The sequence below is a fragment of the Perca flavescens genome, chromosome 4 (assembly GCF_004354835.1).
Source record: "Perca flavescens isolate YP-PL-M2 chromosome 4, PFLA_1.0, whole genome shotgun sequence".
Classification (NCBI taxonomy): domain Eukaryota; kingdom Metazoa; phylum Chordata; class Actinopteri; order Perciformes; family Percidae; genus Perca; species Perca flavescens.
This window is the reverse complement of record NC_041334.1, coordinates 6,650,214-6,781,430: the sequence shown is the minus strand read 5'-3', so window position 1 is coordinate 6,781,430 and position 131,217 is coordinate 6,650,214. Positions and strand designations below refer to the sequence as shown.

The following is a 131,217-nucleotide window of genomic DNA, read 5'->3' as shown; positions in this document are numbered from 1 at the left end:
CGGGCTCAATTTTCATGAAACTCGGTGGAGTGAAAAAAGAACCCATTACATTTTGGAGCACAGGTCAGATACAAAAAATATTTTTTAGTTAACATTGAGAGATAGGGCTCTGAATTCATGTGGTGCCGTAATAATAGGAGAAATTAGTTCATTGTGAGATTGGGCACATCTTAGTGGAAGTCTGCACTCTTCGAGTGCTCTTCTAGTTAAAGATGAGGCAGGTTTTCCAATGCTTAAAGGAGAATTCTGGCCAATTGTTACGTTACTTTTACTAACGTAAAAATTCTCCTTTAACCAGATCGTGCAGCAACACCTTTAAGGACTTTATCTGGTCAGATGATAAAATAAAAATGTATATTTTTTATTGTTCATTGCATTTCAGCAAACCCATCTATTGGTCCCTTACACTGAGACAGTGGGAGGAAAGGATGGGGAAATGGGGGTGGGTGATGTGAGGTGAGGTGTGGGGGGTTCTCTCTGTGATATGAGCTAATGGCTCTCTGCTGGCATCTGGCTATTGTGTATACATGCAGCTCATTAAGGAGTCACTGTGTAACCCCCAAGAGACAGCCAGAGGGAGGAGGGAGGGAGGGGTATAATGCAGGGTAGGCGTCACACTACGATGACAGCAGCATCAAATTAGCTCCATTTCCTTCTACAGTGGGATGTTCTCTCACATTGATTTTTCTCACAGTCCTTTTTTTTTGCTGCATACTGGTGTTACCTGTGGTAAGGATTGGGGTTGTTTGGTGTGTCCCATGTTGCTGGAAACCCACAGGGCCAGACAAGTGCAGGCTGCACTGTGCCACTGGAACCATTACAGGCCTTTTCAGTGGTGAATTATTATAAATTAATTGTAATTGATTGGCTTGTTGATGTGAGAGGCTCTTCTTGCCGGAGCTCAGAAGACTAAAAAATAATGTCTGACTATTAAGCCACTAAAAATGAGTTTTCATCAAATACAATACACAAAAAAAAATAACATGTAGCCTAAAATCATTTTTTTCTTTGTGAACCAAAGAACCAAATCAATCTCTGATAAAGAACCAAAGAGACACAAACTGTGTTATTCACGTGTACTCACTTTAATAATGTGTCAGTCCCTAGACCCTAGGTAGTAGGTCCCATCCTGGAGTTCTGGAACCCCTTAGATAGAACTAAAGGGGCACACTATTATTCAAGGGAGAGGAAAGAAAATTATGTCACAAATCTTTTTTTTTAAATTTTTCTATTTTTTTGTAAAATATTGGATACTTTCCCTTCTTCGAGTTTCCAAAAATGAATAAATAAACCACTTAGTACTAGACTACTAGGACTACATATTTAGTAAAACCTATTTTTAAAAGATGATTCTCATGTTGTTTTGTATACCTTTTTGTATTTATTGTGATTTATAGTTTAGCTGAAAATTACATGAAAACTTCTACAGATTGTCCAGTGGTCACAAAGTCTCCATGTATGTACAGTATATGCAGTATACAGTACTGTATGTCACTGGGACATAATTGTTTGTTCACTGTTTATCAGGGTCTGGGAGGTCTTGCACTACATGTATCTGACATTGGATGTAGGGAGCCAGCTGTATGGCCTGTCCAATGGTTATCATGTACAAACAATACCCCCTTGCATGTTAATGAGCATGTAGGATACATCAGCAATGTGTCAGGGACAGAAAATGTAAATTATGAAATAGTAGACAAATGGAGGGTTGCATGGATGAAGGGTGGAAGAAAGACAACAGATGGACAATGGACAGGAAAACGCTGCCCGACAGAAGGAAGACCTCAGCACCCATCTAGATTTTTTTTCAATGTGAGGACATGAAAAGGGGAGAGAAGACAGTGACGGAGAAAAAGATGTTGAGAGAGAGATGGATGAGAAAAGGATGAGCTGAAGATGATGGATGAGAGAGAGCTGGAACCTGCTGCCTAAAATAAAGTGTTAAGTTGGCCCATGATGCATGGCGTCTCACCAGAGGCGGAGCCCCGTTGGAGAGGTTAAGTGCACGACTCCGGTGGCCTCATGGTGACAGAGAGATGAAGTGGTTTACACTTAGGATTCAACACCGGTTTCTGAGGTAATTCAGATTTCCACCTCACTCACCCCTCTACATCTTCATCATATGTTGATGAAGATGTAGTTGGGTAAGTGTAAACCACTTCATCTCTCTTTTTACTGATGAGGGTGTGAGGAAGCACCCACTCCCTCACTAACTATTTTGTTAATAGATGTAGACATGTAACTAGGTTTTCTTCATTTTCTGTATTTAAAGCTCCGTCGCAAAATTCTGCCAGATTTCACTCATTTAGGCCGGATATCCGTTGCCTTGGGCTTCCTTTGTGTTGGCATTTTAAACTCTGGTGGATTTATGAGGACTATGGTTAACTGCTCCTCAGATCTCTGCAGGGTAAATCCAGACAGCTAGCTAGACTATCTGTCCAATCTTAGTTTTCTGTTGCACGACTGAAACAGCATTTGAATTCCACCAAAACAATACAATGCATAAACAATACTGCATAACAGAGACTTTTTTTTAAAACCAGATTTGCAGTAATGGCTATGAGAAAAATATGGAATTATTGACTATTGACAGGGTCTGTGTCCTAAATTATATAATTTATGTATAGTGCACTATATTAATATTTAAGTGTCCACATTCTGAGTGTGTACTGTATTCACTATATAGCAATTACTCATAAATTCACACACTTAACTGAAAAAAATTTGAGTTTCCCGCCAACAATCCCACAATGCAATGCATTGCAATTTTATAGATGCCAGAACATTGTGTTATTTCACACCACCTAGATATTATTCAAAATGATTATAATTTATCAGTTTCCAAATCTCAGTTTAGTGCTCACCATAGAGTGTGAGTGAGTAAGTCAGTGAGTGAGTGAGTGAGTGAGTGAGTGAGTGAGTGAGTGAGTGAGTGAGTGATTTTAGTCACAGCCAAGGTCAAATACTAGGCTTAAAGTTGTGCAATGGGTAAGCAGATGGTCATTACAGGCACACAGGTGGAAGAATCAATGGCTGAAACACAACAGCAGTAAAGCAGCATTACCTACTATATAGCCTTGGGAAGAATGGCAGCGGCCAGTAAACACTGGGGCTTGATGCGAGAACAGGGGTCAGGTGTGCAGGAAGGAGCAGGGTCGGGGGATTGGCAGGAGCGGAAAACTCAAAAGGGTCAGGTTGAAATTGAGAGGAACAGAACGAGAGAGAGAGGTGAACTTTTACTGCTTTCACACCTATGTATTGTGAATATAGTAATAACAGTTTTACATTTACATACATCTCGAATGTCAACTTTCATTCCTACCCTCACCTATGGTCATGAAGGCTGGGTCATCACCGAAACAACTAGATGACAGATACAAGCGCCCAAAATGGGTTTCCTCAGGAAGGTGGCTGGCATCTCCCTTAGAGAGAGGGTGAGAAGCTCAATCATCTGTGATGAACTCAGAATAGTGCCACTGCTCCTTTGCGTGGACAGGAGCCAGCTGAGGTGGTTCAGGCATCTGTTAAGATGCCCCCTGAGCGAAGGAGGTGTTCCAGCCACGTCCAGCTGGTAGAAGGCCTCGGGGAAGACCCAGGACTAGGTGGAGAGATTATATCGCCACTCTGGCCTGGGAACACCTCTGGATGTCCCAGTAAGAGCTGGTTAACTTGGCTTGGGAAAGGGAAGTTTGGGGTCCCCTAGTCTCGCTTTGCCAGACCTTCCTTCACAGCACTTCAGAGGAAGGTCTGGCTAGTCAACACAGCATTCCGGGATGGGATTAAAACATTCTCTGGTGTATTGGCATTTCTTTAAACCAATCACAATCGTCATCGGTGGGTGGTGCTGAGCACCGGCAGAGAGGTGCAAAATAGCCTCGGGAAGGAACTTGCTTTGGTGGAACATGTATACGTTCAAAAGTTTCTTTAGTCGTGCAACAGAAAACTCTGCTGTCTGGATTTACCCTTCAGAGATCTGAGGAGCAGTTAACCATAGTCCTTATAAATCCACCGGTGTTTAGAATTACAACACAAAGAAATCGGAAGGTACAAAAAGAGTGAAATCCGGCGGAATTTCTGGCGGCAACAGAGCAATCCCAGAAGTGGAACGTTGTGGATATAGACTAGGGGTCCCCTGCTGGAGCTGCTGTCCCCCCCGACCTGACCACAGATAAAGGGATGAAGATGGATGGATAAATCTTACGAAGACTGATTCATGCTTACTCTATTTATTTATTCCCTCTTCATCCTCTTGCATCCTCATCAGCTAACTGAGGGCGTTCACTCTCTCAGTTAAACAATCAATCTTCACCCCTTCACCACCACCAGGGTCTAGACTCCTACAGCTCATGGCATCATTCCCCCATTAAAATAATGGTGGTCTCTAAGTTTCTTTAACTCATCTGTTGGGCTTGGTTGTAAATGGACTGCATTTATATAGTGCGTTTCTAGGCTTAACAACTACTCAAAGCGCTTTTACACAGTACAGATACCATTCACACACATTCATACGCTGGTGGCTGAGGCAAGGCACAACCTGCTCAACAGATAAACATTCACACACATTCAAACACCGATGGAGCAGTATCGGGAGCAATTCAGGGTTCAGTGTCTTGCCCAAGGACACTTTGACAAGGGACTGCAGAGACAGGGATTGAACCACCGACCTTCAGATTGGTAGACGACCTGAGCCACAGCCATCAATGTCAAAAGATCAAGTAAATACTGCAAATTAAATCTCCCCTGACTGAATTGATAACACAACCATGGTCACACACAAAATTTTACATAAATATTAGAGCCCTACTTTCATTCCACAGGACTAGTTACAAATGATGGTCATGTTGTGTCAGTGCTTAAGTTTCTTGCACTGATTCAGGCTACTTTAATTGACTTATCTTTGTGTTATGATATTGAGTTTGCCTGGCAAAATGTAGCACCTTCAGATGTCACTTTAACCAGGCTGCTGCTCTAAATAGCTGAAAGAAGTAGGCAATTACTTGTTTAGTTTTTTTTATTTTTTATTTTCCAGGCACGTATGAGCTCTGCAGACTCACTGGGGATCAAAATTATAGATGCTAATGAATGCTACAGACATTACAATGACAATTACAGCAGCACTGCCAGTTAAACTGAGGTAGAATGAACACAACTTTAGTGCAGGAGTGAAGCAGAATGTTTAACAAGATCATGTCCACTCAGTCACTTTTCCTCTCGGTCTGATTGATTCCACTGACTTCTCTTTCTTTCTGTATTTTTTTCTCATCCTTCATCTTTGTCTGGTTCTGTCTTCTGATTTACACATTGCATTTGGCTTCAGTTTGGAGTGAATTAAACTTGAATCCGTTGCAGAAGAGGAAATGCTGCAGCAGCAAAACAGCAAATAAAAGAGTCACTGCCACATAAATAAAACTGAATGAACAGTAGGTTATCAAATGGATGATAACTGAATTAACAATGCAACATAAAATTACAAAAAAGACGATGAAACAACATGAAGAGCTTGCCAAGGTGAGCAAAACTGTGCTAGGACAGAAACATGGTTTACATAAAGTATAAGTGCGTAGATTGGTGTTGAAATCCATTGTAATTAACATGTAAGCAGGATAACTGCACCAGATGTGCTCTATCGAAGATGAAAATGGCAAGTTATTTTAGCTGCCTTTCATACAGGAGATGAGTTTTAGATACTGGAAAAAAAAGAAACCTTTACTCAGATATGGGCACAAACCTGGATTTTAAACACATGGTGGAGGCCCAGCCATTTATTTGCTGATCAATGAGCATATTCAGCATGTGATAAGTGGGGGTATAGCTCAGTAGTAGAGCATTTGACTGCATATCAAGAGGTCCCCACTTCAAATCTGTGTGCCCCCTACACAGATGATGCGTGCAGGCTGTTATATTTATAAAAGTGGTTGTCTTTGATTCCCACCTTTAAGCATTGAGGTCTTACTAACTTGTACAGAGTTTGTACGTATACACTTCAAGCTATGCAGGATGGTTGTGTGGACCATGCTTGGATGACCTACAATTTCCTGATATTTAAGTCAGACATAAATGACCCCAAACACCTCCGAAGCTATCTAAAGATGTAGCTACTCTGGACGGCGTTGCCATATAATGTGTCCCTGAGGTTCTTCAAATAAAAAGTTTAGGGAATGTCTTAGGGAATGTCTAAATGTGACTTATGGAAGCTGACTCACCTTCAGCTCTGCTTTATAATGTTCTCTTGTATTTTAAAATTCTGGTTGCTTTCCTGGGAGGTTAGACGAGTAGAGTGGTACTGCATGAGAAGTCGACGGGATAGATGCAATATTGTCAGTTACATGTGGAATTGAATCTCAGTTCAGACAATATAATTTTCACGTCAAATACTTTTCAAAATGCAAAGTTTTACTTATTCAGCTTCACAAGGTGAAATCAGTAATATCCAATATCTAAATTATAACTCTGACAACCCCTTAGATAAAAAAGTCCAGTGATGAAAATGTCCTACACACTCCACAATATTACATGGGTTGGTGTAAATGTGAAATTTTGCCAACTCTAATGTGGATGTATACATTTATTGATATATATTTTGTTCTGTTATTTGATTTTTCCTTTGTCCTTTAATTTGTTGTTACATATTAAACTGTAATCATACTCTATGTTAAAGGGAGACACTTTATAAGGGCCTTAGGGTTTCCTTGCACATGCTTTTATGATGGATTGGTTACTATGTACAAATCATTTTGATGTGCTAAATACAAAAAATAAAAAAAAGATGGCATAAAAGTACATACAAAAGTACCAATGGCATATGTTGTCTATTGAGGAAATAATTCCCCATTATGTTTTTTATTGACTCCTGCTTATGAAGCCGTGGCAGCTGTGCCTACATTTACCAGGATGTATTGCATGTGAACGACAACTCTCTTAGCTTTTTTAGTAAATACAATAAACTAAAAAAATGTCAAGAAAAAAAATATTCTTAGTCCTAAACAGGGAAATACAACCATACACCTTTTTCTTTTCTTTTTAGTCTGTCTCTTTCACAGAACCAAGAATATATTAGTTACCTGTTAACTCACCATAAAACACACACAATTAAACCCACCAATCCATCTTGGTTAGCCTTTCCACTGTTCCAATAATCACAAACTCATTGTAATGACAACAGGCTGGAATTACGGATAAAGTTTGGTACTGGTTAAGGTAAGGAGAAACACATATCGACAGGGGAAACAGACTTCGACACAACACCTCTACCACACGGCCTTTATCCGCCATCTAACATCTCTGCTGTCCTGGCTGCTCTTTGAGCATCTGCCTGGTAAACTGCGGCTCGCTGGCAGCTCTGGTGGTCTTGTTTGTCTTTTACAGTTAATCAAGATCCTAAAGGTCTACAGCACACTGTCCAAGTAAACATGCAGAAACACGCATCTAGCCCTGTGAGAGCTATCCTCGGCAACAGTATCAAGCCAAAACTGTCTAGGCTGACATTTTCTTGCAGCAGAATCATTCAGTTTTTGTTCCTCGGCCGTCGTCCATATCCTCCCCGCTGCAGCTGCAGCCTCCAGACACCAGTGATATCACATGTGTGGTAAAGCAGAGTTTGCAACTGCAGCTGGTTGTGCCCCAGAGACACACAGGCAACACTTGGTCAGTGTGAATGCACTATGTACTCAAAATAGCAAGTGCAAGTACAGAAGTGCAAGATTTGAGACACAGCAATAAATTGAATTAGCGGCAGCCGTGAGCTAAGGTTAGCAGAAGAAGCAGCCGTGTTTCTCTATATGGATGTGTTTTCTCTATGTAGAGCATATTCTAAATGCTGTGCATAAGTTATGAAATTGGTGTTTCCTGTTTTCATAATTAACTCAGGCCCCTGTACAGTTCAAACAATAATTCAATTCAATTTTATTCATAGTATCAAATCATAACAAGAGTTATCTCAAGACACTTTACAGATAGAGTTCGTCTAGACCACACTCTATAATTTACAAAGCCCCAACAATTCCAACAATTACAGTAATTCCCTCAAGACCAAGCAGTGAGACAGTGGCGAAGAAAAACTCCCTCTTGGGAAGAAACCTCGGACAGACCCAGGCTCTTGGTAGGCGGTGTCATCCAATAGATGGATGGAAAATAATAACAGCCATAGTTCTCCATAGAAGAAGTAGTTGCTAACTGAGTGAATAGTTTAGATCCCAGATGCCATGTTTGTTATGGCTGCACCATTCCAACTAATGAAAATATACTAAATGTCAAATAATTGTGCATTGTTTTGTACACATTTCTCCAGAATCCAGCCTGACACATTTTTGGATACCCACCACAATTTATGATAAAGTTTCTGGGTCTGAAGAGTTTAAATGCAGAAGCTACTTTGGATCTCATTGACAAAAACATCACTTAACACATATCTAAATCAGCAGTAGTAGAGTACAGTAAGTTTTCCTGCCTGGCCCGTCTCACCTCTCGCCCCGTCTGTGACCAGACTTCTTAAGCAACATGAATTATTTAGTCCTATCGGATTGATGCTGTGGCGGCTTGGTGCCTTTTAAGCCCTGCTAGGGCTGCCAGCGCACCACCTTTAAATAGCTCCACCCAATGACAAATGAACATTAATGGCATTACATGCTGTGTTGTGAGACATTTTATTATTCTCCCTGTGACTAATGAACAACACATGACAAATAACACAGATTGATGGCTAAAAGGTGGACAGATGCATTCATAATTAGAAAGGAGCTTGAGTCCTGCTAATCAAGTTTCCTAACGCATGATAAAGTGTCTCATTGGACCAGGATGGACAGAGATGTAGTGGGCTTTAAACAAATGTATGACACAAGTCAGCTAAGTGACTGCTAGAAATGAAACACAGATAAATGATCTGTTGTGTGGACTGAGATTAATAGAACTATTTCACAGATTAAAAAAATGACAAGAGATCATGTCAGAGGGAAATAGACAGACAGCAGGGAACACTAAGGCGGAGGAGGAAGTCTCTTTTTCAAAACCCAATTATTGCCATTACAACTAAAGCCCACAAAGACACACGGTGCTGGTTCATACAGAAAGCTAAATAAATCACGATAAAGCTAGATGGGAGACGTAACTATTCTTTATGTTGTCTTCACACTGCTGTTTTTTTGCAGCATGGCAGAGCATCCATTTTTTTACTGACTTTCATCAATCAACATTGTGCGCTGCCACAGAGCTGCTCCCAGGGCAGCATTATCTTGTAGACAGAATATAGGTCCACTCTATATGTAAACCTTCCTATCTAAAAGAAGTTGTTGATGTCTGCGTCTGGGAAAAATTTCCAAGTAACAACTCTTTGTATGAATTTATTTTCTTGTGGGTCCTAACAATAGCAATGTGGTTGGTCAGTTAGTTGATAAGAGATGAAAATGTGCACCAGAGTACTGTTTCCAACTCCTTCCTGTTTAAAGTCAACATGACTTGCCATAAACATTGTTCAACCTTTTAATTTTAAATTATATTATGTTCCCTCTCACAGAATGAACCAACGTACTTTTGACAGAGTAAATCAGAAATAGATTTTTTAATTATCTCTGAGGAGCATCAAATTCCCTCGTAAGAAAGGATGCTGTGAAGGGCCAGGTTTCAAATGAATAATAACTACTACTACTACTACTACTACCACTATGCCTGCAGTTTACACCCTTCTTTTCACTTATTAACACCCCTATTCTGTCACTCTCCAATACCTTTCCTGCATCTGCATTTCAGGATATCTGATTTTCACTAAACAATTATCGTGGCCAAAAGAATTCTTGATAATGATATTATCGCGTTATCTAGACATTGAGCCTAGGTGTTCATCTCAAAAGTCATTGAAGGTTTCAGAAAGAATGCTGGATGGCATTAAAGCTCTCCTGGAGGTTAGATGGTACAGTATCTAATGAAGGGCCAGATGTATATAGTATAGTATCGTCAGCATAGAGGTGGATCAGAGAGTCACTCGCAGCCAGAGCCACATCATTGATATATAGAGAGAACAGTGTCAGCTTGAGAATCGAACCCGTGGCACCAACATGGAGACAGCCATAGGTCCAGACAGCAGGCCCTCTGACTTTACACACTGGACCCTATCAGAAAAGTTAGTGAACCAGGCGAGGCAGTTCTGAGAGAAACCAAGGCTATTGAGTCTGCTAATAAGAATAGGATGGTTGACAGAGTCAAAGTGCCTTGGACAGATCAATATAGATGGCTGCACAGTAATGCTTTTTATCAATAGCAGCTATGATGTCATTTAAAACCTTGATATCACAGATATCAGCCCAGCTGATTTGAACTTCGTTAAGGGATGATAAAACCTTTTTTCTGTGACACAATAAAACCTGATGGTCTCAGCCACAATCTTCAACCCAGCGTCCCGTGCCCCTTCCCTCCGCACTACACCCCTAACATCGAAAATAAAACAACGCAGCATGACATACTGAGCTCCTCTCTCTCTCCATCTGTGTATGATCATGTCCCATTAATGCATGTTTCTAACTTGGCTTCTTGCTTTCTCCCCTCTCAGAATTTCTCGGATTGTGGTGACACCTGGATCGTGGTAGCAGCTGCTGCTTTGGTCCTGTTTGACGCCCTGCTACGCGCTGCACTACTACTATTATTAGTCATAGTTCTAGTACCTTTACTGTTACTATTATTGACACTTCATCATGTCATTCCATTATACTCACTGCTATAATTCTTTTGAGTCATATTTCTTTATCTCTCTCTCTCTCTCTCTCTCTCTCTCTCTCTCTCTCTCCCAACCGGTTATGTCAGATGATTGTCAAACAAGAGGCAGGTTCTGTATGAGGTTTCTGCCTGTTAAAAGGACATTGTTCCTCATCGCTGTCACACCAAATGCATCATTTTGTGGAAATTGCTGGGCCTCTGTAACAGAGTGGTCTAGCCCTACACTATCTGTTAGTTTGACACTATAACACATGAAATCAAGATGACCACAGCAGATGTGCCTTTATCGAAAATGAAAATGCCAACATCTTTTTTGGATACTTGAAAAAATACATGGAAACTTTTAATCAGATGTGGGCATAGACCTGGATTTTAACCACATGGTGGAGGCCCAGCCATTGTTCTGCTGATCAATAAGCATATTTAGGTATGTGGGGGTATACCTCAGTGGTAGAGCATTTGAATGCAGATCAAGAGGTCCCCAGTTCAAATCTGGGTGCCCCCTACATAGATACTGTGCGCAGGTTGTTATCTTTAAAATAGTGGTTCTCTTTGATACCCACCTCCAAGCATGGAGCTCTTACTAACTTATAGTACGTTTACATCCACACTAATATGCCACTATTATTCCAAATGTGACAATAGTCTGAATTTGATACAGGTCATGTAAACAGCATATTCTATTTGGATACTCCAAATAAGGCCTTTTTCCGAATATAGCATTTTCCGATTAAGACGTGGGATATTCCGGTATCATTCATGTTTTAGAGGCATTGTTTGGACATGTATACAGCGCATCGCAATATGCATTTCAATCGGGGTTTTCACCGCAGGCTTATGGTCAGCTCTGTGCGTTGCTATGGTTTCTGTACACAAACCAACCAGCCAACAGTTTGCAAGGCTGAAGACCTGATAAGAAGGAGAAACACACCTACTTTTAAACATTATCAAAGACTTGGATATCAACAGGTTTTTGGATGTCATTCGCTATGCCGACCTTTTGAAGAAGCTGGTTGAAGTAGTGAAGGAATGAAAGAGGGGCGCTGTGTTCACGCAGACCAACAAGTCCGCTACCACTGGTAAAATTTGAAAATGTAATTAGCTACATGTAAACAGGAATATTAGTGGAATACTCATTTTCATTAGCCATGTAAACAGCTTAGTTGGAATATCATCTTTTTTGGAATTAGGGCAAAAACGGGATATTACATAAGAATAAGTACAAAGAAGCTTTGAGGTATGCAGGATGGTTGTGTGGACCACGTTTGGATGACCTTCAATTTCCTGATGATAAACACAGACAAACACCTCTGAAGCTCATTATCTTAAGATATATCGCTACTCTGGATGGCATTGTCCTGGTCTTCAGCAGCACTGTAAGGAATCTTTAAGCTAAGAGGGTCTTACTCTTATTTTATGCTTACTTTTTTGAGTTATTAGTAAAGTAATGTGATTAGTACCTACTTACCATTTAAAGTAATGTTGCATGTTATCTTACTAACTCAATACCATATAATAAAGCGCCTCACTAAATAACATCATCACACAGTGACCAATTGTTTCATACCCCTTCCAGCAGATCCACATGTTCAGTGAAGCCCAACAGTTCACTAATTGCCAATAAAAGTGTTGAATGTCACATCTTTTTCCAACTCCTCCGGCTCAGTGCTAAAAATGTACATTAGTTAGGGCTTTGTGCTGCATTCTCTGACTCATACAGAACCTACTGCGCGACAGACAAATGAACATGCACATACTGATGCACCTCATTACAGCTCAGCAGATTCCAGGTCTCTCAGTCTGTTGTCACTCCATCAGTCTGCTTAGATAGTGCTTAGAGTTTGTAAGCACTGATTCACAATGAGAACCAGCTCTCACCAGCCAAGACAAAGGCTGGCTCCAGTTTGTGCCTTTCGTGTAATTATTGCTTTTCAATCAGGAGAGTCTACTTTTTTGAGTGTACAATTATTTGACACATGCACAATAAAACGGATACATTTGAAAAATCTTTGACGATTAGAGTATAGTCATATTTCTATATTTGTTATAGTTAGGTGTTATTGTAGTTGCTTTGTATCTCTCCAGCCAGGTTCTGTTCAAGGTTCTGCCTGTTAAAAGGATGTCTTTCCTCAGAAGGTTAAAACCAGTGAATCTATGAGAAGACGGGTTAAATGTGACACATTTTACTTTTTTTATTGGTGTGGAGGGAAGTTTTGTCAGATTTATCAAACTTAATAGTGGTGATCAGGTCGTTACATGCATAGGGTCCTTCACACTTTCCTTAAATTGCATCCCTTCCTCCCTTCTTATTCTGTCCCACCAAGGAAGCGTGGTAGAGACACAAGGGAATCATTGGAGGAAACGAGAAAATGGGATTTTAGAGGGATGAGATGTCTTTTCTTTTGAAGCGTCACATGAATTCGTCAGCTGTGGGCGGAGTTAGCAACGGCTTTCAGCTGCACGGCTTCCAGGAAGGCTGCTCTCCGTATCCTCGCTTATACAGTGGGGGAAATAAGTATTTGACAACTTGCTGATTTTGCAGGTTTGCCCACTTACAAAGAATGCAAAAATCTACAATTGTAATCATATGTACATTCTAACAGTGAAAGACAGAATCCCAAAGAAAATTCCAGAAAATCACATCATATGAATTTATTAAAATTGATAACCATCTGATGAGGAAAAACAAGTATTTGACCCCCTGGACAAACAGCAAGTATTCTGGCTCCTACAAGCCAGTTAGTCTTTCTTTAAGACACAGCCCCAATCCGAACCAATTATCTACATCAAATACACCTGCCTCACCTCGTTACCTGTATAAAAGACACCTGTAAACACCCAAACAACCAGCATCCAACATCACCACCATGGGCAAGACCAAAGAGCTTTCTACGGACATCAGGGACAAGATTGTTGATCTGCACAAGGCTGGGATGGGCTACAAGAGAATCGGAAAGCAACTTGGAGAGAAAAGATCAACTGTCGGTGCAGTTATCAGGAAATGGAAGAAGCACCACACCACCGCCAACCTCCCTCGGTCTGGGCCTCCACACAAGTTCTTGCCTCGTGGGGTGTCCCTGATCATGCGAACGGTGAGGAATCATCCCAAAACCACATAGGGGGAACTGATGAATCAACTGAAGGCCGCTGAGACCACAGTTACAAAAGAAACGGTTGGTAACACACTACGCCGTCATGGATTGAAATCCTGCAGCGCACGCAAGGTCCCCCTGCTCAAGAAGAAACATGTACAGGCCCGCATGAAGTTCGCCATTCACCACCTGGACGACTCAGAAGAGGCCTGGAAGAAGGTGATGTGGTCAGATGAGACCAAAATAGAACTTTTTAGCCTCAACTCAACTCGTCGTGTTTGGAGGGCAAAGAACACCGAGTACAACCCAAAGAACACCATCCCCACCGTCAAGCATGGTGGTGGCAACATCATGCTTTTCAGCCAAGGGGACAGGACAACTCCATCGTATTGAGGGGAGGATGGACGGGGCCATGTATCGTGGAATTCTGGACCGACATCTCCTTCCCTCAGTGAGAGAGCTGAAGATGGGTCGAGGATGGGTGTTTCAGCACGACAACGACCCTAAGCACACCGCCAAAGCAACAAAAGAGTGGCTGAAGAAGAAGCACATCAAGGTTCTGGAGTGGCCTAGCCAGTCTCCAGACCTGAATCCGATTGAAAATCTTTGGAGGGAGCTTAAAATTCGAGTTGCCAGGCGACAACCTCGGAACCTGAATGATTTGGAGACTGTCTGCAGGGAGGAGTGGGCCAACATCCCTGCCGAAATGTGCCCAAACCTTGTCACCAACTATAAAAACCGTTTGACATCTGTGCTGGCCAATAATGGCTTTTCTACAAAATATTAACATGCTGTTTGTCCAGGGGGTCAAATACTTGTTTTTCCTCATCAGATGGTTATCAATTTTAATAAATTCATATGATGTGATTTTCTGGAATTTTCTTTGGGATTCTGTCTTTCACTGTTAGAATGTACATATGATTAAAATTGTAGATTTTTGCATTCTTTGTGAGTGGGCAAACCGGCAAAATCAGCAAGGGGTAAAATACTTATTTCCCCCACTGTAGCTCCTCGGTGATCCCTCCTCGGTAATCCCTCCTTGATGCTCGCTCCTCGGGTAGAAATAAAGACTTTGAGACTCCCTTCATGAAGGAGGGACAGAACAACTTCGGTTCAGCCGAGGACTGAGAAGCGAGAAGCTGTCAAATAAGGAAAGTGAGAAGGACCCACGGAGTGTCCAGGAGTAGCAGATGAGAAGATAATGGGAGAAGATATTTTTCTCGTCTTGCTGCAGAATCAGACATCGACTTGCTAATGCTAACAGAAACTGGAAAAAAAAGATAATTTGAAGGTTTGCCATTTGCGACAATTAACACTGGTATGAAAGCTGACAGCAACAGAGAGGAGAACATATTTAAATATTGACAGCAAAGATGTAATTGCTAAAAGAGTAAATGCTCCTAATCAGCTGATAAGAGGAAGTAGGAGAAGATGGAGAGAGAGAGAGAGAGAGAGAGAGAGAGAGAGAGAGAGAGAGAGAGGGGGGGGGGGATGATAATGATAGGGGGGGATGAGAATGATGTATTATGAGAATGAGTAACATAAGATAGTCTTCCTGACTGAACTTATGCTAAGCTTTATTTGCATGAGATGTACATGTGGGTCCTCATGCTCGTGCCAGCAAACCATTAAACAGAAATTGTTAAAACAGGGTCTGCTCATTTAAACATTGTGTAATCGCTTCACTGGTGGTCCAAAACTCTCCAGGGGAATTTTCACATAACTCCACCTTTACCTTATTAGCTGTCAGCCCCTGATTGTGAGCAGTGTTTGTTATCATTTAGGGAAAGTTTTTCTCTGTCCACACTAACGTACAGCTACAAAATGCAACATGTATCCATTTTTGACAGATGGTAGGTCAAAACAGAGAAGAACAAATATTTTCAAATGTAGCCAGTATGGAAATGGCCTGAATTAAACACGATGCTGTCATGAGGAGGATGCCACTTAAAGGTTAGTCTGCCCGGTGACAGGTTCATTAACTGAAGAATTCTTCCATGAGCCTGGACTCTCGGTATGTCAGGCTTCCTGTGTTTTCACTGCTTGTTAAGAAAAAGTCACCATGAGACATATGGGTCACTGTGGCCTCTCTATGGTCTACTGCTCCACACACTCATTTCACTGGAATTGTTCCTTGTATGATTTAATGTGAATATACTGTATATATATATATATATATATATATATATATATATATATATATATATATATATATATTCTGTTTTGGAAACACATGTTCTGTAATTGGATGTTTATTTGGTCAATGTGTATAATGTTCATTATCTAAAAGCCATTGAACTCACCAGTTAGTGGCTCCCATGTAATCATCCTCTTTTTTTCAAGATGTTTGAACTGATAATTAAATTTGAAACAGATTTAAGATAAGATATTCTTTAAAAATGTTGCTTAGGCAATAGAGCAACATACAGCTGTAATGAACCTAAAGCAATTCATAACCACATTTAATGATTAATTTGTGCTCCTTCAAAGATAGTGTAATGAAGGGATAAATGACTTTAAAACAGTTCAGTTAGCCTATTTTTAATCGTTTCTGTGTCACAAAAGGGAAAAAAATATTGGGATCACTATTTCACAATCGGTGCATCCCTAACTGCTACACCATATATTACACCTATGCATTGACTGGTAGTATTGCCAGCCAGAGAACCTCATAATAAATCAAGCGTCTCTGCAGGATTCCTACATGTCATTTGTCTTTTTAGAGACTATTTGGCTGAGGTAAATTGTTTGGCTTCCAGAAAATGGCCTGTAAAGGAAAAGCCTGAACATGATTTTGTTCTCCCCACTGAATCCATTCAATCCAATGACAATGGATAGTGAGAGCCCATTCATTCTCTATATGGCCCTCAGTGTGGGATGCAAATGTTTGCCAGGAGGATGCATTTGCAAAATTAGCAGGTCAGATCATACATATTACTTTCAGGAAAGAGAGATGAAGTGTGGGAGGAGATTTTTGAGAATGACCTCACCTCCTAACCCGATGACTCAAATAAGATTCTGTCTTAAAGAGATTCATATCTGGAAGGAAACTGGGGAACCGACCTTAGCACTTCACCAGATTAAGTCAGAGGTCCCCCTGGTAGTGTGTGCGAGTGTGTGTATGTGTGTGTGAATGAGTGTGTGGTCCCAGGACAGGTAGCTGATTTGATTGGATAACTGGCGTGATGCTTGCACTGACTGCAGAGCATCTGTCAGTGTTTATTGTCCCGGTGGAGATGCCACAGCATCTGTGACCACAAGGAGGAAAATGGTTTGTCCAACATGCTGTTGTACATCAGACTACATTACAGAACACCAGTCATTCCTTTGAGAGATTATTTTGGAGATTTTTCTCCTTTATTGAATTACTGTAAAATCAAAAGAGAGGCAGGAAGGACAGAGAGAGACAAAGGTTATGGGCCTCTTTCATAGCTAGCATTAAAATAAGGCTGACAAACAAATCCATGTATATATATAGTATTGTGTGTTAAAGGTTAAAATATTTTTTAATTTTCTATTTCATTTTAGTTCAGTTAGTTTTCAGAGTGTTTGCAAGTTGTTGTTTAGTTTCAGTTCTTCTATAAAGGTTTAGTTTTAGTTTTTGCCATGATGTTCAATGTTTAATTTTTGCACTACTTTAGTGCTCGATGTGCTCGAGCAACTATGGCACAGCGCCGTCTCATTTCAAGTCCGTTCAAATTCTGTTGTTCAATGTCATGCTGTCTCCTCTTTTTCAGTAGTGGTGTTTTCAATCTAAAAAAGTAAAACTGTAGTATTTGCATTCATTTATATTTTATTTGTATTAGTTTTAACTTGGCAATATAGTTTCAGATTAGCTTTTCTTAAATGTTTTACTTTTTTATTTAGTTTCAGTTTACTAAAATATGTTTCACTGCTTATTTTCATTTTTGTTTAAGTTTACTATAATAACCCTGGTGTGTATCCAATATATTCTTCCTCTGTGCCATAGAGCTCCATTGTCTCATTGACTCATCAGGGAGCCACACTGTTGCACTGGCTGACATCTTCCCTCATCACCATGAACACACACTGTACTTTATTTTCATTCAAAACCACACACACCGTCCTGCTGCCACAAATACTCCCTGTACTAAATGTGGTTTAATCCACCGCTGAAAATAGTCCACAACAAATGCACGATAGCATCCTGTTTGAGTTAGTGAGTTAATTTCATTTATCAGGGTCTCCAATGAAGCAGAGCTACTCTTCACCAGCTGTTACCAAACTTTAAAACACTTTCACACTTTTTTTATTATATGTTATTCACCAATACAATAAAAATGAAAATATTGCTCCACCCATCAAAACATGCAAGTAAAAATGGAAATAAAACATAAAATAGCGCAGAAGTTAGAATATAGGAATAAAATATAGACGAGTGTACAATATTGACACAATACCTAAACTGGTAAATGTGAAAATTTAAATGACAGCAATGGGAATCAACAAACCTGCTGTTGTGGAGAGAGTTTAATTGGAAAAACAGGGTCAGATACTTAACATCTGCACCTAAATATCACAGGGGGAGGAGACATAAGCTGGTGAGGCTGTGGGACAGACAGGGTGAATCATTTTTGCACAGTATTGAAAAGGTTTTGGGAGTTGAGATTGGCTTTCGCTTTCAGGACTTGTGTTTGGGTAGAAAACCACACCAGCTATATTATAGGCTCTTCTAAACTGTACATGTTCAAGTTAATGCTCGTTGCCATTAAAAAGGCTCAATCAGGGGGCACCCATACTGCTAGACTGGTTCAATGTGATGCACGGAATGTTTGTCATGGTAAAACTAACATTTGGTCTAAGACTGAAGACGGACATACACTATCTATCTATCTATAAATTACAGGAACGTCTGTCTGTGTCTGTTATTTGCATATCTCTTGAACCGATACTTGAACCAGTGTTACGGATTTCAAACTTGACAGGTGTCTTGCTACAGGCACGAGTAAGTGCAGTGCCAACGTTGACGTTGTTTGGATTAGAAATGCAAAATATATTGTTAAATATATATTGCTAAAAGAAGCACAAATTGGCTTTTGCCGCTTTGACTTTGAATAAACAAACGACAATTCCCGACAATTCCCGACAATTCCCGACGTTTCAGAATCCCACACATGCAAAGTACAACCAGCTACAGACAAGTGGCAGACAGAGCGTGATGCCACTTATAGGCAGGCTACCAGACACTGTTTTTGAGTCACATCGTTCCACAAAATGGTTTGTCTTCTGAATTATCAAGTTGTTCAATAGGTTATCTATTAGGCTACAGGAACGTCTATATGTCAGTGTGTGTGTTATTCTCATATTTCTCGAACCGTTCAAACTTGACAGGTTTCTTGCTAGAGACACGAGTGTGTGCAGTGCCAAGTTTGACGTTGTTTGGATAAGAAATGAGAAATCTATGATTGAAAGAACCATAAATTGGTTCTTGCCACTCTAATTACCTTCCCCCCTCCTAAAGTAGTAGCTACCTACTCCAGCGCTAAAACTTCGCTCATTACATTTTGTGGATCTTCGTTTTTCACCTGAAGTAGTAGCCTGCTCTGAACCTCACCTTAATCTTCGCGCTTACGTTCATTCGTGGATGTTCACTGAATCTGTAAGTCAGCTACAGTGTTTAATTCTGAATATTGTGGGATGGGAACATTTGTGGGATAACATTCTGTTGCGCTTAATGTATCGTTTTCTCAGCGGTCACTCTGTAGCCGGCTCCAGCCAAGATTTGAACCTCCCCTCATCTTTTCTAGTCCAACATATCCATATTGGACTAGAAAAGATGACCATATATGTCCTATAAAGTAAAACACTGGAGATTAGATTGTTATTCTAATTCTGAAACGATTGTATTGATCATCTGCTGACAATGGCATTAATAACTAGGTGATTTCAGTATACACTTTAGGTTTCAAATTGCTTCCAATAGATCTGTCAGTAGTGACTCACTTTACAAGGACTTGAATTTCAGGGTTTGATTACTGAGGCAGTGAATACACGAGGCCATGACTTGAAACAGTATTCCAAGGCAAAGCTTAATGAACTCACATAAACAACATATTATTTCAAAGCAGGACTGCCTTGAGGCACAATCCAAAGTTTCTTCAAAACTTGCCATTTTCAGCTAGTTTGAATTTTTTTGTTGTCTCCCGTAGTGAAGGGATTTTGAGAACGGGAGAACTATTGCTGAACTGCTTACAGTTCAGCAATAGATAGTTCATAGACATGCAACCAATTATGAGGTGCTAAAAGAAACAGAGCTTTTTATAAAAGCAAAAAAAGATAATCTGGTACAGTGGTCTTTCTGTTCAGGATGATGTTGTTGCTAGTGGAGCTCATGAGTTCCCCAGGGTTCAGTTCTTGGGCCTCTAATATTTAACCTCAGATAAATCATATTTTCATCATTCATATTTGAGGATAAAAAAGGTTCCATTCTTATATGACAGATTTGTAAGGCTCTATTATTCTTTACAATGTTAGTATCTTTTTAAAAATCTTCACTCAGAGGCAGATGCAGAGTCGGAGCCAAAGGCTGCATAATGTTCTGGCCATACAGAAGAAGATAACACAATTCATATTTAACTTTGACATTTTACTCTGAATTTCATTAAAGGAATAAATATCATCTTATTACTAAACTTAGAAACCTGAAGTGTGCACACACACACACACACACACACACGCACACACAATAGGTAATAACAAAGACATCCCTGCCCTCCATTGTCAACTCAGATCACAGAGATATCTCAATTTGTTTTCTTAACCTTTGGCTCCGTTGCTGCAGAAACCTGAGGAAGATGTAATAATTACCCACACTTCCTCTGAGACGCTGGGCTACGGCTGCTTCAGTCCACTCCTCACTGCCAGTCCATGTATTGGGTTGCTAATGGCTTTTTTACCCGCTGATGTACAAGGCGGTAGTAATGGCTAACTATGGAGGGCTGAGACATTAATATTTACTAGCCTAGAGGGGGTCAAGGCAGAATGGATCAGGCCATCTTCAATAAAACATGTCACCACCAAAGGGACCACTCCCTTGTGCTCTCTACATTTCTGCGTTTTATTAATCTTTGAGCAGGTTTTGTGCGTGTCGTCTGTGTAAAATGAGCTCAGCGTTCATGGCAGTTTAATGGGAATGGTGTAATCCACTTCATCCTAGGGTACAGGGGATAAATCAACAGACTATAAAGTTCAGGTTTGGTTACTTTGTGGGCTAATGCATGACTGTATGATTGATCAGTGTGGTAACTCAGGGTGTAAAAACCTTCATACAGAAAATCTGGGGAAAATATTAAAGTTTTATAATGCAGGCTTTTAGGCATTACATGGACTTGGCACCAGACGGAAGTGGTCACCATTACCCAAACGTGATGTACAGAGACGTCTGTTATAGCAGGTTGCCAGTCTCCTGCCGACTCCGCTAGCCTGGGCTAGCTAGCCAGCTGGCTCAAGTTGTCAAATGTAAACATCAAAGTAATCACCAAAGAAAAGGTGTGTTAAACATTGGGTGTGCCTTAGTGTATATCAGGGACGTTTCATTTCCATGATTGTTTAGGTTTTTGGCCGGATGTCCATCACTCTCCTCTTTCTTTGTGTTGACATTATAAACTCCGCTGGATTTATGAGGACTATGGTTAACTGCTCCTCAGATCTCTGCAAGGTAAATCCAAACAGCTAGATAGACTATCTGTCCAATCTGAGTTTTCTGTTTCACGACTAAAACAACTTTTGGTTAAAGAAATGCCAGTAAACCAGAGCACGTTTTTCTCCCATCCTGGAATGTTTTGTGGACAAGCCAGACCTACCTCCGCAACGCTGTGGAGGAAGGTCTGGCAATGCGAGACTAGGTGTGCCTCAACATCTAAGCGGTACAATTATAGTTTGTGCTGAAAGGGTGTTGTTTTCCACCCAATTTAAAACCAGCGCATAATGCACACTGACCTGAATCACTGGCTGTTCACTGGCAAGAAAAGAAAAGCCAAGTGTCAACAACAGAGGAAACTGTAGCAGCCGGTTAAAATACTGAATCTTTCACAATTGCCATTGCTGAATCTATATAAAAATGGTACCTGTCTTTGCCAACACTTGAAAGTTGTCTAAGAGTTAAAGTAAATTGATTTTGATAGTTGCCTTTTTACTACCTGGCAGCTGATATTTTGAAGTCAGCATTTAGTGGCCATCAATGATATTGCATTCAATTATATTAAATGCAAACCTCTAGTCCTGCAGCACAGTCAGCTTTTTGCTAAAATAAAGCTAAAGACAGTTTGTTGGTGAGCTTGGAGGTTTGAAGTTGGCAACATGTTTTATCCTCTCTCCACTCTGGAAAACATTGCAGATACTAAAGATGGTGGATGGATGATAGTACTTCAAGGCAGTCATGGGAATTAGCATTTTTAAACAGCGGTGGTTACTTTAAAGGAAGTTTTTCCTCACCGCTGTCGCACCAAATGCTTGTTCTTGGATGGAATTGTTGGGTTTTTTATAAATTATAGAGTGTGGTCTAGACCTACTCTGTAAAGTGTCATGAGATAACGTCTGTTAGGATTGGACACTGTAAATAAAATTGAATTGAATAATTAGTTGAAGCTAGCATCTAATAAACAATACAAAAGAGTCAGGTGTATCTGTGATACAATAATCAGTTCTCAGCCAAAAACCACATAAATGACCCATGTCTGATTCATTCTGTTGAGATGAAAACTGTACAATACTGCATGACATTACCTAAAGGGCTTTCTACTACGTCTACAGCAAAGGTCAAGCAAGGTCTGCTTCTTTTCCTGTTTACTCTTTGAAACAACAAAAAAATGTTGCGTCTGTTTTGCAAACATGACAAAAGCAAGAGACCAGCCAACAGTAGGTAGAGAAAAGGAGATAGCTTTACTATAAAGAAGGCGTCGCTAGCAGAAGTTGTAACATCTCATCATACACGCATACATGGTGAATATATTTATGCCATTTTCTGTTGAGTATGTACCTTACAAAAGCTGTTATTTTGCGTATCGAAGCAAGACTTTGACGAGCTGCTCTGATAAACATAGTATAAACAAGAAGATGCTAATATGAGAATTCATAAAAAAAAGCCAAACAGCATGTGATCAATCATTGAAAAAACCCAGTTGCAAATCTTGTATGCACCAGTTCTACACTGCAACATTTTGAAATGAAAAACAAACACAAACCTGTAAAACTGCACATCAACATTTTCTTTTCCCCCAGTAAAGTTGAGCTGAGACGATGCAGACAGTAAAAAGAGAGTCAACGTGCACGAATAAAAGGACAAGAAAAAAAGCACTGTGTATCAGCAACTATGCATAATTCTCTTTTCTTTGTTAGATAGACACTTTACAACATTTCCCCACTGTGATCCACTTCGGGGGGAAAGAGGAAAGGCCATGTGGGAAGAAGGAGGTGCTGGTTTCCAGACCAGATCTGGAAGAAAACGCTTCCAAGAGTCCAGTGAGAAAGTTCGGACGTGTACGTTTTGACCCAACGTTTGATCTCTCAGTGCTTTTTCTTCCCGTTTTCTTCCATTTCAGCAGCAGTCTCCTATTTTTGTCAAGATGTCTGTGCTCGGTGCTCAAACTAACATTAGAGTGAACATACTGTAAAACAATGGCGTCAGAGAAAACACCCAGCTGATTAAAACTCAGAGGATATTGCTTTGAGTTTCTGCAGAGAGACAGAAGGGAACATGAGTTTTTGGAAAAGGGAATTGGAGACAGAGAGGTAGTGATTTTGGGGGAATCAGACATCTCTTCATTTTCAAAATGGCCGCCTGTCACCTGGACATATGTTGTGTTCCATTTTAGGGGCCTCCTCCTTCGAAGTCCGCAAATTAAATATGTCATAATGTTTCAACAAGGTCTGCCCTTATTAAAAGGCTCCTCGAAATGAGGCAAGAATTGCAGACTTCTTTCGCCCAAATGTTAGTTGATTGTGGGCCATTCCCATGTTTAATTATGCATTTAGTCGATCCTTGTCAACTTGATATCGGATAGGTTGACTCAAGCCACTGCAGCATGTAAATAATGACTTACAGTAACTCTTTGTGTGCAGACTGAAAATCTGTTGCCCTTTCACCTGCTACTTTGTCAGTTGTCTCCAAATTATCTTATCTGAATCTATGACAAGATCATTTTTTGGGCATTTTTAGGCCTTTATTTTCAACAGGACAGCTTAGACTTGAAATGGGTGAAAGAGGGGGAACGACATGCAGCAAAGGGCCGCCGGTCTGAGCCTCTTTATATGGGCGCGCACTCTACCATGTGAGCTACCCAGGTGACCATATCACACCATTCATAACCCTATTTCCAATGACAAATTGGGACATAACGTATAACAAGGTTATGTAACATCTTTTGTTTCTAGCGTTCTCCGCTTGTTTTGGGGACAACTTTCTGAGACTAACTTTGGGCACTGCTTTGTCTGTATGTGGCTTGACAGTCTCATATATGAATCAGGAGCAGACTCAACCTTCAGTCCTCTAAGGTGGCCCCTGAAATGGGACTAGCTATGCAACAATAGGCATGTTAGGTGAAAGGCATCCTAGGAAGGAGTCGATGCATTCTCAGAGAGATGACAAATGTATAACAGTTTAAAGGAGGGGAGTTTGTTCCAATAAGTCAGCAAATGCATGTTTTTAGGCCTACTAGCAGTTTGTGTGCGACAATGCTACAAACGGTATATTCCAGGAGCACTTACGTCTTATTTACAACATATAGACAGATAATCTAACGTCTTCCTCTTTCACAATATAGAATCCAAACCATCATCAAACAAGTGACTGATAGACTTGCCACAGTCAGTATATATCACAAAGCAAAGGGCAACATACAGTAGAGTGAAGGATGATTCTTGTTACTTTTTCAGAGTGCAAATGTTAGTCAAAGCTACATTACAAAGGTGCATGACAGACTAAAGATGCACCTGTCGCTTTTGCTTGGTGAATAAAGATTTGTGACTTTTTGTTTCCTTTTTTTGGATAAAGCATTTTTCTGGGGAAGTTGACTTTTAAATATTTACAAATATAAGAGATTTTCTTCATGACCTACATGTACAGAATATATGTCAAATAAATAATAAGCAACAATATTGATTTTCTGAGTGGTGGAAAGATTATGTTACATAAATCTGAATAACAACACAGAGTAACTGTAATACAACATGAGTACGAGAAGAGCAGCACAATGGACAGATAAACGTGACATTTTTCATGTACCATGACAGGTATGCGGTTTTGTTTACAGCAGAAAAGCCAGCTGCTACAAATATCACAAATATCCCGAACATACTGTTGTGTGTTTAATGCCTCTCATGATGAACAATAATCTGGAGACATCTTTATTCTGGCTATTTCTAGTGTGAAACAACAAAATAAGTTGGTCAAAAATGTGTATATAACAATTGTTAAATTAAGGACTAATATTAATACTACCACATAATGTAATAAATAGAAATATAAAATAAATATTTGAAATACAATGTGAACTCCAGTTGCTAATTGCAGTGAAGATCTTTTTGATTTAGCATTGGAGGGTTTAATAGTGCCGTTGAGTAGCAGGTAAGTAGAGTATGAGTGGTGAAAGAAAAGAGCACTCCGTGATCATTTAGTATCAAATAAAGGATTAGCTGTCAGTCCATCAGGCTGCTAACAGAATATCTACATGACAAATATGGTTGTAGGTCAAGTGAAATACTGAGCATACATACCTCTAAAAACTTTTTCTGTTACTCAAACAGTTTTCTTTTTTCTTTCTTCCTCTGCAAAAACTAAAAAAATAAGCTGATACGTTTAATTTCAAAGGTGGCTGTGAATTTAATGTATATATTTTCATGCTGCAAATCTTTTTTCATTTAATTCAAGTATCCAAAGCGTCCCTAACGCTGTCTTTTTTTTCCATCTGTAATGTTTAACAAATTAATTGAGTTTATAAAAACTACAGGGAGGGAAAGAGGTGTAGATCCCCTGCAAAGGTGGGTTCAGACTGAACAGTGTGTTTGCATATAAAGTCAATGCACAGACGTGAGAGGATGAATGAATTGTGTCCATGGGAGTTAACATTTTTTCAACTTGAGCAAAACCTTTCACCTATTCCGAGGCATTATGACTCCCATTCATCAACATACAGAGACTAGAAAAGAGAGAGAGTCTGGAGGGAAGTAACTGAAATAACTAGAGGTTGGTGGGCGTGTTCCTAGCTGACAGATGGCGCCTGTATATTGGCTGTATAAGGCCAATAAAACACAGACTAAAAATATAAAAATCCATGGTGAATATTTTGGGGAAAACACAAGGCATGTAGTTTGAACACACTTAGGATCCCAGCCTCTCGTGCTGCATTCATGCCCCATGGGAAAGAACGTATACATTAGCTTCCAACTTGAAGACACATCTCAGTTACAGGAGCTAAAAACTAACTAGGAACTTTCTGGTTGGGACCCTAAACTTCCATAATTTTGGTGTCACAATCGAGAAAATACATATAGAGGAATATGTAGCCTGTTCATTTAAAAAAAAAAAAAAAAGTTCCCTATCATAATAAGTTATTATGTGATCACCATGTTGGATTGACTTCGCAAAGACTGTTTTGGTATAAAACATACTTTCAAAGGTTTGACAAATAATAAACTAAAGTACAACTGTCAATATTTAACTGTTCCTATTTGACATGAATGCAGCATTAGTCTGCATGCTAACTAGGGAGTTTTGGGGCTGTGGTCTACAAAACTAACAGTCCTCTCTGTTGCCTTCCATTTCTCTTGCACTAAGTTACTATCATGCTCCAAAATTATATTCATCATCTTTTAAAAAACAACAACCATGGGATTCATTAACAACATACTGTAGCAGAGCTTGGTGCCTGTGGCAGAAATAGCCTTTCTTCCATTTTGAACATCTGCACTACAACATTGGATTAGAGGTAAGAAAAACATGTCTATCACATCGTACAAGGCAAAGTGAATATAAGCATGTGATTTAGCCTGCAAGTGGTATAAAAGAAACCCCAAATGTGTACTTTTACTAACCAGATTAAACCTAAAATGCTATGGAGGAGGTGACAGTGCATAGTTTTGCAGGGCACTAAAATGTGTGCCAGAACTGTATACAGCACTCATTAAGATTCAATGACTCGTCTACCAGCTGTGGAAAAACTAAAATCTTTCATTGCGTAAATATCAATATGATAAACATTTCTGCCGGCATCCTGTTGAGTTTGATGGTTAGAAGCTGATATGTTACAGGACGGGGCCAGTGTGTGTGTGTGTGTGTGTGTGTGTCAGGGACCTCTTGTGTGTACTTTACTGGGATGCTACACAGCGGTATGAGGAAGGAGAGCAGGGACACTGAAAATGTTCAGAGCAGAAACGAACCAAAGAGAAAATCTCAAAAGAACTCTTGTTGATGCTTCCAAGTGCTGAAAGCTGCCCCGAAGGCACACTTCATGTCTGTGTTAGGGCAGGCAGAGCGCAGAGGAAAACAAGCACTGTTCTCTTAGTCCCAACGTCACCTCCAATGGGCCCTTTTCTCAGAGCTGGAAACTAAAATAAAGGTGTGTGGTCTAATTCCACTCCCGTGTTCCCCTGTTACTTTTTCTGCAGAGGACAGCCTACACAGTCTCTAGACAGGCCCTGCTGCCTTCCCTATGTGTTTCATATATGAATATATTAATGTGTGTGTTTGTGTCTGGTGTATGGTGTTGTGGTTTTTATCGTAACACCCTCAGATCCGAGGGTGCCGCTGCGTCCCCCGTGTGCCGCTGCGGCGCTACGCCAGCGAGTAGATGGCGTTGACGGGAGATGTGGCCTCAGAGCTCTCGTTGCCCTCCGTTTCGTCCTTGTCCTTCTTCACCGTGTACTGGCCGATGAAAGAGCCGTCCTCGTTGAACTGGCCGTCGCCGCCCTCGCCATAGTCCACCAGGCTGTCGTCGCTCTCCTTCACGTTGCCGTCCAGCGACGTCTGGCTGCCCTGGAGGGGCTTGTTGTCCTCGTCGCTGCTGCAGAGGCGCACGGAGAGCAGAGTTAAAGGTTGAAATGGGAGGTTGATGTTACAATGTTAGCAGGAGTTCGGGCCACAGTCGTCCCCATCGGCACAGGTTGTAAGGGGAAAGTGAAAGGTTATTGGGATGGCAGGTAAAGAAATGATGTTAATTCCATAGTTTCAACTTCGCAAACTCTTGGTGAAGTGACTGAATGTTCAAGTCACTCAAGGTCTTGTCAGACTAGAATTTAGATTTGTACGATTCATTTATTTTCCCTTAAAGGATAGATTTGAATAATTTCAAGTCTATATGAATATAGTACTCACATGTTATATCATATATATATGTCATTTGGAAGAGTTCTCTGTATTAATGTCTCCTAGTAGCCATACTGACCATGAAGGGATTCTTTTGTAGAGAGATTACACTGTGACTGATGGGCACAAGCCACGGTCTTTCTCTATGAAAAGATGCATTCTTAAGTTCAGCCAAAGCTAATATAATAATATATATAATATATATAATATATGGATATATTCTTCCAGCTAAGTGTGTGCAGGTTTATTGCTGTTGTTTTTCCCAGCAACAAACATACATGCAGTTACCAGGATGTATCCCTCCTATACTAAAAAGAATGTAACTTTGGAAGATACCCGCTGCATCATGATCTGAACGGACAGAAGAAATGATTACAACTCTCTCAAACATATTAAGGAATGTGAGTACTGAATCAAGACAGACTTGAGAAAATCCAAACCTATCCTTTAAAAAGATAGCTGCGTTTGCGTTTAGGCCAAAGGTGCTTTTTGATCTAAATTTAAAAGTTGATTTTGCAGAACACAGTACTCGCCTAAAAGCAACCCTGTCTCCTGAAAAATTACATTTATATAAAAGTAATGTGTTTTATAGGGGATGTAATTGCCTGGATTATGTTCTATATCAGCATAACATTGAATGTATCTGCAAAATGTTCACTGCCATTGAAAAACGTTTATACTGAAGGAATCGATCACATATCTACATATTTCATTTGTGTGTATCCTTCTCTAGCTTTATGATGGGACGCTTAAATGATCTATGATAACTGTCCCCATGACTTCTATACTGGATGATAACACCACACTTCCTGGAGTGGAAAAAATACTATATATATATATATATATATATATATGCTGAGCAAATAAGTAAACACACAGTGTTTGGTAGGAGACAGGGGTGATTAAAAGAGATTAATACTGTCGTCAAAAATTCACTTAAGACACATTTGCATACACATGCTAAGTGGTGGCCATATTCTGACATGAGATCTGAGCATGAAATCTTCATTGCACCTCAGTTCAGAGCATGGCTGCATGTCTCCTAACTAAGAGAATTTCATGCACAAGAAGAAAGATACAGACTAGCATTAGCTTTCTTGTCTCAGATCAAGCAAGTAGCATATACAGGTATGCAGGTAAATGCACTTAAAGGATGCAAAAGTGAGATTTTTTTTAATTTCTCTGCTCAGGTCAGTTTTGTACATTTATTTCTGTTTTCAAACATTATGTATTCAGATTCCCTTGGGGAGGACATGATCTACACTGTAGGTTCTGAGAATCACCATGCTCCATGCTAAAACGCTTTGGGAACCACCGACATCACTCGATACATTTTTAGAAACCGTACATGTTAATAATCAAGAGCACAAACGGGCCACAGCAGATGCAGCACGATTACAGTCCGACATAATTCAAAATCCAGCATTCGATCGACTCTGATCGAAGTCAAAATCCAGGATTTATTTGATCAATCCACAAAAAAAAATATTTTAGAGAAGAGCAAGAGATAGTAACAAGGTGAAGAGATGAAGAGTGGGAGGTGAGCATAAATGTAAGGGAAAGGTTGTCATCTTTTAATCGATTAGAATGTTAACTAGTCAAGAATATCCCCTCTTGGTTTTTGAAAACATCTTAGCAGCTTTTGCTGTTAACGAGTCAGTTCATCCAACTGACCAAAGCATACCATATGCAGAGCCAACACAGCAGACAGGTGTCACTGTCCAAATACTTACAGACTGCAGCGTAAATGCATATTTGTGAAGAAAGAACAGTGTGGTTACTAAAAGTGCCCAGAAGGCCTGTAAGTTGTGGATTCAGGTGTTGGCTGCAGGTGCAGATGTCCTCATCATGACTTATAAATACATCAGATACAGTGTGCAGGAAGGTGAGCGGCTGGCAGCTAGAAAGTGGCTCTGTGGTTCAATATCTTTGAGTGTGCCAGCTGCAGATCAGAAGGACATCTCTCCATGCACCAGTGCCACTGAAATGCTTCAAGATTACATCTCTTACAGCTAATTCAATTCATGTGGCCAAGAGGCAGAGTCTTTCTCTGCCCTGATCCCATTTTCCAAGCTTGCATTCATTTGTTGACCGTGCTGCTCCAGCAGCTTCAGTGAGCCGGCGGGGGTGGGGGGGAGCCTTTTATTTCAGTGACTTCAAAATTTCTTCAGAATGAAAGAGGGCAGAGTCGTGGTGATTCAATTTTCTGATTAGGTGATTTTTTTGACTAGAAGAGCAAAGGTGGGGGAAGTAAGTTGGGATATGGTAGTGGTTTCAGATAACCTTCATTGCATAACAGAACTTAAACTTGCTCATCTGCAGCGCTCATTAAATCTTGGGAAAATGACAGATTGACATGACTCTATAGTCAGGAAGTCAACTCTCTGTGTTTTGTTTTGTTTTTTTACTTCTCAACTTGAAAGATTTGGAGACATTGTATGTGTACCATGTTACCAAAGACTGGACTAACCATGCTTTGAAATGCTTTCATTTGACAGATACAATTTAAAGTGCAATGTCTCTAACAGACATTAGTCAATTAACATGCACTGCAAATGAGCAATAGAAGATAAGATTTTCTTAGAGCAGGATCAAGAGGACTCAGGTGGAGACTCTTTTCCTTTCATACCTTTCAAGAGACCTTTGGACCAATGAGGAAAAGAAAAGCCAAAAAGAGACAAAGGACACACAAATAAAATGAGAAGGGTAGAACAGAAAGACAGTGATGACACAGATTGACAACCAGACATGCTAAATACACAGATACTGATATCAGGGAGATGACGACAACATTAACATGTATATATCTTTGCTAAGGGATGAGGTATATACATTAACATCATCCTAAACCTAATGGCATAAAACAAATAAAGTAGAAGTTTGAGCTTTGAATGAAATGAATGAAATGTCTTTTTTTTTTCATGAGAGAAGGGCAGCATAGCACGTGTCGGGACCTTCTTATCCCAGTTTGTTACGACTTGGGTCTTATATTTCTGGTTTTGGCCATTATTGCTATTAGTTACTAACTCTGACGTCACCAATTGCTGAGATATGGGAACACAGGGACTTCACTACAAAAAAACAAAGTTTAGCGGCCGCAATGGAAACAAAAATGTGCGCGTGTTAAATTTGGAACTGATGATCGGATTCAAAACCAAATTTTCCAAACGATTCCAATAATTTAAAAAAAATGTTTCCATTGAAATCATAATTTTTGAAACGATTCCAAGTTGAAAACGGTTCTCCATGCCCAATCCTATTTATCTAAACCACTTTTATGTGGAGGTAAAACTGAAAGTGATCTCATCTAAAATGTCACTGATATTCACTAATTAATAACAGGAAAACTACAGTAGAAAGCAGAAAGTGGGTCTGTAAAATGTGATGGAAATTCTTACTCTTCACCTTTTCTCTTCCAAATAAATCTGGCAGACCTGGAGGTTTGTTTACAACCTGTATGATGGTCTGAGTGTCCGTGTTTCCTGACCCGTCTGGCTTTTAAGCAATGTTGCTGCATTCCCAGATCTCAACAACGAACATGGGTTGTACAATGTTGATGGCCATCTGCGAAAATTAAGACCCAGATTGTAGTAAATACAATGTATCCTTTAACAACTACCCTATAAAATCTTGTATGTTTTCCATGTGTTGTGACAAGTAAACCTGTTTTTTCTTAATTAAAAGAGTTCATTCTTCTCCTGCACACTAAAACTAGTGAAGATCCTCTGAAAGAAGACAGAATGCAGAACAAGATGGAGAGAACAGGAGAAGCTATAGTACTGTATGTCCTTCGTGATGCTTTTACTTTGTAAAGTATTTCCTACTTACAAGATGCATGGTCATACCTTTATTTGTCTGGATCTTTGAAGTGTTTGTTTAATCTTTTGTCCTCCAAATGTTCTCCACTTGTTTGTTGCCTGAATCAGTTCCTTAAAGGTGTCAAACTGTGCCAAACATCAATGGTCCGGCCTCCCTGCCCTCTCTACAAACCAAATTGATTTCCCTCGCCATCTCTCGCTCTATGCACCTGGTGGTGGATGCTTTTTAAGCCAGTCAGCAGAGGAAAAACAATGCAATTAACCTCTAGAAGGGTGAAAAACATGTAAGTGCCTTAGCAACAAAAAACAAGGGCAAGGCCTCCCATACTGTTGACTGGAGCTGCTACCTGGGATCAGACCTGTAATGCTGGAGCAGCTGATCTATGGAGAGCCCGACGTGGGTATGGGGACAGATGATTCTTTGCTCTTTTATTTACAGGGAAAAGTTCCAGAAAGGCTCTTTTGGTATTGACTAATCCATATGCAACTCAGCGTGACAGAAATGCACAGGCAACTCTGCACAATATTACATTAAGATTAATGGAGTTGTGTAATATTGCTCAAATATTGAGCTCGATAAAAAGCAGCTTGGAGCCATACAATTAAGAGAATAAATGAAACTTTTTACTGTAGGCAGGGGGCCATGGTCTGTGTTTTAATTATAGGTTTGATTGCTAATGTGCTATTTCCACGTGACTGTATAAGAGCCTTGGGCTGAGCCAAGGCGGTGATTAACCAGAGGCATGTGATATTTGGTTCTCAACATTCTGAGAGATAATGCATCTCACCTGAAATATAATTCCCCTTCATCTTGGCCTACTGTGAATGATTATGTTATTTTCTATGTACAAAGCACGCAATTTAAAAGCAGAGTATTTATCACCAGGGTGATGGAGGATATTTTGGGGTTTACCTGTTATGATAGAGTATTTTCTCAGTTTTTAGTCTAAAATGTTAAAAAGCCTGTCCCAAGGTTTGCACATGCTTGAGAGTTAGTCCTTCCAACTGGAAAGTGATCCCACCCGCAGTGTGTTTTCTTTTGTCCAAAACAGAGCCCAAAAAATCACTTTGTTGTTCATTCTATCTTCACACTGACTTCACACAACCGGGCTATTTAAGGAATAGTTCGGCATTTTGGGAAATACAATTTTTTTACACTATGAGATGATTTCAATATCAACCTCATGACGTGTTTAACCTAGTTAGCAGATAGCTTGGCTCGACTACAGATACATTTTAAGCTGACTGATCAACCCATTGCATCTTGATTGTTTAGTCTGTTAACAGGAATGTAACAATCAACCATTTTTGGTTTAACCTCTATCAAAGGCTGTGCTAACCGACCATAGATTGATTGAAAAGATGAGTATTAGTGAGTATTATTTCCTGTTGCTGTATTTGTGGTTGAGATGACTGCAGAGACAGATACATTTGCGAGATGGACTTTATTTTCAGGAGTTATTACACTGCGTTGAAGCGAGCTGTCCCGTCACTGTTCCTGGTCAGAGCCAGAACCAGAGACGGTATGAACAATATGCGTCCCAACAGGTGACGGTACATCAGCGCGGACAGCAGTGTGTCCGAGCTGCTGACAGATATAAATATGTTGGAAATTAATGTTTAGGCTTGCTACATGTAAATATCATTGCATTTTATCAGCCGTGGAAAGTAACTATGCCGTACTTTAATACAACTGTAAGGTACTTTTAATTGAGCATTTTCATTTTCTCCTACTTGCCTTTTACTTCTCTATTTGTATAGCTTTAGTTACTTTGTATATTCATAATAATTATACATGGATACGTGGATAAAGAGGAGACTTTATGGATCCTTTATTGATGGTGAAATTCACAAGCTACCTGCCAAGTCAAACTTCCGCTGTTATTTTGGTAAAGGTAACTCAAAAGTAATGCAAAAGTAGTTTGTAATTCAGAGACAGTAATATTGTAATATAACTAATTACTCTCAAATGACAGTAACTAGTAATCTATAATGTTTTACATTTTGGAAGTAACTTGCCCAATACTGTAGATAGATGTTATTTCTGTTGTGTTGTGTGTTTTTTGTGTTTATTTACTTCCATGTCTTTTTTGGGGGACCAGTTGCAATAAACATACATAGTGACTAATGCGCGGTGCTGTGCTTTTTTTCTCTGAACAGTCGATAGTTTGGTTGATTATTGGATTGAGAGTTTGACACCCGTAAAGGAACCAAAGCCTGGCACTCAGCTGCATCCTGTCCCTCTCTCTGCTACTCATATTTCATCACTATGGTTTTAGCTATGAGGTGTCCTCTGTCTCTATCATATTGTGCTTAAAAAACGACAGCAGACCAGTTGCACTGATACTGCTTACATCAGGAATGAAATCTGCTGCACTCTTTGCAGCCTGATCAAAGAGCCAGCAGTGCATTCATCAGGCAGATAGTCCTGTTTGCTCTCCCCAAATAAGCTACGCCTTATCCAGCCAACGTTCTCCCCAGCTCAGGGGAAACATCTGCCGCCCCCGACATGCACAGGCCAAGAGAGATGCTGTGCCGAAACCAAGTACCTGTTCTCGTTTTCGTTCCTGTCAGGGACAGATGACCCATTTCAGCATGGGGGAGAGAGAGGGACGAGACGTGAGGAAACAGGGGAGACAGCAAGAGAGAGGAAGTGTAGAGAAAGACAGAGGAAGGAAGGAAGGAAGCAGGACAAGCTCCACATGATACATGCATGCACACAAACACACACAGAGCTGAGTGTAGCAGTAGAGATGGAGTCTGTCAGAATCAGAGCAAAGCAATGACCTGGACTGTAGGACAGGGGATGGGTATTAATGTTAGACTCATTATTGATTAAAAAAACAAACAGGATCTCACACACTGGAGAAGGATGAATCACACAGTATTAGGCTCGACAACACAGCACCACTCATTTAGAGCCATATTTTGAATTTCAATCCGCTCTGTCAATCAAAGACTGTTATTCCATACTAGGGCTGCAACTAACACTTATTTTCATAGTCAAGTAATCTGCCGATTATTTTCTCGATTAATTGATTAGTTGTTTGGTCTGAATGTCAGAACATGGTGAAAAATGTGGTTCAGTGTTTTCCAAAGCCCAAGATGACTCAAATGTCTTGTTTGATCCACAACTCAGAGATATTCAGTTTACTGTCACAGTGGAGAGAAGAAACTAGAAAATATTCATATTTAATTAGCTGGATCCAGAGAAGTTTTACTTTTATTCATAAAACATTAACTGATTAATCGATTTTCTAAATAGTTGCCAATTAAATTATTGGTTGACAACTAATTGGTTGATGGATTCATCTTTGCAGCTCTTTTTAAATACTTTTAGCAGAAACATTTTACACCAAAGCAGAGCTACAGGCTGATAAGACATTCCCTACTGCTTTGGATATGTATACCATAGATAGTCTGAATATAATAAAAGGCAGGATCCTTGCTGTTATCTGTGTTGATCTGTCAGTATGTTTATACTGTTGTCTTTTCAGTAGACCCAAGCTCATAATAAGATTCAAAGGCCTTTTCTCAATCCAGTGTCTACAATCAGAGATACAAGTTTTAGTGCCACTCTCAAACAGCGGAGTTAGAACATGTACTGTACATCTTACTACAAATTTAGAAAGCTGGTTAAATTCAACATGTTTTTAGTCAAAGTGGACAGATACAGAAAAGACAGAGTCATTCTTCATGAAGAAGAATGAAGCCACAGAGATCAGTGGGACCTGGAGGGAGCAAAAGACACATCACTTACCAACAGAACATACAGTACTCACATTTCACAACTATGCCTAACTGTATATGTTCAATTATCTGTATACAAGTCCACTGCACAACACACACCATGTGCGTCCTTCACGTTAGGCAAGGTTTAGGAGCTGTCCACATTTACAAAGATGGCGTTCACATTGTAACTGGAACGTTGGCTAGCAGGACAGAATGGTGCCTCAGCAGCTTGAGGTAGAAATTGTTCATCCACAATAATGCAGACAAATATGAAAACACTATTTAAAAGGTGCTCTAAGTGATGTGACGCGTTTTTTAGGCGAGATGTTTGCTGTATGTGACAAAAAATGCTGTAGCCTAAAAAATGCGTCACATCACTTAGAGCACCTTTAAGTGTGAAATATCTCTGTCCACATCCACATTTTCACGTAGTTTCTTCTTTAAAAGCTTTCCATCCACAGAAATGCCAGAAGATAAACAACTTATTTTTGCTCTCTGAGTTAGAAAACGACAACACTGCTTTGTAATGGTAAAGATGTTGGATAACGTTGGTTACGGCTGTTATTAACAAGTTGTATATCCCTTCTGTTGCCTTCGACTTTCTCTCTGATCTCTTTTTTAGCCGATCACACAATACAGAGCTTATCACAGGTCATTAAGCAAATTAAGGCTAACAGTAGTTCCTGGGCAGCTGCGTTAAGACCTTTGTGTTTGGTCATCATCAGTGTTAGGAGTAACATGTTATTGTAATTCCAGTACTTTTGGCCGTGACTAGAAATGTAACAAATTACTTTTTCACATGAAATAACGCAATTACAATTGCTGAAATTCAAATGAGTTCATTACTTTTTGTCTTGATCATCGAAGCAGACAAACGTCAAGAAGAATACATCAATTGATTTAATCAATCAAGAATCAGTCAAACTGCATTAGACTGTCACTGAACATAATACATAGGCCAATCAAATCATGTCTATTGTGTTTTATTGTTCCACTGCTTTCATCATAGGGATAATGGGTACACACATAACAATGTGACAGTTGTGTTGTCCCACACTGTACCACAGCAACACTAGAATGATATAGCTATGTGTGCATTAATAGGAGAATTAAAGCGGCCTTTAACTCCCTAGTAAGTGACTAGTAACTGTAACTAATGACTCATTTTCAGCAACTTCCACATTACAGGTCCTCATACAGCATTAACTCTTGCGTTGTCCTCGGGTCAAATTTGACCCATTTTTAACTCAGAAATATGGGTTTCTTTGAATCAAAATGCCCCGAAATAATATGGATGCATGGGTTCTTTGAAGGTAAAATGAATGATTACTTTCATTGAATTTGGAGTTTTGTTCAATTTCATAGTATTTGAAAAAAAAAAAAAACTATTCAGACTAAACTTTGACATATACCAGTCCACTCAACATCCTCTGATCTTATCTATTAGTCAAAATAATTCATAATTTCTGGTTTTTTAACAAAAAAATTAGGTATACTGTCATATAAATTAAGTTGATTGACCATGAATACAAAAGCATTTAAAAAAGCAAGAAAAGAAGTTCATGGTCGACAGGTAGGCAACACAAGGGTTAACTGATGTGACAATAACAATACAGTACAAGATGAAACTGGTGTTTTCAAATGTCTCTATGAAGCGTTTTGAAAAGCTTCCTACTGAGGTGGAAAAACAGCAGCCTGGAGAGAGAAAGATGTGTTTCAGACGTATTTGCATTAGCGGAAGTATTCATCATGATTACCAGCATTACCAATCCTAACAGCACACCTAGGACTAGTTAATCCAGGCTGGCACTTCTGACCACTAAAATTGCTCTCATTTGATCCATATTTCTGAGATAAAAACCCTCCTCTGGACTTGCATGACTTGCTTGGCACCAATAATAGAATAAGGGCTTTCTAAAAACGAAGTTTTTCAGCAAAGTCTCTTTGCCATCATTTAGACAATCTCATATCCTCTACAATAAATAGAGGGAGCGGGAAATGGACACCATGCATCATTTAATATTCAAAACATTTGCCAACAAGAGCTCTAAGCGTTCCTGCAGTGTCAGTAAATACCAGGCCTTTGCGATTTTGTTGAAAGGAATTCATACCTCTTCAGTCCCATGGTGAATCTAAACTATGTAACCTTCAACACATACATGCCTATTGCTTTAACTGATTGAAATGTCTGTGTTTTTATTTGTCACAATCAGGCAAAAGCAGTTCAACATGTCCTGTACTGCAGCTGTATCTCTGCTATAGTACGTAATATAGTCTTCATACAGCTTATAAAGCTGTTAAACAACCTAAGCAATCACACAAATTGCCTTGACTGCTAAAAAACGTACAAATAATTTCATAGTTCAGCATACAAACAAAGCGAGCCACTGATGGTGCGGGTGTCATTCAGGTTGTGGTACATACTTACTGGTAATCAAAGGATCCATCCTCTTTCTGATCTACTGGGTCCAAGGGAAGATCTTTTTTGTCACGGACTGAGGAGAGAAGAACAAAAGTAACATTTTTAGCATTTTGCTAAGCACTCCACTGATGTTATGGTTAGATTTGACACTCAAACCGTCCACATGTTGAGGGCTTTCCACAGTTAGTTTTAACATAAAATCCTTCTGTTAGTCCTCATCTGGACATTTAGTTCCATATGTCTTCAGCTTTCATTTATTAAACTGTTACTGTAACACTGTGTCCCAATTCCATACTTATGTCCTAATAGTCCATATATCAAAGCAAACAAATGTAAACTATACACTATACACAAGATGAGGACATGAAATTTGAAAACTTCTCAAAATAAAAATGTGTTTCTGTTCTTTCTTGACATTTTCTGAGCTGCTGCCACAGTAATTCATGTAGTATGCATTAGGAACACAGTGCACTTTTAAAAATGTCTGTTTAGTAGCAGTTATTTGACATTGGGTTGGGTCTGTAAGGTATGTCAGGGCTTCAGTCAGTACAAAAAAACACGCTTCACTCCCAGTGTCTGTGTGGACTCCTCTCACTAGTCTTTTTCCTGCTTGTCCCTTTTCTGCGAATTACTTTAATTGTTGGGTCTTTGTAAATTATAGAGTGTGGTCTAGATCTACTCTATCTGTAAAATGTCTTGAGATAACTCTTGTTATGATTTGATACTATAAATAAAATTGAATTGAATTGAATTATGTTATAACCCTTAGTTGACTGAGCTCATTAGTGTTAGTTGTAAGTTTTACAGCACCACAGTTTAGCACCTACCAAGATATTTTGTGAAACCAGTCAAGCAACCAGCACCTAGACATTATAGAAACTGCAAACATTAACACAACTCTACTGTTGTACCAAACCATTACAGTGTCATACAACAATCAGCTTCAATGTAGCATAAAGATTTTTCAATTATTTGCCTGGACAAGGAGAACACAGTTGTTGTACATTTTGGTAATTGTTTTGGAGTCATAAATGGACTGACTGTGTGGTATTAGATAAAATATTCAACAAAGTCTACAAATGCACACTGTTACACTCTGATGTGTCCGTGTCGATAGCAGCCAGTTGCTGTTTTTGACATTTTGACATTTTGAATACTGCTCTTTTGTTTTCCCTCTAAGCAGCCACACAGGTTTCTGAACTTCCACAATTCCACTTCCAAAAGAAGAACAAATACTGATACTGAAATAGTTATGCAGTAGATAATAGACTTAGCACATAAAAGTTTCACAACATATGTCAGTAACCAAATAAATACAATAGTAAGAGCGTACATTGTCTTGTAATGGACCAAAGTATGAAACATAAATTTCAAATTATATGACTAAAACTTAGATGTCACACCAAATATAACTATATTATAAAAAGTAGTGCCATAACCAACATCAGCCACTTAAAGACACCCAACTGTGTACATGATACCCTAAATCATTGCCTATTTGCTACCTTGCTGCCAAGATGGTTTAACTCACTAGCATCTGAATATATGTATCACTTCAGAGCAAACTATTGAGCTCGGTAAGAAATCAGAGAGTATTACATTCTGTTGCTGTACTGGGAATGGCAGACAGAAGTTTGATTATTTTTTGCAATAACTTTTGTGAATACAATGGGACGTTTTGTTCCTGGATTACAGTGGAAAACTGTTCTAACTTTGCTAGAACTCTAGTATATAGAGTTGCCATAACATACCCCATTCATATAGTTAAACCAAGCAATCTCATGAACGGGTTCGTATGACATCCTACGAAAACTTATGCACAACAATTCATAGGATATCCTACAAAATTTGGCGTTTGCTGGCCGGTGACATGACACCCCATCAGTTAAGTTTAGGGAGCGGTCTTTACAGTTACATTTTGCCGACAAAAGGTCACTGTGTGCCGGGTACAGAGCACTGTGAGGTGCCCAGCTTTTCAAAGGCTGTTACAGTTAAGTTTGGCTGACAGAAGGTAATCATCATGTGGCGATGACAGTTAAGTCGATGACAGTTAAGTTTAGACACCAAAGAAAAAAGATTGTGGTTTGGAATAAAACACTGGTCCCTTTAATAGTACTCCTGGGACACGAACACCCATTTCCTGGGTGAAAGTCTTGTGTTTTCTACTTAACTTCTTCTGGGACATGAACTCTGCTCCCCAGCCTGAAAGCCCTTGCTTGAAGGACCCAAACATCCACCCATCCTCCTCCCAATGTGGACCTGAGTGGTCTAATTCAGCTGCAGTCAGTGTAGTTCATACAGTATGGAATACGTATATACGTATATACAAAATAGAGTGCATTACTTTTAGTAGATATATGTGCAAATGGTTCATGAGAACAGCCTGATCTTAAGAAACAATGTGTTTGTTATTAAAAGAAAACCTTTAAATGTAAATCGACAGTGGGGAATATTGAGGAACCAGTGGCTCCATCCACTTTTCTCGACTGATGTAGTTCCAATTCATCATGTCAACCTTTGTCAGACAGCTCTGTGGGGCTAATATTAGTCCTGTAATGGCTATGAAAGCCTCAGCCGGGCCTTACCTGGGTATTTGCCCCCGCGACTCCTCTTGATGAAGCAGACGATGAGGAGGATCAGTATGATGAGGGCGATGGCACACATCAAGCCAATGAACCAGCCTTGAGTGGCGATGTCCACCTGGTCTATGTAGGCTGGAGACATACACAGAACATGCACACAGGGTTGCACAGGAGAAGAGAGAGAAGAGTGGAAACAGTGAGTGTTTTTCTGGAACACATTGAGTCAGACAATCTGTTCTCTTCCCACAGCGCTAAGCAGAAGTCAACAACGAGCTCATATCCACCATGATGTCATACGACAGGAACCCATCTATAACAATAATGTGTATGTCTTCTTTCCTATGACAGTGTGTGAATTTGAATCAGAAAAGAGTGGGTAAGAAGGGTTGTAAAAGTAAATGTTGCTTCCAGAAAGATTTCAGTACAACCTGAAATAACTCACATTCTTTGACAGCTGCCAGAACTCTGAAATGTAATTGAAATTAATTTAAAAACATGCTATTGTCCATCATAATCACCAGAGTTTGTCTCCAGATAATAAATATCTTAAGCTGCACTACAGTATATATAGCTTACACATATTATTATACATACTCATAATGTCCATGCAACCTAATCAAAGAAGAACCTAGGTACATTTGTGAACAATCTATGAGCACTTACTTCTCAGAAGAGAGCATGTGAGTTGTGCGGAAAGTCCAAGGGGGACTGATAATTCACATATATTACATACTGTTCATAAAGACAAGTTGAAGTTTGATGACATCCAAATAAAGAGGGGTGAAATGTCTTATCCTGACTGACTTGAGTTTACCTATGGGAGAACATGCATGGAATCAATAAACAAAACCATAATAACTCACCCAGCTATGACTGAGTTACTGTAGATACTACTACTGACAGACTTGCCCCCAGAGTAGCCCACCTGGCTGGAACCCCGGTTTCACGCGGCCAGGTGAGACCTCACCTGGTTTGGTCTTAAAGGTGACAGATTTGCTGCTGACGCTGTTGTAATCATCGGAATAAACCCTCAGATGGTACACGGCACCTGCGATCAGATCCACCAATGTAATGGGGGGTTTCACCCGCGGTACATGTTTCACCGTCTTGTTGCCTTGAAGACACAAGAAAGGGACCAATCACACTCCACGGGGTGTGGCCTTGGTTCCACAGTAAATGTTGTGCTTCCTAGCAAAGGTCAGGGCATCACAATGCTTTATATGGAGACTGTTCTCTGAATGAGAGCAGGGTTACTGGAGTGAATTGAGACTGATAACAATGCAGTGCCCATGCCCGCCATAAAGATCCATTCACCTCTTTACAGTGTAGAAGCCTACGCATGACGTAGTTTATTACTTCTAGCCATTACAGCTAATGTATGAAGCTCCGTCCAGCTGACACATTCTGGTTCATTTTTCATCTTTTATGGCTACAGTTTCTCTTAAGGGCATAAATCTCCAGAGAAAACTCATCTGAAAATGGGGAGTGAAGGAGAAGAGGGGCACAAGGTGCAGGTGTTCCTACAGGAAAACCACAACACTGTGGACATCAAAGTCTCACGCAACTTAACTGTCCCATGAATTAGCCGCTGTGCATCACATTTCGACCGGGTAGAATTGAAATTGACCATTACAGAAGAAGGCGAGGTCGAAGGCGGCAAAGCATTGTTTGTCTCAATTATTCACAGGCCCACAACGACAACAACCTGCATCTTTACTGCGGAAAGATGCCTCGGTCATGACGTGGCCGAGCTATGAGCATGACTCGGAGGTTGCGGTGAGAGGAGAGGGCAGCACCAGGTGGTGACATCATGCACCATGCTATCAACCTTTTGCAAGGTTGACGTCATCCAACAGAAGTCATTCCAAAGCCATGCTATTAACACCGTCCTAAAACCAGCCAAACAAAACATTGAATGTGTCACGGGAGAAGACATGCCAGTCTTTTTTACAGACTTGGTAAATTTAGTGAGGCCAAGGCTGATGTTTAGTATTACAAGTACAATATGGTGATCTTTATGTTTTTTAGTTTAATGCAAAAAGGATTCAAATGTCTTTTTATTGAGACTCGTGAAAATGACATATTTCTTCAGACCTTCATTTGATGAATCCCATCTGTTGCTACATTGCTGCTGCAGATCAGGCTATTGCTATACAGCACTGCTTATAGATGTTTTGAATGACTAACACTCTGCAGTATTTGCTGTAGCTTATTTGCCCAACACAAATGTGCATACCTGACCCTTTTGACACATTTTCACAATAGTTTGAGAAAAGAGCAGAAATGCGATTGGTGAAAATAATTAATATGGCTTAATTTCCACTGTATGTTTATGCTGATGTGTCAAAATTGAAATTCCATTTTATCATCTATAACTTGTAAAATAACCTGATTACAGTTCAGCTGTGGTTTGGTGATGGTTCAACAAAAGAAACAACATTTAGCTAAAATGTAAAATCTGCAAATATCTTGATCTGTAAACTGGGAGGTAACTACATGTAATGTGACAGTCCACCTCCTTATGTTCCGCAGCATACTTCATGTTTCAAGAATGCTATTGCCTCACCAGGCCTGATGATCGAATGCATTTCTCTGTATTTGTATACAAGGAGAACAGGGTCAATTCTCAACTAAGGGCAGGGTAAAAAAACATTGAGAATAATGTAATAATGTATTTCCACAACACTAATTCCGTCAGTATTACACTCGCCACTCTGCTGCTCTCACTTTCTCTTTTCAGCATAAATGCCGTTTTCATCCACTCGCCTGTCCTTGACCACTCTTGTGATTGTTGTTAAACTACTGTCAGTAAAACTCAACACTGTCTACAGATCTAGAATGAAAATAGGAGGGATTATGCCATTTGAGCTGCTGGAAGGATTTCAATGTGAAAAATAGGTGCAGCAAATGTTGAGTTTCATTTAAATTTTTTCGCAGACATGGGCTGTGAAATGTACTGAATGTATTAAGATAACAGGTAACTGTGGAGGAAGTATTCAGTTTGCATTAACAGCAAATTAAAACAAGGAGGCGTCTACCAAAATATGTTAAAATATATTTATAAAATGGGAAATTAGATATATGTTAAATGTCTTTGATATCCAACACGTTTCAAATATCTCTGGAGTTGAATGCTAGGGGCCATTATGTGATCAGTTTTACAAAGAATTATATTATTAGCATACTGTACCTTTTGAAATGCAAATCATGCATTATGGACACAAAAATAATTAAATGATGTATATGACCGTACTACAAAGTGGCCATGCCTGCCTCATAGTCAAGTCTGGTTGGAATATAAAGATGTAGCTGTGTATACATGAACATATAATAGCACTTCACAGTCAGGATGACAAAAGGGGGATGATGAAAGGAGGTGGGGCAGTGTCTGGAACTCCCTGCCATTCACTTTGAGTCAAAGCTTTCACATCTGACCTTGGAGAGCAGGGGATGGGTGGGGGTGGGTGTGGCGGGGGACCATTAGATCACTCTCATCTTCACCCTCACCCTCTGCCCCTCCCTTTCTCCCTTTCTCCCTTTTTCTTTCTATTCCCATTCAGACATCATTAAGAATTAAAGCCACTGCCCAAATACATAAAAAATACATCCTCCCTTCTTTCCATTCTTGATCAAAGATCCCAGACTGTTGAATTGTTAAATACATATCAGAGAGTCTATAAGTACTGGGCTATCCAATCACAACCAGCGCTGGGACTCCAGAAAATGAAATTTGATGGGTTTTATGAAAGCAGACTTCAAGAGTGCTTAACACCCAATCCAAAGCAAAAGCAAGTGATCATGGAAGCATGGATGACCAAAAAAAGTGACACATTTAAACAGCATTTCAGACAAAGCAAGCCGCACAGCCCATTCACAGTGCTGGTCCAACAAGAGCCATTCAAAGCCAGGCAGCGTGATGAGAAGAAACCATCGTGATGGTGCACTGCACAGGAAGTTAATAGTGACATGATGATAAGCAACATTTTCCAACATATAAAGACCAGAGAGAGAAGGAGTACAAGAGAGAAAGAAACACAGAAACACAGACTGTGGTATGGTTTACCTTCTGCTTTTTAACAAATTCAGACAGCAGACTGCAAATATCACATCCCTCAATAAAAAGGGAGATTTAAAAATCAACAGGCCAATGAGCAGCTGCTGCTAAAGGTTATTTCCAGTGAGAGATATATCTTCTGTTTTTCAAACTGTGATAGCACAGGTTTTTTTTCAAAAGTTTTCACCAAAAACAAGATCCCTTTTTTTGTCCTGATGTTTCCTTGCACTTCTTTCATGCCATTTGGCCTTTATGCTTTCCTAAAAGAGCTCTCCATTAAAGTTGTTTTGGAAATCAGTACGACAAGGACACATTTCAGTAAAACCCTTGAGCAAGGAATTTTGGGGTCATACAAACATGCCAGTGAGGTGAAATTGAAGTCTGTACGAAAAAAATAAGGATTCAATTATTTAATTAGAAGGCCACTGAATCATTCTTTAGTTTTTTTTCTTTTCGGGGGGCTTGTAATCATGGTCAAATTCTACTGCTAACCGGGTTGCATTACATTCATAGATGCAGGGGAAATATAGTTTGGCCAGAAAACTACATTTCAATCTGGCGGTAAATTTCTGTGAATAAAGATGAATGGAACAGTATTTACAGGGTGGGGCCGAGTGCTGTTGTAGATCAAAGTGTCTTTCACAGCCAGTCATTTATCCAATTTCAGCATTGAGCACCATTGGTTAGCTAAGGTTCATATCTTTGTTAAACATTTTATTTTTTAAAGTAGCTAAATGTGAAATTATACAATATCAGCTCTTTTAAAGCTGTTTTATTAAGGTTGTTTTTTTGCCACTTGGGGGCAGAAATCTACAACAACCTAAAAATCTCGCACATTTGACAAACTGTTGCCTTATAAAGTTGATATCGTTATTGTGTGTGGCAAATACTTGCCTATTAACAAGCCATGGAAACAGCATTGCCAAAGCGGGGAGAGTAGATTTGAGGGCCTGAATACCTAAGGTGTCAGATGCTAAAACGCTCTGTGGTTAATGGGAACTGTATAATTGGTGTTGACTTTCTGTGGGTTCATCACTACCACCAGAAAACAACATTACACGTTTGACCCATTGTTTATATAAAAGATATTGATAGTGCGGCTTTAAAATGAGAGCTGCTCAGGTAGTGCCCCAATTATTCCATAAATTTTAGTTCTGTTTTGCCTCTGAAATATTGCCCTGTATGCTCCTGCTCTTTTTATTTACTATTATCTCACTACTCTGGCTGTTTTAGTCTTTAATAATCAAGTTCAGATCTGGCTTTTGGTTTCAATACCTCCTTGGTCTGGTGTCTTACTGTCCAGTGTGAGCTCTAGCACAAACTCGCTGCTGCCGGCCTGGAAGTTGTGTCTCCAGCTGACGTTAGCGTAGTTACTGTTAGGCTCCACCGTCAGATTCCAGATCTCCCGCCCACTGGCCCCTACAGTCAGGGGTAAAGGGTTAAAGGCCAGGGGCAGGGGGCAGAGATTGCAGTTAACAACCATACACAGGGTTCCATTTAGACCTATGCATGGTTCTAGAACTAAGGAAGTCTTCCTACAATAATGATCGTTTTGATCGGGATCGATCCAGATCATGGTCTGCTCAAAACCAGAAGTAAACTGAGGACTTTTCAATTCATGAAACACCTAGTTGCAATGCTTACTTCTGATTTAGAGTCGACTAATTAACCCTAAAAACTGAACACTGACAATATCAGGCATGCCGTCAGGAATTATGGACAGGGGGATACAATTTTCACTCATCCAAACCACTCCAGCCCCATACCAGTACCTTTGCATCGGCCCTGGGCCAGGGTCATATGTACCCTTTGAGCCCTTCCTGACGGCGGGCCTGGCCAATATAACAACCCTGATCACTCTAACGTGTTGAAGAGTACCCTCTCCAAGAACTTTAGTTATCCACATCCAATGAATAAAAAAAAAGTTTGAATTCTCACTTCCTGACCAGGAGGATATTTGCCAGCTACATCCCAATATTCTGAAGTAATTCCCCACTTTTTGTACAGTAGGTACAGCACAGCTTATTGGAATGCAGCTTTGATGTGGTTTCCTGTTTTGTCAGGTGGGAGAAGGCCATGAGTGCCATTTATCATAACACTAGAAAGACAGTAAAGCCACAATGGGACAACAGCATGTACCCAAATCATTCAGATCACTTTGCCTGATGGTGACCAGCTGAGAAGGTGTGCCGATAGTGGTTGCCTCAGTTGTGGTGGTGGTAGTAGTAGAAGGAGTAGTAGTAGCAGTAGTAGTAGTAGAAGTTGTAGAAGTTGAGGTACTAATGGTTGTAGGAGCGATGGTAGTAGGAGGAAGAGGAGCGAGAGGAGGAGGAGTAGGAGAGAAAGCTGAAGCCAGGGAGGCGTCTGTAAGCTCGACTACAAGGGAGTGGGTGGGAGAGAGCAGAGGGTTAAGGACATGGCAGCAGAGCATCACACAGGTAGACACACAGTGACACACACAGGAAAGTCAATGAAGGCCCGAGCTGAAAGCTCACGAGCAGCACGCATCACTGCACGGAGCACACGGCTCACAGAGTCATTATGAGCCTTCATCTCCCGTACACACTTCATCGTTGTTCCTGCAAGACTTAGATTCCACTGCCACCAAGAGGACTGATGCTAATATTACAACATGCCTCTCACACTGGGTTTCTTTGAAGGGGATGCAAATACTGTATTTAATAAGGGCTAGGTTGTGAGAACCCCAAAATTGGTAACTTTATTTTTATTTCATCAAGAAATCATTTAAAGGGGCACCCCACTGGGTGATTAACACCAACATGTAATATTCCAGTTTTCTAGAGTGTGGGGCGCTACTCTGTAAGCGTCTTGTTGATCTTTGTGTGTAGTTTGCACTGTATTTTGAGGCCACATCTAAGACGATTTTCTGTCTTGTCGGACAATAAAGTTTTCTGAATCTGGTTCAATGACAGTAAATAGAGGTTGGTTTAGTCATTGTGGAAAGTACAACTCAGCCTGTGAAAACAGTTAGACAGAGAGAGTAAGAGCTCTGGAGGAGCCACAGAAAATGTACTTAAATTGAATGGATAACCCCTGATGATGTCATCAGGGTTTACCTCTGTGATGATGATGTCCATTTGGGGTTACCTTGACTTGGACATGAAGACTTCAAATGTATATAAACGCCTGTGTTACAAACTGGGGCCAAGGAGTTTGAAATACGTGGGTCACATGTATGTTGCATTATGGGATATGAAGCATATAGCATTACAGTATATCTCAACCTCTACTGCTTCCATTTTGACCCCTCTTTTTTCAAATCTGTCTTTCACAAGTCTCCTCAACTTTATGGAAATGTAAAATAATTTCCTCAGTCCTCCATTAAGGACCTATTTCCAGACCCCCATTCACCCCTGTACACAGGGTTTAAAATTAACTTTGTTGTCCACTAGCCAAATGGCTAGGGAATGTTAAAATGTTACCAGCCACTCAATAGATTACCATTGTTTTTTTGGCTGGTGAGTGAAGCAAATCTACCAACCCCATTGGATTTTAACAGCATTTGGCTAGTAGATGGTGCTAATCTTGAACCCTGCCTGTACATACACACACATCACTGATGGGAAAAATACAACACGTCACATGTTATGTCACATTTCATCCAGTGTCTGTCATTACAGTAGAGATTCTGATGACAGTCCTTGTTACTGCCTGTTACTCATTTTTTTCTCTTTTTCTTGATGCTAAGCCATCACTCGTGAGCTAAGCTGTTTATCTGTTTCAGAGTATTTATGTAATGCAAATGTAGGCTATTTGTAGGTCCTGCTATAAATGTCAGAGCAGTTGTGGCAGCAGTTGTGAGCTAGTGCTGGGTATCAGACCCCAATACATTTTGAGGACGAACCAACATGGGTCAGTAATACAGTGTATGGAACAGTGATCAAGTACTCAAAGCTGGCATTAAACTCAGGTTCTTAGTATTGTTCACTTATTGTTTGATTAGATAGTACTTGATTTAACTTAAAGAAATATGTTGTGTTTTATTTTTTACTTTTGTGACACTATGGTGCCCTCTTGTGGAGGTCTGGCCCCATTCAGGTTGGGAACCAGCACATTCTTTTCCCCATAAAATGTTGTTCACTCCTACTGTACCTTAAGTTGAGGTCATCTCCAGCCAGTAAAGGGTCCCATTACTAATACCCCCACCCCAAAACATTTCCATCACACAACAACTCAAACCCCAGCCAGCATGCTTGTATCACCAGGCTGGATGCCAAGCATGCCCCTCAAACCACCGTGCAAGAGAAAGACGGGATGATGGAAACATCAGCGTGTTCACAAACCATTACAACCCAGTGAGGTGCGCCAGTTCAGCCCAAAGCTTCAAGTTACCTTACCTGTAATCCTCAGTACTGTATGTACAACTGACCAGGTGAACAGAAGCTATGGATAAAGCTGGCAGATTGGCATGACTTTTGAAAAAGCTCAGAAGCAAGATGATCAAGCCAGTGAGTGAGTGCGCAAGCCAACTGTTGATGGAGTTTTGTTCGTTTGTCATCCTGAGCACACTCATCCAGTCGCACCATTCATCAAAATGTTTCCCCCATCTTGATGCAAGGACATGTATCTCCTCCCATCCCACACACACTCCCAAAACAGCAGTGTCATCACCACATTGTATCCAATGACAATGACTGAAAAACGGATCAAAACCCATTCGTTGCTACACAAGGCTTACTTGTGTCTTATGGCAGACAGGAAGAGGCAGTGATGCTGTGAGATTGCATTGTAGTGGTGCGCCATCAGGGATTGGTTCAAAAAATCAGTGATTAAAGGTCAACACAAATACAAATGGCTTGAAGGAGGACTGTACAGCAGCTATCAGGGCATTTGTCCTGATCATTAAGACAATCGAGAATATGGTGCCAAATTGGTTCTACATATTTTACTCACTAAATGTGTGAATCACAGAGGAAACTAAACTGTTTTCAAAGCCAGTGTTGACCTGAGCATGTTGAGTGGACTTCTTCAATCCCTGACAGCACACAGCAGCTTAACACACAGAGGAAAGATGGAGAACTGAGAAATGAAAGAAAAGACAGCGTAGACAGCAGTCCAGTCCAATAGCAGAAACACAGCATGGCCTGTTTTCACTTAGAGCTTTCGACCTTTTGTCTGTTTCATATCATTTTTGATTTGGGTTTGACAGACTAAGAAAAACATTCCTCGTGGGCTGGGTACATTACTATTATTTTTGAAATTTTAAGATGAGCTTAAACTAATCTAAATTGGAAACAATATAAATTACATAATCAATTACAGAAATAACTACAAGTTGCATTATCCTATACTAAGAACTTTAAATCTGTTCGCAGTGTTGCTAATGTAAACAAATCTTTTACAAGCACAAAAGTTCAATCTTGAATTTGAAACGATAGTTGGACAAACCAACTAAAGGTCCAGCTTTTATCTGAGTTTGCTCTGTTGACATGGAATATATATATATATATATATATATATATATATATATATATATATATATATATATATATATATATATATATAGTATATATATTGTATAATTGCTTAACTACTGAGCTTGCATGTCAACAGATAAATCTCCATAATAACTTAGGGAATTTGTTTTGTAATATATTTTACAATTTAATCATAACTATGTCATCATGGATCATGATGATCATATACCGGTAGTCATAGCAGAACTTGGATTATGGATTGTGCCTTGAAGCTATTATTGTCAACATAAAAAAATGGGCATTGAAAAAGCCAATGTGATGTAATGTGTGCTAACCTGCTTGAATATGTTGAATAGCCATGGATAGCTTCCTGTGGGGTACAACACACAAGTGTTGTACATACTGTATGTTTTTGTAACTATAATTTACTGATTATGTAAAATACGAGAACATGAGGCAAATCTATGTTTTCCTCAAAAGGGATGAAACTAATTTAGCAACTCCCTCTGTTGCCTACCAGAGTGAGCTGCAGGTGTTGGTAGAACTGCACTTCAGTGGATAATACAGTGAAGGTGGACTGCACTGCTGCTTAGTGTTAAGATGAACAGATAGAGAGATAGATATGGAGGATGGGCGTGGGGAAAAAGGTGACAGGCACGCTTGTGCTTCTCATTCCCCATTACCTAGACCTGTAGAGTCAGTAAAGTTTTCTGCCAACAAAAAGACAAGTGGAGACAGGAGAGAGGGAGAGCTGTGAGAAAGACAGAGAGGGACAACAAGCACGACAGAAGCTGGAAGGTCGCGTCAACAAATAATCTCATTTATCTCTTATGGCATACCATGCAATGTGTTCAGGTTTACAGTTATCTGCATCTGACAAACTTTTCATTGGAACTTTCTGATGAAGAAAAAGTCCTGATGAAAATTGCTCACGGTGACATCTGTGAATTTTTCAAATTAAGTTTTGGTTGTGTGAGCAGCACAAACAAAATTCTATAGGGTTAGGGATAGATCCAGCTGTGTGTGTGTGTGTGTGTGTGTGTGTGTGTGTGTGTCACACAATGTTGGTGGTGTTCGATAATGTCATCCCTTAGAGAAAGACAAGTTCTACAACCTCACTCACTTTCTGTGTCTGTCTCTCTGTCTCTCTCTCACTCACTCACGCACGCACGCACGCACGCATGCACACACACGCACACACACACACACGCAGAGAAAAAGGCTGCAGGTGTAATTACATAGTAAAAGACACACTGCAGCAGAGTGAAGGTTTAGGTTTAGCCATATTAGGAAACAATACTAGACACACTGTGTGTCAGGGACATTTCCAGTAACTCTAAACTGGGTTAGAAATGATCCTGTTAAACTTCTAAAAACCTGTATCTGTTTCATGAAATATGATTAGCATAAGAATAAGACTATTCTATATTATTTTTATTGTCTCTCAGCTCTTTCTCCCAGACTTCCTTACCCTGTCTGTGGCTTTAAAAACTGATCACAAATATATAGTTTCATTTTTACAAAAGGTGCAGTAGTTTTCTAAAACAGCTGGGGTCTCATTTATAAACGTGGCGTACGCACAAAACGGGGCTGAAAATGTGCGTACGCCACTTCCCAGGCAAAGGTTTTGATTTATAAAAAAAAACTTTACGGCAGAATGTGCTAAAACAGAGAGCTCAACAACACAGGGTTAAAAGAGGAGCTGCAGCAATGTACAGTACAATAAATATACTGCATGGTGTTTTCTGAAAATTAAACCACATAAACCTATTCTGGTACAACCTCTAAATACAATTATGAACTTGAAAATTAGCATAATATGAGCACTTTAAATCAAAATCCATTCTTAATATTTAATATTTAACAGTCACATTGTCCGTTGCGGAGCGCAGGAGGAGAAGATGGCTAGACGCATGGAATACAGGATAGCATCAAATACCCTAGCATTAGATAACTGCAGAACACACTGTAAATAACTAGATATCTTTCTTTAATACTGTTCACATATCATAAAATGTCAAAGTCTGGAAATACAGGCTCTCGCGCAATCGTTAACACTCAATGTCCTCGTTATCAGTCCGAACTTTAATACTGTTTGTGACAAAACCTGCATGAAGAAACGTGCGTTTGCCTATTAGACTTTCATATATATATATATATATATATATTTATATATATATATATGTATATATTTAATATGCCGATTTAAATTCCCTAAAGCTGTGCTCTTCGATCTATGTACTGAATTGGGTCCAGTAGAGAGGGCAACGCGCCAGAACCGTGCCATCCCGGTCCAAATACAGGTCCTCGCCACTCTGGGGGAAACTGGCTGTTCCCAGAGGGAAATCGCAGGCAGCTAAGTGTTTTTTTATAAATATTATATATAATCTTCAACTTCATCACTAAGGCTTGTTTGGATATAATATTTAGTTCTGTTAAATCTTATCATATAGGTCTGGTATATCGAAGCTGTCCCCGAGTGCCGTAATGCCTGCTGTTTTGGACGTATTTAGAGGTGGGCAATATATCGTTTAGACGATAATATCCAAATTGTTGTCTGGACGATATGCAAAATTGGGATATCGAATATTTCATAATTTGTACAATCCGACCCCCCAAACATGAAAAGAGCTGAAGGAAGTTAAAGAGAAAACAAATAACGCACACTATAACCTTCTAAACAATTATATGTAGCGATTTTAATACTGTAGGGGTTTGTTTGACTGTATTTTTTGTACAAAATCACGATCGTCCCGCACGAGAGTAAGCTGCTACTAGTTCTTACCTTAGCGTTATGACGTTCACTCAACAAAGATGGCGGTGCGCGATTGTCCAGCGGCTCTCCTGTCGGTGTATATTTATACAAGTACGTACAGCCACACTAAAATAATCAATACAGGACCACGATACAACACAGCCGTTACGAGAGCCTACCAGGCGGCTCATAACATCCCGGAGGATATAGCCTGACCGAGCCCTCCAGGTTGTTGTCGGCGCTAGCACGCCGAGCTAGCTATCTACCGGCAGAATGAGAAAATAACTCCGGCACGACCAGAGGCGGAGGACTGCATTTGTGTGCACAATGAATGGAGTACCACCTGAAGGATCGTTGCCCAGCACGGCTCACCTGACCTGGAGCCCTGTCGGTAATATACTGACTATTTTATTTACTACGAAAACAGCACACTGCCGTCTAGCCCCCGATGCTAACGTTAGCAAAAGTTTGGTTCACTGCTAACCAAAGTGAACAAACTGCAGCGCGATCACCTGGATACGGGATACAGGGGACTTTTACAAGGCGTCCTTAAAGTCTGTTCCCCTCCAGCTTTCTCCTAGTAGTATGTAGATTGTGTTACTAGAGGGAAGAACACACTAGACCATGTATACTCTAACATCAAAAAAGCACACAGAACTGCACCTCTCCCTCACCTGGGCCAGTCAGGTCACATCCAACTCCTGATCCCAGCATAAATCCCGGTCAGAAGGACTATACAGCCAAGTAAAAGGACTATCAGAACCTAGTCTGACCCGGCCTTGTCCCAGCTCCAAGACTGCTTCCAATAAGGACGTGGTTGTGTGCAATATGTTACAGAACAGAGCCCTTTGTTTATTGTTATGATTTCATCTTGCTTGTACATTTTCCCAAGAGAACCACCAAAATAGCCTCCAAACAGTGCTTCTTTTAACTTCTAGAAGGATTTCAAAAATATCGTCTGAATATCGATATTGAGATATTGAAAAAAAATACCGAGATATTCATTTTTGTCAATATCTCCCACCCCTAGACGTATTATTAATATAAGTAGTCTATAGATCAGGTTTCCCTACACTGCGAGAACAGGCCCAAATTATAATTCAATTTACAGCAATTCCAGAGCGTCTGAAAAGTTTTTTTCTTTTTCCCTGCCAGTCGTCATTATTTGGCATAACGAAAGAATAACTGCATCAGCATTCATGAGGTGCTTTTCATTGACTATTTATGGTTAAAGATGGACATATACAGGGCGGGATAAGAGGCTGAGTCACATACGCACACTTGTGGGCAATCTGTGATTTATAAAGGGAATATTACTTACAGATGTGCGTACGGACGGTTTTATAAATCTTAATTTTTTTTGGCGCCAATTTTGGCATTTGGCTGTATGTACACGTTTAGTAAGGATCCTAAGCACAGTTTTATAAATGAGTCCCCTTGACACTGTAGCTTTATGGATATGTTACTGAAACAGATGTGTGTTTTTAATGACAGAGGAATTAGATCAGGCTCACAATAGTTCATATTAATTCATTACTAGTTTGGGTATTTTCATGGGATTGGTTAACAATAAGAAAAGTAAAGATTATTGCCTTATTCTTATCATTTAAAACCAATTGCTAAAAGTGTACAGTAAGAAAAAATGTTGGCCAATAATTTACAGTGTGATTGAGTCTGCCCGGGTGTTTTCTGTCACTCTGGTGAACTGGCTGCATTGTAAACCTTGGTGAGTTTTAGTGTTCCAGATGCATTTTCACTCTTGACAAGAATAACGTTTTTTGAAATACACTGAATGTGCGTCTCTTTGGCAAACAAATTGTCAAATATGGAAACACTCACCTTCATTGGCGAAGTGTGGGGACTCCTCAGCAAAGACCTCCCCTGCTCCCACCTGGGTGAGCGCTGACAGATAGAACTTATAGCGGGTAGATCGGTCCGGCAGTCGCAGGGTGAACTCTGTCACATTAGGAGAGAAAGTCTCCAACTTGGGATGACCCACCCTGGAGCCATTGACTGTGAACACAGAAAAATTACAGAAAAGGACTGATGGGTTGGCTTACTATCAGAATTATTCCCAAATCATCTGATGAGGGAGTCTGACTCTACAGCAGAGTGATAGCCAGTGTACTATGAGCTTTCTCCTCACACTTATTTCTTTTGACCGACAACATCCATTTATTACCCAAACATTATTATTACCAAATACTTCCTGGTTCCCCTTTGACCTACTTTATATACTGCGGTTGTGAGCATACAGTATGTGCAGTATTTTCACAATGCAGTGGCTGATTACAACGTACATTTTGAGTGCATTCACCTTCATTGTCACTTCTAAATAAGAGGTTCAGATAACAGGGTTAAAATGGTTTGGTTAAAGCCTCTGATTGTTAGTCCATTCACTTTGCTGCCCTGTTGTGTCTTTGTTGTAAAGCTGCGCAGCCAAAATAAAATTTACACAAGACTATAAAACAGAGCAAATACTCTTATACAGGGCTGCCAACTTTCAGTTTCGTTTGTAGTAAGATAGTAAAATGACTTCAGATTTGACAAGGTCATAGTTATTCTGATGAGGACTCCTTTGAAAATTACAGCAAACCTTTTAAGGAATTATTTTAATGGCAGTTCAAAAATGAGAACGTTATGAACGTTTTTATGTAATTTGAGCTGATTTCCCCTTTAAACTGTACAGTAAAATGTGTAAATTTGACATGGTCACAATCGGGGTCATTCTGAACATGACTCCATTGAAAAAGCTGCACAAACCTCTGGAGGAAAACATTTATTTAAAAATGTTTAAAATGAGTTTTAAAATGAAGACATTTTCAATGTGTTACAATATCATTTGAGCTGACTTTCCCTTTGATTAATGTTTAGTGAAACAACTTTAAATTGTATATGGTGGTCATTTCCAAGTACTGATACCATAATAGCACAAATACACATGCAAAATCCAAGTGTCGATTGTGTGAGTCTCACAGTCAATGCAAAAAGATATTTGGCAGCCCTGCTTATGAAGGTTATACTGTTCATCACTAAGTAAGGTTAGAAGTCTGAAGGATGGAATGTTTGTACGTATGTGTGAATACTTGACGTTTGAAGAATCAGAGCAGCTCACCTGTTTGGTACTTGAGCTGGTATCCAATCAGAATGCCGTTGGGCTCCAGAGGTTTGTCCCATTCTAGGTGGATGGTGTCAAAACTTCTCCGGTTAATCCGGAAGAACTTCGGAGCATCTGGCACTACAAACACACACACACACAGACACACACACACACGAAGAGAGGAAACAAGAGACTGGTCAGGAGACAGAGGAGATAAGAAACTAACGCTGCCCAAGCTACTCTAGCTCCATAGACATCCAGTAGTGCCAAAATCTCACAACATGTTCGGTTAATGCTTTTTCTCTACAAGACATTATGATCTCAAAAGCAAATGTAACCCTAGTCACCCCTTGTCTTGTGAATACAGGCTGCTGCCATCTAGGCCACGCAGGTACATGGTACCGAGGTGTAAAACAAAGAGATTGAAGAGCTCATTTGTCCCTGTTACCATTTGTCTCATTAATACATTGATGTAATTTGTCCTGTTGGAATATGGAATAGGAATGCATGTTGTGTTGTGTATGAACTGCTGTATCTTATTCTCTGTTGGCTGTAGAAATAATTGCCCCATTTAAAGTGTGTCCTGTAGTTTCAGTTAAAATAAGTGTTAAATAGATAGTGTTTGCTTGATTGACAGGCTCCCAGCCTTTTGGATTTCCTGGCTTCAGTAACGACATGACAAAGATGGCAGCAAGCAGTACACCAGCAAACTGGAGTCAAAATGCCCATTTAGACATATTTGTGTGCTGTCATGGTTCTGCATATTAAAAAGTGTGTCTGTGAGAACACTTTTGTGAAACTACATGAGATGTCATGTCAGCCTCTCTTGGTGTAGTGTTTTTCTTAGCTGCGGGGGCCAACTCCTCACCTCCCTCCTTGGTGGTGATTTCCACTGTGTTGCTGCGGGGGCCCTCATAGAGGTTGTTGGCCACAACCATGAACATTTTGTATTTAGAGTAGGGCACCAGGTCGCTCAGGATGCCAGACGGCTCGGCCATGATGCTGTAGAAACCCTTGGTCTTCTTCTCCTTACTGACCACCAGAGTCGGAACCAGACTGGACTCGCGCCAGTAGTACAACTGGTAGGGAGAAGGAAAGGCGTTCAATCAAAGAGAGTGAGATTAAACCAGAGAAATTGTTAGAAACTAAGAAAAAGGGTCTATTTTAGGATCATTATCATAAGAAAATACAGCCAGCCTCACTCTGTACTCCTTGAACTCTCCAGAGACAGAGCTCAGGTCCACGGGCTTCCAGTGTATGTTCGCCTTGGTGCTGTCAACCTTTGACACCCGCAGGTCAGAGGGAGCGTCGGTGGGCTCTAAACACACAGAAAGGAACACAGTATGTGTAAAAGGTTCACTTCTGTTTATGCAGGAATACTAAGAACAGATTCCCTCATTGGTGCTCTTGTTGCTTTGCAGTCAATTGCACTAATGGCTTTTAAATCAAAGATCAATGAAAGATTCATTGATGACATTGTGTCAGCTACACAAACATATCTACCAGCTTTAGTCCAAAAATGTATGTTAGTATTGGCTTTTCACAAACGGATATCCAGCGTGTATCTACTTACTGTCCTCTCCAGAGTATCCAGTGACCACATTAGACTCAGGTCCTTGTCCAAACTCATTCCTGGCCTGAATCTTAATCTCATAAGGCACATAGGTTTCTGTGTTGTGGACAACATGTTTGGACCCCACCGTGGTAACATTACTCCACTCCTCTCCCAAATCCTTCCGTCTCCACCACACGTTGTAGTGCAGGTTAGGGCCATTTCTCTCCAGATCAAGCAGAGGCTGGAGAAAACAAAATGAATGCACACTGACTGACAGTTTGTTTTGTGTTTTGTTTTTTTCAAAAAAGCATATGAAATGTACTAAACACCCAATGAGCCAAGGGAAAACACTTGTTCTTCTCACTTACAAAATATTAAAAATTCTTTCTTCAGGCTACTTGATTTTATTGTCACAGTCCAATCCATGACCATGATAAAGACTTCATGCATTCATTGCCATTATTTACAATAAATGGCATAACAGGCACTGAATTCAGGAGTCTTCCAAGTTATAATCTCCCGTCTTACCTCCCAGGTGATCTCCATATTGTCTTTCTTGGAGCCCCATCCTCGTAGACCTCTGGGAATGGCATCTGGGGCTTGTTTTAACATAACAGAATTCACTTAGGTTGAACAAAATCAACTCCAACAAAACCCATGTCTCAGAAACCGAAAACTGACTGGCCAGTAGGCTTTATTGCTGTAGTACTTTTACCTTTGAGCAAGGTGCTTAAAAACTACACATCCAGCCCAGGGGACACATTCATGGGGTTTAGCATTTCTTCTTTATTCCTATTTTGTTTTTTTACCTAAGAGTTTATTTTAAGATAAGAAGATAACATATGCCTGTATTGATCCCCAGGTGCTGCAACAGCACAAGTAAAGAAATGTAAACTAGTAAAAACTATAGATAGGCAATTAAACTAAACATCATTAGCCAATACTGTCGCAAGCAAAGTGACTGGTTAGCAGCAAAGTCAGTAAGTAATATGATACCATAAACTATAACAGCGTGTATATATATATATATATATATATCACGTATATATATATATATATATATATATATATATATATATATATAGTAAATTACAGTGTATGATAAAGTATAGTATGAGCATTGTATAGTATAATACATAACATACATATTTAGAGTAATTCATTCATTTTCTAGCGAGACTGCAAGATTAGAGCACAGTAACTGGCTTTTTATTTCACATCTACAGTGAGTTTTTTTTTCTGCATTCATGTATAAGGTCCTGCTGTCAGGACACTTTAAATTTTTCTTACAAACTGTAGGTAGGGCATTGGGACCTGAAATCCTCAGTCAACGAAATCATCATGTTCATGTAAAGTACATGATGAATCATATTTCTCTATATCTGTATATCTGTATCAGTGTCTCTGTGTCCCAACCGGCAGCGGCAGATGGCCACCTACTAAGAGCCTGGATCTGTCCAAAGTTTCTGCCTGTAAAAACAAAGTTTTTCCTCGCCACTCGAGGTTTTTGCCTGAAAGGACGTATTTCCTTGCCACTGTCGCACCAAATGCCTGCTCGTGTGAAATTGTTGGTGTCTTCAAACACACATAAAGCTATGATTGTGGTGTGTGTGGTGCTCCTCACCCGCTCCGCTGGTCTTGTACCGTGGCGAGGGGCGGCTGGGCTGACTTGGGCCCACTGAGTTAATGGCGATGACCCTGAACTGGTAGTTGATGAAGGGGGCGAGCTGCAGGATGACAGAGTTGAGGTCTCCGAGGTAAGTGGACAGGTCCTGCCACCTGCCCGGCTCATAGCGATCCTCCTCGAACTGGACCAGGTATTCTGCAGAGAGAAGGCAGAGCTAGGTAACAATTACTACATAATTGTCTAATTTTTCTTAAACCTACATTGTGTAATTTTTTAAGTCGATTCTTAGCAAAAAAAACTTTGTTCTTTCACAAATATGAGCTCATTCATGTGTAATTACTTCCACCAACTAATCAAAGTATTCTCGTAAGTGTAGAATCTGCCATTTAGAATCATTCAGAATACATACTAGCAAGTCACTTGAATGACGGCAGCCATGTAGCGCCTCCATCTTTAAAATACATTAGCCAAAGAGGGACATAACTCCACTTTTTCGCGTTTTTAAACTCAGTGGCACCGTGACGAATGCCAGGGAGGGGGAAGAATAACGGAGTCGCCAAGGAAGTTAAAAAGAGAATTAAAATGACAACGTGACAGGCAATTGGAGACCAATACCAATTGGAGTGGCTAGAACAGCTGCGTGTAAACAATGGAGATACTAAGAGCTAATTTCGGGTTTGGCCACCGTAGGATTTGAAATGTGCTCGGAATGGGAAGGGCTAGGAAGTAATATTCAGTTGGTTGTCATATACAGTTTCACCACTAGATGGGAGAAATTCTTACACAATGTAGCTTTAAATAATCACGGTTTCTTTGTTTAACCGCAATGAATTGCTAAAATTAGCTAAGGTACCAAAAGGTATAGCTGTTGACTGGTAATTGTTGTTTTGTTTAGATATACCAAATTGTAATTATATAAGTGATTATTTTATTATTATTTCAATTGGCTGTTGTTGTTGTTGTTGTTGTTGGCACATTACCCCATACACGTTCACAGCAGCAAAAATGACACAGTTAGAAAAAATGTTTTATGATAGTAGAGAGACTATGTTTACTTTATAGGTGTATTTGTGTTTTTACATTATCTGGGTCACATGACAGTGATCGATAACCAAAAGATATATCCTGGAATTCATTTAAAACTTTAATTTGTTTCAAAAAGTAATACATAAATAAATCTTTTAAAATTTGAGCGAAAGAGACAATTATAGTGTTAATCGTAATTATTTCTGAGACAATTAATTGTACAGCTACATTTTTAATTGTTACAGCTCTAGGCAGAGCACTTCTTGTTGGCACAGTGGAAATCTAGGGAGTATCTGGTGCTGGTCCTGAAGCGTTTTCTTGGATCTCCCGCTATTGTTGCTTCACATGTTCTCGTATTACGTCATTTCATATTCTCTAAATTTAATGAGCCATTAATTTTACAAGCCTTCATATAAATACAGATTATAATTATAATTTTTTTAAGTAACAGGCCCCATGTTTCTCAGATGGATTATAATTGTGGCCTATCATTTCTCCAGTAATGAGTAGTTCTATTTCAGCATCCCCCATTATCATTTCTATCCTGAGCTTGGTGACCTGAGAAAAACTCTACCACGTCACCTTTTAGCTTTCCTTTACTTACACAATCAATTTCAGGACACTGCAAGATAAAAGCTGCAACGCTTGTAAGTACACAAATCAGGCTCAGGCTATGCTTGTGAAGACAAATTAAGAGAAATATGATATACATGTAATACACTCCTTTCCAGGATGTCCAGGAACAGTGCGATTGCAGGTAAATGAGAGTGTGTGTATACTTACGCGTGATTGGGCTCCTGTGATCATTTCCGGGGATCCAGGTGAGGCGAACGCTGCGGGCTGCAGCTTCTGACAGATCCAGATCAATGGGAGGGTCTGGACGGTCTGCAGAGAAAAAGGGAATAACCGGACCTTACACAGGGAAGAACACATGCGGGACACACACATACACACCACCATAGGCATGCTGCAAAACACTACTCATAGGGTACACTGTCATCTATTCTCGTACTCTCTCAATTAATCTTAATTGAAGATAAACCACTGATTTTGTTATAACATCCAAGAGCACCTCCAAATCTCCTCCCAGGAAATTATATATACATGGCTCAGTGAAATGAGGGAAAATGAGACAAACTACTCTCTGCTTCCCATCACGTCAAAAAGCGCTTGGTCAGGTGCCTTCGACGTTTGTTAGTGACACCAAAAGTCTCCTTTAGCGTCATATTTAGATGCGCTTGGTTGGGACTCTTGGCATCAGTTTTTGACAATCTGGGTTGGGACGTACGTTTAACTGAAACACTGGACAAGAACGGGATAGTTAGGTTTAAGAAAAGATTGTGGGTGGGGTTACAAAATGTATGTTTCAGTGACATCACCCCCGGTCTCTTGGGTGAAAGTCCTGTGTTGTTTGATCCATCCACCACCCCAACCCCTCCTTATGCAGATTTTCAGTCTTTCATACTACTCTCTACTGTTGTCTTTCTTAATACTATGTCATCTTACAGCACCACAGTCGAGCTGATGCTCTGACTGGTACGTTCTATACAGACGTTAAAGTGTGATTTTTGCATTGTTATCTGACGCTGAGAGCCACTGACCAAGCGTCAGTATTTGACGAGTTGGGAATGAGAATGTTGGGTTGCCAATGACTCATAACATCAACAAACAACTTGGAATGAGTGGAAATATGGTTCCATCTGGATATTATGAGCAATCAGGACAAACATGTACTTACCATGACATTAAATGGCTTGACAGGATGGATTGTGTTGCATGCATATATTAATCAATTCTGTATTTAAAACAGTCTCTCTTCTCAAACACACATGGAGAAAAATGATATTTGGCACATAATAAAACAATATCCATTATAACAGTGTTTTAATATAAATATTAAAATAGAGCAGAGGCACAAGTTCAGATAATAACAAATAATAATAATAAGAAGAAAAAAAGGACAGGAAAGAAAAGAAAGCAAAGATTTCCACCCGAGCCATGTGTTACCTGGAGGCAAGGCACTAGACACTGAGGGGTGGAGGGAGGCTTCATCTGTGGGCGGGGTCAAGGACCAGGACGTGGGTATAAAGGTTAGAGTTTGCAGGTTAGTCTACAGCCACTCGGCAGCAAGGGAGCACAATTGTTAACATGTAATTTAGTACACGTTGTCATTATTTACAATGAATTAATATGAGTTAGCTTCACTCAGCTCCAGTTTGAGACAATCATGCAATCATCAGATTTACATTTGAGACTTTTGCACTGACGATTAGATGTGAGACACAGATGTACAGTAACCCAGGTCTTTTTTTCATTTAAAAAAATAAAAGTAGACTCAGCAAGTCAAGAAACAAAAAAGTGGAGTTTTGAACGATTTCTAAAGGTGTGTCTCTCTTCCTTAGTCTCGCATTGCCAGACCTTCCTCCACAGCGCTGCGGAGGAAGGTCTGGCTAGTCCACACAACATTCCAGGATAGGAGAAAAACGCGTTCTGGTTTATTGGCATTTCTTTAAACCAATCACAATCGTCTTTGGTGGTGCTAAGTGCTGGACCGAGCCACAATGCCGCTGCAAAATAGCCTTGGGAAGGAAGTTGTTTTGGTGGAACATGTGTAGGTTCAAAAGTTGTTTTAGTCATGCCACAGAAAACTCACATTGGACAGATGTGATGTCTAGTTAGCTGTCTGGATTTACCCTGCAGAGATCTCAGGAGCAGTTAACCATAGTCCTCAGAAATCCACCGGAGTTTAGAATGTCGACACAAAGAAAGCAGAAAGTAAACGGACATCTGGGTGAAAGAGAGACATCCGGCAGAATTTTCAGCGGAACCTGAACATTCCCGGAAAGGAAACGTCGTCAATATAGACTACTGTTTTTTTACCTAAATTATTCTGGATCAGCAAAAGTTAATTTCCAGGATAATTGCCTGGCATCCTTCCACTCTCTGTGTGTTGCCATTCTCAAACTTTGAGCTAGCAAGCTACACGCTGAAAAAGGAAAATTTTGAAGAAAATTTGGATTGCGCAACAAGGCAGGCCTGCTTGGTTCTTGCAGGGAATGATTGTAAAGATACAAAGAATATGTTTACGGCATTTTCTCTGTTGTTTTTTGGACCGATTGGTGGGATTGTTGTGGACAAAGTACACATAGAGATACACTGGTTAGAGCAAATCCATCTAATTTAAACAGCTCACGTTACTGTATATTTTGTGTGTTAATTTAATATTGTATGTGGTGTTTTCTTTTGCGGGGTGCAAATGTTCCACCAAAACAAGTTCCTTCCCGAGACTATTTTGCAGAGCCACCGTAGCTTAGCGCCACCCAAAATGATTGTGATTGATTTAAAGAAATGCAAACAACCCAGAGCGTTTCTTTTCTCCTATCCCAGAATGCTTCTGTGGTGAAGCCAGATCTTACTCCACAGCACTGTGGAGATAGGTCTGGCAATGCGAGACTAGACCTAAACTAAATGTAGTGCTTAGCAGAGGAAATACTTCTTCAAGGATTACAAACACCTTCTAAAAATGGTAACATCTGTTGAATGATGGCTACATTTGTATTCTTAACAAATAACAGTGGCTTACCCCTGCGACGTCATTAATAAAAAAGTCTCAAATGCCAAAACAATGGTCACAAAATTTTCAAACTGAGTCTACAGTATAGCTTCAGCACTTCCTACACAGCACTATAGTATCTCCATACGCTGCATGCAAACTGTTGAATCAGTGGGAGTAAGTAGAGTTACAGTAAAGCTAAGCTAGGTCAGTATTTCAGTTAACTGTACAATAAAACATGCATGATTTCCATTTGATGACAAAGAGCTGAAAAATAGCACAGTGTTAAGAAAGACTGAAGACATTTACAGTACATATCTAAAGAAGAGGAAAATATAAAACACCAACAACAAAAATATGAGCATTCTGCTTTGTGTGTGTGTGTGTGTGCGTGTACTGTATGTGTGTGTGTGTTTGTGTGTGTGTCAAAATGGGAAAGAATGTAATGTTTTAAAAAAAATCTTGTTCAAACAAGATACTGTGACATTTGTGTTCAGAGAAATTCTTCATCCAATTCTGTATATTCAATCTAAATGTGTAGTTTGCTCCAGCACGGTTCTGTATGTGAGTGTACCTAACACAGTGAGGCGGGCTGAGGCTGAGTCCTGGTCTATCTCCGATTTAACAGTGCAAGTGTACGTTCCCTCATCGCCCTCATTCACATTGGGGATGGTTAGCGACTCCTCGTCTTTCTTCAGTCTGGGAGTCAAACGGAGAGAGGATTGGTTGTTATACATCAATATTTCAAGTTTATATTTTATCTCTTTAGGAGCTGACATCTCTATAAAATGAATCAGTCATTCAATTCTTAAGCGTGAGTTGTTATTGTCTGATCCGTTTCAGCTCTATTTCCACTCTAAGACAGGATATGTTTCTGTTGTGTGCCATAACCTAAGAGTTGACTGATTACACTATTGCTTTAAACATCAATTCCTTGTCTGCTCATTATTTGTTTGTTTTGTGGCAACATGTTTTCCCAATATTTACCCTGCCATATATAAGAGATACCATAAGATAAGCCTTTATTGTCTCCTATAGGAGAAATTTGTCTTGGGCAGTCAAGAGAACAAAAATGGCGATGCATTGCACACAATAAACATACATGCATAAAACATAAGCATACATTATCTCATCCAAATGCATTCAAATGCGTTTCATAAACCTCCCTACAATCCCCCACACTCACAGAAGAAAGGGAACTCACTACAATATTGAACTTAATTCTACCCAGACTGCACTATTAAATCATGCTGTGATCAATAACTTATGTATTGCACAATGCCCAATTGCAGAATTGCACAATACCACAATACCACATCAAATAAAAAATATTGCACCAGTGCCCCACCAGATATTGCACATCCTACAGACATGTTTTTTTTTTTACTGTTGTTAAAATGACAACTTTGCTTGGATTGGTTTATTTTTTCTCTGTCAAAACACGGACGTGCTAATTGGTGTTTTGACTTTACAGATGCAGGATAGGAGCATCCGAGATGTTTTAGGGTCAGTGCAGGTGCTGTTACCTCCATCCCAGGTAGAGGGGCTTGTCGTCCTTGGTCCAGGCCACAGTGATGGGTAGGCTGGGATCAGACTTCACCTTACAGTCAAAGTGAGCCTTGGAGCCCCTGATGGCTGACTGGTGCTCTGGGGCTCGGACGATACGAGTCGGCTCTGAGTTGGAGTGAGGTTGAAGATGAGCACATACACGCACATACTACATGAACTTGCGCATTCAAATGCATCCAGGAAAATCAGTGAAAGGTGTGTGATGTCGTAGGGTCGTATGGAACACCCTCTTTGCCAAAACTCTCACTTCACACCAATATACTTCCATATAACTTCAAGGGAACATAAACATCTGTTGTACCACCACAGCTCCTAAAATCTGTCTTTTTCTGTTGAAGTAAGTGAACAAAATCTGCCCGGGGGAGATCATTTTACTTTCAGCGCAATCTCCTAAAAATGACGTCCATACACAACTCTTTTGTATTAGCGAATCGGTTTTGAAGCGATTGTAATAGAATCAGTGTTAAAGTCGTGTGTTTTGTACATACGTGGAAAAAGTGAAAGTAATCTTGGCTGCAGATTCTTTTAAAACACATTTAACTTAGAGGTGCTTTTTGAACAGAAGTATTTCTACTTGCCGTTTGACTCAACAAAATGGAATGAAAAATGAAAAGTTATCTCACTGCCTTGGCAGATTAGTTCACCTGTTTGAAATGTTTTCTGTTCAGTGTTAGCCTGAATGCTGGGCTGGGAATATGTTGCAGTGTATGCAGTTTGAATACAAATGTAACTGTTACAGAAGATAAGGCAATTTAATGAAAAGGCACAAGAGATTGGAATATCCAACAGCGCAGGGTGTTTTGGCACAGGGAAAGGAAATAATTTTTAGTTCACAAATTTCATCTTGCACACACTATTCTGACATTCAATGGGAATCCATGTAAGAATTCATAAACCCCTGTTGGTGCTGATTGTTGCACAATGATGTAACAGCAACCTCTCATATTGTAGTTGCAAGATTACATACTTTAGTTTTCAAGTTCCCTGCGAGTTTGGATGCAGAGTCTGAAAAGCATGCCCTGTATAAGTCTGAGTGCAGCAGTGCAATGTCTGACCTTTGACCTCCAGGCGGACCTGGTTCTCGGCCGAGCCCAGGATGCTGTTGGCCACACAGGTGTAGGTGCCCTCGTCCTCTGCTCGCGCCCGTTTGATCTCTAGGGTGCCATTGATGTAAACACGGTAATGACCACCATCCAGCCCACTGCCCTGTCCGTTCTTAAACCTAGACATAGAAAACAACAAATAATATGAACAAGAAATTCAATAATAAAGTATAGGTGTAAGAATTAAGTGGCTAGCCCAAGAACATATGGATGTGGGTTTTCAGAGGATGATTTATAGTTATTTTTTGCATTTAAAGCTATAGTGTGTAGTTTCTGTCGCCCCCATGAGGAATTCTAATCAATGACAACACCACTGGCACAAGCCTTCTGTAATCGCGCCCCACCCCCAACCCTCCATCACACAGTTGTTAGTAGCCAAGGAGGACACAGAGGATTAAAAAAACATGATGGACTCTTCAGAAGAGGTAATTATCTTCACTCAAGTTTCTGCGCACGAAAGATGGCGGACGACACAATCTTCTGAACATTGCCATACTGAGAGATACAGAGAGTGTATTGTGAAGCTGATATTCTTAATTAACTTTGTAACAACTCATTTGGCAATGGCTTGAATGTAACAAACGTTCATTAATATCAAAAAGTTACGCACTAAAGTTTTAAATAAACAAAACAAAAATTTCCCAAAACTCAAAAAAGCTCACCAGCGTAAATCCGGCAGGGGGGAACCGAAGAAAGGACATTCCAGGAAGGTGCGGTTGTTCTCGATGACTTTAATCAGCTGGTTTTTAGGGCCCAGCATCCTCGGAGGCATGTCTACAAAGAGAGGGACGGTGGATTTCAACTTTACCACTCCATCACTTACAAGAGTAATTTACATTTATGTAGTGATGTGATGTGGTTTCAATCTTTTAGCAAAAATTCCATTTTCACAGCAGACATTTTGAAAAGAAAGCATGGTTCAAGTCCCCGCAAAGGACCAGGTACAGCAAGCCATGTTAGACTTAGACTTAGACTTAGACTTCTCTTTATTGATCCCTTTGGGATGACTCCCGCAAGGAAATTAGATTTCCAGCAGCAGATTTTAGCATCTTACGAAAACACTCTTTAAATAGAAAAAAGATAGAAAAAATACAGTATAAGAATAACAATAAAACTTTTAGCTAAATATTTTTTACAAAAATAAACAAACAGTAAAACAACAATAAACTACAGATAAATAAAGATAGATATATAGGTATATAGGACTGTGTATGGTATTGTGTTATTATACAGTTAATAAATAAATGACATTAAGCATAAATTAGCAGTTAAGAGCAGTTAGAGTGTCCAGGTATGTATGTGAGTAGATTATTGTTGGGTGACAATTAGCTAGTATGCACAACACCATGTAGGTGAAACTCAAACAGCTACATAGAATGCCATCACTCATTTTATTATTTCCACCTGTGGTTATCCTACTGTGACATGTTTATATATCTTCTTTGAAAAGGGCTTATTAAATTTGATTTCATTTGTAAGCTAAAGTAAAAATATAGTTGACTATCAGTTTATTCACACAAAAGGAAGATACTTCTAGGATAAGCATGTTTGCTTCTTATCAAGAGTAATAAATAACATCACATATTGTTAGAATTCATCTGCTAAGATTCAGACAGGTCCAGGATGTGTAGCTTCTGTCAAAAAAAGTATACTGTATATATATTTATATTTTAACAGAGATGTCAGGGCTGTACCTGCTGATGAAGACTGAGGCAAGAGCTTAGGCATACAGAAAGACACTTTCAGCCACTGTTAGTTACAGCTCAGTTAAAATCCCCCCCACCCCTCCCTCTGTGTCTTACCGAGGACGCTGACGAAGGCATTGGCCAGCAGATAGCCATGCTCGTTGGAGGCGTTGCACTGGTACACAGCACTGCTTCCCATCTGCACCGAGCGAAAGATGATGGTGTCACCTAGCACCTGTCTGCTCGGGTTCTGGGGAGAGCCTGGGGGGGCAGTGACAAAAATAAGATGTTAAGAGAGACTTACAAAGTACATTGTAAACAGATAAGTAGAGGCATTATTTGAATCTGATTTTTTGGATGAGATTTTGTTTTAATTTGATGAGAAAATCAGGTTTACCCCTCAATCTATATAGCATATAGCCTTTGATTTGAAATATAATCTCATGCATAAACATTATTATTTGTTTATCAAATTATCAAACTTCTACTTTTTTCTGTGAGGCTTGTTAGTATGAGTGTTCCAAGTCAGATTAACCAAACTCTCTTGACTGTACATACTTGTCCTAACTTGTTCGTTTCACACCACCACGTTTGTGAGATTTGATCACATTTTAGACGTTGACAATTATAGAGCTCTGTCCATTATACTGGACAGAGACCCGTATAAAGACCCTGATGAAGCTGTTGGAGTGAGAGAATTTCCCCAACAGCTACGACTTGTAGAAATTCCTGTGCTAAAATACAAAAATCATAAAATCTTAAAAGAAAACTCATTTAATTGGCAATCCTCCTATGATGAGGATATGGTGAACAGATCATTCATAAAATACTTATATATTCATAGTATATATATCATACAATATGAAAATAGGTGAATGCCACAAGTTACGTACGAGTGGTTCTTTAATGAGGCCCACTGTGAGGAACATTTGTATCCTGAGACATGGAATATTTTAATTTAGTTTTAGTATAAATTATAGCAGCTAAAGACAATGTGTTTGAAAAACTCTAAAAAAAGTAACTGAAGACTAGAATAGGGCTGACTGGATAATGTAGTAAAACAACTGTAACCTACTGAGTGTAAAACCCCCTGTATAACATCAGTAGCTATTAGCATGTCACTTAGCAAACACCACACAATTTTTGGAGAAAAAGAGAATATGTACTGTCTATAGGCTCTCCGTTGATCAGCCACTGAATGTTAGGTTTAGGGTTGCCGTTGGCCCGACACACCAGCCGCCCGTTCTCATCGGGGGCTAGCACCAGGTTTGTAGGTTTGTCTAGCCAATAAGGAGCCGCTGTGGAACACAGGGAGTCAGATTAGCATGATGGATTCAAACACAGACACAAGGACCTATATCTGTATAAACACACTGTCAGCTCCTTACCTTTGACCTGAACAAAGATGGAGTGGCGTATGCTGCCTAAATGATTGTTGGCCATGCATACATATTCCCCAGCATCCTCCTCTGACATGTTGATAACCTTCAGGGTCTTGTTGTAGTTCTCATACTTCACTTTTGGCCACGGCAGGTCCCCGCCCTTCTTAAACCACTTGATGGTGGGCGTCGGACTGTAATGGCAGAGGGAAAACAAATGAAATCCCTGAACAATTCGTTCCAATCCTCTCTTTTAAATAGAGTTTCACTTTTTCAAACGTCACATTTAGGTAGTTTAAGAAGCTTTGTGTTCCAATTTACTGGTTATGGCCAGAGGTTGCTGCATAGACTATAGACTAGCTGCAGCATAGGTCATAAGCCACGCCCCTCTATGTAAGCAGATGGGATCAAAAGTACACGTCAAATGAATGTTTCACATTCTTTCATTTGAGGTTGTTGTTATCATGCTGTTTGCTGAAGTGGTCATTTTTCTGATAACTTTGGTTTTATTACAGTTTTTTACAATCACTTGGCTACTAATTTCAGAACCTTGATGTCATTTTTTCAAAACTCTAGACACAAAACTCAAAATGGTCATCACTTGTAACACAGGCTGTCCAATGTTCAAAACATTGCATTGTGCATTCATATCTTTAAAGAAATATTGCACTTGCACAATCACTGGTTCAAAAAACTAATTTATTGTGAAATACCATTGAAACGTTACTTTGATCACCCACACACAAGCTACCCATAGTTTCACTGTGTCATCATTCGTACAATCAATTAAATATTGTAGTACAAAATAGGTGATACAAGTTTCATTATACTACATATAAATGTATCCCTGTAAAAGTACTGCAGTAGTAGAGAGAATACTATAGACCAATGTGGTATGAGTATATATATATATATATATATATATATATATATATATATATCATCATCATCATCATCATCATCATCATATTCTTTATTCAGGACATACAAAAAAACGGTCCATAGCACAATACAAAACATAGCAAAAGGAGGACAGGTATATATATACTGTATTTACCCTTTATTTACAGTATCCAGGTAAGTTGATTGAGAACAAATTCTCATTTGCACCAACAACCTGTCACATTCACACAGTTCCACATTCATACCTGGAAGCTGACCAGTACAACCCCAGTCTGATCTGCTGGCCACTGAGCAGTATATACACTCACCTAAAGGATTATTAGGAACACCCTACCAAGACCGTGTTTGACCCCCTTTTGCCTTCAGAACGGCTTTAATTCTTTGTGGCATTGATTCAACAAGGTGCTGGAAGCATTTTTTAGAAATGTTGGCCCATATTGATAGGATAACATCTTGCAGTTGATGGAGATTTGTGGGGTGCACATCCAGGGTACGAATCTCCTGTTCCACCACATCCCAAAGATGTTCTATTGGGGTGAGATCTGGTGACTGTGGGGGCCATTGTAGTACAGTGAACTCATTGTCATGTTCAAGAAACCAATTTGAAATGATTAGAGCTTTGTGACATGGTGCATTATCCTGTTGGAAGTAGCCATCAGAGGATGGGTACATGGTGGTCATAAAGGGATGGAAATGGTCAGAACAATGCTCAGGTAGGCTGTGGCATTTAAACGATGCCCAATTGGTACTAAGGGGGCCTAAAGTGTGTCAAGAAAACATTCCCCACACCATTACACCACCACCACCAACCTGGCCAGTGGTAACAAGGCATGACGGATCAGTGTTCTCATTCTGTTTAGGCCAAATTCTGACTCTACCATCTGAATGTCTCCACAGAAATCGAGACTTATCAGACCAGGCAACATGTTTACAGTCTTCAACTGTCTTCACCTCATTTTCCTATTTTTAGTGGTGATGAGTGGTACCCAGTGAGGTCTTCTGCTGGTGTAGCCCATCCGCCTCAAGGTTGTGCATGTTGTGGCTTCACAAACGCTTTGCTGCATACCTCGGTTGTAACGAGGGGTTATTTGAGTCAAAGTTGATCTTCTATCAGCTGGACTCAATCAGCCCATTCTCCTCTGACCTCTAGCATCAACAAGGCATTTTTGCCCACAGGACTGCAGCATACTGGATGTTTTTCCTTTTTCAGACCATTCTTTGTAAACCCTAGAAATGGTTGTGTGTGAAAATCCCAGTAACTGAGCAGATTGTGAAATACTCAGACCAGCCCGTCTGGCACCAACAACCATGCCACGTTCAAAGTTGCTTAGATCACCTTTCTTTCCGATTCTGACATTCAGTTTGGAGTTCAAGGAGATTGTCTAGACCTGGACGACACCCCTAAATGCATTGAAGCAGCTGCTATGTGATTGGTTTATTAGATAATTGCATTAATGAGAAATCTTACAGGTGTCCCTAATAATCTTTAAGGTAAGTGTATATATATATATATACACACACATACAGTACTTTATATATAAAGTATATATAAATTATATATCTCAATCATCAGTAACGAGTTGGCAGAATTGGACCAGCAATTCCAAGGGCCTGCATCCATACAGTGCCAATACAGTCAATACAGTAAATAGTCTGAAAGGTGGTACATGGGACCATAGAAACAGTGTCTGGTAAATAGTAGTACATTACAGTAAATAATGATGTTGAAATATTACATCCATAGATAATGTACTGTAGTCTAATTGGTTCATGCTCCATGCTAATTGGTGACAATGAATCTCATTATCTTGAAATTTTCCTGATCTAAACATGTAATATTCTTTGTCTGTTTCCATACAACTATGCATTGAGAGTAATGCAACAGTTTTTTTATTTCATTTTGAGCAGTTGTATGAATTGATAGTTAGATGATTGTAATGAAATGAATAGACAATCATCTGAAATGTAATGTGTGAATTGCTTTTTGAAATAATAGTACTTTGATGTTAAGTTGTGTCATATTGAACAGGAGATCTTTGTAAAATGAACAAATGATCTCAGGTTTATGTGTATTGTATCCAAGCAATTGAAAAAAGTGTTAAGAGTTTTGAAAAAAGTGCATTTTGATCATTCGTTGTGAGTTTTGTGTCTAGAGTTTTGAAAAATGACGTCAAGGTTCTGAAATTAGTGCCAAAGTGATTGTAAAAACTGTAGTTATTTGATGCTATAAAAACAGACTGAAACGTCATTATTGACAGCTGTGACTGGTCGGGCGGGTGTATGGGCAGAACTTTGATACCGCGGAGGAATTACCTTTTAAAATATTACAATTTAAAAAATATATTTAAAATGAAATATGAAGTACTCTTTTTTTATTTCATTTCATTTAAATGTGTGTGTGTGTGTTAGTGTGCGCTCACAGTCCAGCAGCGATACACTCCAGCAGCAGAGGCTCGTCTCGTAGCACCATTTTGGAACTCTCACTCCCTGAGGGGGAGAGGAAGGTCGGCGTGGACTCAGCTACTTTACGGCCTGCAGACGAGGAACAAGACGGGGTTAAAACACACACAAACAAAAATACACACTACAGGTTATCTTTGTACCATGACTCACTTCCTACAAGGAGCTGAACATCCTTTTTGTAGGCACTGCCACATAAATCTGACACTATTATTCTGATCATTTCCTCGTGGCTGTGTTCCATCTCCGCCAGGCTTTGGCTCTCCCTGCAGTCTGTTGTGAGGCCAAAGCGGCCTGTAAACGGGCTTAACCCCCTCTGGCTCCTCTCACAGGAAGACATTAAGAGATGCAGAAACAACAACTGAGTCAGTGATCTTGCTTTATGTTTGCCAAGGGAACAGAGATGGCACAGATTGCCATTAAGAGTTTAAATAAAGCAGCTGATAAGATACAACTTTTTCTGCTGTAATGGGATTAGTTTAACATTAAACTGAAGCATATTTAAGGTCATGCAGTTCATGGCATTGTTCAACCCAATGTTAAAGCTTCCCACAGGGCTTGGCTAAAGCAGTGAACAGCAGTAGCATTGTAACTGGTTGCCTTGCCAAAACTGGAGCCTTTAGAACAGAAACCTGGTGTTTGGAGTTGGCTTTAGGCCTTTTATAATCCACACACAGTGCAATGACCGGGCGGGAGGAGGGGTGATACAAACCTAGTTTAACCTGTGCCAAAGTGCTTTTCTACAATCATTGAGGGATAGTTCAGCATCAGTATTGCTTCAGTTAGTTGGAATAAACGTTGGAACACAAATTGTGAATAAAGCATTTGAGCATGAATGAATCAAACAGTCGGTTTAGCAGAGACGCAGTCTGGGATGTGAGCAAACTGCCAACTGCTGTCTTTGTTTGCACACTACAACACCCAAAGGTATGTGGCATTTTAATCAGGCATGTAGTTTGAGCGTAAACTCACTTGACATGCTTTATGAACAGTAAAGAGTCACCTTTTCTTACTTTCACGTAAACTACACTTATGACAAAACTAAGTGTCAAATATATTGGTATATGTCTTGTGTTTTAATACTCTACATTTGGACTTGCCATTTTTTAAACAGATAAAGTGTTGTTTAAGTTTATTTAAGTCATTTATTTTAACTTTTTAAATAACAGTTAAACTGCCGTCCCCTCTTCCTCTCCCTCTTTCTGCTTTTAGTGTTCAGTCTTCAGGTTGTGAGCTTGAAACTTCAAATTTCAACTGCTTTCAGCTCATACACTTCAACAGACACGTTCAGTGTTTTAAACTAACCGACTAACTGTATTGGGTGAGTCAACCTTCACATGCAAACAGTTATTATTTTAAGACATTTTAACTGCAACTGCAATTTTCAGCAAACCCACGAAAAATTTCTTTAAAAAACATGAGTTTCAGAGGTGATTATCTTTACTCAAATTTCTCAAATTTCTTCACCGGACGACACTAGCGTCTAAACATAGCCATACTGAGAAATATAGACGGAGTTGTGTGGCACAAATAGTCTTAATTAGCTTCGTAGCAACTCACATGTCTTGAGATCCTAAAGGCCTGGGCTGACCTTGTACTACATCAAATTGTACGCAGCATTATTAATGATAATTGACTAATAATTGTTTGAAACTACACCACTGCCTGAACTATTTTTTTTTAAATGCAGCTGTTTAACAATCTTATTACACTGACTGATTTGTCTGACCTTTCATTATCATCATTACTTAGTGTTCTACAGTGCTGTTTTCAGTCTGATCCAATCCCAACACAAATGCTGTTAATACGGTGGAGCTGCAGCTTGGTGAGAAGTGTGTGAGATTAAATTAGCATTAGCATCCTTTGTGATGCAGATCTGTATGGGATTAAAGCATCTGTTAGATGTTAGCTTCTCCAGTGGCTGGCGAAGGAGGATCTGTTATTGTTAGTGACACTGGGAGGAGAAGAAGAATGACAAGAGGAGGAAACATACAGAAGAAGGTTAGTGATAACAAACAATAAAACAATAAAATAAAAAACAAATGCCTGCAAAAGTTATCATGTACACAATCGCTATAGTGGGAGGTACAGCGATGCAGCAAGCACCCTGGAAATGTGACCAAACATGGCTAACGTGGCAAACACTCTGCTGATGATGCTGGCAGGGCTTCCCAGGATGCATTACAGCTTTAGAGTTGTGGTTTTTGCGTTCATAACAGATTAGTGATCAAATATGGAGCATGTGTGCATGAGTGTGTGTTGGTCGCGTGTGAGCATTTCAACAGCTGTTACAGTCACTCGCCCTGCACGCAGAAGTAGGAGGCAGCTAACCTTATTTCCATACATATATGACTATTAAGGACCACAGCATGAATCCAGATTGAATATTCATTATGGGAACTAATGCTGCTCTGCGCCAGAGCCTCGTCTCCATCTTCAGTCCCAGCCTGTCACAAGGAGCATCTTCTCCCTAAGGGACATATCCCATCTCCCCCCCTGGGCTTCACTGCACTGTGCCCCCTCCCCAATTTAGCCAATAGCACATATGCTGCCACTTTGGCTGATCTGTTCCCTCCAGCTATGGGCTCGTTCAATAGCTGTATGGCATAATGACTAATAATAGTAAATTATTAGTAAAAAGTAATTTGTGTGTTAATTACTGTATGTTTATTCATTACATGTGATCATTTTACACTGATTGAAAAGTGGAATAAACAGATTATGGACTAAATGAGATGAATACTTATTTCTACTGTCTGTGAGTGCATATTAGGGTCACAGAGATGTTGCTTTGGCTTTTATTGGAAGTAACATCTGGTCCAGTCGCTCATTCTCCTTGCCTGCAACACTTTGTATTAAATTGTTGTCAATTACATTAGGAGTTTCAGTGGAGAGTAGTGGTGAAAAGGGTTTTGCATATTTTATTCTGATGTAAACAAAAAATAAAATAACTTTTGATCTACAAGGACTTTAGGGTGAAGAACATAGACACAAAATAGCAGCGGCTTCAATCGAAAACATATCTGTATCTAATTCACATTTTTAGCTATGTCTTGCCAGGTCAGACTACACCTGACTAGGTTTTGAGATTTAAATCTGAAAAACATTGACTGCTGCAGGGTTCAAACAAGCTATGGGCAATTCTTAAATGAGGAAATTACTCAACACCTCTTAAAAGCACTGACAGTTCTTGTGAAACTGATTCTAGTACACACTGCAGTTTAAGGACAAATTTAACAATATAATCAGAGCAAGCACTATATTTTTTCAGTTTGAAAATCCCAAGAACTTAAAAAACTGGTCAATTTGTTTAATAAAGTGTTAGATTTGACATCTGAGTGAATGATAGAACTACAAATAATTTCTTATCGAGCCATAATATCACTGTTAGTTGTTCAATTATGATGGAAAACAGTATTTAGTTTATTTATTTTATTATTTATTTAATAGTGTTGCTCACAAGTCTCATGTATCTTGTCTTGTCTAGGTGATATATTTGTTAGATGTCATAAGAGATATAGTTATTTTGATCATGTTAAATTGAATTTAAAATACATTTTAAATGTGGTTTCTGTCCAGACAATACAACTCCAGTACACACACCAAAAAAGCCCCAGTCTGTTCTGATTGGTCAATGTTTTCGGGTCTTCTGCATTTTCCCTCGCAGACTTTCTGCACCACTGACTGTAACAAGACTGGAACGGCATTTTCTACCTATACACATTTTAGTTTTGACATCACGGTTCGTACGGTAAGTCCTGACGGTGTGTTTAAAGCCACAGTTTCTAAATACGGGCTGTGTGCATTTCTCTGCGGATTGAGTCTTTTAATACTTGCACAGTATTTACTGTATATAGCATCTTGACCTGCTTTTAAAACATTTAATATTGACATGAAAAAATCTGGTATACCTTAAATGAAACACACACAAGCCGAAACACACACAAGCCATACTCACTTTTCCACATGAAGCCACACAGTGCATTCTACACATTAGAGCAGTTAGGATTTCACATTGTGTCTAAGCTCAGACTGAGGTTAGTGTGCTAACCATGTTAATGTGGGACATGACTAAGGAGGTGGACAGGAAGTGGAGCTGTCCCGAACAGGAAGTGACTCACCACCATAGGGGTCAGTGGCATTGTAAGATGTATCATTATACGGTTCCGCTGAAAACACAGGCACACATAGTGGCTCATCAGTCCACACACAGACACACTGATGACACACTGAAGGAAAAGATTTCACATTATATCAAAACAATCCAACATTTCATTGTCTTCTCTATTCTGCAGCAACCTGAGGAAATATCAATAAAGGTTATGATTTAATGCATCTTATGTCATGTCATGGCATCACCTCTAGATGGAGATTTGTCATCCTCAATTTGGGTTGGATGGTGTGTAATCAAAACATGCACAGCAGACATTAATTAATAGAGAGAATAGGACCACAGAGTTCATACACTGTTACCTTAGCCTAGAAATCTAGACGCACCCTAGGGGCAGCAAATGTAATTTGCAGCCAGGGTCAGTCTAGCAACTGTTGGCTTGTGAGCTGGAAAAAACCAATTCTGGTCAGGCCAATCACATCGTGTATAGAGTCGGTGGGCGGGCTTAACATAAGGACGGCAGAGTTGCAACGGTTCCACGTGAATTCCCTGCTACTTGAAAACAAAGAAGATGGCTGCTGCTGCTGGCAAACAGCGGTCTTTCGAATCGGCTTTGGAAGATGTGAAGATGTGTTTGGAGTTTTACCGACTGGATAAGGCAAAAGTTTAATCTATCAACTAGCATTGCTATGGTTGGCTATGAGTGCAGAGGGAATTTGAAAGACAAACGTATATCCCGCCCCTCGGATTGAGCCCTGCCAATGGCTTGTCAGGCTATTCTTACCTCAGAATAATTTGAGGATATAACTCAATGTCAGTATGGGATCTGAAAGTCTTTGTGTGTGTGTGTGTGTGTGTGTGTGTGTGTGTGTGTGTGTGTGTGTGTGTGTGTGTGTGTGTGTGTGTTGTCTACTCACTGGTCAGAACTTTGAGTGTGAAGGGGTTCTTTTGCTGGATGGTGTGTGTGAAAAGGAAGCGAGCGCTGCAGCTGTAGTCAGTGTGAGCGTCTCTGGCCAAAACGTTGGAGAAGTACAGGTCTCCGTTCAGACCCATGGACACTCTCGCATCCTGAGGGATGGGAGTCATGGCTGGAAGACACAGGAGGTGAACAGTGGTCAGGACAGAGGGAGAGAGAGAGGGATAATGAAACCACATTAACAGTTTGATTGGCACAGCAGCTAATACAAACCATTAGTAACAGCAGTATGTTACTATTAACCATAATTTCTAAAAAGCATTAAGTCAAAGACGCGGATTTGCAGTTTGAATGTTAAACTTGAATCAGTTGTATTGTAGGAAACACGGCATCCTGAATTTTTAGAGATTAATCCATACTATTTTACTATCATAATATAATCCATACTACTCTGATGCTTTGATTTTGACCACTCTTTTTGATTTAGATCTGTTATTGTATTGTAAGTCCCAAAACTTTGTAATGCATCAACATATACAGATTATACATCTATGATTCTAACCGCACATCCTCTGCAGGGACCGAGGTCTTGTCTGAGGCAAAGCAGACATTTCAAGAAATCAAAAGCTACCATCACTTACTGATCCGTCAAATCTTGTGTCAAAGGCTAAAAATATTCTCTAAATGTAGAAGCAGAGAGAGCTTTAAGGCCAGCCACTGGCTTGTAGATTGTGGTGTGTGTGTATTTTAACATACAACTCAATTCAATGTCTGTTCACGTTAGCTCTGTTAACCCAGCTGATGTGTCATCCTACAGTTGCTACAGGCAAATGTTAAGGCGTCCAGACACACCGCCATCCACTCTGTAACTGCAGCAGCTGACGTGAGCCGTATGGTCGTCGAGACAGTGCCCCAGGACCAATCAGCAGCAGGCCCAGCAATGCTAATCATACGTTGGCGTGTTACAGTGTCTGGGCTACATGACACCCTCATGGACTGTGGTTGATCTGACTCTATATGTTAGTGTGTGTGTCATATAGGCTTCTCAATGAGTGGGTCCAGGTCACATCAGGTCAAAGAACCTATAGCGGCACTGTATAAATTTTAACTGGGAAGGAAATCCTTATTGTAATAGAAATAGTTGAAATGCTCTTCTTTAATGTTTAACGTTTTTAAATAGCCTTTCCAAGTCATTCAGTCAGTGTTATGGTTGTTTAACTACAGTGTCTCTACTGTATATGGCTGTAATGGCTTCTGGTTGGACATGAGGTCTACACACAAACACACACACACACACACACACACACACACACACTAACACACACACACACACTGGCTCAGCAGTACTGTAGCGTAAGCCACTTGGGAGAAGGTCAATACAGTGCAAAGGAGAGGAGTGAGGATAGGATGCCAGACTGTAAAGTCTCCTTTCAACTGCTGAGAGAGAGAAACTGAGAGCACGAGGGATAAAAGACTGAAGCTTAGCATTATACTGAGAAGTCACTGGAGACAAACTGCTATGAAAAGAAGGAAATAAAGCCTGTCTCTAGATGACCTGATGGACCTCTAGCCTATCACAAAGTAAAGGGACTAAAGACAAATAAAATGCACTTCTCCGCACCCAGATTATTTTTCTTTGGGCTTGCTGATTGACTTTACTTGAGGTGGTTGTGTTAAAAAACTCAACAGTAAACATGATGAATGACGCAGTCAGTCTCCAAGCTTATCAGGTGTTCAGTTTTAAGAGGAAAATTACTCTCATGTCACAGTCTACTGTTAGATGATAAAACTGCACCCGATAATATGAGAAAGTGTCATTTTTACTGGCTAATACAGTGATGGCAGTGAAGAAAATCATCAGGGCATGCAGATAAAACACACTACATGTAGAAAAAGAGAAATATACCCAGTGTACTTGTGTGTATATTTGTGTGTAATTGTTGCTCACCGCTGTTCATCCAGAAGGTGAACGGAGGAGGCAGGCCCGGTGGGGGGTTGCAGGTTAGAACCAGCGGGGTGCCTTCAGGCACCACCACTGGCTCCAGCACCTCTTTAGGCCACAAAGGAGCCTCTGAAGGATGGGGACAGCGGGGGTGTGAGGAGAAGGGGAAGAGAAGGAGAGGACAGAGAGAGAAAGAGATGTGAAAAATGATATATGACAAGAATTTCAGTCAACCAGGGTGAGGGAGGGATAATCAGAATAAGTCTCCCTATGAACTGTTCCTGTTCTTCACAGATGATTGGTCATATTTTAGGGCATTTCTGGTGGTTGCAATTGTGGCCAACAGATACTGTAGCATTGCCACAAGCATTCAATAAAACGTTGCTGTTGTGTGTTCATATTTTCTAATGTAAGATACAATAACGCTTTGAATAAAAAAAAATCTTTGTAGCCTCTAATGATATTTCTTTATTTCTTTATTTTTTTATTTCGAACAAAAAATAACGATAAAATAAAATCTAAAAACACAATAAGTGCGTAGCAACACACCAAAAGGAAACACAATATCTAAGTGTTACAAACAACATGTTCAATCTGTACGGAAAAAGGAGCAGGACGAAGCCGAAAGCTTATTTTTCCCACCCTATGCATATCGTCCAAATATCGTGTAATCATTGTTTGCGTGTGTGTGTGTATTCTTACTGGAGACCCGGAGCAGGATTTTGTTGGACAGAGCCACTCCGAGGTCATTGCTGGCGAAACACTGGTACTCTCCCTCATAGTCCTCTGGTCGTCCGCCGCTACGGAAACCGATCTCCAGAGTTCCCGAGCGTTTTCGCATCGTCACTCTGGGATCTTTTCCGATGTTGAAAAACTTCCCGTTCCTTCGCCATGAGAACCTGAGCCAGAAGACAACGAATCAATGAGTAAGCATTATAACAATAGAATTAAAGTTCATCTATTGAGGACCTCTTCATGTGATGCTCATTTTGAGTTGATACAGTCTTTCTGGTGTCAACCCAGTTTTATTGCCTTGTCTTCTTACCCCAAAACCCACCGTAGTCACAGGACATTTAGATGAGACAGAGCTCAGAGTTGGCACAGTGGAAACTAACCATACCTTCCATTGCATTACAACCAACTGTCCAACTCAACACATATACATTTCCCCAAAACTGTTATATAAGGCTGTGGAGACATTTTTATTGGTGGAGTAAGTTAAGTGTAGTCATGCAGGGAAAGGTTATAAGAACATTCCTAGCCTGCAACTGTACTATCAAGCATAACCAATGGAACTTTTGGCATAATATTTAAGGCAGCAAATACTGGTTAAATAATAATGACAGATTACTGTAAATTCTAATGTTTCATGTATTTGTGTATATGTTTTAAGTATATCTCCATGCCTCCCTGTTTCCTGCTCTACTCCTGTTTTAATTTGCTGTTAATGCAAACGGAAATTTCTCTACATTTATATTTCGTCATAATAAATTCAGTATGTGGTAGTAATGCCTTTCTTCTCTGACAATCGTCAACAGCTGTCTGCTTTGATCCACCCTCTCTCTTCAGCGTGGACCAATGTTAAAAAGTCCCACTGGCATCTTTTCCTTGTGCTACTGTCAAATGGCTCTATTTTCAAGGTTATTTGTTCTTTCTTCATAATGTACATAGTATACTCCTTTCTGTTATTTGAGTAGTTTATCTTATCTAAGTTTAAACTCAACACACTCACTCACTCAGCACAGGACTTTCAGGTTCATAGGGCTGGCCTCGCATTGCTTGCGCTCCAACCAAAAAGAAACTCAGGGTAGCAGAGTGGTGTGTTTGAGATGACTGATGGAATTAATGGTGGAAAGCTGAATTTAGTTTCATGCTATGGGCTCATATTATATGAAAAAACACCAGCACACTTGTTTTTTGAGGAGACATAAAGGCAAAAAGTTACCTAGACATGAGGTATACCCACTGGGATATCACCATGTCAACACGGACGATTCATTGTTTTAACAACCGGAGAAAGTGAAAGCCCTTTGCTTGTCATGTGGTTGCCATCTTACGTTACTAAAACTGCCACATGCCAGCAGCACAAACATCCAGCACATTCATTCTGTTTGTGTGTAATCCTGTTCCATGTGGTGTTTCCAGAGGGCTCCCTGATTAGTGAAGAACCCTGAATATGCTTACATAACCCGCCGCTATTTTTAGTGATAAGCGGGTATTTACAAAAAGATGCTTTTTTTGGGCAGGTTCCAGTAGAGTTGGGCCTGTTGGAGATGCAGCGCAGCACAGAGCCTGAACAATGGGCCACTATTGAAGCTCTGGAGACCAGAGCTGTGTGTGTGTTGTGGCATGTGTCGCAGTGTGAGAGACTGACTGTGAGTGAATAAGTGAACGATCCCTTGCGCTGAATGTTTCATGAGCATGAATAGTCAACCGAGTGCATTATTGGAGCACAAAGCCTGTCCTGGGAAGGGAGAGCCAGTATGTGTGCATGGGAGAGTGGCTTATTGTGAGGTTGTGTAAGTGTGTGTGTACACAAGTATCTGCATGTGTGTGTGTGTGTGTGTGTGTGTGTGTGTGTGTGTGTGTGTGTGTGTGTGTGTGTGTGTCTTACGTAAAGCCAATCTGTCTCCAAATAAACAATGTACCACTGTCCTGAGCTGGTCATACCCCCAGTGATGTAACCACTGGAGACACTGTGTGTGTGTGTGTGTGTGTGTGTGTGTGTGTGTGTGTGTGTGTGTGTGTGTGTGGAACAGAAGAAAAAAAAAGTGAGAAAAGTGTAAGTGATAAAGATGAGGGCAAGAGAGAGAGACATCAAAAAAGATATGGACTAATCCAGCTGGGTTATTGATCACATTTAGGAGGGGAAAAAAAACCATTAACATACCACATTTGTCTCAGATGTGAAAGTAGTTTTTTCAGTGTTTCCAGGTTCCAGTTAAAATTAATAAAACTAATTTCAATATTATTAAATCCTGTTGGGTTTAGGGGGTGGCTCCAAGAGGCTTTTTTTGTATGTCTGGATAAAATACATACACCTACCAAATTTCATAGCTCTACGTGAAGGTGATCTTGTTGTTGTTTGCTGTTAGGGGACTCTATGCCATGGCCAAGCCCGAGACCCATATCAGATATCAGGTTTTCACAAGACTGACATTCATAAAAAAATTCATGCATTTTTGAGTATCAGAGCACCTTTAAAGAATTAGCTCAAACACATAGATTAATAATCAGAAGAAAGAAAGAAAGAAAGAAAATAAAAGAAAGAAAGAAATAAAGAAAGAGGAAGAAAAGACATTAGAATTTCAATAGGGCTTTCGCCCCCAACGCTGTCGGTGCTTGAGCCCTAATGATGGAAAGACACGGAGAGCTCTGGTTTACAGCAGCAGGAGCAGACAGCCTGACAGAGTGATGGAATGGAAGGGCAACGTGGGGGGTAGCAGAGAGAGAGAGAGAGAGAGAGAGCAGCAAAAAGCACAACAGACTGCTTGTCAGGTTAAGGCTGTAGGGAGCAGGCAGACAGGTGTCACACTGAGTTTATAGGGCTGTTAGCAGGAATGGAGCTTTGGTGGGGAACACTGTCACTGAAAAAGAGAGGGTTAACTAAGGTAAAAAAAATACTTAATGTGTGTGTGACAGAAACAGACAGACAGACAGACAGACAGACAGACAGACAGGCAGACAGACAGACAGACAGACAGACAGACAGGCAGACAGACAGGCAGACAGACAGGCAGACAGACAGACAGACAGACAGAGGGGGGCAGAGTGGCAGAAGAGCACATCTGAGTGGCACTACTGTCATTCCACATAACTCTCATTGCCAAAAAGAGACAGGATGGCAAGGAGATACCAAGGACAAACAGACCAGGGTGACAAAAGGCAGCAGAGAAGGAGAAAGAGAAAGACAATGGGCCTGAGTGAAAAGAATGAATGGATAGACAGTGTAAAGGAGAAGAGGAGGAGGAGGAATTAAATGTTCCACGGACTGCTCTGATTTTCCTGATTCCTCTCCCACTGCGTGTGATTGGTGCACACAGCCTGCAGCCTGTTGACATGTCAAGTTTTCAGCCTGTTTCAGCACAGATTTTACACTTTGAGGACAGCTTACTCACTATTAGGAATTAATGTTAGTTTGATTGTCTATAAGCACCACAAATTAAACATATCGGGGAGGAGGCACTTCAGCGAGAAAAAGCCATCCATGTTAAATATAAAATAAAATGTTAAGCTTTATGTCATGTGTGTGTGTGTGTGTGTGTGTGTGTGTGTGTGTGTGTGTGTGCACTGCTTACGTTGGCACTGGGTTGCCCTTGGCCTCACACTCGATGATGATGTTATCTCTGGGGTCGACAATGTAGTCCTTCACTGACTGTTTGACTATAGTGGGGGGCTGCTTTACTGTGGGAGGAGGGGAGAGACAGAGAGGTTACAGGAATAAGGCTGATAATACACACACACACACACACACACACACACACACACACACACAGCGCTGCTTTTCTTCCGCTTCAATGCACTGTAGACAACATGGGTTTATAGCCTAATAAAAGATTTACGTGAAGTTTCCTACAGATCAATATACTGATTTCTGTACAGGAATAAACACAATGGAGAGACAGTAGAAGGAAGGAAGGAAGGAAGGAAAGAAGGAAGGAAGGAAGGAAGGAAAAAAGGAAGGAAGGCAGTGCCACTCCATTGCATGCATTTCCTTCCCCAAATTAAATTGGTTGATGTAAGGAATCTCTTCACACTCCTGTCACTTTGAGCTGCCAAACTTTCTTCAAAGCCACAAAATTGAATTCTAGCTCCCAACATGTACAGTAGCAGCCATGAAAAACATAGTATCTTGGGTTTGAACATTTCATTCACTATAAGCATCGCTTTAATGACGACTTGATGCAGATGTGTGTATGTTAAGTTGACTAGCTGTGTAGAAACAATTTTTTACTATCTTTAAAGTGACATTAGGGAATTGTAAGGTTCAAGAGGTTAAGGGTAATCCCATATACTGCAACTAGATGTGCCTTATCATCCATCCTCCTACAGCCTATTACATACTGATCTTAAAGGAACATTTCACCAACCTTACTAGGGACATTTGATTTATGAACATTATATGTGTTTATAGACATATAGTTGTTTTTCTGTGAGGGATTGTTACAGCCATTTACATTACAGACAGCTCACTTTAGTTTGGCTTCCAATGAAGTGGTTCAGATAATGTGGATAAAATGTTGGTGTTTGTTAGCCCGCTGGACCTTTTTTTTTAGCTATGTTGATGTATATGTCTCAGTCTCAGCATTTACTATGGTGAATAAATGTTCTTATAACTAATAAAATAAATGTTAAGAACAAAGCAATACAACCCAAGTTGTAATAAACTGTGGCTTTCCTTTATCCTGGTACGTATGTAAAACTGATATGAAGAAGTTATAAATGCAATGATCACAATATAATGTATATTGTTTGTCATGATACTAACTGTATGTTTTAATTATGTATTATCTGTATTATGTCTTATGTCCTTTAAAGTGGACTCCAAGAAGATTAGTGGTCGCCAAGGCATCAGCCAGGGGGAACTAGTTAATAAACAATATCCGGAGGCAGATGCCATTTGTGATTAAAACCCATGGCTAGAAATAATCAACATTATCATTTTTTCATACCTAAAAAGCTACTTAATATTCAGGGTTTCCCCGGAATTATTTTCTTACCATGATGGAAAAGGCTCTTGAGCTTTAAAGGACAAAGCTGGTGTTATTCTATTTCTTCTTATTGTAAAAAGAAATGCATCACTAATATATAAATATACAAATACATACTCTTAAAAAGGCTTAGTAATTTCTTGAAACAGCTGGTCACAGTAGCTTTTCTCAAACGTTAATTAAACAGGAAGAAATTGGGCATTTGTTGGGGACTATTTTCAGCAGCGCATTAATACACATTTGGTGCTCTAGCGAGATTGGTGGCAGCAGGATGGTGTGTGTGGGATAGAGTGAAAATAAACTGTGTGAATGTAATGAAGGAAGATGTCAGCCAGTGCAACTCATTGTGTGGCTCACTGATGGAGCTCTATGCCGCACAGGAAGGAGATACATCAGGCTGTGATACACACAGACACACACACACAATACTTTTTTCTTTTCATGGGATTTGTTGTCAATAGGGAAGTTGTAGAATAATGCCTTACCTTTAAACCATTTCCAATGATTCATCTTTTTTAATTATTTTTTCATCTATCAGTCTAAACCTGCTTTACATTCTGTTAAAAGAAACAAATAGATCATAGCTTCCACTTCTCCAGCTGTGTTCAGCATAATATACATATTTAATGGATCATCAAACCCTCCACAGTACAGACACACCACATAGCCAACATTTCTCTGCCCTTTTGCATTTCCAGCTCACTGAGCCCTGCAGGGCAGTGGATCTAACACTGTACACAAGTAGGCTACACACACATACTGCACACACAATACAAGATAACAAGCACTTCAGAGGGCCAGCCGCCTGCTTAGATTAAAGGAGGAGCTTGATGCTCTAAAAGAAAGCTCTGAGGCTGGACTATAAGAGTGGAATCAGGCATGAGAGAACAGTTTAGCTCTGTAATAGAAGCTATTCCAGCTAATCCCAACCACAGCTGAAAAAGGACTGTATTAAACATATCCCTCACGTTGCTATGGCAACCATAAGAGTATTTTCATGGTATGCTTGGTTGTGATAAAAGCCAGGCTATAAGAGATAATTAGTATGGAAATTACTCCTCAATATATCAGCTTATACTACATCCTCGCAGCTCAGATTCTTTAAAGTACCTCGGAGTTATGAATGCTGTGTTGCTATATATATATATATATATAATGTTAGTATTCCTCAGTGCATTTCCCATGCACATTACTCACTGTTTCTTACAAACAATGATCTGTTAGATTATTCCAAGCTTGTCATTCACCCTCAATCATAAATTCATCATTTATTTTGCACTTAAAGCAAGAGATAGCTAGAGCAAGCTGTGAAATGAGTTGGTGGAACAGAAACATTAGCAGTGTTAAAAATAAACACTTACGGTCTTGCAGGATCTTTGCTGTTAGTCCAATGAAAGCCAAAGCGAGACAGAGAGAAGCATGGACAAATTGTAATGTGATTGTTAATCTTATTAAAGACATATAAACATTTATAGTACTATGTTATAACATTGCATATTCATCACGTTATGTTATGTTCAGCTCGGTGGTTCCCAACTGGTGGGGTACATTTCAAAGTGGGTCCAGTGCAAGTGGTTCAACTTTATGAATTTTACAGAGCAGCGCTTTTATTATGGCCAATATATATATATATATATATATAATAAAGAACAATTACAACATGACTACAGTTAGTGAAAGTATTTTACTCAACTGGAACTTTTGATATTCTGTACATAAAATAATAACTAATTCACTATGCTATACACGACACAAACACAACTTACTGTGCATTTATTATTAAATTAAACATTTGTTTTAATGAGTTATTACCCTACTCCAACTTAAAGAAAATGCTTCTGATAAAATAGGCCAACTTCACATTAAATGAATAATGTAGGATTGTTGCTTGACATTATCGGCCGACATGAACACACACGCCTATTTAACTCGATAATAATTATCGAGTTAAATAGGCGTAGTTAAATATATTATTATAATAATAATAATCGTTCAACTCAGGACAGCGCCACTTCTCACAAATACGTATAGGATTGGAGATGAAAAGTTTAACTGACATGTAACCGCTATAAGCTTCGTGGGAAATTAAGAATCAATGCCACCCGACATAACCAATCACACTATGACAGACGCTCCACTTAGCACCAACTGCAATGTTTAATTTTAAATGAATGTAACATACTGGCGGTCTGGCACACGTGGATGCTCAGTATTATCCGCCGGAGCACCCACGGTATCGGCACCTATGTTGTAAACAACCAATGAGTGAGCTCCCTCCAGCACCAAACAGGAAGCAGCAAACTGCTAGAGCCAGTGTTGATTATGGTTGCTATGGCTAAGCTAAATGGTATAGAGGGAAAGTTGCAGATTTTCAACCCTTCTGAAGCGCGTCATCCAACAGAAGTTTTACCGGCAGGTAAACACAGACCTCCGGGTAATGGAGATATTCATCTGCATACGGCAGAACAGAACATCAGCACTCTTTCCCTCAAGTTACCAGCTAGACTGTCTTTTTCCAAGTCTGTTCAGAGTATTCTAATGGGTGGTAGGCATTAACTGCTAGCTGAGATTAACCAGCCTTGTGAGCGGATGAGTAATGGGAAGCTTAAACCCTGAGGGTGGACCAGTTGAGAACCACTGTTATAGCTCACAGTTATGTTGTGTAGAGTTTATGTAATACAATATTGAAATTAGTTGTTATAAACAGAGAGAGAGAGAGAATCGTGATCTATAGAATGAAACACAGAAACTAAGACTCATCATGTGGACTCACCTGTAAGGAGTTCCCGCATCAGCAAAGGGTGAGCAGTAAGGAGGAGAAAGACAACACACACAATTTATGTTTCAGATTGTATATCACAGACTTTAACACAGTGTCACGCTTTTCTTTGGCAGCCCAATTCTTTATGTGATTCAAATGTGTTTGGTTTCTGCAGCACCACAGGAAAGTGAGGAGCATACAATGAGGTGGTAGTGAGTTTATTAAACATATGTCAGAAAAGACTTTTTGTCCTTTGGTATCACTTTGTCCTATTTGGCATGTACATAATGACAGTATAAATCTAGTTTATGTTTGTACAGTCATTTTGTAATGCTCGATATGATTAGACAGACTTTTCAAATTACAATCTGACAATCAATCAGTGTTGACTGCGCTGACTGACAATAACAGGCTGATAAAAAGACAGCGATCTGACAATGTAAGTGTGTAACGTGACTTTTGTAGGTGCCTGACTGTAAGTGAGGGCAACGTAATGCAAAACTAATAAGAAATGATTCACTTCGAGCACAAGGTAACAAGACTTTAACATTTGACTAAATGCTGTAAATGTACTTACAGTTTTTTCCGATTGCTAAACAACAGTGGGCACAACTGGAGTCACATGTGCAAAACTCAAACTACAGTCTGCACTACCAACAGTCACCTGAGCTAAACAGTTCACATCACCTGCAAAACAGGTTCAGTGCAGCCAAACAGTATGCACAAGCCTCACTGAGATAAGAACACTGTCACTCAGAACACACTGAGGGTAAAAACACTAGCATCAAACACCAATACAGAAATTACAAACTTTTATTGTAAAGATAGTGTTTTTCACTTTTTTTATAGATGTGTACATAACCTTTGCTCTTTTTACCTGTTTCTCTCAAACGGTACAGTGTATAATTGTTTCATTCTTAATTGGTGTTTGTATACAAAAAAAGGCTTTCTGAGCTTTCTCTGTATAAATACCGTATATCTTCACTACAGTTTTTTACAATCACTTTGCTACTAATTTCAGAACCTTGACATCATTTTTCAAAACTCTAGACACAAAACTCACAACCAATGATCAAAATGCACATTTTTCAAAATTGCTTGGATACAATACACATAAACCAAATATCATTTGTTCATTTAACAAAGATCACCTGTTCAATATGACACAACTTAACATCAAAGTACTACTATTTCAAAAAGCAATTCACACATTACATTTTAGATAATTGTCTATTCATTCCATTACAATCATCTAACTATCAATCAATACAACTACTCAAAATGATAAGTAACTGTTGCATTACTCTTAATGCATAATTGTATGGAAACAGACAAACAATATTCCATGTTTAGATCATGAAAGTTTCAAGATAACGAGATTCATTGTCACCAGTTAGCGTGGAGCATGAACCAATTAGAATACAGTATCTATGGATGTAATATTTCATCATCATTCTTTACTGTAATGTACTACTGTTTACCAGACAATGTTTCTATGGTCCCATGTACTACCTTCACTGTACTGTACTACTGTTTACCAGACACTGTTTCTATGGTCCCATGTACTACCTTTACTGTACTGTACTACTGTTTACCAGACACTGTTTCTATGGTCCCATGTACTACCTTTACTGTACTGTACTACTGTTTACCAGACACTGTTTCCATGGTCCCATGTATCAACTTTTCAGACTATTTACAGTATTGACAGTATTGCACTGTATGGATTCAGGCCCTTGGAATTTCTTGTCCAATTCTTCCAACTCGCTACTGATGATTGAGATATATAATTTACAGTCGTGAAAAAATTAGGACACCCATGCTAAAGTTGACTAAAAAGAGGAATAAAAAAATCATCTTTTGCAAATTGATCTTAATGCCTTAATTAAAAAAATGAGGAAAAATCCAATCTTTAAGGACACCAATTTTCTTTGTGAATGAATAATGTATCATAAATAAATAAATGTTCTTCCTTAAAATACAGGGGGCATAAATAAGTACACCCCTATGTTAAATTCCCATAAAGGCCGGCAGATTTTTATTTTTAAAGGCCAGTTATTTCAAGGATCCAGGACACTATGCATCCTGATGAAGTTCCCTTGGCCTTTGGCATTAAAATACCCCCATATCATCATATACCCTTCACCATACCCCCACATTATCACATACCCTTCACCATACCCCCACATCATCACATACCCTTCACCATACCCCCACATCATCACATACCCTTCACCATACCCCCCCACATCATCACATACCCTTCACCATACCTAGAGATTGGCATGGGGTACTTTCCGTAAAATCATCTCTATATGCAAATGAAACCATCTATTAGACTAACTGAAATCAAACCATGCCAATCTCTAGGTATGATATATATATATATATATATATACAGTGGTGTGAAAAAGTGTTTGCCCCCTTCCTCATTTCCTGTTCCTTTGCATGTTTGTCACACTTAAGTGTTTCGGAACATCAAACCAATTTAAACAATAGTCAAGGACAACACAAGTAAACACAAAATGCAATTTGTAAATGAAGGTGTTTATCATTAAAGGAGAAAAAAAATCCAAACCATCATGGCCCTGTGTGAAAAAGTGATTGCCCCCTAAACCTAATAACTGGTTGGGCCACCCTTAGCAGCAACAACTGCAACCAAGCGTTTGCGATAACGTGCAATGAGGCTTTTACAGCGTCCTGGAGGAATTTTGGCCCACTCATCTTTGCAGAATTGTCCTAATTCAGTTACATTAGAGGGTTTTCGAGCATGAACGGCCTTTTTAAGGTCATACCACAACATCTCAATAGGATTCAGGTCAGGACTTTGGCTAGGCCACTCCAAAGTCTTCATTTTGTTTTTCTTCAGCCATTCGGTGGTGGACTTGCTGGTGTGTTTAGGATCATTGTCCTGCTGCAGAACCCAAGTTCGTTTCAGCTTGAGTACACGAACAGATGGTCGGACATTCTCCTTCAGGATCTCTTGGTAGACAGCAGAATTCATAGTTCCTTTTATCACGGCAAGTCTTCCAGGTCCTGAAGCAGCAAAACAGCCCCAGACCATCACACTGCCACCACCATATTTTACAGTTGGTATAATGTTCTTTTTATGAAATGCAGTGTTCCTTCTACGCCAGATATACTTGGACACACACCTTCCAAAGAGTTCCACTTTTGTCTCATCGGTCCACAGAATGTTGTCCCAAAAGTCTTGGGGATCATCAAGATGTGTTCTGGAGAAATTGAGACGAGCTTTGATGTTCTTTTTGCTCAGCAGTGGTTTTCTCCTTGGAACTCTGCCATGCAGGCCATTTTGCCCAGTCTTTTCCTGATGGTGGAGGCATGAACGCTGACCTTAACTGAGGCAAGTGAGGCCTGCAGTTCTTTGGACGTTGTTGTGGGGTCTTTTGTGACCTCTTGGATGAGTCGTCGCTGCGCTCTTGGGGTAATTTTGGGCGGCCGGCCACTCCTGGGAAGGTTCACCACTGTTCCATGTCTTCGCCATTTGTGGATAATGGCTCTCACTGTGGTTCGCTGGATTCCCAAAGCTTTGGAAATGGCTTTATAACCCTTTCCAGACTGATAGATCTCAATTACTTTCTTTCTCAATTGTTCCTGAATTTCTTTGGGTCTCGGCATGATGTGTAGCTTTTAAGGATCTTCTGGTGGACCTTACTGTGTCAAGCAGCTCCTATTTAAGTGATGCCTTGATTGTGAACAGGTGTGGCAATAATCAGGCCTGGGTGTGGCTAGAGAAATTGAACTCAGGTGTGGACAACCACAGTTATAGTATGTTTTAACAAGGGGGGCAATCACTTTTTCACACAGGGCCATGATGGTTTGGATTTTTTTTCTCCTTTAATAATAAACACCTTCATTTACAAATTGCATTTTGTGTTTACTTGTGTTGTCCTTGACTTTTGTTTAAATTGGTTTGATGTTCCGAAACACTTAAGTGTGACACACATGCAAAGGAACAGGAAATGAGGAAGGGGGCAAACACTTTTTCACACCACTGTATATATATATATATATATATGGGGTATATATGGGGCATGGGGTAGTTTCCATAAAATCATTTCTCAATGCAAATCAAACCAGCTATCAACTCAAATTAACTGAAATAAAACCATGCCAATCTCTAGGTATGGTGAAGGGTATGTGATGATGTTGGGCTATTTTAATTCCAAAGGCCAAGGGAACTTTATCAGGATGCATAGTATCCTGGATCCATGAAATAACTGGCCTTTAAAAATAAAAATCTGCCTGCCTCTATGGGAATTTAACATAGGGGTGTACTTACTTATGCCCCCTGTATTTTAAGGAAGAACATTTATTTATTTACGATACATTATTCATTCACAAACAAAATTGGTGTCCATAAAGGTTGGATTTTTGCTAATTCTTTTAATTAAGGCATTAAGATCAATTTCCAAAGATGATTTTTTTATTCCTCTTTTTAGTCAACTTTAGCATGGGTGTCCTAATTTTTTCTCATGACTGTATATATACTTTATTTATAGAGTACTGTATGTCTGTTGTCGTTGCAAATGAGAATTTGTTCTCAATCGACTTACCTGGATAAATAAAGGTTAATATATATATATATATATATATATATATATATATATATATATATATATATATATATATACTTCTACCACATTGGTATGCAGTATTCACTCTACTACTGCAGTACTTTAACAGGGATGTATTTACTTGTAGTACCATAATGAAACATGTATCACCTATTTTGTACTACAATATTTAATGATTGTACGAACGATGACCCAGTGAAACTATGGGTAGCATATGTGTAGGTGATCTAAAGTAACGTTTCAATGGTATTTCACAATATATTTGTTTTTTGAACCAGTGATTGTGCAAGTGCAAGATTTCTTTAAAGATATGAATGCCCAATGCAGTGTTTTGAACATTGGACAGCCTGTGTTACAAGTGATAACTGTTTTGAGTTTTGTGTCTAGAGTTTTGAAAAATGACGTCAAGGTTCTGAAATTAGTAGCAAAGTGATTGTAAAAAACTGTAACTAGTCTAAAACAAGACACCTGCTTAGGCTTTCAGCTAAAATTCCAATCAGCAGTGTTTGATAGGCACCAGACTGAAATCTATTCTGTTTTGAATGTGTGGTTAACAGTTTTGACAGCAGTATGTTAGCATTTGAACAAAGTGCTGTAAATCTACAGTGTTGTGCACGTTGTGGTTAAAGTCATGGGATAAGTGTGTAGAGTTTTGAAAACTGTGTTCAAGCAATGAAAAATGAATTAGAGTTTGGTCCACATGAACTGCTGCTGTACAGACTGTAGTTAGTTTTATGTGACTCCAGTTGTGCCCACTGTCGTTTAGCAATCGAAAAAACTGTAAGACCCTTCCCCACTGACACACAGGAACACACACACACACACACACACACACACACACACACCCTGTGTCAGGAGCTTGGCCTTGTGTTTGCGTAACAGATGAGTCCTGATAAATGGTGTGTGCTGTGTGTGCATGTGTGTGCATGCTTACATCCATGCTGCTGTTCACTAGTATGGGTCTTGCCTGCATGTATTTTGTATTTGATAAATAATAATGATGATTGATTTGTTAACTACAGTACAACTCCACAGACCTTTTAACAGAACTTAAATAGTATTCATATCATGCCCTTTATATATTATTATGTAAAGATGGAGTGTGTGTGTGTGTGTGTGTGTGTGTGTGTGTGTGTGTGTGTGTGTGTGTGTGTGTGTGTGTGTGTGTGTGTGTGTCCATGTCTGTATGTCCTGTGGGATGTGCGGAAATAACTAATCAATAAAGGTCAAAAGTGCAGTTTGCTGTGAAGCAAATAAAGAGACTGAAGAAAAAGAGGGGGATGGGGCTTCTCATTCTGTCTCCTGAATTAAAGCATCAACACACTGTGGATGTGCTGCTCTGACAAAAAGCTACAAGGGAAGAGTCATCAGGGTCTAACATGTCATATTGCATCATTTTGCGAAACAAAAATGTGAAGATGTACATTGCTAAGCAGAAAAATGGATTACTGGTGGCTTTTTGATACATATTTTATGCCATTCTATGTCTACCAAGTAAAATTTCTTGTATGCATAAACATTCTTGGCCTGATTCTCAAGGTGCAAGTTTCATTTATTGTTAATCTACAGCACAGGGTTGCACAATGAAATGCAAGATGTAGCTCCCTAATGCTAAGAATACAAAACAAAATGGCCAGGAGACTACAGATGAAAAATAGCCATTTGGCTAATTCTGGCTTTTTTAACCATGTTTGTTCATGTGTTTTATGAAATTGCACTGTCCCCTTCTAAATAAACCAATAAATCAAATCAAAATACAAGATTTATACGGCGCATGGAGGATGAGTTGTCTGAGGAAAGAAGCTTGTCTTAAGGTTTAATGGTACAAAAGCCAATTCTGCTGCTTGAAAATGTTTATTATAAAAACATAACAAGAACCTAATAAACTGTTATTTACCGTGTTTCGTACTGAACTAGGAGTTGAATTGGACCAACTGGGTAATAAGGTTATTATCCAAATGTGTGTGTGTGTGTGTGTGTGTGTGTGTAAATCAGATCAATAGAGCATCATAAGTCTAGGGTTGAAAGGTCAGGCTTATAAAAAAAACAGAAAGAGAGGTGGCGCCATAGGGGGGTAGAAAAAGAAGACAGAGCAGCTGACAGCTGTGAGTGTGCGTGTGCATGTGTGTGTGTGTTGTGTGTGTGTGTGTCAGCATGCAGTTGTGTATGGAACATATAGGCCAGGTGTCCTTGAGGCTCTCTCAAAATCAAATCATTTTTCATTGCACAATTGTGAAACATTTATCTTTGCTCTGAAAAGGAGTGTGTATGTGTGTGTATGTGTGTGTATGTGCGTGCGTGCGTAAGGGCATGACTCTTCCTTTTGTCCTTTGTGCTTTTGTCCCAATTCCCTCAGGAATCCATTTAACAGCAATCCAGGCTGTACTGATCAAAATGGACAGGTATGAGAGTGTGTGTGTGTGTGTGTGTGTGTGTGTGTGTGTGTTGGCGTATCTATATAAAACATTAGTATGTGCATGGTGGAACCAAGGAAGACTTTTTTTTTGCAGTGACCCCAAAGTGAAACACTATTACCCAGGGATATAAAGCAGTGTATTCATTATGATAATCAAATGTCAATGTATTTATTATTTCATATTTAAAAAAATCAAGGCTAAATTATTTTAACTTCACTGTTGGAGTAAATTAATTATTATCTTTCGGTAATCACTGTCTTGTTTTAAATTGATGTGCGCCTATGAGGAGTGCCATCACATCCATGTATTGTCTGGACTGGTCCCATCAGAGGTTGCTGCTGGAAAGGGCGACTTTTATTTTGTGCATATGAACCGATGTAAACGCATGTGGTTACATTTTCTGAGCTGCAGTTTATATCTACCATTGTCGTTTATCAAAAATAATGAACAGTTATATTTCACTCTTACTTTAGTCAGGCTCAGCGTCACAGAACACTGCTCTGGAAGTGGCTGGCACAGACAAAGACAGACCGAAAGAAGCACTGCAGCGGCCAGCAAGGTTAGCAAGACAGACAGACTAGAGAGACATGCACTACTGGCGAAGACATCATCAAACATGGAGAGGGTTTACCCGAATTCTTGAGCACTTGGAAGCGAACCGAGTCCCCTGTTTCCAAGCAGACCATTTCTTTAAACCATTCACAATCATCTTGGGCGGTGCTAAGCACCAGAGAAAAGCAGCAGTGCCGCTGCAAAACAGGCTCGTAAGGAACTTGTTCGTTAAAAAGTTGTTTTAGTCTTGCAACATAAAACTCAGATTGGACAGATAGTCTAGCTAGCTGTCGGGATTTACTTTGCAGAGATCTGAGAAAAGGTAAACCATAGTCCTCATATATCAACCAGAGTTTAAAATGCCAAACACAAAGGAAGCCCAAGGCAATGGATATCTGGCCTAAATGAGTGAAAGTTGGCGGATTTTCTGGCGTCAAGGATATAGACTATGTACGTAACTACATTGTTTATTTTAAGCCAAACCATGAACTTTTCATGAACCTAACCAAGTAGTTTTGGTGCCTAAGCCTCAACAAACTGCGACCGTAATGTTTAGGTATGAGCATGTGTTGATCTGCTGCCACTGGTAGGGGCGCTAATTTAGGAAACGCTGCTGTGGGTCGTATTAGAGGGTAGGAAGAAATTACTTATCTGTTCATATAGGTTGAAGGACTGGTTAATCATACACCTCTCTCTCCACCATGTTTCCTGACTGTGTGTTCACAATGCCAAAACACGCCACTTGCCATACGTTGTAAAATGATCTGCCTTTTACTAAAAGGCTATAAGCAACAACATCACAACTCACCCAAGACTATTTATACAAGTCATGTTTGATTGTTCTGTCTCTGCATTCTCCTTCTCCTAGGCTCCACATCTCCTGTTTTGGGTTTGGTTTATTTCTTTTGTTGCAGTTGTCATTTGCCCACATATCTTCCACTCACACATACACCGCACACACTACTGATAACACTGATTCCACATCTGTTTTGATTCTTTTGTTAATAGTAGTTTGTTTATGTTGCAATAAACACTTTATTGGCATTTTAACCTGTTTGGTCTCCCCTCTTTTGTCACATGCATTGAGTCGGTTTGTGACAACGAGGCAAACTGTCAAACAGCTTCTGTGTTCTTTGTCAGCGTGTGTTGGCAGTATGCAGTTTAAAGAGTATCTAAAAGTCTGGGCTAAAAATGATTGGCAGAAGCTGACATTACATGGAATATAGTTACTATGTCAGTACTACCACACAGCAAGTCAATTGGGCTGCAGCAATCCTAACAACACTGAGTACCCTTGTGTAAAGCCCAGTCAACTTCCCTTTAACCAAATTAATTGTCATAGTTTTGGTATTTGTGTCACCATTTGATGTAACATATTGCGTTAACATAAGTGGATCTGATGATTGCTGAGTGACTTACCATCTTGTGGGACTTCAATGGGTGCTGCTTCGCGCCACAGTAGCAGCAATAATGACATGTGAACCAGGGCCACATGGCCGCCCTGCCCCAACATCTCTCCACCACCGATTGGCCGGCCTCGCCCCTTACCTCTCCTGATTGGCTAGATGGTTCTCCTTACAGCCACGCAGAGGACCTGAGAGTACAGACACAGAGACAAATGGTTAGGATGAAGACAGCGTAGTAGGCCGCTCAGTACAGTATATCTACAGTATACACTTTTTGTGTGTGTGTTGTTGAGTGTGTAGCTGTGCATGTATTCTGGCATGAGAGTGTGTGTCGACTCTGGCCTACATTCACAGCTGAGGCTCTGTGTGGCTCCCGAGAGAGAGCAGCCTGGAAACAAAGCCAGGGAGAAGCTCTGTGGCACTGATTCTTTCAGTAGGATCAGACTCCAGTCACAAGCTGTTTCACGGCAAAATGCAGAATGGTTTCAATTTTCTGCCCAGAAATGATGATTGAGAATGGATTATTGGGACCATTGCATCATTCAAATTGAATCAATGTTTTCGCTAATTTTAGCATTTTGTTTGTTAATTGTATATTTTCATAATCTTTTAGCTACAAAAGGGTGTTTAGAGACTGAGAAATACCTCTCTATTAGTACTTATCATCACGTTTCATCTATACAATAATTCCAAAATGTAACAGAATTATGTTTATTGTTAAAGGTGCAATATGTAATATTGTATGTAATACTGGCAGCTAGCGGTTAAAATAGTTACTGCACTACCAATTAAAAATACTGGAGAGTCGTCTCCCCCGCCCCCTCCTGCCCAGATTCGAAGTTCACAGGGATTGCCAGGCTGAGACCGCAGCATTCACAACAATGTTGCTAGACGCTTTTCTCACATAGCCAGACATTACTCCACAGCACAGCGGAGTAGCTAACGGTAGATGCTGGCTATATTGACAGTCATAAAAGCCCGTGCTCACACGGAGCTCTGTAACCAACTGACAGACACACTTTTTCGGCTTAAAATGACAGTATGAACCGCTAAAAACACAACAACCTCACTGTCCTCTCCACACGCCAGTCAGGCACATTTCCTCGGGTTAGAATTACAATACGAAACGCTAAAAATACCACTACCTTGCCGACGGAACACACTTCATTGGCTTAGAATTACGGCAACAATCGCTAAACACACTGCAAACTCACAGTCCTCTCTTTCCGATTTACAGCCCCCCTGTCGTGGCTTAAAATACTCACCGTTGTCGGCTCCAGCCGCTAAACTACACGTTGTAAACAGCCGTGGGCTGCTTGCCTGATCCTCCCGGTAACGTTAACAGTTAGCAGGGTTAGCATGGCGGCGTTAGCCAGGACCAGTCGGGATCACTTTACTGGCTGTCTCAATTGTTTTTGCGAGTAACCAACTCGGGTACTCTAGCTATATAATTCAATGTGAGTACACAAATGTTGAAATGACAAAAAATGCCCGTCCCTAGTAGCTGTGATAAATTAGCCTGAAGCTAATGCTTACCTGTTCAGGAAAAATAAGCCAACTCTGCGTCCTTTTGGGATCTAAGCTGTCTCCATCTTTCAAATAACGCTACATCTCCAATATTTACCAGGGGGTTGTTACGTGTCTGGTCACGCAACTGTTAGAAACATGCTGTTTTCTTTTTTTATGTCATGTAGAAATCTATCTCCATTGATCCTGTTTGTTTGTTAGCTGCTTTCATGGCTGTACTACCGTTACAGCTGTAGCGCGCTGGGTTTACGTTTTTACAGGTATATCTGGCAACCCGGCCTGGCTGTCAAACTGGGCCGTTGATAACAACACACAGATCAAAACATAAACATAAATTCCGTCACGGAATGTAAATTTCAAAAAGAAAAAATACTGACATTAGCATTGTTGTCAGAAAATATAGTATTTCAGTTTAACATGTTTCCTTAATATCTGATGAGGCATTGGTGTCATTTTTGGATTTATTACAGTACACATATTACATATTGGACCTTTAAGTGTTCTTGAAATATATATTTTATTTCAAAATTCAAAAGGCAAAATGTAATTCTACAAAAACAAATGTAATGAATGTTCCATCATTTGCTGCTGAACACTTAACCCATAAACTAATATCAAGACGATGCAGTGATATTTATCACAATATTAACTTATAATGCCAGTGATAAAGCAGAACACGTAGTGCCCATGCTTCAATATCCGTGTAATAGCTTGTGAGGTGCAGTGACAAACAAGGCGTGCCACCCACTGTATGTGGTTATTGACTCTGTCTTGTCAAAGGTTTTTAAGGGTGTGTGACTATTGAGAGGCCCTGATATCTGTCTTCCCAGTATTATCCCATCAGACAATCCCCATGAATCCAGGTCAGGAGGTGATGCCAAATTCTCCAAATGAGGGGGATGAGATTTGTTTGGCAGTTAGCCACAATAATGGACTATCAGTTGAACATTCATATCCAGAAAGGCATTCTTATGCAAGTCACAAATCTCTGGTTTTGGCTACCTACTCAAGTCACAGAGTTCCACCCAACTTGTTGGTAACAGCACAGCGCTATAATTGTAACTTATTGACTGATCTTGTCAATGTATTGCTGTCGAACTAGAGGCCACAGATTGTATTAGGAATAAAGCGGGCATATTCTACCTGGTAGAATTATTTTCCATAGGTCAGGGTTTCAAAAGCTATGTGCAGAGTGTGTCCTTATCACATCATCAAACATGATCTCTTCATTTAGCGTTTAAGATATTCTGTATAACTTAAACAGAAAACAGTGTAAATGAGCCAGAGTTTGCTTATGCTGATCTTCATCTTCCTGGCCAGATGTTAAAAAGACAGCCATAAAAATGGCCAGTGTTAAAGGTTAGGGGCAAATCTCAGTATAACAGTAGCACAAGCAGAGAAACATTGAACAAAGCCAACAAAGTGACTCTTTAAAGCAATGCTAATCTAAAATTTGCTAACATTAGCCACCATAAGCTACTGGTCATACAACACCAACTAAGACTGGAGAAGCTAAACCGTATTGTGCGTTTTATTTGTAAAATACCATTGTTTCTTCAAAAGTTACATAGTCTCGCTGTAATTAATAATGAGTTAAAATTATGAATCAGACTTATGGAATCATGTTATATATATTATATTTAACATTTGAAATGAGGGGTCTCAGTCCAGTTTTCACTATAAATTATATTATTTTGTTTATTTTAACTGTAATTTAACGATTATTGATACAGTTGACGTCACAGTCCTCAGCACCTCGATAGTGTGTTAAGTCACATTCTCCGTCCTCATTATCCATATTTTCTTGCAGATTTAAAATGGCAACCTAATGGTAAACGCTCACCCTCACAACGCCCACCCTCACACTCCCACCTGTTTTCTTTTTTTAATTCATCCTGTTGTCATGGCTTTGAGCTCTGGTGTGATTTGAAGCAGAGAGAAGGATTGATCCTGGTGGGAGATGGCAGCACGGGGGACAGGGATTAACAGTGGCAGGTGGTCCTGCTATGGTTGCCAGTACACAGACCTGGCTGTCATTTGGAGGTGGTGGGGTGTAAATTAGAAATCTTTGGCTTGCGGGTTGGCTGCTGAATAATTTGGCAGGAAGAAAAGTTTAGACCACTGAGTATAGAAAAACATGGATGTAGTGCCCATATTGTCAGCAGGCCTACTAGCTCCTGCAGGGTCAATCTAAAGCTCCAATATTGTTTACCACTCACTGCCATCTTTGCCAGTTACTGAGGCCAGAAAGTCCTTATTGGGCACGAGGTGATGAAGCTTGGTATGGGTGTAGGTAAGGTAGCACAAACAAGACAGGTGAGTTTGTCAGGCTGAGACACAAGCTATGTTTCCATCCGTCAATCAAATTTTCTGAAGTTTGCTAAAAACAGTCATGCGAATAAAGCCGGTGAAAGTGTTTCCATCCAACGGCTTTAAAGCGAATAAAAACCTGTGTAATGATGTCACATGCTGTTTTGCAATCAAATTGGTCTATCGAATAGATTTGAGACATCATCTGTTTCCATAAATTTTCGCACTGAATCGCACAGCATTCAAGCTAACATTTGCAAATTATTAATATTTTACGAGTTTTAATGTGTATTGTGCTCATGTGCCAGCTGATAGCGACATACTGTATGTATCAAGCTATACTAAGATAACAACGGCACTACCAAAACATCACTATGATGATGCAGATGCACCTAAAGGCCAAACGACAACAACGGCGGCCTGTGGTATGGAAACGACAGCGCACCAAACAGAAAATGTAAATTCAATTTTAAAAGTCTCTCGTTACACTTATATCTATTTTTGTTTCCACCCGCCATATCTGCAAAGAAAGTAGACATGACCTAAAACTTCTTCGTCTTCGTTTTAATGATCTAAAACATAATCGCAATTCATTATTTATTCGGTGAATATAGTTTACATCAGCATTTATCGCATGAGCCGTTTACCGATTATGAGAATTGAGATTGTACGTACAAACTTTGTGTCGATATTTATGAAATTCAATCGAATTTTACTGTTTCCATAAGGCATTTTTCATTCAATATTACCTAATTCACATCAAAACGTGTGGATGGAAACATGGTTACAAACCCATTACAAAACTCCTCTTCCCTGTCTCTCAGTACAGGTGCTCCACAAGGCTGTGTCTTGAGTCCCTTCCTGTACTCTCTATACACCCATGACTGCACACCCACCCACAACACCAATGTCATCATCAAATTTGCAGATGACACAACAGTGGTTGGCTTGATCACAAGGGGAGATGAGGCGACATACAGGGAGGAGGTCCAGAGGTTAACAGACTGGTGTGCAATTAACAACTTGGCTCTAAACACCATAAAAAACAAAAGAGCTCATTGTTGATTTTAGGAGGAAGAAGGAGGAGTGATAAATGGGGGTGTTGTGGAGAGGGTGTCAACATTTAAGTTCCTGGGCACGCACATCTCGGAGAACCTCACATGGAAACATAACACCAACTGTCTGATCAGGAAGGCACAGCAGCGACTATTCTTCCTGAGAGTTCTCAGGAAGGTCAATCTATCACATCTGCTAATATCCTTCTATCGCTGTTCCATTGAGAGTGTCCTGACCTACAACATCCTGGTGTGGTACAGTAGCCGCTCTGCAGCTGACAAAAAGGCCCTGCAGAGGGTAATCAAAGCTGCTCAGAAAACAACCAACACACACCTACCTGCTCTGGAAGGCATCTTCACCTCCCGCTTCCTCCAGAAAACAAATATACTGAAAGACTCTTCCCACCCTGCCCACCATCTCTTTGACCTTCTGCCCTCAGGCAGACGATACAGAACACTTAAAACACGCACCACTAGATTGTTGAACAGTTTTTACCCAAAGGCTGTTACAAGACTGAACACTACCATGAAATCATACAGCTAATTGGGATTGTGCATGAACCTGTATCTATTTATGTTTATAGAAAATGCTGGCCGTGTACCTGCTGATAGTGTGAGTGTTGGTGTGGAAGTGGAACACTCACAAACAAATGTTATTTATATAGTTTTATTGTTGTTTTTACTTATTTATTGCTTGAGATACGTCTTCACTTCGTGCAATGACATTTCGTTGTATTCTTTTACAATGACATTTAATTTTTTTTTCATTTTTTATTTATTAAACAGGAAAAGATTAAAGACAATCGGGCCTGACTCAGTGTAAAACTGATTTTCAGCAGGTTCCTGCTCTGCAGAACATAAACACCACATACACAACAAAAACTCCTAGACAGAAGTGTATGACAATAAAAGGATTCTGAATCTGAATACACAAAGGAGTATCAGCCTTTATCTCTTTAAACTACGAGCTGTTAAATAACAGAATGATTTCACAACAGACGGGGCACAACAGCTTTTTTGCCTGAGGGGCAGTAGTCAGATGTCATCCAAAACCTGCAAACACCTCGCAAACACGCACGCAAACACGCACGCATGCACGTACGCACACACGCACACATTATGCATAAACCATCTGGTGGTATGTTAGTCCAACACGATAAAACTAAATAGCTAATCTGCCCCTGGGGAGCTAATACCCCTGGATTGGCAGGCATGAGGTGCCAATCACACACACACACACACACACACACACACACACAAACAGATGCAAATGCACAGGGTACATGGTCACACCCCGACCTTCATTGCGCTCAGCAGACACACACACACACACACACACACATAAAAGCACACATATCTCTGTAGCCTAGCTGTTGTGAAACCTGACCAATATCACCCCATCTCTGTTAATTACCACACACACACACGCACACACACACACACACACACACATATACACACACACGCACAGTGGCAAATGCACAGGGTACATGGTCACACATGGATGAAGACACACCCCGACATTCATTGCGTTCAGCAGACATACACACACACACGCACACACACACACACACACACACACACACACACACACACACACACACACACACACACAAACACACACACACACACATACACAAACACACACACAGACACAAACACACACACACACACACACACATTACATATAAGAAGAACAGTACAGGGATTAGGAAAAGAGCATGCCACACAGTCCAATGTGAGCCTCAAAACAGAAAGGTGCTTTGAATTGCAGATCTATTCCCAGCCGAGAGATCTCAGGATAAGGAGGAATGAAAGAGAAAAAGAGACATGAAAAGAATGGCAGGGAAAGCTCTGAAATAGGTCAGTGTTTCATTCCACGTGTGGAACCATCTCCACACACTGCAGTGCATTATAAATGATGCTGTAGCACACAGTGATACACTGAGGCTAAGTGCACATGCAGAGGAGAAAAAGGGTCGGTGAACGTAACATACTACCAGGGTGCGAACTACGGGGGAGCTAGGGGAAGCTCAGCTGCCCTTACAGTTTTTCTCAATTGCTGAAACTAAAACGGAAGCACATTGATCACATGTTTACTCCTTTGATTTTTGTCCCTTTCAGTATTGTATACTGTAGTACAGTGCATTGTAGGCTGCATACTGTACAATGAACAAATTGTATGGCCCTGAACATTGTGCTTTCTATTTGTTACTGTAACAGCACTGACTGCTCAATAGATTTTGACTGGTTGCAGGTTCATATCAACAAAGAACAAGAGACTAAAGACTAAAGGGCTTAAACGGCGGGCAGACGCTTTTCTGGCGCTCCAGGTCAACGGTGAAGGTGACGGCAGCTGGGCAGATCGACAGGACTCCAGCGACATCCTGGAACTTCCAGAGGAGGAGCTCTTCGGCAAGCACGAGCCCACCGACTCAATTCCCGCCGAAGACGGTTCTCTCTCCGGCTCCCTCGCCGGCTCTCTCGCCGGCTCTCTCGCCGGCTCTCTCGCCGGCTCTTCCCCCTCCCCACTGGGAGGACTGGAGCTCGAGAAGGGTAACGACGCTCCCCCACTGCAGCTCTCCACATCCCCTGAGAAGTCATGGGCTCCGCCTCAACGGCTTTCCCCTCTGCTTCAAGCAGCTCCCCTCCCCACCGCTAAGGCCCTTTTAGGATTTACCGTACATCATAAAGAATGCAGCGGACCTGAGAGGCATCACGATGCCGCCTGAGCAACCAGCCCTTGTTCACGGCGTCTTGAGCGGGGATGTTTATGTTCAGGAGCCCCATCCAAATGCCATCCAAATGGGGGAGGGCCTTGACTTGGTGGCTGCTCCCGCCATACATGGCGATGACTGGTTACCACCCTTTCGACTATGCCCTACCTTCGGCTGTGCGAAATGGTCACGTGCTTCGCACAGCGGCGTTACAGCCGTTATGCAGGAAAGAGATTAAAGTCCTTTTTTATTTGGACGATTTAATCATTTTGGTTCCTTCCCAGGAGAGGGCTGCACTCCACACAATGGAGGTTGTGCAGCACCTACAGACACTGGGTTTTGCCATGAACTGGCAAAAGAGCTCGCTGGTCCCCTCACAGACAATAGTTTATCTGGGCATAGACATAATCTCAGCTACTAGTAGAGCCAAACTATGAGCTCTCTGCTGTCACGCATCTCACAACAGTGTCGGCACTGTCTGTGATGCGTCTGCTGGGCATGATGTCTGGGAGTCACGTGGTGGTTCCTCTGGGTCTCCTCCCCATGAGAAAAATTCAGAGATGGTTCAGTCGACGGGACATCGACCCAATACGGCACGAGAGGCGTATGCTCATCATCCCTCCTTCTCTACAGTGGGACCTGGTATATTGGGGAAATCCCCGGACCCTGTCATCCGGGGTTCCCCTGGGGAGAGTGACGTCACACATAACGGTGTACACAGACTGGGGGGGCATGTGCGAATCGCAGGTGGTGAGAGGGAGATGGCAAGATTCTCCACTTCCCCACATACAAACACAACAACTAGCAAAAACATAGACAAGAAAATACGTAGTGGTGACCGAAATTTAATCTAAAGAGCTGACTTGTTGACTATCTCTTCGGGAGAAACAGCTGATCAACGATCTATTAGCAAAAGTATAACAGAGCTGTGTGACATTGTAATCAAATATATAAATGAACATAGGTTGAGTATGACTAATATTTACATATATACAGATCAGTCTCAGGTTGAAACGTACAGTAGTTCTGAAAGTTAAGTTGCACAACTTAAGGTAATGCTTATGTATGTTTAATGTATGCCTTAGTTTGAGGTTGTTATTGCATTTCAGAAAATGTTTTCTTTAAAAACAATGTAACATGGCACTTAAATGCACTTAATATGTTTAGTTTTTTGAGAGATGATATTGTAAGCAATGTAGGCAATAAAAAGGTTGCTTTTTCCGAAAATTAAACCAAACTATTATATATTATTGCTCTTCAATAAAACAAAAGTATTTATTATCCAATTACTAAAATAATCGATTGCTGCAGCCCTATGTGAAATCTCAAAGACAGCCTCATGCTTTCTTTATAAACTGCGTGTGGGTGGCTGTTTGCTGTTTGACCTATCAATTCCTGTCGATAAAGTATAATCTGGTAAATCCTGTATAGTGCATACACTTGTAGCTGTTATGAATCTTTGTAAGTCATTGTAAGTTGCAAGCGCACAGAAGTAATCCAGCAATAACCAAGCTAGTTTCAAAACATCACTATGAAAACAACACCATGTGAATAAAGCTAATTTATATCAATTTGCTGGAGATTTGAGAAGGTTTGTGGGAGTTGTGGGAACATTGAGGTAAGCGAGGTGAAATAAGAACAACCGGTGGGTGAAGGCCTTTTGATTTATTGACTATGATAGCAGCTTTAAATCTGAGGTTTACACATTACACATAGTTAGAGGTCCAAAGTTGGCAGAAAGGAATCTTGATTCCCACTCTCTTCCACAGATAGACTGAGCTTGCTCTATATGAAGAGCAACATTTCCACATGGCTGACACTGGGCAATCTTCCCTCCTGCTTATTTAAAGCTATAGTGCGTAGTTTCAGCAGCCCCCATGAGTAATTCTAAGTAATGACAACAAAAATGTCGGTGCATCCACATGATATAAGCCTTCCGTGACTCTGTTGTCACATGGCCTGAGACAGATAAGACTCTAATAATAGCTTGTGGTGTTTCACAATGACTTGCAATGGCGATTGATCAGGAAGGGCCAGAGACAGACTTCCAGGAGACAAAGCATCACAGGGCTTACAATCGTTCAGGCGTGGATGGTCGAAGTGGCTGACCGAGACTGAGACTGTGATTGTGGTTGTCTGGGGGTATAGCTCAGTGCTAGAGCTTTTGACAGCAGATCAAGAGGTCCCCAGTTCAAATTTGGGTGCCCCCTACACATATGATGTGTGCAGGCTGTTATCTTTATGGGTGGCTGTGGCTCAGGTGATAGAGCGGTTGCCTACCAATCTAAAGTCAATTTGGTCCCTGACCCTGCAGTCCCGTGTTAAAGTGTCCCTGTGTGCAATTACGCAAGGCTTGTATCATGTGGATGTGCCAACAGTTTTATTGTCCTTACTTAGAATTCCTCACGGGGGCGACTAGAAAAGCACTATATGAATACAGTCCATTTACAATCTTCTAAGGCCAAGGGCCGTAAACCACAATACCAAAATTAGGTATTTTTCAGAGATTTCAGATTTGTGTGGCATTGTTTCAAGGGTTCAGTGGGGCAGCAACAGCAGAACACGAGGAAGTGGTGCAGCCCTGTTCATGGCAGTGGCTCAGAGGAATAGAGGCTCAGTGTGTAGGGTAAAGGTTTCCCAGGTAGACTGGGGGCACAAACATTCATGCACCAGTGCTGCATCGAGGTGGCAGGATTGGTTTGGCTGGCTTCTCTGACAGTCCTGCAGTACACTCGATTGTAGGTTTTTTCACATTACAACCAGGTCAGAATTACCTTAGTTTAGCCTGAGGTCCACAACCTCAGGCACACATTATCATCATGCACACAAACACACACTGAGTACTTCTCCTAACATTACATCAAAGGGTGCCTCATAGAAGCCATTAGACTAATTTTGTCTGGTCTCCCCCTTCTGCTTCTGGTGCTACGGGCTTTAACAGAAACAGATTGGTCTGTGACACGCGATTTCTAAAATTCACGTTAATTTGTACTATGTAAATACAGTATATTGTGTATCAGTAAGCACTGCTCAGTGACCTTCTATGAGTTTTGCCAGAAGCACGCTCAAAGTGCAAATCATGACTCAGAGCAAAAAAAAATTTAACCTAATTCCAGAAACTGCATTCATTTGCTGAATGAGACTGTTAAAAAAAACAGTTCTTTAAAAGTTATGACTTCTTCCATTAATTTAGATGAGAGAAGACTACAGATATTTTTTTATCATAAAAGCAGTAAATTACATTTTCCAGTCTTGTCAGGTCAAATGTAGAATGAATAATTTAATATTTAGACTCATTTTCTTATGATAGCCCTCAAGTTTTATATTTCCTAAGAGAAGGAACTTAATATGCAAGAGCTAAACAGTTCCAAACCATCAAATTAACTGTGAAGGCAAGCAAGATTATTGCAGCTACAACACCCAATCAGCTGTTGAATGTTTTCCTTTTCAGTACTTTTCCTGATTTCAGAGAGGTAAACATTCAGAACAACGGGTTAGAGATTTGGCCAAAAAGAATCTGCTCTTTTACAGTAGGTGACATATTGCAGACGCTACAGTACATATTGAAAATGTATTTTATTGTCTTTTTTTTACTATTATCGTCATACTTTCCTTAAGCATTCTAGTGAGTTAAACATGTCCCAAACCTGGAAAATCCCTCATTTCATTCTCATGATTTTGCAAGTAATTGTGTGTGTAGAATACACAGAATGAATTTGAATGCCCATGTCTGCAAACAGAGCAGGTCTGTATCTTTGTGTGCATGAATGCTTGCGTTTATGTTGTTCTGCTTTGTATTAGCTGAAGCTTTGGCTTTCCTACTTCTATGTCCTAAATGCAGTTTTCAGCTCTCCAAACATGAAATGCCTCGATTTTTCCACATAATGCAGAAAAAACAACAATCAAAGCTGTCATTCTGAAATTTCTATTTGGAAACTTATTTATTGGATAAGAGCACTACGCACATCACCTACGGCCACTATAATCACGATTTCCAAACTGCTAGCAGCTGCAATACAAACATCAACGTTTGACAGACATCCACAAAATCAGTCTTTACGCAGATGATGTGTGACTACTCCTACAGTACAGGACCCTCACGTATCCCTAAAATAATGCTTTACTGTTAAGCAGTAAAGTGTTATTTAGTGATAACCAGGTGCAAATATAAAGTTAACTATCAAAGAAAACATATAAACTCAAGTATAGGAGACATCTGATTACTGCATACCATGTAAATATTTTAGTATAATACATTTTAATTTTAATGTTCTGTCATCTATTATTCCATTACTTTTCCTGATGTTTAAGGTTTTTGACGTGGTATCGTTTCAGTATTGGTATCCAGATATTTTGGCGAGGTAGTGTATGGAAGTCATAATTTTGGTATTAGTGACAACACTATTTGCAATACATCTATACTTTTCTCCACTTCTCATTGTAACTTACATTACATTTAATCCCACTAGTACATTATATATTCACTGCATATATTATGAATGTAGGAAAAACAGATCTATGCTACGTGAGCGTGATGGAAAGGTAGGCCGATAAGAAGGAAGTCCTGGTGGACCCTCTTTCCCTTTTAGTAAAAAAGCTTGTTCTAAACACAAATCCTGTACATGTCTCCTTTTTTATCTTTCTGAGACAGTGGCAAAGCTGGAGGCATTAACACATTATCCGCCTCCTCAACCATTTTGCTGACCTCCATATATACCCCCAACAGCATCACCTATTCTGTTCTACAAACACCCCCAAAATAGCCCTCCACCCATCACACACAATTACCCTCAGCACCACAGTGCTCTCATGGCTACTGAACACACATAAATAAATACTGTATGTACAAGCAAGCCAGCAGTCAAAGTAAATCACAAACTGGTACAAAAGCAACCGCAGGAAGGTAATAGGCATATACAATTGCGCCAGTGTTTCATGCTGTTTCCTGTTAGTTGGTGACCCTCCCCCGCTGAAATCACAGCCACTTACAGGGAAACCTGGATACACTATATCAAAATAAAAACACAGAGAAAACCTTGATCTGTGAGTCTACTTTGGCCCTGGCCGTATTTTTGCATGCGTCTAGTTTTGTCTGCATTTTGTTTGAGAGTGTGTGCTCTGTCCTGTGAAGATCTTTGTCCTCAACCTATAGGTGCCTCTCTGTGACTGGCTGGGGTTGTGGGTTTGGCCTGGGGAGTGTCTTCCTAACTTTTTTAAATGCCCTGGTTTTCAGCGGTCCTGTGACAGCAGTCTGACATATGTTTTACTTAGAGTTAGCCAAAACTTTTTGGGGAGATGTATTCCTTTATTTTTTTCAGTTTGGGCCTTGTCAAATTGTTTATCACTTATATTGCTTCAGTCTATTGTCACAACTTCAGTGTTTTGTAGTAATCATTTTTTTTCCAGAAACTGCAATTCAGTGTTCAGACTTTGACTTTTTTACTCTTATGTTGTGCTCCTAGCCCCTTAGATGGGGGCGTGGTTTGGGCTACTTTTTTGTACCATTTGTGCGGTTTCCACCAATAAAAAGTTAGCATATATTTCCATAAATCAGCCTCTTCTCTAATCAGAGTAGTGTGATTGAGATTGACAGGACACTGAGTTCAGTAGCCTCAACTTGACATGCAATAACTGATGACCAACACAACTAAATGTCATTATATCCAGTTTGAATCTATGGCCCTGACCATGGCTCTAAAATTTTGGATTTGTAATTGTTGACACCCCCCGCCCCCACCACCACCACCCACCCACCCACTTACCCACTTAGGCGGGTAGTAGCCATGTACACAGTCTATTCTTGTGAATACTCATGTCTAAGATGCCGCACTGACAGAAACAGAAACACTGACTTACGTTCACTGATGTGGACACTTTGGTACTTTCTGTCCACTTACTCTGTCCAGACCACTCAACAGACCTGATGAGACACAAAGACAACAAATAAACAATATTACAAATTATTTAATCCTCTTGAGCAAACAAATGACAACGTACAATTCCTTTATAAAACAGAAACACCAGAATTCAAAAGATATGGAAGCAATGTCAGCTATAAACAAGTAATATCTGTGGTCACTCTGACTGGACCCCCTGACAGGCTGTCTCTCTCCAAAAGTCGACTCCGAGTCAACTTTTGCAGAGCCGTAGCCAATGAGAGAGCAGACTCGCTATGTTTAAAATTCTGAGCAAATTAAAAGATTGTGATTTTCCTATAGCTTACTTTATGATACTACATGGATGTTAACAGCTAGCTATATATATATATATATATATATATATATATATATATATATATATATATATATATATATATATATATATTGTTTTATTAGTATAAGCATTATAGTAACGTTAGCATTGGAGCAATGACAACTAGCCTGTTGCTAGTCATACATAACGTTATTTAAACTACAAACTAAACACAACCTTTTAAGCGGCAAAGTGTGTGACTGCAGTAGAAAACGTACCAACTAGTTTGTGATAGGCCAGATAGAAACTGAAAGAAACGTATCAACCCCAACAACAAAATATCTGCAAAACGTGTACACCGTCAGCATCATGTTGCAGTGACACAATTCCGCTTTGAATCAGCTGTCAGTGACCCAGACAGCGGAAATGCGGAGTTGCAGTTGAAAAAAGCTGCCTGTGGAAACCCAGAGTAATACTCAAGTTCAGTGTGCAAAGAGATTGCAATAAATTAAGTCTAAAGAGAAGACTCCAGTCAGATGTGCTGACTGCTCATTAATCTGTGTAAGTCTGATTGCAGGAAGAAGCAGAAAATGCAGCACACACAAAAAAAAACACACACACACACACACGGACACACGCACACACACGCCTCAGGACTGTCTGCAGCAGCGTTGTTTCTTCAACTATGTGTTTGTGCTTTCAAAGAGCTCGTCTGTACGCCAGCCGCTGCCCTTAGGATCACAGGATGCTCTTTCCCTCTTTCTTTTTGTCCCTCTTGTCTGTGTTGCTGCTGCTGCAGACACTCACACATACACAAAAACACACACTAATACACAGTCTGCCTGGAGGTCTGTGGAAAAGCATCTATGAAAATATAAAAATATACAAACTGTATCTCCAATACAATTTGTGCTCCAATGACAACAATGTTTCAGTCGATACAATGAAACCATACATTACCGTCAACCCGTTCTCACTCCGAACTCGTAAAATACGGACATTTGGACAGTGGCTGTCAGCGTCTGAAGCAACGAAAAAGGCTTTCTTCAGCGTGTTTGTATAACTGTCATGTTTTTGTCCTTGTGTCAAGTTTCTGTGTTTTAGTTGGTTTCATGTTTTCTGTTTGTTTTCATGGACTTCCTGTTTTATTTTGAAATCCTTGGTCACTTGTCTTCCTGTCTTTGTTTGTTTCCCGCCTTTTATGAATATCTGCCCCCGCCCCTATGTGATTCACCTGTGTGTAGTTGTCTTCCCATTCCCCGTGTATATATATATATACTCCCCCTTGTCCACATACCCTTTGCCAGATTGTTGTTACTCCTCGTGTGTCTCACTCTCCAGTGTTTTCTAGTGTTTGTTTCCAGTGTTTCCTGATCTATTGCCTGTATTTTCAACCACGTCTTCTGCCTGTTGGATTTGTACCGTTGCTTGGATTGTTTATTAATTAATAAACAAACTCACCTTCTACTCCGAGTTGAGTCGAGCATTTCAGTCCGACATTGTACCCGTGACAATAACGTACCGGGGAGAGCAGGCAGCTGCAAAGGGTTTAGCGAGTAGGATGTAAGGCCAAAATTCGGCATAGGGAGGTTGGTTGGGGTGGCGGATGGGTCAAACACAGGACTTTAAACTCAACTGTCCCGTTCCCGCGTAAGCCCACCTACGACCTTTTCCTTAACATAACTGCGTCAAAAGGGATGCCAATAGTCCTGACCAAGTGTGTTTAGTTATTCCTGCGTGTCACGGAAACGTAAGCCCACCCACGACCTTCTCCTAGACTCAACCGCCCCGTTCCTGCGTGTCACCAAAGCGTAAGCCCACCCACGACCTTTTCCTTAACATAACTGCATCACCAGAGTGAGAACTTGTTGTTACTGTGCAAACTACACTAAGTGCAGGTTTGTTAAACACTGAATCTACTGATCTCAGCTTGTCGGCCATTTTCATTTACACGTGGCATCTAACAACACTCTTTGCTTCATGCCATTAAAGCAAAACATAAGGTTGTTGTAAAAATAAACAGATAACAGCAAATTTCAGTCCCCAACACTGCACATCCACTGGATGTAAAACCTAGAGATTCATTTGGTAAAAATAGTGTCTTTTATTAAGTTCTTTCACTAAGTGGGCACAACCTCTGCCAGTTGTTCAGTTGTTATCATGCAGGCCAGCGGTGCAGCTAAGCTTCTGTTTCATTTGGATACATTTCTCAGCAACCTACTAAAAACATAATGCTTTCTGCATGGATCTACTTAGGGCTATTTGGTGTCTATCTTAGTAACCTCATGTAATGAATACTTTATGTAATATGCCATTGCTTTCATGTAGATTTGTTTGTTCTGCGATTAAATTCGTTATAGTGTATGAATGTAAATGCATCTACGTGTCAATGCACTCAGCTGCATTATAAAAATGTATATTTAGAGTGGTTAAACTTTCTAAATATCAATATTTATAAGCGGTTACATCATCCCTAACTCTACCTGATGACTAAAGAGTTCATCCAGGATGTGTTTAAGCAGCACACCCCCTCTGACTACAGTATGGCACATATTGAACATCTGGGGGGAGAAATATTTAACTAGGTTAAGTGTGTTGCCAAAGGGCACAGCAGTAGTATGCCCTACTTGAGGAGACTGTGCATGTGAGTAGGGCTGCAGTACTGTGTAACACTACTGACAAACACAGCAGACACTCTCCCTGTCAGCTTGCGTTGCAGCAGCACTGTCGTAGTTGGCTCGGGAACACGCCTGGAGGTCTGAACCTGACCCAACTTCACCTCAACTACATTCTGTTTGAAGACAAACTGACCTGACTACCGCAGCAGCACAATTACCAAAAAGAAAAAATATGTTTTGGCTCACTTGTTTAAAGCAATGGTTGACTGTGAGGTGACTGTGGGTTAGTTAGAGGAAGGACTGGATAGGGCATGCAGTGGTTACGGTTAAAAACACAATCCAATCAATCATTGTGGCCTGTGTAGTTGAATGTAAATGTTACCATTCATATTCAAACTATGGCGATCATGTCATGGCTGAAAATAGTGCTACATGCCAATCATGAATTCAGCTTGAATGTACAATGTCCTAAAACCAGTGTTTGTAGATTAATTAACTTTCTCCTAAATTTCCAACTAGCATCCTTTTGGTTTCATACATTGTAGGCTCACAAATGAGATCACATATGGCTTGTTGCAATGTTGATACCAGAAGTGGAAAGTAAGGCTAGTACGTTAGTACTGAACCTAGCAACCATTTGGAGATAGCCTACTTTAACTTGTGCTTTGTACAATTTATATTTGTAGCAGTTGATGATGGTCACTTGACCTGCCTATCATCTTATCTATGAAGTGTTTTGATGGTTTTGGCCAGTTGATCAGCTCTATCTAGACCACTCCAATCAGCTTGATCAGCAGGATACCTCCTGCCTGCATGGTCATCACACGGACTGTAAATATAAGACTGCAATCTATGTGTGAAGTGAGAAAAGGAATTCCATCCAACATACCCAGTATACCTCTCTTTCAGCAGCCTCATGGGACAATGAGGAGTGTGTGTGTGTGTGTGTGTGTGTGTGTAAGAGAGAGAGAGAGAGTGTAGGGGCACTTTGATGTCCAGTCTATCACCTGCAATTCCCTGATCTATAACAGTCTAGCACTCACCAATTCACTAATGACACAATGACACATTCACAAAGGTATGCATGTGTGTGTGTGCGTGTGTGTGTGTGTGTGTGTGCGTGTGCGTGTGCGTGCGTGCATGTGTCTGTGTTATGTACACATCCATACATGCACATTACTGCCCAACCCCATACATCCCCAACCTCTTTTTCAACCTCTAGCTATGGCCTTTGAACCTAGTCCATTACTGTGCTACAACCACACACACACACACACACACATCGGCAGGTCATGGCGATGTGATGAATAGCTGATGCACACACTGGAAGGTCACGGGTCACATGATAACAAGGTTGTGAGGGAAATGTCTAAATGACATAATTTCCTTAGTATAGATGGTCTTTAAAGGGGTTGACATGACAACCACTCTCAGGAGCTGTGCTAGGAGATGTTGGGATCATGTTTGTGTGTAACAACATACTGTAAGTAGTATTTCTGAATCCAGACTTATTATTTAGTACAGCACAGAAATATGAGTATGTGGTTTCTAAGTTTGTTCACTACTATTTGCATCATTACAGATGGTCGTCATATAACTAAGAAATATTTAAGCTTTGGGTTCCATCACCAGATAGTTTTAGTTGTTGTGCTGCTTTGTCTTTTTATGTTTTATCCCTAAAAATTACTTATGCTATAAATTCTTTATTATCCAACATTTTCTAAAGCAGTCCAGCAGATTGTTTCTCCTACCTTACTGACAGACATTAACTTCAGTTCATTTATGAAAACCATCATGCAGAAACAGATTTGCTAACGCTGGGTAGTCCATCACATTGAATATATGTTGTGATTGTGTGATAACATCATTATCTTGTGTGGTGATGCAGCTGAAAGCATGTATGTGCTGATAAGGGGCTCTGAAATCTGAGATTTGAGAGTTGGCTGCTGAACAGCTCTGTTAGTGAGGGCAAATCAAATCCAGAAGACACACAATAAGCAAACATGAACTCTGGCAACTAAAGTGCTGCTGTTCACTGTTCAGCACGCTGGCCTCCAGTTACTCCAGTATACTGATCAAATCCAAGGATTATATTACTCAGCAAATACAAAATGGCACTTACACTGACTTAATAGTTTATAGTATTAAATTATGACCAAAGTCATTCCTGAGTTCCAGAAAGGTCTTTACTGTCCCGTAAATTGACCAAAAGAAAAAAACAAATCTTTACTCAGGGTTATCTCATCTTTTTTTGTTGAAGTGCTCAACAGCATCTTGAAATCATTATTTGAACTCCATTCATTAAATAAGACCTTAAGAGCTTTTGAAAGCTCAGGAAAAAGCTTTATACTTGAGTTTTCTCCATTAAACTCCATATGCTGAGGAAAACTGTGGGATGTATTTGAAACAAACATTGTTAAAGATATTGTAATTTGGCACAAATTATCAATATAAGCCATTGAATTACATTACAAATCAAACTTTCTACATCTCACCTCTACAACACATACTGTATTTTATTTCCCTCCAGAGTGTAGATTAGATTCAGCGTTGAAGACTGTCCCCTTCCACTGAACATCTATAGACATTTATAGACAAATGATGTATGCATGTGTGAAATGAACCCCCTTATCCTTGACTAAACACTGCCTTAGTTAACCCTCAGCCCCTCTATGGAAGCAGAGCAGGGACAAAACACAGCGGTGTCCGATTGCAAACCCAGACCTCTGCACAGAGCACAACCTCCAGGGAAGGTAAGATGGAGGAAATGTGGATAGAGGAAGAGGGGAGGTGCGGAGTGAACGCGTGGTTGCCAGGCGATACATGTTTATATGGATGTCATGCTTGGAAGGAGCTGTAGCTTGATGTTGCAGAATGACCTACTTTAAATCGAAAGGGAAAGAAGAGTAAATGGAAAGGAGAGGAGACAAAGTGGGGATGCAGTGGAGAACGAGCAGGTTCACTGGTTTGGACGGAAAAGAAAAGAGCAATAATGCAAGACAAAGATGGACAAAGAAAAAGATAAGAATTAAAGAGAGGGTCAAGCAACAAACAGCAGAGGAGTGATGCTGTAAAAGGAAGAGAGGGAAGGATGCAAAGTTGATTGACTGGTAGAATACACGGACTGAAGCTGATATTTTGTGCTTTTAATCAAAATATCTTGGTGATAAAAAACAAAACACGCCAGATATTCAGTGTTTTTAACAGAAATTGATTTCTGTCAGTGTGGAAAAGTGAAAAATGGAAACCCAGCAGTATTAATTGACTATAATAGTTTAATTTTTTTATAATATATAAGTTTAATAATTGATTAATGGCGCTATGACTACAGTTTGTATGTTTAAAATATAATATTAAAATTTCATTTTGGGTTATCAATTGCTTGCCAGAAGGAATCATTAACCAAAGCTTACAAATCAATAAATTGTCAAAGGAAATAGCACTGATTCCAATAATAAATAATCTGCACACATTCTCAAAAAATGACAAAAGCAGGAGTGGACGAGAAAGCCGGCGAGGAGGGTGTATTTCTACAGACACCAAACCCCTCCTCAGCTCTGCTTCTCTTCATGGACATCGGATTCTCTACCAACCCTTTGTGTGCTGTCTCAGGTTTGCCTTGAACCAGCTGTTAGTTATGCTGCTATAGGTTTAGACTGCCGGAGGACTTCCTATGACACACTGAGCTCCTCCTCTCTCCACCCGTGTGTGATCATGTCCCATTGATGCATGTTACTAACTTAAGCTCTATTTGCACGGCATTAGTATCATCTGGGGACCTCGTGGGTTTTAGAAATCCTGTCCGAATAGAGCTTCAGCTTCTTCTTCGGAGTCCTTGTGCTTTCTCGCCTTGCAGATTTGCTTGGATTGTGGTGGCACCTGGATCGTGGTTGCAGCTGCTGCTGTGGTCCCGCTCGACGCCCACTGCTACTACTTATATTATTAGTCTTCGTAGTAGTTATTTTATCTTCAGTGTTATTATAATTGCCACTATTCATAATTTCATTCTATTATGTCCACTGCTGTAATTATTATGAGTCATATTTCTCTTCTTTATATCTTTCTATGACAAGTCAAAATAGCCTCCTTTATAATTGCAGATTACAAACCATGCCACAGTGGTGTGAGGCATTAAAGGGCAGGAAATGAGCCAACAATATAATTATCACTGGGATGATCAATATCAAATCAGGCAAAATGCACAGTTTTTAATAAAAGATCAATATCAGCCATGCACTCCTTCTAGAGGTGACCATTTCCACAATAGGTCTGTATGTCTGTATTTACACACAAAAACACACAAGAAAAAACTAGCAGAGCAGACAAGACCACATCATGTCAAGCCAACCAAATCCTCTGCAGCTCATGCTATCTGAACAGGAAATACAAGAGGCGGGGGGACCCCAATCAGTTTGTTACCCCCTGTCAGTTTCTACCCATCATACCCTCAAAGACAGGATGGGGGCAGACAGAGGGGGAGGCTGGGGGAGGAGAGACGACAGGGAAGAGGTTAAAGATGTAGACAGCAACACATCAGCAGATAAGAGAGAGAATAGATGTGGTGTTAGAGAAGAGAGGAAGAGGCGAGGTGAGGAGAAAGAAACACATATAGGGGCATTTATTACAGTAGGTGATGGCAAATAGATTGCATTTATATAGCGCTTTTCTAGTCTTAGAAAGCAGAGAAGAAGAACTCAACTCAACATGCAGACTGCCGGGCCAGGGTTCAAACCACTAACCTTCTGATTAGTGCTGACCGCTCTAACTCCTGAACCACAGCTGCTCTTAAGACAATATGAGGGTATTTAGGGTCACAAATACATACTATCCTCAGCTGTGAAAACGCGTAATCGGATTTGTGAATTTGAAAATACCAGCAAGTCAGAGAGAATGAGGAGAGAAAGAGAAATGTGTGGACAGTAAAAGAGTTGTAACATAAATAGATCAGGGTTGAAAGGATAAAGAGAGAAGAAGAATGAAAAAGAGAGAGAAATATGGGGTGGAAAGAATATAGGAGGGCTCATAACATGAAAAATGTTGTAATGTGAATGAAGGCCACAATATGTTCCTCTATAGGCCAGTTTATCTGCCCAGGCCTATTGCATATTTAGTGAAAAGTAGTCTTGCATTGTCAGACTCTCCAGATTCTTCAAAAAACAAGTTCAATGCATAAAATTACCCAGATTATTGATGCAGTTTCCGCACTGTGGCCCACTTGCATGGGGATTAAATGATTCAATCGTGCGGCTGTTCTAGACATGTTATCGGATCTAATGGATCTTATTCTGATAGTAAAACGAGTCATTTTGCACTCGAAAAAATGTATCCACTGATTTACAGACGTCTATGGGAAAATGTTTTTTTGGGCCCCATGGCATTCCATGAAGGACACGGAAGTTGTGAAATTGCGCTGGATGTCAGGCTTTATCCCAGCAATGTACATCCCTTGAGCCAGACTAAGTGAAATAGCAACAGTGGTTGAGCAATAAAATTATTTGAAAAAAAAAATGTAAGGTGTTCATTGTCAGGATGTCTTTTATTTGTTTTAATCTTATTTATTCTCTGCACTTTTAATATACCATTATTATAAAAAAAAACTCAAGATGTGTACAGTATATACTATAGCTTCACCTTCCCATAATGATCTCTGTGGCGTTCTCCTCTCCATCCCCGTCATTCCCTTTCCTCTCAAAAACAATGAAACAAAAGCTGTGTTGAGGTATAATAGTGCGTTCCATTTGTACTCAGAAGTTGGATTTTCCTAGGTCAAAGTCAGAAACACGCCCCCTGACCTCGGAACTTGGATAATCTCGCAATACCCCGAGTTCAATGTCCAACATGGCTGCTCCGTGCATCAACAGCTGTAGTAACATACAGTTATTAGCATTTCTGTTGTATTTGTGTCTCCATAAACCAGTTGTACACACAGTCCTGTCCAACTTCTATCTGTGGACATGCTACGCTATCAACACATTTTATCAACAGATATTGCTAACAATGGCTAACCTGGCTAGAGCTAACACCACAATGAAAAATCTGACTCACTCGGGTGTGACGTCATTCCCAGCTCCAGCTTCCGAGTTCCGGGGTAAATGGAACGCACTATAAGCCAAAAGTCATGACACTGAATTTTGTTCTCCACATCATCTCTCATGATCAACTCATCTGGTTGTCCTCACAGCAATCCATTTACTCAAAAGTGGGAAAAGGGTTTACTCTATGTTCAAAAGAGAAAAATTGTCCAAGGCACTCTTCAAGCAAAACATAAAAAGCCTTTATTTAATTGCCTATTTCATCTAGAAATCTTAGTACATTAAAAATAGATGGGCAGCAACCCACATATACCGGCACAAAACAGCCTTCTTCAGGGTGTTTACTCTATGCTTTGGCCAATACTTGATTTCCTCTAATGAGCTGTGATTTTACACCTGATAACATGCTGGCAGGTGTTTAATGTCTGTGTCTCTCATGTTACCCTAAACCATACTTGTATGTTAAAGAAAATGCTTTTTTGATAGAACATAAAACATTCTGTTTGTGTGTGTGGTGTGTTATAGAAATCCTACTATTCAACAGTAATTTCCTCATTATAATAAAGAAACTAAAATCACAGGACCTGTTTGCAGTGAGGCGTTCTGACAGTTTTCTTTATTGGTGTATCCCTACATGACTTAACAAAGAACCATCCTCCTCCATACTCCAACTGAAATATTGAAGACCTCCTGCTGACATCCAAATCACACTAAAGACATCCCCTCTCACCTTTGTCACGACATCACGTATTCATGACATACAAAGAGGCTATTTAGTGATCCCTCCAGGCACACTGTTCACAGTCAAAAGCCACACCCACCCACTGGGAGCCGGCAGCCAGCCAAATATGCTCACCGCCACAATAAAAGGCTTTCTAATATAGTCAAACAAAATCGAAGCACAAAAGAACCATTTTAAGTCCACCGCTCCATACTGATTTATATAGAATATAACCATTTGTTTATATGGTGTTGTAGTCATAGTAATATTTGTGTTATTTTAATGTGACCATTACCATTTTTTTCCATATGTAATAATGCTCTTTATATTGTACAGTATTTAGCTTTCAATCCACACAACCAGGCCATTAGACAGCAGTAGTGAATCAGTGAGCCTGTACTGTAGCAGATGAGAGGGCTGCGGCCAGCTGGAGGTTAAATAAATGTTATGTCGGCTCTGAGGGCTCAGCCAGAGGCTTCTGACAGGACCGCTGAAGCTCTGCTCCACGGGAAAGGGCTTATTAAGGCTGAATCCTCACTGTAGCCTGTCTACCTGTGTGTGTGTGTGTGTGTGTGTGTGTGTGTGTGTGTGTGTGTGTGTGCTTCTATACTTGATGAGGAGTGCATTTCCTTACAAAGACAGAGGGACTAAATTGTCCATGCCCAGACTTCTGCACATGTACAGACTGACGCTAAAATCAACTAATGATTTTTGATAAGTGATGATAAGTCTGGACTGCACTGTGCTAAATTGACATGAATGACATCGTATTGTTGACTAGTATACAGAAGTTTAGTGTTCAGACATTGTGCCAAACATTTTTACAACTGAAATTTGGACCTATCTGTAACTAAAACCTGACTGGAAATGGAATGTGGAATGGAACTGTGATGCAAATCATTCTGTTCATTACATTTGTGATGCAACAGAACTTTGATATTGGACGATTATCAAAACTCTGCATCACATTCATAAAAACATTTTGAAAACAGTGACCTTTCCCTTTGTTTATGCCCTTTGTTTACACACAAATGGAGAATTCGCCTCTGAAAACGATTCTTTCTAAAACCTCCCACCAGGGTGGAGATTTTGGAAAACTTCATTTACATGTAAACTGAGACAAACTGAGGTTTAGGCAGTTGAGAAAGAGAAAGAGGAAATTATTTGTTGCTGTTGTATTCTGATATATATATATATATATATATATTTTTTTTTTTTTTTAAGATTATTTTTGGGGGCTTTTTTCCTTTTATTTCAGAGGGACAGTGGATACACAGGAAAGGTGGTAGAGAGATGGTGGATGACAAGCAGCAAACAGCCTACGTGGGGCGCACACTCTTACTGGGTGAGCTAGAGGTCGCCCCCAACATTTTTAACATTCAATTCCAACGCTGATTTATTTCTACACAAATTTCTGCATGGCAACTACAGTATGGTTAACATATGGTTAAGGCTATAAGATGGTTATATAGTGGTTTAGGTATGGCTAATCTATGCTTGAAAACAAGCAATTTGTTAAAGGAACACGCCGACTTATTGGGATATTAGCTCAGATCCTGGATGTAACCGGCTCCATCTAGCCTACTGCTCCCAATAAGTGACAAAATAACGCCAACATGTTCCTATTTACATCTTGTGATTTGTACAGTCATAGCGTGCACAAACAACAAGGTCACATGAGACACAGCCATCTTCTAACTGTATACAAACTGGGAACTATATTCTCAGAAAGGGCGAAGCACAGCTACTTCTGCTACTTGGGCGGAGTGATTTGCACGCAGAACCTGAGAAGCGCCGTGGTGAGGAGCGCTATTCACACACACATCTACACCATAAACTGTAAATCTACTCTCGCCTTCTGAGAATATAGTCCCAATAAGTCGGCATGTTCCTTTAAGGTTAGGGGAAATATACAGCCAACATTACTTGGTGTGTGATGTGTTTCAGGTGTGAAAGTCGAATGTGCTCCATGCCCACCCACCTCCTCATCTTTACTTTCTATCTTGCTAAATAACTACTTCCTGCATCAGCACTGAATGTTGGCAGTGGACATAAATCGTACACTGCAGTATCTAGTATGGACGACATAAATAGGGATGATGGGCTGACAGAAGCCAAGGCTGGCTTAATTATCCTAAAAATCTACAATCAAGCAGACATGATTATCACTGTAACTGACTACCTTACAGGTACATTCAAGACTGCTGAAACTAACAAATATTTTCATTTTCGATTAATTGCTTCAGATATTCAAAGTACGATGAGTACTACTGTATACTAACAAGAGTGGAAACAAATAGTTGCCTGGAAGGTAGGATACCCATATAACATCTGGAGCTCAGGAGGCAGAGCAGGTTGGTGTCCTAGAGCAAGACTCAGAACTCCAAATTATTGCCAATGATTATGTATGGGAAATGTAAGTTTGTGAAATGGGAAAAAACCTGCACAAACAGGTGGTTTAGGGTTTGGGTTCAAGATTAGAATTAGTTTTACTTTAAAGTGCTCGTATTATGCTTTTTGGCTTTTTCCCTTTCCTTTATTGTGTTATATATCTTTTTTGTGCACGTAATAGGTTTACAAAGTAAAAAAGCCCAAAGTCCACTCCAAAGGGACTTACCATCTCCAACAGAAAACACTGTTCACAAACACACTTTGTAATACACATTATAATTCTCGCCTAGCTGTTAGCGTGGCACGCCCTCATACTCTGCAACTGACTAGCTAGCAGTCCTTACCTAGCTACTGCGCATGGGTGACTCCCAACAAATCCCAAAATGGGATAGAAGTGTGATGTCTCACTCTGTAGCTAAAACGGGTACACAGTATCCAAAAACACACAGAGTAAAAATAGGTGCTGCAGCAATGTGTAGTACAACAAAAATATGGTGTTTTTTTTAAATCAAACCATTTAAACCTATTTTGATATAACCTCTAAATACTATTATGAACCTGAAAATGAGCATAGTATGAGCACTTTAAGGTTAGGAAAGGAGCTGTCAATGGCAGGCCCTCACATGTATAGTAATACAAGAATGTGTGTGTGTGTGTGTGTGTGTGTGTGTGTGTGTGTGTGTGTGTGTGTGTGTGTGTGTGTGTGTGTGTGTGTGTGTGTGTGTGTGTGTGTTTGTGTCTGGAGGTAATGTTCCTTTGTGCCAGCCAGAATAAATGAAAGGGTACAGTCTGGCCCTCTCTCTCTCTCCCCATCATGTTTTAAATGAGCTCTCCCTCTCTCTCCCTTTATCCTCCTCCTCCCCTCCTTTATTCTCGTTTCTGTCAATCTTTTGTTCTCTTTGCGAACATGAGCTCATCATATTTGATTGTTGTTTGTCTCTATCTAATGCTAAACCCACTCCACTTACCTTTCTCACTTTAACTTCTTTCATCACTCAATCTTTTATATAATATCATTTATATCCCTCCAGGTACTTTCTACTCGGTCTATCACTTCTTCTTACCCTCTTGCACCCAATTCTGTCTCTCCTGTTATCTCTCCTCACTTTTTCTATCCATCCATCAATCCATCCTATCTGTTCCTCCATGCCTCCATCACCCGCTGTGGTTCAACCCTACACCTCATTAGCACATCTGGATCTCAGATAACCCCCCACCCACACACACACACACACACACACACTCTCTCTCTCTCTCTCTCTCTCTCTTTCATTGCCCTCCATCCATTCTCCTTTTTCAACTTCCTCTTTTCTCCTCTCCTCCACCCCTTCTCGTCCAATGAAAAAACTCCCCGGTCAACAGGGCTCCTTAGCAACAGCTCCACAAGGGGTAGGAGGGATGGAGGTGGGGGAGGAAGAAATAGGGAGATATGATGGGGGGTAAGAAGGGGGGGGAGGAGGAGGAGGAGGAGGAGGAGGAGGAGGAGGTGAATGAGGAGACCAACCCCAGTGGGAGTGTGAAGCTGGAGGTGTGTTTGCCATTATCAAAGCATTGCATCTGAGGAGTGTGTGTGTGCGTGCATCTGTGGATGTGTGTATAGGGGGGAGAGAGAGGAAAAACAGACCTGAAAGGGATGGAGCAACGTGCAATCACTGTGTTTTGCATGTGTGTGTGTGTGTGTGTGTGTGTGTGTGTGTGTGTGTGTGTGTGTGTGTGCGTGCGTATGTGTGTTTGTTTGTGTGTGTGTGTGTGTGTGTGTGTGTTTGTCTGACTCTGTGTGTGTCTGTGTGTGCGTGCTGAATTCACAGAGCAAAGATGGCAACTGTATATGTAATCCAGAAGGCATCATTTTATAGTAGCCACCAGCTGGATTGTATGTATGTGTGTGTAGATGTGGATGTATGCATGTATCCTGGAGCTGACAGGGAACAAGGTGCACCCTGCAATAACACCCCACAGTCATATTTCATCGCCTGGCTAACACTCTTGATCTCTCTGTACACACAAAAACAAAAGGCCAGTGTTTCTACTTTATATTCTAAGACATAAAATAAGGGCCTAATAGCAAAGTCAAAGATGGGTATGAAAAACAAGCAGACTGCCTTGTAAACTCCCAAGTGACTTATTGAAAGAGTGAATGAATAAACATGAATCTAGCATGGTGTTTTCTGGATGTGGTGAAAATATGTCCTTTTATGTCTCAACACCAGCAAGCAATCTTTAACCTTCATTTCTCACTCAGATTACAGGAGATCATATAGGAGAGACTCATGGCAGTAAGACACTTTCCGCTAAATAGCTCACATGGTGTGCAAGTATAAAATACATAAAAAACACAAATCTGAGTGGCTGACTGTTCATTTGGACAGAAGCTGTCGATAGTCAATGTTTTGTTTCTGATAGTAACCAGCCACCATCATGGCATAATGACTCAAAAAGATTAGCTAAAAACTAATATGGATGTATCATCACCTTCAGTTTGAAGCCAGCAAGACACTAAACAGAAATTCATTTAAAAATCACAATTCAATAAACATTTCAAATACTGCACAATAATAAATGTGAAAAAATGTTGTGGTGTTGAAACCAGTTTGAATTAAAGGTTAGAAATCATTTTAAAAGCAGAAAATGTTTCAGTAAATGTATGTACGTCATAACAAAAAAGATATGCTCAATATATGAATTCTCATTTCAGCCAGAAGACACCTCAAAGACTTGACACACACATACAGTGTGTGTGCTGCACATTAAAGTGATGTGTGCTGAGGTCATGTGTAGGGCTTCCATCAATATGTCATGAAGAGGCATCATGCAGGACACACCTTTTTGTATTTGCTTTCTCTGTGAATGTTCAAAAGTAAATGTCAGGGTCACTCTTGCGTATTTTAGCAATGTCCACTCATCCTTACTCTTACTTAACAGAACGTGTTTCATTTTCTCTGAGTGAAGGGTTAGCTTTACTGGCTGGATTAGATGTTTCCAGAGATCTTTGTATCTTGGCATTAAATATTTATTGACTGTGTATTTCAGTGGACCTAGAGTGAGTTAGCTTAGGAGCTGTACTGTTTGTGCGTGTGCGTGTGCTTGCGTGCGTGCTACCAGGCCTAATTTTCCAGCATGGGCCCCCTGCTTTGAGGTTACCGCAGTGATTAAAGTAATTCTGCCATTGGCTGGTCTGTCCTGCAGCCACACACTCACACACACACACACACACACACACCACACACACACACACACAAAAACAGTTGTCCTTTCCAATTTCTCTGCCATAATTAGGCCATTACCAAATTTCATTTTCTCAGGTTTCTCTTTCTCCCCCTCCTCTTATTTCCTTCTTTCTCTTGCACAGCTGTAAAATGACATTAAGTCCATAATCGGATGTGTGTGTCCACTTATAGGGACACAGTGAACAGACACCTCCCTGTCCTCCATCCCATTATGTGGGATGATATTTCATCTCACCCACCATCTCTTCTTATACAAAACCAGTTTGGTTTTTAGATTATGTTTGGTGTATAATATGTAAGTGATAATGCAGAGCGAACCTCTCATTATGGAGAATTACAGTTCACTGAGGTTACCCGCTGATGACACCTGCGTCCCAGTCAGGACAGTTATCTTTACGGCTGATGAGCACGGCTCTGAGGCAGAAGACAGGTCGCCCCGGTGAGAGAGCTAACCATGGAGCTAACTAATGCTCTGTTTGCACCGTTGCCATTAGCGCTGTTAGCGCTCCTCCCTTTGTGATGCGCTGATCAGCGGTATGAGCTCAGTATGCGCTCAAATACTGATTTAAAAATTATTTAATTTGGTCTGTTATACTTAGCAACGGTCTGTTGTACAGAAATAACAGACCGCATAATGTTGTGATGGACCAATCAGAATCAAGTATTCAACAAGGCCCTGTTATAAATATAGATAACATACAGAATATCTCACTATAGTGAACAACCACATGTCCTCTTTGTTTCAGCCCTCTCTGCTCCTTGTACTGCTTTCTATTGACACACCAACACCAACAGCTCAGTATGTGTGTGTGTGTGTGTGTGTGTGTGTGTGTGTGTGTGTGTGTGTGTGTGTGTGTGTGTGTGTGTATGTGTGAGGAAAGCCACCCCTCTCCCCAGGGAACCATGGTGTTAAAATGACTGACATGTCAGTGTGCATGTGTGTGTAGTGATTACTGCTCTAGTGGAGTGGTTAAAAGGTGTGATAGTGTGTCTTTGTGTGGCTGTGAGTGTGAGTGTGTATGGACACACGTTTAGGGGGATTAGGCAGGTGTATTTCTGTGTGTGTGTGTGTGTGTGTGTGTGTGTGTGTGTGTGTGTGTGTGTGTGTGTGTGCGCACATGCTTTTGTAAGAGTGGGTTGTTTTTTTTGCTGAGTCTGTAAGTGTGTGTGTGTGTGTGTGTGTGTGTGTGTGTCTGAGTATGCATGTGCGTGTGTTTGGAGCTGCTGACAAATCTAATTAACACTTTGGAGATATCTATCAGGTACAAAATACACACACGCACACACACATCCGTCCCTTAGAGGAGACAGTGGGCTGTTTCACGGAAAGCATGTTATACACAAAGCACAAAACATGATGAAGTAAATAAATATCTACATTTATAGGTAAAAAGCAGTCTAGGAACAGCACGAGATAAAAAAGCAAAATTATATAAGAAACATAGACAGATTGAAATGATGATTTTTATGGAAAAAATGCCAATAAAAAGACATTTCCCTCATTTTGCTTCTGAGATTTTGACAAAGGCTGTTCCAAAGTCAGCAGGGGCAACAATAGTTTTACGCCAATCCCAGAACGAGCCCTTATGTCCAGCCACCATGACTCCATCATGACTAAAACATCAAGCAAATAGCATAATGCCTCTCTGCTTTTCTTCTTCATCGTTCTGATCACTGAGATCTCAGATCTCGATTAAAAACCCAAATAATCAAGTATTTATGATCACAATGCTGTCTTACAAATTTTGCATAAATAGAGGTTACTGACAACAGCTGTACTGAAGAATCTGCAGCATTTCTTTCATAACTACCACGCACACTGATGGTGTCTGACCAGGCTTATATCACTGTTCCAGTAGTTTTCTTTTTTATTTCCCTTAGTGTGAATGGAAAGCAAAAAACAGATGTGCTTAATGTCTCCATATTCTTGAGCAGTTGGAGCAAAACTGCTCCTGACTTACTGAGGCTATACAGTCATAAGATTGCATTACTTTAGAAGATGCTAAAAAAAAAGGCAACAGGCTTTGAGCATAGCGCTAAAATATTAAGCTATGATCAAAACTGTGGAATGATGTGAGAGTGTACCAAGTAGTGAGCCCTGGACCACACATTTCAGAAGCTACTACATAAATGTAGGACATCTTTTCTGGCCACCGTCTGAGCCAATCCACAAAGACACCATGGTCAGCAGCGTTTTACTTTGTTATCTGAAGCATTTTGCTATTTAATAAACACAACAAAAATGAGAAGTGGAGATCAAGATATGAAAACAAATCACTTAGGATTGATGGATAGATGAAGTAATGCTGAAGCATAAATCTCTTCTATCCATTTGTCATTTCTTTGTAACTGGCTAAATTCAAACAAGAGAGGATCAAACACAGGCTGTCCCAGCAGCAGCACTGGTCCTAAATTGAAGGAACCATTTCACGAGTGAGTGAAGCAATGGCCAATGGCAAGCTGAGCCCTGAGTCTTAGCCAATCAAGAGAGTCATTGAGTGGAAAAAATACATGAGAACGAGTCACCCTGAAATTGCATTTTTAGATTGAGGTCAGCCATCACCCCGTTTACTATGATGGATTTATGACACATATTAAAAAGAGATAAATACAGATGTGCTGGCAGCGCTGATTTACTCTTTTATTATTTAGTGATCTTCAAGTACCCTTATTGTGATTTTGTCTCAATCTTTTTTTGAAAGCACATCACTAACGTGTGTTTTCTACTGCATGTGCCTGAGTGGCTATCACTGCTAATGCTAACCATCCAAGCCTGTGTGTGTGTCCTTCCAATTAGTATGCCCTAATGCATATACATGTCACGTTCTAAGTTGATTTACAGTTGAGATTAACCATGACACGTACTCAGTAGCTTTCTGATTTGAAAGAAGAGGCAGAAGGACATTGTCTTTTAAAGATGTATTTTTCAGATATGCCTACTAGTGCAGCATATGGTCATACACATCCACAAAGTTTGAGCGCCCATTTCATTGGATCTTTAAATCTTCAAATAAAAATGTGTCCCATTCACTTAAATATTTCCATAAATGCTCTGTGATGGACCATGTGGGAAAAAAAACATACTCATTTTTTTGGGGTACTGTAGAAAACAAATAAATTATAGAGATTGTAAGTAAAAATATATATATATATATATATATATATATATATATAGATAATCTATCATTTAGAACAGGGAGTATTTCCTGACAAGATGAAAGTAGCTAAAGTCATCCCATTGTATAAATCTGGTGATTCACATATTTTCAATAACTATAGACCAATATCCTTGCTTTCTCAGTTCTCAAAAATACTCGAAAAACTATTCGTCACAAGGCTAGATAATTTCATTGATAAAAACAAATTACTAATGGATAGTCAGTATGGATTCAGATCCGGTAGTCCAACGTCTATGGCACTAATTGAGTTAGTAGAAAGATTAACAAATTGTATTGAAAACAAAAACTATGCAGTGGGGATTTTCATTGATCTAAAAGAAGCTTTTGATACTGTTGATCATGAAATCCTGTTAAAAAGAATGGAAAGGTATGGCATCAGAGGTGTGGCCTATAACTGGATAAAAAAACTTAATTTCAAACAGGAGTCCGTTTGTTCAAATGGGTAATCACCGGTCAGTGAGCCTTAGTATTTCCTGTGGCGTTTCACAGGGGTCAGTTTTAGGCCCGAAACTGTTTATCCTTTACTTAAATGACATTTGCAAAGTATCAAATGTACTAAAATTTACTGTTTTTGCAGATGACACAAATATTTTTGTTGCAGGGATAACTTGCAGCAGATGCTAAAATGGTCACAAATTAAATGAATAAATTAAAACTTTGGTTTGATTCAAATAAGTTATCTTTAACCTTGAACAAAACTAAATTCATGATATTTGGAAATCGTAATATAACTACAGATGTTAAAATAGTAATTGATAACAAAAAAATGGAAAAAGTCTATGAAAGTAAATTTCTGTAATAGTGTAAAAGCCATTAAATTGCTCTTTTAGCTTACAATCTTTTGTATGTATTGTTTTTGAAATCCTCATTCTTATCTCTGTCTCTGTCTGTGTTACATTACATCGGTTTTCTACTCTTTGGAGTGCTGTGTGTTCCCAGAAATAATACAAGAGATGAGAGAAAATGGGCAAAATATGGAGAAGACAGGACTCAAAACAGCCCACAGCTGTGACCTGACTCCTGTCAGGGCCATGGAGGTTTTAGTAGGTTAGCGCCTCTCATTCCATCATTCCAGTGTCATAGTACTGTCCCCGGGCCTTATATCAAGCGCGCGCACACACACACACACACACAAACACACACACACAGATGGTACAGGCGTGCAGTAATGTAGGTTAAGTACCTGGCTCATGGGCACAACATCTGTATTCCCACCTGGAATCAGGCTGTCTGGGTTTTGACCTTCTTTTACATCTTCCTAGTCTTCCAAGTCTTTTTGTTGTCAAGTCACCAACTGTTGAGTCTGGGTCAAGTCTCGAGTCCCCAGTGTTTGAGTCCAAGTCTGAGTCACCAAAGAATAGTCCAAGTCAAGTCAGAGTCGATTCACCATTACCTGAGTTTAAGGTTGAGTCTGAGTTGAGTCACAAGTCCAGAGAACATCACAGAAGATAACCTTCCTGCTGAACTTAACACACAGCTTTCACATTCACAGAATATTTCATGACAGGAACTTGGATTCTGCTGCATGCTATGTTTTTGTATTTGAATATTCTACTGATGAGGGCTTATCCGGTGCTATCAGGCTACACACACACACTCACACACACACTCTTTGAGCCAACAGATTAACATGGCAGAAGAGGCTAAATCTCTACAGTTACGTAAATCTAAAAGTCCAAGCAGCAGCAATGGAGAAGAAGCGAGGGGGAGCAGACTGAGGACTGAAGAAAAAATATGGTTCTATAATCCTACTATTGTTTATATTCTATTCCCATCGGTTTTACTGTATACTTTACTCATTTAGTGCACATTTAGTGTTATGCTGATGAAAATGGTAGCTCATGTCCCACTCTTCTTGACTGTATTGGGTCTCTATTTGCTGCTTTAAGACATCAAAGAGTTGCATATAATTGTTTCTTCTCTTTGATTTGTCATGTAAATGTGTACATTTATAATCCAA

The 131,217-nt window shown here is 40.1% G+C and overlaps 1 protein-coding gene and 1 non-coding gene across 2 annotated transcripts; one reads left to right on the top strand and one right to left on the bottom strand.

Annotated features, from left to right (window-relative positions):
* Positions 1-11,134: 11,134 nt before the first annotated feature.
* On the top strand, positions 11,135-11,206 carry trnac-gca (transfer RNA cysteine (anticodon GCA)). The gene has a single exon. It is a non-coding gene; the product is annotated as a tRNA-Cys (tRNA).
* Positions 11,207-22,718: 11,512 nt separating this feature from the next.
* Positions 22,719-97,367, bottom strand: nfasca (neurofascin homolog (chicken) a). The gene is made up of 26 exons (XM_028576599.1): positions 97,302-97,367; positions 86,916-86,933; positions 84,142-84,247; positions 80,546-80,742; positions 79,850-79,972; positions 77,903-78,073; positions 72,835-72,946; positions 69,521-69,705; positions 69,299-69,430; positions 68,250-68,393; positions 67,110-67,221; positions 66,400-66,566; positions 65,302-65,449; positions 64,350-64,474; positions 61,006-61,107; positions 59,194-59,391; positions 58,098-58,168; positions 57,588-57,810; positions 57,217-57,332; positions 56,883-57,093; positions 56,030-56,152; positions 54,754-54,927; positions 40,671-40,799; positions 38,092-38,158; positions 30,743-30,754; positions 22,719-27,811 (listed from the first exon to the last, which is right to left on the bottom strand). Exons 1-26 carry the CDS (start codon positions 97,357-97,359, stop codon positions 27,583-27,585), a joined length of 3,453 nt encoding a protein of 1,150 aa, XP_028432400.1. The 5' UTR covers positions 97,360-97,367; the 3' UTR covers positions 22,719-27,582.
* Positions 97,368-131,217: the final 33,850 nt, after the last annotated feature.

What these genes read in the sequence shown, in the direction of transcription:
- nfasca (XM_028576599.1), bottom strand. Translation starts at nt 97,359, where the DNA reads ATGTCATTATTGCTGCTACTGTGGCGCGAAGCAGCACCCATTGAAGTC. An exon ending in CCCCTCTACCTGGGATGGAG is followed by an intron (nt 64,475 to 65,301) that starts GTAACAGCACCT and finishes TTTGACTCCCAG; the next exon opens with ACTGAAGAAAGACGAGGAGT. An exon ending in TGGATACTCTGGAGAGGACA is followed by an intron (nt 57,333 to 57,587) that starts GTAAGTAGATAC and finishes CTGTGTGTTTAG; the next exon opens with AGCCCACCGACGCTCCCTCT.